This window comes from Tympanuchus pallidicinctus, unplaced genomic scaffold (genome assembly GCF_026119805.1).
Source record: "Tympanuchus pallidicinctus isolate F22 unplaced genomic scaffold, pur_lepc_1.0 scaffold20, whole genome shotgun sequence".
Lineage (NCBI taxonomy): Eukaryota > Metazoa > Chordata > Aves > Galliformes > Phasianidae > Tympanuchus > Tympanuchus pallidicinctus.
The window spans coordinates 8896062-9039175 of NW_026294722.1; the positions used below are offsets into that span (position 1 = coordinate 8896062).

Genomic DNA, 143114 nt, shown 5'->3' on the forward strand with positions numbered 1-143114 from the left:
GAGCCAATATCTCTCATGAGAGGCAAATTAATGAAGACATTGCGCTGTTTCCTCTTTCCAGGAAGGTGTTCTGGCAGACAGTTTGTTGCAGTTTGTTGCTTCCAAGTCAAACACAGGTACATGCATGCCTGAAAGTATGAACTAACCAACTTCACACAGATCAAAGGAGCTGAAAGGCTTCCCCTCAATGGGTCACTTTCATGAACTGATGCCCCTGTTTCTACAGAGAGCTATGGCAGCTTTCATAGTAAATACACACACAGAAAGAGACAGCCTGATTTTTAAAAAGTTACTTTTGTTTTTATTTGAAACAGTGATTATATATACATATATTTCAACAGAAAATAGAATAAAATATGTAAGATATTGGCAATTACTAAAGACATGCTATTAGTTCAGCTAATAACATTTTGAAACGAGTATCAAGCTGTTAGGAACCAACTGCAAAGACAGCATAATCCCACCTCCCCTCCCCTCAAAACAAAACCCCCATATCCAGGAATTCCACTTAGAAATGAGTCATTCAGCCTCAACTCAGACAGAAGGAGAAACCACACAGGGCTCATTGCTGACCATTGCTTGCTTGTGGAAGCACTCCTGTGTTTTGGGTAACGTGTGCATTACTCTTTCAGTATTTGTACTTCTGTTAGAAGAAAGCAACAGAACCCATCTTCAGGGAACCCGCAGAAGGACAAGATTAAAAAAAACAACTACCATCCTCATTCATGGAAACTCACAGATCAATATTAGTCTTTATTGTTGGTGTGAGAAAATTTCATCATGTTTCTTTGTCCTGAGATCTCCAAGCAACTTTGGAGTGCTTTTGTCTCACATGCTTTGTTCTGTTCTCCTCATGCTGCCCACCAACTCATCCACCAACAGCAAGGGAGGGCAGCAACATGGTCCTTCTCAAACCGATGGTTCCAGCAAATGTGCCACTAGGCTTCTGGTAGAGAAGAGACCCAGCACAGCACTGCTACTGTGCCTGGGCTCACAGTGCGTTGCTCAATTGAGGACGGCAGTCTGTGAATGTAAAAGGATGGCAGACTTGCAGCCCCGCCACAGAACCCTTTCTTTCAAAGCCACTCTGAGCCCTGGGGCACCTAACACAGCAGGTTCTCCTCCCATTGACTCATTCGTGATCAAACAAACCAAGATGTGAGCTGGCATCAGGAAGCTCCAGATGCCTTACAGAGACTCTGTGGCTATGTCACCACCTCTCTCTCCAGTCCTGTCTAGCCATATTTCAAGCTAACACAAGATTGTCCCTGGTCCTGAAGAGACAGACCCTGAAGGAATGCAGCGTCCCCAGCTCTTGCCAGACATGAAATCCCGCACAGGCAAAGTCCCATTTGTTGGTCACGCATCAGAAGCCCTTCCAGCTTCCTCAGTTCCTCTCCAATGTCCATGCAAGGGAAAGCACGGCCACGCCACAAAACAGGCGTACAGTGCGCTGCCTTTGGAGCACCTCTCACGAAGCATTCCCGCTGCTCCCTGTGGCCTTTGAGGCTTAGCGCTCAAGCCCTCACCGTTTCTTTTTGCTTTCCTTCTTGGCTTTCTTGCTCAGCTGTGCAGCACTTGCCTTTGGTTTCTTCACGGTCTCCCAAGTCTTAGACTCCAAGCCGTCCGAGTCCTACAGGAATCAATTCACAAACAGTCAGGGAACTTTCTGACAATTGCCTGACAGCTCGCTTTGGGCATTTATGTGAAAGCAGAACTACGTAAGTACTGGGTATCTCTGCTGGAATGCACTTCTAGCAGACTGAGTCCACATTTAATGAGACATGAGCAGCACCATCCCTGCTTCTTCTGCGTGTGTTTCTGGATGAGTGTGAGTTCACGCACAGCTTGTTACCACAGAGGCTGTTATAAGCTTAAATGCCTAAATCAGGCTTTGGAGAAGAAAATACCCCAATTTTAACAGCAGGATGAAAACCAACACTTAACAACAATTATTCAAACAAGAAAAAGTAAAAGATATCACAGAAACACCAGTATATGCAGTAACATTCAAAAGGTATTCAGGTATATGTATTTAGGTATATGCAAAATGTACATCCTTATCATGTGCAAGACAAAAGGTAATCCTTAAAACAGCAGTCAGAATGCCACGCTCAGAGCTTTTACATCAAGACCAAAATCCACGGAGGGCATCAAAGGCAAAGCTCTCTTCACCCGGACTAACAAGGAATCCTAAGGTATAGAGCTTGTTTCCTTCAGGGGAGATGACAGATAATATTTCAGGCATGGGAAATAGAGTCTAGTTATCTGGTAAAGACATGAGGGAACAGCGCCAGTCTCATTTGAGAAAGCACACACACACAGATTGCCTCCTTTCATTAAATGCATTTGAGTATAAATATTGTTTTAGCATCTTGGGTTCTAGCAGCCAGAGCTTGCCAACTGGAAAAGGACACAGAAAATGGCAGAGCAAGATGTGCTAGCATCAAGCTTCCAACACAGAGCACCAGATAATGGAGGGGGAGGCACGCATCTGACAGATCCTTTTAATCAGAGCCCTGTTCAATCATCTCTAAAGTCACTGGGCTATTACGGTTCACATCTGTGTGGCTTTCCAAGGAAAAAGAGTTGGCTGGCTTTCCAAAGGCTGAAATCAGTGCATGGGGAGCTGGGGAGGCTCTGGAGAAACAGAGCAACAAGCAGCTATTACTCAGGTTTGCAGAGTGGTGCTGCTGAAAAATGAACACTGATGCCTTCTACTGTTCAAACCAAGGTAGTCTCCAAAGCCTGAAGCCTCCAGAACAAAGAAGCTACTCTGCATTCTACCTGAACCGAAGCATCATTCCTAAGACATGGAGTGAGAGCATCTCTTGTTTATTATCATGTGCATTAATCACACAGACAGCAAATCGAGGGGACAGTGAATATATGGAGAAAATAAAAAACAGAGCACACAAACAATGTAAACAGTAAAAAGCATCACAGTTCTAACAGTTTAACAAAGCTATCATAATTCTAAATAACAACAACAAGATATTCAGTACTTCTCATAAATTTACTAAGGGAAATAAAGAGCATTCACAACAGAGCAATGCCAGAGAATCAGTACTGGCAATTGATGGCTCTGTCTGACTGCAGGTCAGATTACTGAGGTCCATCTTAAGTAAGGGGAAGATGGCATCATAGCCCCCATTTAACATCAACATTTCATTTAAAAATTCAGCAGTACAACCCAAATGTACAGGTTTGGATGGAAGTGCTGCACATTGCCTTCCTGGCATCAGGGCACAACAGAAACTCCACCTCTCTCTTGTTCCCAAAAATCCCACGGAAGCTACAGTCTACGGGCCTTGCCTGCAAGGCAGTCCCTGCACAGGGGGACGCCCTGCCTGCCACTCACAGGCCACAGAAGCAGCAGCAGCACGACGATAAGATGAGCTTGCACCTCCGGGCTCCTTGCGTGCCACCAGGAACAGCACGCACGCCCAAGGAAGGGCACAACAAACTGCCGCACTCTCAGCAATGCCGCGGCGCGCTACCGTAGGCAACGGCTCCAGCTGCTTCCCTCCCAGCCCATTTCCTCAGCATTTCTATCAACCTCTACCAAACAGAGCGCTACTTACTGTCTCTGGGCACTTGGGAACTGGCAGCATTATGGCCAACACGCACACAAGCTGGAAAAGGGCTCCAAAGAAGAGGCCGTAGCGCAGCACGGTCTCCATCAGCGTGGGCTCAGGGATCTCAGGGGCCGAGAAATGCACTTCAGCGGCCATAGCGCAGACAGCCTGCTGCTCTGCTGCTCTCCAGGAGGCTGCTTTCTGCAAGGGGGAAACGAGAGCCATCATTCCATTCGTGCGCTCCGACGCTGTGACTTCCTGCTAGCAAAAACTCCCAGCCTGACTCAGAGACGCGCTCTGAAGATAGCCTTGGTCTTCCGACCCAACCACAAGGAGGGACGCCAAACTTGCATGTCAGCAAGAGCTGAACAGGCAAGAATCAACTTCTCCCTGAGCTTGATCACACACGCACGACCACTGTCTCAGTAACACTAACAACAATGGGATTAATCCCATCACTTGCACATTTGCATCTACCTGGGCACGTACGTGTTCGCGGCCTTGCTGCTGCTGTGCCGTACGGCACCAAGCACAGCAACAAAGCACGCAGAAAGCCCATCTGCTGAGCACAGGGGGAGGAGCTGGGCTCACGCCTAAGCACTGCTTACTGCAAAGGAAGGCACACCTACCTGGCAACGGCCACGCAGGATGCTCGACACACAGTCACACACTGTTCTCCTGAGGCCCAACGCAATGGCGCAGCCACTCACACTCTGCTCCTCGACGGTCTGCAACACAAAAGTCACAAGCTGGAAATTCAATTCATCCAAGATGCCATCGGGCCTCCGTGCTCACGGCACTCGCACTCATGTCTTCGCAGGATCAATCAGGCGTGTGCTTACCAAGTGAGCGCTGCTCACTGCCACTTGACACCAGCAATCTACCCCTAACTGTCAAGTATGAACAGGAACCTATGCCTAACACTAAAAGACTACAAGTAACCTATGCCTAACTCTAACTCAAGAACAGGAACCTATGCCTAACACTAAAATGCTAAAAGTAACCTAAGCCTAACTCTAACATACGAACAATAACCTAACACTAACACTAAAATCAACAACAACACCTAAACTATAACTCCCGCAGCATTTAAATGGGAAGAGGAGAACTTGGCTCCCCAGGAGGCTCGGAGGAGGAGCTGATGGAAACTCATGCCACCCAGCTAATGCTGGGGGCGGGGGCCGCGCAGCGGGTAGGGAGCCGAGCGCCTGGACCAGCGGCGGTGGAGCTGGGACATCGCCAATGCGGGGCCTGGCACGGTGGTGTGGTGCCAGGCCAGCTGTGCCGCAGGCGGATCCACCTCCATGGGCTCATCTGCAGGTGGATCCACCTCCATGGGCTCATCTGCAGGTGGATCCACCTCCATGGGCTCCACGGAGGTGGTCACCGCGCTGGCCCAGGCGCGATGGAAACGCACTCTCTGCCCCCTCCTCCGCTTGATCTTAAAGGCGGCCCCCCTCCTCCTCTTCGCCTCTGGGAAGCCAAGCTCCCTCTTCCCATTTAAAATAGGGCAAGCATCGCCCCTCGCTCTCTTCGCTCCAGCCATGGCTGTCGGAGCTCTCAGAGCGAGTGCGTTGGCCGGGGCAGCGGTGACCAAGGTGACGGCTGTGATGCGGCGAAGGTTCTAAAATGGCAGCCGCACTGCTGGCAATGGCGTTCCACATAGCATGAGGAGGGGGCCGGAGGACAGGGCACCGGACGGCAGCTAGAAGGCACTCCCTGTGCCCAGCGGGCAGCCCTTCTCTGCGGCAAGCAAGGGGCCACAGAGGAGCCGGCCACGAGAAAAGGGCCCTCGGCCTCCTTCATCCTCTCCCTGCTTCCACACGGCAATCTGTTGCGGCTGGCACACGCAGCACACAGCGCCATGTTCAGGGGCCTCCCGAGCCCAGCGCCAATAGCAGCAGGCTCCAAAGCACACCTGACTACGCCTGCCTCCTGGCACACACGAGCTCCGCTTTCCACCTTAGCATCCAGCGCCTCTTCTTGCGCCTCACGGCTCGGGATTCAACCATTCCCTACAATCAATACCGCCAGCTGCATTTTCACTACCATCACTCTGACTCCATTCCACAGCCGCGCACAATGCTGGCACACACACACGGGGCCACCCTGGCTCACCGATGCTTCGCGGGGACCCACACAACAGCATGAGCAAAGCAGGCAGAAACGGGCCGTGCTCCTGACTGATGGCACTCTGAAAATCTCCCTCTCCCTCCCCCCCACTCTACTAAGGCAGCAGTTCTCCCAAGCAACAAACACAATCACGCACAACTGCAGCCCTGGCTCGTCCCGACAAGGGACGTCCCGACGAAGCACATCTTCACAAACCTTCTGCCAGCTCCGCACCCTCCGGCCAACACAGCGCCCGGGCGCCTTGCTCCACTGCCCGCCCGGGCTTTGCTGGCGACAACTCGGCCCTACGGGGCCTCCTCCTTCACGCACCCCAAACACCAACACAGCTCCGCACTCGCACGGCCTTCCCTGAGAGGAAGCCGCCCCCCGACCCCGCAGCACTCGCCGGCGCCGCACGCATCGCCTCTGCGTGCCGGCAGCACCGCCAGCTCCTCCCCCGAGCGCCCCTCCATGCCCCCGCACCGAGGCCCGACCCCGCTCCCAGCACACAGCCCGCTCCTCCCGGCCCCGCTCACCGGCCCGGCGCCGCCATGCCGCGCTGCCCCGGAAGTGCTCTCCGCCGCCAGGAACCACTTCCTGCCCCGGCCCTACCAACCGCCTGCGGCGTCGCGTTGCTGAGGGCGGCCTGGGGGCGGCCCGGGGCCTGGAGGAGGGGGACGGGGCAGCTGGGGGGGTCCGCTGCCGGATTCCCCTCGGGTGGCGCCGGCGGCATGCAGCTTGTCTTCTTCTCCTTTTCTGCCTTTCCCCTTTTCCCCCTTTTTGCTTTCCTTTGCCTTGCTTTTCTTTTCCTTGCTTCTCTTTTCCTTTCCTTTTCTCTTTCTCTCTTCCCCTTCACATTTCCCTTTCTCTTTCCTTTCATTTCTTACTTTCTTCCCCTCCCCTCCCCTCCCGTCCCCTCACCTCCCCTCCCCTCCCCTCGCTTTCTGTCCACACTCAGTCTGCACATCTCCAATGGACATGCCTGGAGAAGATCACCTACGCAGGCAATAAATGGCTTGTGCTGTGCTTCACTGCTTTGTGCTCTTGAAAGACTCTGATTTGTTTTGCCCTTTCCTAAGCCCCAAGTATCAGGAGGGCCCGGCTGGCTTTGCTGCGGAGCCTTATCACCCCACAGGCTGAAGACTTGGGGGAAAAGCTCAGCAGCTCCGTAGCTGCCAAGGGAAGACTTCATGCCCTGGCCTTCATACAGCCCGGCTCTCCCCGCTCTGCTCTGCGCTCCTGCCATCCTCTGCAGCCCCTGTGCTGCGACAAACGCGAGCGCGGCTCGGGCCCAACGCCCTCCCTGCTGCACGCCCTCTCACGGCCTCATGTGCTGCACCCACACCACTGCCCCAGCCCCGCAGCCCTCCTGCCCGCAGCGCAGCCCCACGCACCGGGCTCGGCCCCAGCCCCGAGGAGCTGATGGAGCTGACTCAGCCCCCGCTGCATCCACACCCAAACCTAACACGCACTAACCGCTAACTAACTTTCCTATTTAGGAAATACTCCGTTTCCCTCCTTTGCAGCCAGCTCCTTGGCTGCACGCAGCCCCACAATCCGCTCTTTCCTCTCCAGCAGTGCAGCAGGCAGGCAGGCAGGCAGGCAGGCAGCAGAAGGCAGTGCCGTGTAGCACGCTGGACCCAGCGCACCGTGCAGGCTCCTTCGTGGAAGGAGGAAGACGCCGACGCGCCAATCCAAAATGGCAGGCAGACCCTCTTGACGTGCAGCCTCTGCTCTCCTCTCCTCCCCTCTCTCGGGCTCCGGCTCAGCAAGGTGCCCTCGCAGCACCCAGACGCTCCACACGCGCCGCTGCCCATGACGCGCTCGAAGCCATTGCAGCTGAAGCAGCTGAAGCAGCACGGCTCGCTGCCCTCCCGGCTCACGCCTGAGCTCTGGGCCCCAGGCGCGCTCACCTGCAGCCCTCCCGCTGCCCTCTCCTCCTGCCCCACTCCCAGCGCTGCTCTTCACACCAGCCCACCCGCACTTGAACTCCTCGCGGCTCAACGGGAGGCTGACGTGCAGGCCATGGCTGCCCGCAGGTGCAGCTGGCCTTCCCAGGGCAAGCAGGAACAGTCCGTGCTACAGAAGGCTGGAAAAGCCACCAGGCAAGATGGAGAGACAAGCTCAAGGCGCTGAGTGCAGGGACACCTTTCTTCCTCGCGCGCCGCTTCCTCTCCTTTTCTTTCTCTCACTCCTCACAGAGCAAGCTGATGCTCACACTCTTCGCCAGCACTTACGCTTTGGCTGAAAGGCCACCGCTTGGGAAGACCAACATGGAAACGCGGGAAAAGCAGCTCCATCTCCGGGGAGGGACGTGAAGCCGGCCGGTTCATCGCCCTGCCACTGCCAGCCCAAGCCAGGCATGTTTGGACCAGCTACTGAAAGAGGCAGCACCAGGTTGAAAAGGTTTCTTTCCCTTTTATTTTAAACTAAGGGATTTGGGTTGCGTGTTGTAGATACGTCAACAGACAATAAAATAGCCTGGATACCGCTCATGACCAGCGACATGCGCTAAGTTCACCTCATCATCAACATTCTGCAACAGCTATCGAGCTGAAGGACCCTCAAGGAATGCAGCGTCCCCAGCTCTTGCCAGACATGAAATCCCGCACAGGCAAAGTCCCATTTGTTGGTCACGCATCAGAAGCCCTTCCAGCTTCCTCAGTTCCTCTCCAATGTCCATGCAAGGGAAAGCACGGCCACGCCACAAAACCAGGCGTACAGTGCGCTGCCTTTGGAGCACCTCTCACGAAGCATTCCCGCTGCTCCCTGTGGCCTTTGAGGCTTAGCGCTCAAGCCCTCACCGTTTCTTTTTGCTTTCCTTCTTGGCTTTCTTGCTCAGCTGTGCAGCACTTGCCTTGGGTTTCTTCACCGTCTCCCAAGTCTTAGACTCCAAGCCGTCCGAGTCCTACAGGAATCAATTCACAAACAGTCAGGGAACTTTCTGACAATTGCCTGACAGCTCGCTTTGGGAGCTCAAGTCACCTGACTGGGCAGCTTTGGCTGCCAGCGCTGCAAATTGCCTTTCTGGCATCAGGGCACAACAGAAACTCCACCTCTCTCTTGTTCCCAAAAATCCCACGGAAGCTACAGTCTACAGGCCTTGCCTGCAAGGCAGTCCCTGCACAGGGGGACGCCCTGCCTGCCACTCACAGGCCACAGAAGCAGCAGCAGCAGCAGCAGCAGCACGACCATAAGATGAGCTTGCACCTCCGGGCTCCTTGCGTGCCACCAGGAACAGCACGCACGCCCAAGGAAGGGCACAACAAACTGCCGCACTCTCAGCAATGCCGCGGCGCGCTACCGTAGGCAACGGCTCCAGCTGCTTCCCTCCCAGCCCATTTCCTCAGCATTTCTATCAACCTCTACCAAACAGAGCGCTACTTACTGTCTCTGGGCACTTGGGAACTGGCAGCATTATGGCCAACACGCACACAAGCTGGAAAAGGGCTCCAAAGAAGAGGCCGTAGCGCAGCACGGTCTCCATCAGCGTGGGCTCAGGGATCTCAGGGGCCGAGAAATGCACTTCAGCGGCCATAGCGCAGACAGCCTGCTGCTCTGCTGCTCTCCAGGAGGCTGCTTTCTGCAAGGGGGAAACGAGAGCCATCATTCCATTCGTGCGCTCCGACGCTGTGACTTCCTGCTAGCAAAAACTCCCAGCCTGACTCAGAGACGTGCTCTGAAGATAGCCTTGGTCTTCCGACCCAAGCACAAGGAGGGACGCCAAACTTGCATGTCAGCAAGAGCTGAACAGGCAAGAATCAACTTCTCCCTGAGCTTGATCACACACGCACGACCACTGTCTCAGTAACACTAACAACAATGGGATTAATCCCATCACTTGCACATTTGCATCTACCTGGGCACGTACGTGTTCGCGGCCTTGCTGCTGCTGTGCCGTACGGCACCAAGCACAGCAACAAAGCACGCAGAAAGCCCATCTGCTGAGCACAGGGGAAGGAGCTGGGCTCACGCCTAAGCACTGCTTACTGCAAAGGAAGGCACACCTACCTGGCAACGGCCACGCAGGATGCTCGACACACAGTCACACACTGTTCTCCTGAGGCCCAACGCAATGGCGCAGCCACTCACACTCTGCTCCTCGACGGTCTGCAACACAAAAGTCACAAGCTGGAAATTCAACCCATCCAAGATGCCATCGGGCCTCCGTGCTCACGGCACTCGCACTCATGTCTTCGCAGGATCAATCAGGCGTGTGCTTACCGAGTGAGCGCTGCTCACTGCCACTTGACACCAGCAATCTACCCCTAACTGTCAAGTATGAACAGGAACCTATGCCTAACACTAAAAGACTACAAGTAACCTATGCCTAACTCTAACTCAAGAACAGGAACCTATGCCTAACACTAAAATGCTAAAAGTAACCTATGCCTAACTCAAGAACAGGAACCTATGCCTAACACTAAAATGCTAAAAGTAACCTAAGCCTAACTCTAACATACGAACAATAACCTAACACTAACACTAAAATCAACAACAACACCTAAACTATAACTCCCGCAGCTTTTAAATGGGAAGAGGAGAACTTGGCTCCCCAGGAGGCTCGGAGGAGGAGCTGATGGAAACTCATGCCACCCAGCTAATGCTGGGGGCGGGGGCCGCGCAGCGGGTAGGGAGCCGAGCGCCTGGACCAGCGACGGTGGAGCTGGGACATCGCCAATGCGGGGCCTGGCACGGTGGTGTGGTGCCAGGCCAGCTGTGCCGCAGGCGGATCCACCTCCATGGGCTCATCTGCAGGTGGATCCACCTCCATGGGCTCATCCGGAGGTGGATCCACCTCCATGGGCTCCACGGAGGTGGTCACCGCGCTGGCCCAGGCGCGATGGAAACGCACTCTCTGCCCCCTCCTCCGCTTGATCTTAAAGGCGGCCCCCCTCCTCCTCTTCGCCTCTGGGAAGCCAAGCTCCCTCTTCCCATTTAAAACAGGGCAAGCATCGCCCCTCGCTCTCTTCGCTCCAGCCATGGCTGTCGGAGCTCTCAGAGCGAGTGCGTTGGCCGGGGCAGCGGTGACCAAGGTGACGGCTGTGATGCGGCGAAGGTTCTAAAATGGCAGCCGCACTGCTGGCAATGGCGTTCCACATAGCATGAGGAGGGGGCCGGAGGACAGGGCACCGGACGGCAGCTAGAAGGCACTCCCTGTGCCCAGCGGGCAGCCCTTCTCTGCGGCAAGCAAGAGGCCACAGAGGAGCCGGCCCCGAGAAAAGGGCCCTCGGCCTCCTTCATCCTCTCCCTCCTGCCATGTAGGAATCCCCTTCTGGGGCTGGGCCACGCAGCACACAACACTCATGGCACGCTCAGGGATCTCCTGAGGTCAGCGCAAACAACAGCGTGCTCCAGACTGGACCTGACGGCGCCCGCCTGCAGGGAGACAGAAGCCCCTGCTTCCATTTCTTCTTAGTCTGGGGTTTTTCCCCTTAAATATGGATTTTTCTGCTAGTATTTCCTCTTTTTCCCCTTAACTCTCGGGTTTTTACCATTAAATACAGCTTTTTCTTCTAGAAATCCCTGTTTATCCCGTTAAATCTCCGGTTTTTCCCCTTAAATATGGCTTTTTCTGCTAGAAATCCTTATTTTCTTCCTTAAATCTGGGTTTTTCTCCCAGACATCACTGTTTTTCCCCTTAAATCTGGGGTTTTCTCCTTAAATACGGCTTTTTCTCTTAGAAATCCCTGTTTTTTCCCTTAAATATGGCTTTTTCTGCCAGAAATCCTTGTGTCCCCATTAAATCTGGGGTTTTCTCCCACAAATCCCTGTTTTGCCCCTTATATATGGGGTTTTCCCCTTGAGATATGGCTTTATCTGCCAGTTTTTCCCCTTAAATCTGGGGTTTGCTTCCAGAAATCCCTGTTTTTCTATTAAATCTGGCTTTTTTTCCCATAAATATGGCTTTTTCTGCCAGAAATACCTGTTTTTCCCCTTCAGTATCAGAGGACCAGCTCAGAGAAGCGTTTGCCTGGGACGGATAGGCCGCGACTGGATCGAATCCTGCCTCTGAATCGGGACGCTGGACACAGCCTCACTGTGCACCCAAAGACTAAGAACAGCGCCACCAAAGCGGGCAGAGACGCACGCGCTCCTGACTGCTTTGACATCTCCCTCTCCCGCCCTCCCTCCCACCAATCTATCAGGGCAGCCCTTCCCAAGCAACAAACACAATCACACAGAACTTCAGCCCGCACTCGTCCCGCTCACTGACATCCAGAGCCAGGGACAAACCTTCAGCCGTGCCCGCTCCTCCCCCACTCAAACAGAGCACCAGGCGCGTGGATCCACTCCTCGTCCAGCTTTGCTCGGCGCAAATTCCAGCGGGGAGTCCTCATTCACACACCTGAAACACCAACGCACAACAACGCATCAGAAAAGGCAATCAGAAAAGGAATCAGCCTCCAGACAGGCTTTTCCGGCCGGCCGACGCCGCAGCCACACGAGCCCGTCGCCATCCTTGCCGCACCATCAGGCCCCGCCATCCACAGCCTCCTGCCGGCGCACTCCGGGCCGAAAGCAAAACTCCACCGAGCGAGGCCAAAAGCCAAACTCGCCATCCGGACGGAGCCCCGCGCTTCCCCGCCGCCATCTCCAAGGACCGCCGCCACGCAAACGACGCTCAGCGAGAGCGAGCGAGACGCCGGCTTCCCCGCCACGCCCAAACGAAGAGCGACGGCACCGGATCGCAGCGCGACGGCTCCCACCGCGCGACGGAGCGCGGCGCTGCCGCCGCCCGGGAGCCGCCCCGTTCGCCCCGGGCTGCGCTCCGGCACCCGCAGCCCTCGCGAGGACGCGCGGCCCGCAAAGCCGCGAGCCGGGACCCGCCTCTGGCTGCCGGCGGCGCCTCGAGCTCCTCCCCTGACAGCCCCTCGATGCCCCCGCGCCGAGGCCCGACCCGGTTCCCGGCACGGAGCCCGCTCCTCCCGGTCCCGCTCACCGCTCTCGCGCCGCGCTGCCCCGGATGTACTCTCCGCCGGCAGGAAGCACTTCCGGTCCGGGCCCTAGCAACCGCCTGCGGCGTCACGTTGCTAAGGGCGGCCTGCGGGCGGCCGAGGCCTGGGGGTGGAGTGGGGCGGCGGCCGGATTCCTCTCGGATGGCGCCGTAGCCGTGCGACTTTTCTCCTCCTCCTTCTCTCCTTCTCCTTCCTTTTCGTTCTTTCTCTTCTCTTTCCATTCCCTTTCTTTTCCTTTCTATTCCTTTCTTCTCTTGGCTTTTTCTTTCCTTTTCTCTTCCTTCTCTTCCCCTTCACAGTTCCCTTTTCCTTCCCTTTCTTCCTTCCTTCCCCTCCCTTGCCCTCTCCTCCCCTTCTTTCCCTTTCTCTCCAAGCTCTTTATCCAGCTCTGAAATGGAGTTGCATCAAGAAGATCATCTACGCAGGCAATAAATAACTTGTGCTGCATTTCATTGCTTTGTGCTCTTACCAGACTCGGATTTGGTTTGCCCTTCACTCAAGAATCACAGAATGGCCAGGGTTGGAAGGGACCTCAAGGATCATGAAGCTCCAACCCTCTGCCACATGCAGGGCCACCAACCTCCCCATTTAATACCAGCCCTGGCTGCCCAGGGCCCCATCCAACCTGGCCTTGAACACCTCCAGGGATGGACGGGGCATCACAGCCTCTCTGGGCAGCTGTTCCAGCACCTCACCACTCTCATAGTAAAGAACTTCCCCCTGACATCCAACCTCAACCTTCCCTCCCTCAACTTCAAACCATTTCCCCTTGTGCTGCTGTTATCAACCCTTTCAAAGAGTTGATTCCCCTCCTGTCTGTAGGCTCCCTTTAGGTACTGAAGGCTGCAATGAGGTCACCCTGCAGCCTTCTTTTCTCCAGGCTGAACAAGCCCAGCTCCCTCAGCCTGTCTTTGTAGGGAGCTGCTCCAGTCCCCTGATCATCTCTGTGGCTCTCCTCTCTGTCTTTCTCGTACTGGGGCTCCAGACCTGGATACAGCACTGCAGATGGGGCCTCACAAGAGCAGAGGGGAGGGGGGCGATCACCTCCCTGCCCCTGCTGGCCACCCCTCTTCTTGTGGCCCTTTCCTGAGCCCCAAGTATCAGGAGTGCCCGGCTGCTTTTGCTGCAGAGCCTTATTATCCAAGCACACAAAGACCTGGGGGAAAACCTCAGCAGCTACGTTTGTGCAGAGGGAAGATTTCATGCCAACGCACAGCCCGGCTTTCCCTGCTCTGCGCTGCCGGCGTCCCCTGCAGCCCCTGTGCTGTGACAACCAGCAGTGAGCTCGGGCCCAACGCCCGCTCACATCCCCATGAGGCAAAATCTGAAAACGTGCCATCCCAGCCCACTTCCAAGCCCCAGGAGCAGCTAAATCATTCATTTCTACGCTGCTGCTTCGTAACACAGAAGGAACAACAACAGGACTACCATCTCTTTAAGTCGTTTTATAAAAGTATTTGACTTACTGAGATACTGTTACAGTTACCTGAGTATTTGAAATTACAATACAAGGAAACTTCGACAATGAATTTCAGTACAGTATTTTACAATCCAGTGCTGCTGATCCCAGTTTATGTCCTAGTTCACTAGAGCATATATACACAAACAATGATTCTTGAAGAAAATTAAAAAGACACCCGCAAGAAAGGGGGCTGGAGATACCAATATAACAAAGAGTTGAAATCACAAATTCAGTGCAGCATGTAGTGGTAACGCAAACAAGAAAAATTAAACAGTTTTTTTTGTTCAGTTTTTTTTTCTTTTTCTGGAACACAAATAAATGCATTAAAATCCAAGCTTCAGTGCTAGATCAGATGAAGACACGGCGCATTTACTGCGCAGTTTCATACACAAACGCTTCCTGAGCTACTGGAGCAATAAGGCTTTGTTACTTTAGATCAGCAGCTCAGCATTCCGTTCATTTTTTCACGTCATTCTCATAAGGCAAAATTCTAAATAGAAGTTATTTTAATGCTTGAAAATTAGGATTAATTGGCAGCTACATATGAGCACGCATTTGTTATGCAGTATCAATTCACACAGCTCAGGCTGCTCAAGCAGTGGTGGGAGGAGCAGTGGGAGACAAATTCATTCACCTCTGCTGGAAGCCCAATGTTATGTGGGATAGCAGATGCTGTGGGTCATCCACGAGATGTTTCCACCACATCCCCATAAAGAACAGAAAAGTGCACCGCTGGTTCATATTGACAACTTTTTATTTCTACAGAACACGCTATAAAAAATTAACAGGCTTGTTAGCTTACAAAGTAAAAGGTTTACGTAAACTTTAGCTCAGACTTGAAGAACATTGCCAATTCATCAACCTAGTACTAGCTTACTTTAATTATTGGCCAAATACAATGTTTCACAGACTTTTTCTCCCAGCTGATTCTTTGTTTGCAGTATTCTAAAATCATTTCTGGTGCTTGGGATATCCAGCCCCCTCTCCCCATCCTAATACAGCAGGAAAGACACAAACATGCCACTTAAATTAAAGAAAGAAAAAATGGAGCAAGTGGAATCCGAGATTGCAAAAATATATACAAGCATTTACCTTTTTCCTGAACTAAACATTTCAACCATAAAAATATTAAACAGCCATACCCTATAGAACTAGGGCTAAGGCTATTTCAATTATAACTATTTTTTATTTTAAAAATATAGGGCTGAAAGCCTTTTGGGTGATATTTATACATTACCAACATTTCTAGCTTCCCTACATGAATCATAAATCATTATGCAGAACACAAACTATGTTTCGTAGCTTAATTTTGCATTATCCTGTTTAATTCAATCTCTCTTGTAAATATGTTAGATAGCTAGATTTCACTGTAAGAATTAATATAAACAGATTATTTATAAGGCTTTTTTCTTCTCCTTGTGAGCTGTATATGGTAAAATAGCCATCAAATGTCTTGAAATTGGCATATTTTCCTCCTAGTAAAACTGTGAAGCAAGGCTAGCTTTCACCGCCAGTGAAAAGGTGAAAGAGGATAATCCCTGGATCATCAGAAACTCTTTCCCATTGCTCTTGCTAGAATACACATGAAAAAAAGGAGGCATTTTCTCTAAGGTCTTATTATTCTTCTTTCCAGTGAGCATATATCACTTCAACTTGAAAAACTCTTTCAGAAGGTCAGTTAAAACTGTAATGCCTTGGTTCTTAAAAGGCCTGAATCAGATTTGCCCTCTGGCAGTTCAGACAGAAGGAAGGAAATGCTCTCTTCAAGACTGGAGGTTCGCTTCTAGTTTCCCGTTGTCCTGGTTCAGCTCCAGCATAAGAAGCCTCCTCAGAACAGCTGCTGCTGTCCCAGTGCTCTGAGCTACGGTTATGCTTTAACCTGTGCTACTTCAAGAGCCACGTTTCTGACCACGGCTAACAGCCACATCGACTCACAGACGTTTCCTTTCCTGCCTTCAGATAAGGAAGGAGCTGACCATACCTGAAAAGTGCATTCAGTCTAAAGGAGCAATAAAATGTCACTGTAAACCAGAAGAGAACTGAATATTAACAGATTTGAAAAGAAAGCAAAAGATGCTATAAATCCAGGAAGGACTTATTACAAAAGTTACTAGCTGTGTGAGCAGCTTAGGGTGACCTAGCATAGAAATCTTCCCCAAGAACTTGTTCTAATCTTTATAGAACTGTTTTCTGATGCTCCAACTCGTCAAAAGTCTGGAATCCGTGTATAAACTTCCAAGTCCTCTGATCTTAGCTAACGTGGCATTATCAGTTCCTCACCAAAAATGGTAAGTATTATCATCTTTAAAATCCAGCTATATTGTACCTCTTCCTGAGAAACCAACAAAGTCTTCAGAGAAAACTGACTGCAACATGGAAGAATAACACTGAGTATAATGTCCATTAACACTTCCCACAAGAAACATCAGTCTGCAAATGGGAATCTACATTGAATCAGTGCAATCCCAGGCGGCCTCGTCTTTTGCAAAACAAGGGAAGAACCACAGCGTTAACACAGTTGTAGAAGTTAGATGTGTTACACAGAAAAAGATCAGAACTCTTCGGAGGGCACAAGCAAACGTTCCAGCAACTTTGGGCAGACGTTTATTTTGCTGAAATTCACAAGACTGTGAGAAAAACAAAACAAAGCTACGCCCTGGATTTGTGCCACAGTTTGACATCCCCTTAACAGCAGTCTGAGTCCCACTGGCACGTGAGCAGACTCCGGGCAAGGAAAAACAGTCCAGCCACACTTGAGTTAAAAAAATAGCTTAAGCGATGAATTTGCTCACAGTAGGCAGAGGACGGTCACAAGTCGGCCCAATAACACTGCTGTAAAGAGGTTATGATGTTGCTGCAGCATTGCAGCTACTAATGAACTTCCCAGTACATCAGTAGCAAAATATGCTACTAAAAAGGAAAGACAAAACTATTTTAAAAAACCTGTCAGTCATTAAGGACACATTCTAAGTAATGAAAGGTAAAACAAAGCAGAGCCCAAAGCTGTATTACATCTCTACTTGGGTCATAACTCCTTTGTAGCCATACCTGATCGCGTTTTGATTTCTGAAAGTGCTCAGTAGAAATCCAGAGTTAATGTGGATAAAACCTCAGGATAACATCCATTGACTTACACACTAGTGTTGTTAAATAAATCCAAGTCAAGTCTACTTTACAATGAAGTGTGCAACAAGCAGAAGAAGTGAAGAAGAACATCGTGTGGAGTTCACATTCTTCAAGGTGCAAATCACAGCTATTCCTGTCCAAATCCTTCTGTTTCTTCAATTGCAAATAACAGCTTCTCCTTCAACTGCTCGTAATTCTTATAGGGTGGAAGGTCTAGGCGATTGAAACTGAAAACAAAGGAAAACTTTAATTATTGTGGAATTATTTAAACCACCAAAAATCCATTAGGAACACAGGCATATCAACTTTCCTGTTTAGAGGGATAACTGGATTTATACCCTCTAACACAGCTGTACCTTCATGTGCATTTATCTGTGAAAGTGGAGTTAAAGCACAAGCACTCTAACAATAATTTTCCAGAAATGGTGATGCACTCAGTAAGAAGCCTCACTTCATCTCTCTTTTGTATTTGAAATTTAAAATTTGAGCTTTTTCACAAAGCACCAGTGTAACTGAGACACTGAGCAGAAGCTGCAATTTCTCCAGCGAAGAGGGAGCACGAGTGTGCCTATTTGTTTTCAATGCCAAGATAGACCAATCCCAAACTCCTGGGAAAAAAGTGCTACTTACTACATTTTTTTCTTTTCAGTAGTGTGCAAATCCATGGCATTCACAATGGAGTCAGCTCCACAACAAAACTGTTGTTCAGAAGTTCAACTATTATTCAACAAAGCTTACTGGCATAACCCAGTGTTTTGCTTTCACACAATCTCAGCCACTTTCACATATTACCCACTTTCTAAAATCTCAAAGTAGATTGTCATCAGTAAAAACAGAACCATAACAGAATTTTATCCTATGTACTTACCAGGTGTGACTTCTAGGTAACCAGTTTTCCTTCCCAACTTTCTCAATACAAAATTTTTGGGGTCCATTGCTCCCTGTAAAAAAAACAAATAATCAAGTCTCAGGTCTAGCTGCCTACCTGTATCAGTAGTAATACATGACAACTGAGTGTGAAAGGCTTGAGGAGAAAGCAAGACTTTAACTACTTGCAGAGACCAAAGACATCTGCTTTCCCTACATCTCTCTGAAGAAACCCACGTAGCCAAACACAGAAATATGAAGTGGTTCTGAAAGAAACTCAATCACTGAATCACATAACTGCTTTGGTACTGGAAGGAATCTCTGGACTTCTCCTAGTCCTTCCACTCTGATCAGGCAGGGATACCCAGAGCAGGCTGTCCTACCAGGACCACGTCCAAACCATCTGTCAGATCCCTGATGGAAGGCGTTAACACTGCCCCGTCCCTTTTTCTGTCACAGCTCTAGCAGTATGCAAGACTTAGGAAGAGGAGTCAATAAAAATTCATAAAAAATATCCTTACATATACAGGTTGGTCCTTATTAAAGAAAGGAATTAATAGAAGTACAAAATGCATTAAAGAGGGCTTGTTACCCATGAGGTCAGCAAATCCTCCCACTGGCAATCTGCACGTTCCAGTAACGAATTGTAGAAGTCTCATTCTCTTTTCGTTATCTATTTCTTTTACAAACTGAAAAATAATAATTAACATTGATGTAAAATTTAGTATTTACATTTTCACTTCATCATCAACCCTAGAATAGCTGGATTAGCAGCAATAATTTATATTTACACACTACAAATCTGTTGAGTAATTCTGACTGTTGCTCACTAAGCTGTTGCTGTGCTCTTCTGAGGAAAAAAGCAGTCTACAAACCTGCCAGAACCACAGTATCTGTCTGCTGGTTCTGGTATAATGCCTGTAGATGGTATGCCTCTGCCAGTCATTTAAATCAATTTCCTGCATTCCACACAGGAGGACCTTGAGGGGAGAAAAAGGATAAAAACATGAAACTACAAGCTACTGCTTTGCTTCTACAGCAAACAGAGTACTGTACTCAAACTCTATTGTACTTCAAAGCACCTACAATCACAGCGTTCTCATTTTTCATTTTAAACTTCAAAACTTCCACAGCAAATAATAACAACCACTCACGAACAGAATTTGGAGAGACCACAAAATAGAAAAGCCATTTGTGAAAATGTTTGTATTTAGACATTCAAGCCAGGAATGTATACTTTGTCACTGCCTAACCATACAATTCCGTGCTAGAAATGATGTTTTGCTTCAGAGTATAATTTTGAGAGACCAAAAGTAGCTAAAACCTGGTCCACTCAGTAATGTGATCATCCACTGATATTGGCTTTTTACCTCCCTTTCTTTCAAATTACTCATTCTTTAAACAAAAGCAAATCTCACTGTCAAGGATTTCAAAAGCAATCAGTCAAGTTTATACTGGCAGAATCTTTGCACTAGAAACGTGTCGGTTGTGAAGAAGAAAGTGAAGAAGAACACACTCACCAAACACTCACCAAACACTCACCAAACACTCACCAAACACTCACCAAACACTCACCAAACACTCACCAAACACTCACCAAACACTCACCAACACGTGAGGCTTCTCTCACACATTCTCAAAACAGAACTGTCAGCCTTCACGAACTCTGTTCTTCAGACACTGACTGAAATTTAAGTACTACGTGTCACAGCCTGGATCTGGCAATAGTCAAACAATCCTTTACCTCCAGTTCCTTAGCATCAAAATACTGCAGATACTGCTGTGGCAGAATTTCATTGAAGCCTTCAAAAAACGCTTGTGTCTGTTCCTCAACACCTCGGGAAAGTCTCCATTCTGCTACCAGCCTGTAGAAGATACAGGAGGATAATTTACAATGGGCTATGCCAACCCAAGTTAATCTCTGTTAGTTGATTCTGAAATGAACTGTAAGTGATGTTAAGAAAAGTTATGTAAAGTCTGGGAAGTTCCGGGGATAGAGCACTGTGCAACTGCACCTGCAGCCTTCACTCTGTGCCAACAGTTTCGAGTTAAAACCCTGTGTTTCCAACCACTGCTACGGAAAGCATTTGAAGCTCAAACAGGAGGCAGCATCTACTCACTGATGATATTAATGAGAGCACAGCAGTCCCTAGGTATTTAGAGAAGGAAAAAAAAGGCAGAGCTAATTCATCTAATATTGTCCCCAGAAATCTCAGTCATTATCCATGACAAGGTAAAATCTAGGTCAGGTGTACTGGTGAAGATAAGTAGGACTGCTAGCTTACCAAGAAACGACTATGTCCATTTGGAAAGTTCCATATTTGTTTCTGTTAATCATGAAACTTTGCTCTGTGGTAGAAACTCCACTCTCCATTAACAAAAAGGTGAAAAGCAGGCAGGAGACCCGAAGAACCTGAACCCAGGGAGAAGCAGATATTATGCTGAATTCAAGCCTAACCTGTCAGGAGAACTGGAATCTAAAGGAGAGATGAAACTCTGGGGAACATAACACAGGACCCAGAGTATGGCAGAAGAATATTACTTAGGCTGCAATCCGAGCTCTCCCTGGGTTCCTCAAAACTAGAAGAGAATGGTCTTCTGCAGATACTGCTTACTCTCCATCCCAATCAGTATTTTGCACAACTGCAAAATTCCAATATGTTCCTTCTGCAAATGTTACAATTTCTGTGAAATGTTCTTGGACGACTCATGAAAGCAATTCCTACTCTCTCATCTCTCAAACCTTTCCCACAAAAAGCCTTCACAGAACACATCATAAGAAAGAGGAAAATTTTACTGATTCAATTTATCTCATGCCTGCCATGTGTGCAGTGGTTTCTTGTTTGTTTCCTCTTTGTTTTGAGCAGATCCTCTGTGTAAGATGATGCTGAAGTTCACACCTTAAAGCAGAGCTTGTACACTGCTGCTCACTGGGGATATTTCGAGACAAGGAGGGGATCTTTTGAGACAAGGCACCTCATAGTTTTTCTCCAGACCATCTGAGCTCATGGTTTTCTTCTGTAATCACTTGTAGGCTCCTTTCCTTGCTTTAAAACCTTCTGGTGCTGCTATATCATAATTCCTCATTTACGACAGTACAACACTTCACATTATTCACAATGCTGCCTTGTTACAAATGCCAGGACATAACAGCACTGTAAGGGCAGTTCACATGGAAACCAGTATCGAAACAATGCATTTTTAAAAACTCAAGTTTACCACAAAAGCATCTAAAAATGTTCTTTGGCTAAAAACAAGCAACAGCATAAATGGCTGGAGAGAATATCAGCAGTCTACAAAGGCAAAATGTGAATAATAATGTGTGCAATGGGGAACCACCATTCACATTTGTTGCCATGATGTTCTGCTAAACTGAATTATTTCTGGGAAAAAAAAACAAACAAGTGGAGCTTCTACTAAACTGAATCTTTTGGGAAAAGTAATATACAGTAATATATTTTTTAAAATATTTCCATCAATATTTTCCTTCCAAACGCAGATTCTGAACGATTGCCATATTTTGCCAACATCAGTAATTATTCATAGACAGAATTTCAATAATGCTTCATATTGCATAGTGACAGCATTTTCTTGATTGAGATAAAAGAAACAGGAGAGATAAGAGTATTTCAAAATCTTCACTTAATCTTACCTAATATATTCTTCTTTGTTTTCTTCTGTCACGAGAATGTTGCTACCATTTGGCTTCAAATCATGGCTTTTGATTTCACCCAGAATTTCTTTATCAACTGAGAAAAACATTTCCAAGCCACATTCTTCAATATCATTCTCTCTGCAAGGAAGAAAACGTGATAATAAATAACCAGGTCCAGACTGTGCATGCAGTAGAATTGATGTGTATGAAGAATATAAGGACTTTTCTTAATTGTTTAGAGCTCAAGAATCAAGTTAAGGAAATGTTACACAATAACTGTGGTTCTGTAAGATTCACCCCACTGATGTGCATAAGCAAACTGTGCACTAGGTACAATAGCATCCTTAAATTCATGTCACTGGGCTGACAAACTACCCACTGCCTCTAAGCAGAATGCCCATGGAATACAAAAACCTTTCAATAATGACACTGTTGTGTTTCACTACCCGCTGCCTTGCCAAGTAATAGCAGATAAGAAGAAAAAGACTCAGAATGCTTAATGAATTATCTTCAACTCCAGTATATTTATGGGACTATCTTGTAAACGTATCAAAACATCCCAAGCTCCTAAGTTAACAAAATAATGCATTCCTGAGAAAGAGGAATTTTCTCATTAGAGACTTCGAAGTAAGAAGAACCTTCATTCAACAAACACTGCTGGGATCTCTGTTCTCTCTATACGGTTCAGTAGCCAGAATAACAGGTGCATCATTGTAACGTCTATGTTGGTAAGTGCTCCTACACAGCAGCGACGCACATAGGCAGGGTGCTGTGCTGGGGCAGGCAGGGACAAGGCTGCTGTACCCACGGCAGCCACACGGTGCTGCGCTTTGCACTTGCTGCTAGAGCAGCACTGGTCGCACAGCCACGTTTTGGCTCCTGCCAAACAGTGCCGGCACAGCATCAACTCTGCAGCCCCTGAGCCAGCAAGGCTGGGTGTGGGCAAGAGGAGGGGGAAGGGCCATCAGCAGGGCACTGATCTACACTGACGGAAGGGATGTTGCACACCAGGTGATGCCACACACAGCACAAACAGCTGGGGAAGGGGCACAGCATGTACTGAGGTCCTGCTTTCCAAGGGGTGGCCAAACACTGCTTACTACTGATGGATCTCCCATCCCTCGGGGTGTCCAAGGACAGGCTGGATGGGGACAAGATGATCCAGTGGTTGGCAACCCTGCTGGCAGCAGTGGAGCTGGAACCAGATGGACTTTGAGGTCCCTTCCAACCCAGGTTATTCTATAACGAGCAGAGGATAATTGTTTTCTTCCCCTGTACGGCCTCTGCTTGATGTTTTTCTTTTTCCTCTTTTTCCTTTAAATTGTCCTTGTCTCAACCTATGAGCGTTTCATTCATTTATTTTCCAACCACATTTTCTTTCCCCCCTCTTCCTTTGAGGAGGGGCAGTGACAGCATGGGGTGGTGGTGTTCTGTTGACAACTGATGTGAAACCACCACTTGATGAACACTTCCAACATAAAATGCAAGTGTCCTGAGCTACAAACATAGAAACAGCAATACTGAAAACACCACCGTGATGTATTTAGTGCTGTGATGCAACGGTGCTTCTCAATTTCATCTCTCCAAAATACAATATGAAATCTCAGGAGAGCTGATGGATGGCAAAATAAAATTACTTCCTTTCAAATGAAAGACACCTGCTTTGACTCGGCTTGAGCAGAGGGGCCTCACTAGACAAACTCTCAAGGACTTTCCAAACAAAGTAATTCTGCAGATTTTCTGAAACAATGGAAATGAGAAAAACGAGCAGAAAGCGATTCCACATTACTGCAAAACTTCCTGGGAACTTGCATCATTTGCTTTTTTGGTGATTAATAACATGGTATCCACACTCTGCCAGCTGTGATTTTTTTTTTTACTGCACACTTGCAGTCATTTCCTTCAGCAGTGCTGGTAAGCAGGTCCAGCTGCTGACCTGTGCATGTAGAGCTCAGTGCACAGTGCTTAGAGGTCTGAAGGTTCTTCTCTGAAATGCTCACAAACTTCCGTGTTTACTCAAAAAGGGGCAAAGCTTTCATGAACTCCAGATTAGAAGACTGCTGTATCAGTACAGACACTGCAATTGATATACAGCTTGTGTTTTTGCTAGAGATAGCTTTCAGAAAACTTCTTGCTACAGCCCTAAGTTTCCTCATCGCTTTTTTTTCTGAGGCAACGAACTAGAAGTTAAAAAAAAAAAAAAAAAAAAATCCAAACAGCCAAACTAGCCAAAATTAAACCCCCTCAAAATACTAAGTGTAAATTAATAAAAGCGTATGTAACCAGGAATTTGAAACTAACATTTAGAGTGAAATGCAAAAGCTGTTTTTGACAAGTTCTGAGTTTCCTAGCTCCCTACTTCCTGTGTAAGCTTCTCCTGGTAGGACTGCTGGTCCTACTTGGAAACATACTCAAACTTCTTGTACTTGGAAAGCTCACACAAACTATCACCTGAATGCTGTCTGGTAATGCTGCACACGTTGAAGTAAAGGTGAGGAGGGGGAAAAAGTGATCTGTAATATCTACAAGTCCTCTTCACTGCCACTGACAAGTAGCTTAGTACTGATATGCAGAAGGCTCTGTGCTCTCTTTTGATCCATTACAGTAACACAAGCATCAGAAGAACTATACAGAGAATAAATACAACACACTTCTGCACCAAAAGACCTTCAAGTTATCTATCAGATGTTATTAAAAAAAACCCAAAACACTGCTTTGAAATGTGCAAACGATAGTGCTGAACAAGTGCCCAGCTCACCTGTACTGCACAGACAAATGCAAAGAGGTGGCTATGTTCACACAAGGTTAATACCACTCCTTCACTCTTAGACTTTCCACAGAACAGGAATGGATTGACATTGTTCTCAAGGTAAATTTTGTTACACGTGGTACTTATTAGAATTTATTCACAAGTTCCATGTGCCTTGATTAAAGAGTAATTAGTGTAAATTTCTTTCCTGTAGCTTGCCTTTCTCTCACTGCTGTATTTGTTTGGTTTCTAAAACCCAGTGAGTCATAGGATAACTGTGGGAATACAAGAAAAACTGTTTAGAGCAGCAGCTGTGGAGCAAGATAAACAGCATGAGGACCAAGGACACCTCTAGAAGAACGAACATCTCACGGCTCTGACTGGAGAAGTGCCTGCATGAATGGTTGAAGAGTGTTTGTAGAATGCTCTGCTGGCATGTAAAGGTGGATGGGGAAGTTGTAGGGGTGGATGGGAAAGCTAGAAAAAGAAAACCTGTGAAGTGATGTGAGAACTTGTAAGAAATGATTTGGATCATTCACATCTGAGTCCGTGCATCAGACGCTGCAGATAACAAATGGTGTCTTCTTCTTATAAAGAAAGAAATACACACCTACTAGAGGTTCTTTAATTACAAGAATCAAGCCTTCCATCTTTTTTTCCCTTTCAGGTCTCAATTTCTCAGCATCTTTACTCGAATACCAACTACTGAAGTTTCCTAATGAAATGTTCACTTACACACCTTCTAACAGCACATTACCCAGCACAGAACAGGCTACTTTTTCAAAACTGATCCAAAACTCCTATTTCAACTTGCAATTATCTCAAAAGCTCTCTCTCCCTTTCTTCCTTGCTTACGATAACACTCCCAAGATTCATCACCAGAGATTCACTACTTTTTGTCTGTCATGTTTCTGCTTTTAAAAAATGCATTCATCTCCTAAGCTTTTTAAAAAACGCTTCATCGTTCTGGAGTGAAATAAGTTTTACCTCTCTAGACACATAAACCAGCCTAACTCTGCAGATTTTAAAAAAATTATTATTTATTATTATAGCAGTAGAAGTTTTGACTTTTTGTCCCTTCTACTCCTCAGCCCCCAGGTCTTGCTTTTAGCTGTCAGGAAAGGAAAATCACCACTGCTATTAGAAGAAACGATGCATAACAACCCTCGAATCTTGCTCTTACAGAATTAGTACCGAATTACAGTGCCTTAAAACTAAATGCTGTTTAAAATTATTACTAAGTGGTATTTTTTGTGACATTTCCAAAATAGTTCTTGTCCATAAACTGCAGATCCTTTCTACTTACTGCTCTCTGGAGAGGAAATCTGCAAAGGAGTGAAGGAGGACTTAAAAAGAATACGAATGTAGAGCATACAAATGATTGACAATGCATACATGGAAGGCTAGATGTAGAAATGGGCTTAAATCATCCACCTTGGAGCAAAAAAGCAACAACAGCTAGAAAATATACAAGAATTAACTTTAAATCCTTGATATTAACTGTTCAGTAAAAAATGCAGCTACGACTGACATAAGAATTATGTGACAGCAAATAATAATCTACATTTACTAACTGCAAGTCACTGTAAGTCCCAATGTGCTTTCTAACCAAATCAGCTATTTTAAAGCACTACTGACAGGATTTTTGCTGATTTCTTTCGCTGATTTCCAGGTTCAATGGAATTTACTTGTGTTATTAGTAACAGCATGCAAGAGTACTGCTTCTGTCTAGCTACATTTATTTAAAAATAGTAATAATGGAACACAAGATGCTGTGCAGAATATCCAGTGAACTAAAAATGCAATGAAGTCTTGCATATCTAATTATTTGTGTATCTCAAATGAGAGTAAAAGTTCCATTGCTGTTCTGTAATTGACAAACCCTGCTGCTCACTGGTGGTTTGGGTTTTTTTCAGTAATAAATTTACATTCCCTTTCTGGCATAAGTGAAAAAATAAACATTTTATTGCCATTTCAAGAACAAAATCAAGTCAAACTCACTTTACCCAGATGAGAGAGTTGTAAAACTCTGGGTCAACAGATTCTAAATCCTTGAGTCCTACTGGCTTGTTTAAGATACGTTTATAGAACGGCAGAGAGAAACCAGTGTCAATGAATTTTCCATGGAACAAAGCCTGAAGAACATGAAAACAGACAAAATAATGCAAAGGATGACTGAATACTCAATATGACAACATTCTGTACTGTGAACCAACGAAATTTGAGAGCTCAATATTAGAGCAACCCAGAATATTACAGCTGCTAATATATTTGATTCATTTATACTCATAGTAGTTATACCCAAACACCTCGTAAAAAATTTAGCTCAAAGATGCATTTTTAATTATTCATTTGATGACAAAATATTTAAAGGAAAAATTGCAGAGATAACTTTTGTTTTTGAACATACCATGGCAATGAACCTTCCAATAAAACGGAAGTATTTCAGATGGTCTGGATTAATGTAGGAGGCTGGGTTTATCTGTAAGCAGTAGTTATCTTTTCCAGCATATTCAAACAGGCAATACATTGGGTTCAAAACTTCATGTGATAACAGAAAGAACCATTCCCTGAAATCACAAACAACAAAAAGGACATTTCAAAAGATTAAAAATGAGCTGAACGAACTGATAAGCTGAAAGTTGACCTAGAAACTTGCCAATACAAGTAGTCAAGCTGACTTCTTTCCCAGAAATTATGGCTAAACTGAACTGAAACTAACAAAAATGATGGTTTAGTAAGCAAAGTTACAATGTTATCCTACCATCAGTGGTGTGAAAAATGACTCCTCATTTTAAACAGCCAATTAAAATGCTATCATGGGCTTAAACTGTAAACTTTTAGGCAATGCTAATTAATTTATGCTCTTCTCATTATATTCACGTAAGAGGTTTGACTTGAAAGTAGATTTCCATGCATTTTCAGTAAACCTCTACTGTGGCTATCAACAATCATGACAAAGCCAATAAACTCTGCATCTGTTGAGACAGATTAAAGCAATTCCTAAAGTGAACTGAAAAGAGTCTTAAACAGCTTTAAGGCATGCAGTGATATTCTAAGGAAAGATAAGGAATGAGCTTTGCTAATATTCTGAAAGCGCTGCAGTCCAAGGACGTACTTCAGAGAAGCCTTCAGAAAAGCTTGCAGGAAAAACCATTATTTGCCATTTTAGTTCAGCTTACCTTGCAACACCTCCATAATCTAAGCCTTCTTCACCAGGGAAAATAACCCACAAACGTCTCCGCAGATCCTGAGGGCTGAAGCTCATTATCTTAGTAAAAGAAAAACAATCCATTTACGTGAAGAAAACAGCTATAAGCATTGGCTGGGCATATTACTATTTACTACACCAAGCAGCATTCAACGAATCACGAACTCATGAAATAGCAGAATCATAGGATTGCTCAGGTTGGAAAAGACCTTAAAGATCATCGAGTCCAACCACAACCCAACCATCCTACCCTAACTCTAACAGCCCTCTGCTAAATCATGGCCCTGAGCACCACATCCAAACAGTTTTAAATGCATCCAGGGATGGTGACTCAACCACCTCCCTGGGGAGCCCATTTCACTGCTTAACAACCCTTCCTGTAACAAAGTTTGTCCTGATATCTAACGTTCATTGAGGGGTTAGAACATATTTCCACAAATTAACAAGAAAGAAAAATAATAATTTGCAAATCAAAGACTCATGCTTAGGCCAACAGCCTGCACATAAGTACCTGACAAAAAAATAGAAAACAGCCAAAAAATAACACGGGGGCCAAAGCACATACATTCAGGATCTTTAAAATACAACAAGTTACAAGCAGTGAAGAAAAAACGCAAAAACAAACAAAGAAACAAACAAACCACCTAGAATGAAAATTGTTTGCAATGACAGGCATAGAATTTGGATAAAAAATTATTTTAAAATCTCTACTAGCCTGTAGTTATCATCACAGCAAATTCTGTATTTCCAACACAAATAACTACTACTGACAAATGATTAACTACAGTTTGGTCTTTGTGGTTATGTCATCAGAACTACTGATCAAGCAGCACGTTCTCTTAAACATTCCAAGGTTTGTTGACATGCCCATGGTCGTACTACCTCTCTCTTGCTTCTTTCTAGTAGTAACATAATTTTATTACTTCAACAATTACTATAAAATGACAAAGTGCAATTTCAGAAATTAGTTTGGAGTCAATTTGCAGTTCCAGGGCTTGTTTTGTCTGCTACCAGCCCCCTTTATTATTTGACCAAGCAGATTCTCATGTTGTTTCTGCATGCTCAAATTTGTTTCTATCAGACTGAAAAGCAGCTGCTCTCAGCTTCTATTTAACAAGCAACAGAAGCAATTATTGCCACAATTAACATTAAAAAAGTAAAAGGAGAATTCCAAAGCACTTACAAATACTGTACAGAAACAAATTTTAAGCATGGTTTAAGTCTCTAAGCATTGTGAAATTTTGCTACTAGTAATTTAAATACAATTCATCATTTTGGTTTTCTTCAACCACCTCATTACTCTTCTGAAGATCTGTAACACTGAGACAAAGTTCAGCTTAATGTATTTTGGTACAAAAGTGTGCTTATGGAACACAGGATAAGTGTGCCAACACAGCAGAGCACGCTAACTTCCAGAGGAGGGGGAGCTGCACTCTTCCCAAAGCAACATTTTAAAGAACTTAGTGGAAAAATAAATAATTTATATGCATATATAAACAGATAGAGAAGCCATAGATATATTTATATTTGTTTCATGGACACAGTGACACTTGGAGACACAATTTCACATTTTTGCATAATCTTTAAATATACAAGCAAGGCTGCATGCTGTTAGTTATTGTTAGTCTCTATTCAAATAACATGATTAAGATGTCAGGGCATTAAGAATGACACACAGACAACAGATTACTTCAATTCAACTTCTCATGCCCACTACTAATATGTTTTAGTACAATACCTGTTGAAATGAGTCTTCAAATAATGTTTTTCTGCTCACTGTGATCTTTATGTGTTGTGGCATTGCCAGTTGCTGAAATGACATTTTGCAGAGGTGAGATACACAATCACTTCATGTTTCTAATACTGTTTTAACTGTAGTTTACTACAGACACTGTTTTAAGAGGTAAAGGTAGATGTCACTAATCCATATAAGCAGCCAGCAATCAAGACACTTTCACTTCAATTTATGCCAAGAACAATTGCTTCCACAACTGAGATCTACAGCAAGGTACACAGGTCTTCTGATCCTGCTTTGAACAGCTTCAAAGTGTACTCTGCCAGAACGTAGGAAAACATTAAGATCAAACACATGCTCTAAATCAGCAGGCCTTCCAGCACAACATTTAGTAAAAAAAAACCAACATTCTGTGGTTGTTCTGTGCAAGGTGAAAAATTAAGCTCCACTCTGCTTTTTCAAACTATAATTCATGGACTTCTGAAAACTGAACCAGTTAAAACAAAGACTTTTTCCAAGGCACCAAGTTACATAATCCTATGGTATTTGCAGAATTTAAAGGACCAAGACTAACAGTGCAATTTGCTCCTATGTGAGGCCATTCCAATCTGTAACATAGGATATTCTTCCAAGCTTAGAATAAATGTTCTGTGCCAGACATCTTGCTCTTTCTTTCAGAAGCATTTATGCAGAAACTACATCGTGTATTAACCACATTTCAGAACACTGTGCTTTCACACATCTACTTACTGACAGCGTAAGGAAAACTGCACTCTTAAATTCAGCAGTTTGCAAAATAAACTGTAAATAAATGTAGGTTTTCTATACCAAGTTTTAAAGCTGCCTTCCCACTTCCATCAGTTTATGCAGGCCTGGTGTTTTTTCTCCCCTTTTTAAATTCACTTAAAGTAGGTTAATTAATTTTATTTGATTAATCTTATTTGTAGAGCATTGAATAAGTGGTTCATTCACAGCAAGCCAGCAGAACACAGAAAAGCAAACAAATGTTCCCAATAAAGAAATCCATACCTGACACCAGAATCGGAAATAATGGACCTTTGCCTTGAAATCCCGAACATAGGCTATGTGGGGCCCATTGTCTCTGGAACCAAAGCAAGAAGAAAGAATTTCAAGAGTGTTTCCGTAATTTAAGACAAAGTCTGCTGATTTATTATCTGTGTAGCTACACGGTTCAGTTGGCTTTCTGGCTGGATATTCTTTTCACTTGAGAATGTAGGTTTTTTGTATTTTTAAACTAAAACAACCTCTCCTTTGTAAACAGTAAAGTGTATATGCAGCATTTTTTCAACAGTATCTACCTGTTAATTGTATTTAGAAATGTAATAAGAAGAATGGAATGTCATTGACCATTCGGTTAATTTAATTTTGTACTTAAGTTCTGGTTTTAATTCCACTTAATCTCCTAAAATGCAAATAAAGAAAGTGTATTTACAAAAAGAAAGACTAGTAAATGGAAGAAAGGGATCTGGTCATTAGAAATACCAATAACCCTCATGTCATATCTACTAGTTAGCAAGGGGAATTCTGAAGTGTTCAAAACACTCCTCTTCAGGAGGAGTTATCAGTGGACTAAAAAAAAAAAAAAAAAGAAAAAGGTTACATGAAAAGCTTCCTGTACACAAAACAAAGAGGAAATAAACTTTCAAAACCGATGGCTGTTGAACTTCACGTTTAAAAGCTAGTAGTCAAAGACACTTACAGAGCAGACTTGCCCGTGCGGGGATCTATGTATGTAGTGGTTCTTCTATTGTGATCCACAAAGTACGGAATGCCATCCACAGTAAATCGCATTTCCCAACCCTCAGGTAAGGGTTTCTCATTTAATTGACTGTGAGTACGAGAAAACACATGGGAACTTCATGCAACTTAACACAATTAAGGCAACCGATCAGTGACTGGAGGCAGTAACAATTTTAGTGTGTCTAGAAGTGCAGGCTGAGAAACTTTCCATTTATTCTGTCTTGTTCTCTCCAATTTTCAAGTCAGCTCTCAGACCACAGTGATTGTTTAAACAAATTTTTAGCTCTTTCAGTTGCATTATCTAGTATAACAGCAAATAGAAACTGTCATTTTTACTCTGAAACTGACACTGCCTTACTAAATAGCTTTAGCTACCTCACGTATAATTGCAGTAGCCAAAAGCTTCGAGTGTTTCAGAATGACAAAAATAAAAGAACATAAAGGAAATACAAACAGCGCTCTTGTGTAGTTTTTTGACAACTTCCAACTCAAGTTTGCTATCAATGTAAGTGTATCTTGAAATACTTGGAAATCTTCAGCAGTATCCACCAAAGTGTTCCCAGAGACCTTCCCCCATGGAAAGACACTGTAGGATCATGTTTCAAGCTATAAATGTAGGTGGTTATTAGAAGTAACAGTGTTTTCCATTCAGTTAGCTGCTGCGGATGTGCCTGGCACAAAGGCCGTGTTCTCTGGCTACAGCTATTAGCACCTCCACTTCTCTTCCTCTTGCGTAAGGGAGAGGTGAAGTTGTTTCACCTGATGGAAATTTTCATCTCACTCAGAAAATCTGGGATGAAACATCCTTCACTCTTCACTTCCTACCTCAGAGAGACAAAGAAACTGGACCCCAAACTAAATAGTAATAACACTGATCAATTACTTGTGGTGGTGTCTCAAGTTTTCTTTGTTTCTCTTTTGTAGTTTTTTTTTTTTTTTTTTTTAATTTAAAAAAATGATAAGGAGGAAGTGCTGCGGTTCCTGGAGTTTGTGTTTTCATCTCTATCTCTTTGCTATTGTCTGTTTGATAAACAATATTTTGACTCAGAATCTTCTACATCACAGGATGCATGAAATCCTTCTCTCTCTCCCGCAGCAATACAAATCTACATACAATATATAAAAATAGTAGGAACTGTTCAGGGGAATTAACTCATTGCTGCTGACCAAGATTTTCCTGCTAACTCTATTATTACTCTGTGATATTTTTGACAATCTCCATTTCAGTGGTATCCTTTAAAAATCACCGTCTGAGAACTGTGTATAGGACATGGGGGAATGGTTTTAAACTGGGACAGGGGAGCTTTAGGTTGGATATTAGGAGGAAGTTTTTCACCCAGAGGGTGGTGAGGCACTGGAACAGGTTGCCCAAGGAGGCTGTGGATGCCCCATCCCTGCAGGCATTCAAGGCCAGGCTGGATGTGGCTCTGGGCAGCCTGGGCTGCTGGTTGGTGACCTGCACACAGCAGGGGGTTGGAACTGGATGATCTTTAAGATCCCTTTCAACTCAGGCCATTCTATGATTCTGTGACAGCCTATGTTTGAGCCACAAGCAGCACCACCGAGCCCTCATCATCGTTACTTTGTTATATTTTCACTTCAGATTTACAAGAAGCTGCAATTGATTTCTTACCCCTGACTCCTAGGATCTTCCCACTGCGTGATACGTGTGTTGTGATTGACAAAATACACTCTGCCATTGCTGTCAGTTCTTTTTTCTAAAAATATACAAAAGGAAAACAAATTTCAAGACCTAGGTTACCATACTATTGAAACATGAAATTAAACAAATAAATCCAACTACCAGAGCCTGCCACAGCCTCACCTGTGTCCAAGTTTCTCCATACCTCCTCAGACACAACAGCTTTTCACTTTCATTGACATTATGCCTTACTACGCTATTCACAAACAGGAGTTTATCTAAATAATTCCAACTGCTAATAATCATATGAAACTGCATCAATCACCCATCCCCAGTGAAAAGCTGCACTTATGGTGTTCATGCAGAATTTCTTAGCATCTCAATTTTTACCATGAAAAGATCAGCTGTCTATAACTGTGCAGCTAATAGCAGTGAGTCTGGACATCACAGTAACAACAGAAACATTTGTGGGAAGGAAACAGTTAACCACAAGAGATTCACCTTCATTACACACTCTGGCCTTCTTCTAGCACTTCTTAAAAAGCTTTTTCAGGTATTTTTCCAAGTTAAAAATGTATAAGAATTAAAACATAGATAAGATGATTTTCTCTATTAAGATCCTTTACCATGTTTTTTTTTAGCTCTAAGAAAAAAACAATTGGAAGCAAGCAAAAAGAGAAGCTGTTTTCTCCACAAGAAATCCCAGCTGCTTTGATTTTTGCTACATTATTCACAAACCATACAGACAATGAAGACAAAAGAGGCTGCAGAGGTACATAAAAGAATCAAGAGAGTACAAAGGTTTGTGAACAGCAGTATCATCTTTCATACTCATCTAACAGACAGGAAATGAAAGTGAACGTGGTTTCCAAGGTTTTTGCTCAGGTAAATATATGTCCATGACTCTAAACCGTTTACAATAAATGCAAGGATTTGGTCTTCTGGATCATCTGGCATTTCTTTACACCATTTTTATTTAGGGAGATACGAGGCATGCAGAATGTAGAAGACAAATGACAAAAAAAGGCCAAAGTTTGACTACAATAGGTAAAAAGCTCCAATTTACAAGGGAAGTCTGGAAGCAGACACTTGTCTACAGGAGCTGCACTGGCAGCAGCATTCATCTCAATATGGAAATGCAGTTTCATGGCTTCCCAAGCAACATCAGTCTGGAAAACACGCTTTGAAATATTGCGTATGTAGTGCAACAAAGCACAACAATGTCACGGCGTGATGTTGCATCTACATGAGAACAGAAATCTAAGTAATGTTTGAAAAACAAAACAACAAAATCCCAACTCTAACTCTGACAGGCAGCCACTTGCTTTAAAATTAAACAACCCTGATAACACTGCCTGTGTATCATGAAACTTGAGTTCTCACATCTGCTTCACAGTCACAGCAGGAATTAAATTTTACATTTTTATACACATGCACAAAAAATAGCATTCACTGTAAACTGTTAAACCTGTGAAGTACAAAACCAAACAAATTTATCCCAGGGAGAGGGACAAGTCCAGGAGTGATTATTAGTTGTCATTACAAAAGCTTTTCAGAGCAATAAATACCCAGGGTGGCGGGAGAGGGGGTAAACCCTGCCTAATGAAAGTGGTGAAAAATAGGATGACAGTGTGAAAGAAGCTATTGTGACACAATAATTTCTGAGAGAAAACAGAATACTCTGTAGTTTCTAAAGCACTTCAGAACTGCACATCCTTGTCAGGACTTGACATTTTAACAGAACGCTTGATTGGATTTAATTTTGAAAGGAAAAATAATCTAGATTTTCATTTAAACAAAAGTAGCCTAGAAAAGCTGATAAAATAACTTGGCAGAAATCTTTAATGCTTTAATGTCTAATTACACTGCCTTACAAAACGCTATTTCAAATCAGCCTTACCCCATCCAGGTGGCAGTGGGCCAAGGGGGTCAAATTCTTTGTTCTGAGTGGAAGAAAAGTCCTGGTTCTGCAAGTCACACAAACAAATGGTGCATTAATAATGGCCAGCTACCATCCATTTGCTTTCCAGATGTTCTAACGCAGCCATCATAAATTATTGAAGTATATATGCATTTTTGTTGATTTTACACATAATTAAAGATGCCAACATTTTTTTTTTCCTAAAAAAAAAAAAAAAAAAAAAAGTGGAAACTGCAAGCAAAGACAGCATGCAGTTATTACAAATCGGTCTTTTCTTTGGCCTCACTTATTCCCTGGTACTAAGCTCTTCTGTTAGCTAATTTTACAGCCCTTGGCATGCCTCATGAACTGCAGAGCCAAGAAAATAATTATCCTTTGTGAAGTGCCCCTGCCTAAGCAGAAGGAAATTAGTACAGTAGTACCCAAAACAATCAGAAAGCAAGCATTCCTGCATACAGTACTCTTTTCCCCACCACTCAGAACCTGCTCTGCTCTTGACAGGCTAGTAGCATTTCAGTTTCTGTAGCCTACTTCAGAGGCACTGCACCTATTGTTATAGGCATTACTCCTGCTATTCAGAGGCAAGCAATACACTTGCAATTCTGGAAGGTTTATCTTCAATTCCTCTGCCTTGATTACATTTATTTCATTTCACCCAGAGTAGAAACATGTCCCGTGAGCCTGCCTTCCTTCCCAGTCTTTGGCTAAGCCATTGCAAGGCACAATATAAATAAAACAGCACTAATTTTATCAACATTAGACATAAATTTTAAAAAGAACATCAGCTATATTCAGCTGTAATATATATTATATATATGCAAAAACCATCACGCTGCCTACAGCCATTGCAAGGACATGGGCCAAGGTTACCAATTATTACTTCATCCCATGCCACAAACTCAAAGCTACGATACATCTCAAGAATAAACTGTAATGAAGCCTGGAATCATTGCCAGAAGAAGTCACCCACAAACAGGCTCAAAACAATCGTATAAACCCAGCTTCAATCTGCAGAAGAGAGAATAATGGGTTCAGAACTCGGAAAAGATGCTTCTCTTAGCTTTTACAGTCAGCACTGCGTTTCTTACCCCATAGATAAACCTCTGATTGAACTGCTGCATCGCTCCTTGAAGCTGACTGCGCTGAAGCTGCCACTGTTCGTAATTTCGGACAGACTCTAACGTTGGCCTCTGCCACGTTGTTGTTCTCGTGAAGTGGTCAACGTAGTAAATCCTCCCCATGTTGTCAACTCGTCGCTCCCAGCTTTAAAAGATTAAAAATAAAATTAGATCTGCGAGTTCTCAAGAGCAGCCAGTTGTAATGGTTCAGCAGCACGTACAGGCAAACAGCCATTACATTTGGAAGCAGACCTGAGGCACAGGCTCATTAATAGATGTGGTTTTCATCTTTTACTCTCCACTAATGCTATGTAAAGAGCTAAAATAACATGTAATCCCCTCTATGTTCTTCCCAACTCAGATTCATTCTAATTCCTGCACTTCCAGTTTAAGCACTGAAAGGTTGAAATCTACCTTTCAAGTGCTACACCAAACACTGTCAATAATGTACTGTTACTACTGCATTTACCCCAGCCAATCTGTAAGACAATAATCTGCAGGCTTCTCATAAAGACAAGAAAAACTCAGATAGCTGAGTGGTACAATACAAGATTTCTTCATGCTCTTTTCAGTAAGTTCAATCTGCTTGGACAGAAATTCTTGTTTGCTGGGGAGAGGGGATTTCCCCCCCCCCACCCTCCCTCAATATTTCAGTCCCCAAACATCAACACTATTTACAAAACTTCACATTTGAAAGGCTTGGGTTGGAAGGGACCTTAAAGACCATCTGGTTCCAATCCAATCCCCAAATTTGAATAACACCACTATGGTTTTGAGTAAGTTTTAATAATACAGTAACAAATCCTCTCAAAATTAAAAAAATGAAAATAATAATAATTGAATACAACAATTAGGTTCCCTTTACTCTCCGCCAGCTTGATTTGTTCTTTAAAATCTAGTTCTCTTCACTGTCCCATGTGCTTTTACTTTGTAATTCTCTAACACATGGATCAGTTAAGCCTGAATGAATTGCAATAGAACAATTGTGTTTTTCTTTCAGTATGGACAAAAAAAAATGAGTAACAAACGAAAGAATATCACCTGCACAAAGTGTAACATCACTGGCTGTTCTAACAGCTGGAAACACCTACAAACTAAAGATTCTTTACAAGAGCATAGTAATTTAACAGCTGGGAATCCTAAGACAAGACCAAAGGACTGTAAGCAATAACCTCAGGATAAATAGGTAACCAAGGGCATTCACGCTCAGGCTAATAGTTGTCTAAATCACAAAATACCCTCCTGTGGTTTTGATTATCTTTCACAGTCAAGAGTGCCCATGTTTTCACCCATTTATCAGCATACATCCACTTGCTTATTCTTTTGACGAGAAATCTCCATTTCATTATCTTTGACATTTAACTCCTTTCCACACTGCAGAGCTCTTTGGAAACAAACTGGATAAATGTTTGCACTCGTTCATGTTGCAATGTACAAATGTGCTTTCCAGCTGCAGTAAACTGAGTCAGTTCTAGATACACCCAGTCCAGGCACATCCAAGGCAATCAGATGCCTTTACATGGCTTACCTTGGAGGAAGAGGCTCTGGCCGATCCCACGTTGTTCTTTTTTCAACATGATCTACATAATATACTCGACCATGCTGGTCCACTCTTTGCTCCCAACTGAAAATAAAACGACACTTAATCACTTCTGTCTCGAGGTGGAATTACTCCAGCCGCTCATCAGCATGAAGGATACAGTAAAAGATGAGAAACGTTTCGTTTTGTAAAGTGCTTCTCTTACTAAAACACTTGAAGCATTTAGAACAACAATTTTTAAATTTTCTGTATAACCACCTTCAGGTTGCGATAAACTAAAGCCAAAATTCATGCATGTGCATGCTGCCTTAGCAAGCAATGTTTTGTATTCAATATCAAACAGATCAGTAATGCATTGAGCAGAATCATCAGTGGAGCATAATCCCCTATTAGATTAATACTCATTTAATTTGAATCTCCAAATTATGCAAACGTTGCACACAGCACATATCAGCAGTTCAGCATAAGGGCACTGAAGTTGCATTTTCTGAATACGCAGCGTTTGGGATGCGGACTTACTCCAGTATTTGTATCAAATGTATCATGGAGGGAAATGCACAGTAATTTACCATTTCTAATGAAATAAAAATGGTAAAGCAACAACTGATGTTTTCAAAATTACTTTCACAGTTATCCTGTAAGCATGGTAATAATCCAAACCCCACCCACCTATTGCTTTAAGTGCAGGCAAATTAAAGCAGGTAATAATTTACCTATTACACCACTCACATTAGGAAGCTTTTGCTTTCCCTCACTCAGAGTACAGAAACAGTTCTATTCTTTAAAGACAAAGTTCAGAATCTAAACAATATCTTTGAGGCAAGGGACCAATCATCTGACAAACTCCACATGGGCATGAAATACCTCACTGTGCCCACATTGCTCTCAAGAGGTGCAATGTATGAACTATGAAATTTAAAGCCACATAGCAGATTATGTCCTGCAACAGTAACTTTCCTTCTACTTATTTACATGTTTCTTACCATTTGACTTCTAATTTGAAGACAGCAAGTTGTCTCACTATTTAAAACCTCTGTTTCACTGACTTAGCAGTTCACAACAAACATCAAAACTACTTAAAATTTGATTCCTTTCTTGATTAAACCATACACACACACACGCCTGAAAGTCTACTAGGTCAAACAGCTTAGAAAACCTTCGCTTTAAAAGCTTTTGGGAATTGTTGTTATGCAGCAAAAGATAGATGTTACATGTATTTTGGTATGCTTAAAAGAAGAAAGCAGAAATGTCAGCTGAAAAATTCATTAAGCTCATACCCAGGTGGAAGAGGACCTTGACTGACTGTAGTTAGTGCCTGAGTTGGAGGATTTACTGGCTGGACTTGTCTTGATACTGGAGGAGTGGTGAGCGCAGCAGTTGCAGGAGCTGTTGTTGCTGCTGTTGCCCCCTCAGGGCTCGGTTCTGAAGATGTATTTGCAGCTGTGCCTGCCAGTGAACCTGCACTGGCCCCATCATTCTCTGTGGACGTGGATGGAGAACCATTGACACTTCCTACGACGCCAGATGTGTCAGAAGAAAAAAAAAAAACTTTACTTGGTATTTCTCTCCTTATTGATAACCTATTTCAGTATCTGTAAGTCACAAAAGTAAACGTGTAGAAGGTGGTAGTTTGAAGTAGGGCACACATACAGCCACATTTCCTACTTCACACAAAAAAATTTAAAAAAGGCAACTTAGCTGCACTCTGTAAAAATGCTTTAGTCCAAGAACTGCTATCAGCTGCACAGCTTTGATATTACAAAGAAAAGAGATTCACCAAAGCAACTTGTTTGCATTCTCTAAACACGAGATGATTCTAAAGAAAAAACCATGTGCTCACATTGATGGATTTCCCAATTATTACTTGCAACAATTCAAGAGGCAGCATGTGCAACATTTTCAAGAAGAGATTTGACACAACGTGGGCAAATTAAGGCTGTGGAAGGGAGAATACATGCATTCTTTAAATGCTTTCAGATGTTTTTCCCCATGCAGGCCATTTGGTAGGCAGTATTAAGAACTGTACACAACTCTTATTACTAAACTACACTGCTTTTATCTTTTCAAATAATTACTGCAGCCTACTTTTCCATCCATCCTCAGCATTTATCAATTGTGACAACGAGATCACCAAAACACACAGTAGTGTATGCATGTGGAGGAGTTAACCTGAAAACACCCAGCATTGGCTTCAAGTTTTGGAGTTTCTAAATTATAAGACAGACTAAAAAACAAATTTGTTTTCATGCAATCAATGTTTGAAGTGCTGCTGTTTCAAATAATTTAACCTGGACTGCAGAAACAAATAACTAATCTTCCAAGCCCCAGCATTATCTACTTGAGACAGTTCTGTAAGTCCTTCAGCAGGTTTGTTCACAGGTCTCATTAAAATTAACCGAGTGCAACAGTAGCACTCACTCATCTTCTTTTGGTACCAGCTCCAACATATTTAGCAGTATCACTACAATCATCACTTATCAGTCATGGAAACAAGAAATTACTCATAAGAGGAACAGTGATATTGAATGCAAACTGTTCAAACAGAAGTTATATACCCAAGAATTTACCACGAAAAAAACTGTAGTTAAAAACATGCATCAGGAAACGTTATGTTCATTTTCAGACTGCACAGAGAATCCACAGCTTTGAGTGGATTCTGGCCCTAGAATACGCACCAGCTGCTGATGGGGGTCTGCGGGGTGTGGGTGGAGGTGGTCTGGAAGGCCTGGGAGGTCGAGAAGGTTTGCAGCTTCCATTGGTGAGTAGTGGAGAATCACTGCCATTAACAGTCTTGTTTTCATTTGAAGCAGCATCTTCAGAGCTTTCAAGGCCATTTGAGTTAGTCCTTTGTAGAAAAAGACAGAAAGGAGAACTATACTAAGAGTCTATGGATGAGAACAAGCTTTATAAAAGAAATGAGAATGTAATAATTATGGCTAGATAAGATTTTTACATTCATGATAATTATAAAAAAAAAAAACAACTACGGGTTTGAATAAACACTCTGAGAATTTACCCGAGGCACACGAGATGAAAACGGAGTGAAGCAGATGTACTAACAGCCGCTGTGGACATCTCCTTTTTCATTACCCAACTCAATACAGCTGCCTTCAGGCCCTCTGCACTTTGCTGCTCAACCTTTTCCTCCCATGAATGCCACTAGTCTCTAATGAGATGGGAAGTTGATTAAGACTGTAGAACAGGCTGTGTGCATTGGCTCCACATGGTAAGCATATGTTCAGAACAAACAGGCGGCTTGAAAATTTTAGACAAATTAACTATGCACACAGATTCTCCCCCTAAGCTCAGTTCTGGATATTGCTAAGAGAACTTAGGACTAAGCATTAAGATTTTGAAGAGGAGCTATGAATTAATAAGCAACATCTCAACTTTTCAAGCACTTAACTTGAAATAGCTGCCTTCATTCACTCTGTGCCAGTCAGTTACACCTAGCAGTGTATTAGTCTGATACATTTGTACCCCATTGAGCGGAGGTAAATGCACCTACACCTTTATGTCTAAAGCATTTAGTTACCTAGTGGATTGGCAGGTCAAATACAGAGGCCATAAGCAATAAAAACACAGGTTTCATTTCAGACCAATGCCTTTAAAATTACATTCTTATAAACACACAGTAGGTAGTAAGTAGGCCTAGTTAAACCACAACGCATAAGAGATCAAGTAGAATCACCCACGTCTGACCTCAATATCCATGTCAAATGTACCTTTGCCCCAGACTAGGTGTGCTACATGTGACAATTTACACCGTGCTACAACCCTGAAGTAAATGACCATGATGTGCAAATCACTGGGGATGTGAAGTCTGCAAGAACTATAGCCTCACTTTCCCTTGGCCCTAGTAAGTACTGCTTCTGTTCGAACTTTACTGTCAGAAGTAAAACCTATTATCTTTTGTGTTCTTAGATCAGGCATTTTAAGACAATGGTGGATACGAAATGTAATTATACACACAGCAGTAAGTGCTGCTAAGTATGTTCCACAGCACTTACATGATCCTCAAAAGGGATCCTGCAGGAGCACCAAAAGCCCTGTGAGATGGTACTAAAACCACACAAGCTCATATTACTGTTACTGGGCATTCCATACCCAAGCACAGAAGCATTTTTCTGAGCAAAAAAAGGAAACACAACTATATAAAACTTCTGTAGGAAGATTCCAGACTACTCCGCTAAGTGAGGTTTAAGTTCTGCTTGCTTACAGATCAACTCAGCTATTCCAGATCTCATCTGAGAGTGCTGCACATTGTACAAATACTTAAAATACTCATAGAACTGGAAACTAATTGAAGTGGCTTGGTCTTCACTGCAGGTTAAATATGGCCACTTTTATTCCACTATGTTGTATGGGACACAATCCCAAATCAATCTTCAAACACTACAACTGTCAGCTTTCGGTATCTTCTCAACAAAGCAAAATAGAGTTCTGATACCTCCGTGCTGTGAAACAGGAATGTAAAAAGCATGCACTGTGGTGTTTATGCACCAGTGGGACTTCCTTAAAGATTATTTTTATTTTTATGCAATCTGATTTATCACCGGGAAATTAAATCTCAAATCTTTTTATTTGGGGATTTTTATTTGTATCCTTGTCTCGAGAACGGAAGCTGCACTCAGCACACAGCAGAAGGAGAAATACTCTGTACTTTGGAGTGAGACAAATGCTTTTCAGACCAGCTCTAAACTGCAGCTCGCTAGCTTTCATTGAGAAAAACAACGCCTACTGCTGCTATGCTCCCTGAAATAGTTCCTCACAGTAGGGGCAGTCAAGTTAAGAGATTCAACCACATGTCCCCAGAACAGAACAGAATTTGCCTGTGACACTGAAAACCTGCACTCAGCTCAAGCATTTTCACAAGAGCTATAAATCCAAGAATAATGTATGTCAAGGGGCTCACAACTGTTGAACTAGGAGTGTAGATTGATGTATGAGAGCCAAAGCAACACCATGCTTATTTCAGTCCTTTTAAGGCAGAAATTTATGAAGCAAGCTGCTGTGGGAGCCAAAATCTTACTGGTCTCATCAACATTAGCACTGTTAACACAAGGTGCTGTCCCCATAACAGAGACAGTAGGATACATGTATACCTCACAACAACACACTTAATTGCTCAGGGAAGATTAATTGAACCTAAATCTTTCCATGCACCCTTTCCAGCTATGGCTCAGTACCTGGGAGTAATTGTAAAAGATGCCAACCGCGTGTGCTGATGGACTCAGCCAAACCAAAGCACCTGTTCTGATGCCAGACTGACAGCCATGCAGCTTTACAACATTTTAAATGAAGCAGATAAAGAAAAATCTGCAAACAGAAGTTACTGGATGCAAAGCCAACTCTCCCACATTATACTGAGCTAGTACTAAGCAGTATTGCTTAATTCTAAAAAAAGGTTCCTATTGCTAGTTATGTTAAATAAACCTGATACAATTAACTTGCTTTTAAAGACAGTTAAATATTTGAATGTACAATAGTATAATTTTTTTAAGGATGTGCTCAGAACTTCACAAATTATTCAGTCATCATGTTTGTAAACCATGCAGTCCCTCATTCAGAAATGCAAACATTAAGTGCAAAAAACAAGGGGAAAAAGTCTTACCGAGCGTCATTTCTTGCTTTGGAGCTGTCACTCTGCGTAGGACCTTAAATACCAGAAATACAAGGACAGCAGCACTGTGAGCAACATTTGGAATCACTTCCAAGCACAAAAAAACACAAGCCTTTAAAGCCCAGACTTCTCTCAAATGCCAAGGCTGTACACTTCTATGCTGCTCATCTACAGGCTTCTTTTAAGACTGCACGTTTCACACCTATGTATGTGTACGCATTTTCTTCAAGCGCTGCCACAAAGTGCAAAACCAGTAACATTTTCATCTTATAGAAGATGTAACACTACCTTCCCCAACTGCATGAATACTGCCAAAGGCACACAGTTCAGTAACTCCCTTCTGTCTCTGTCAGCAGTACCAAGCAGTCATTTTCCCAGTGGAGCTCACTTTTCATACTCTCGACCCTGTTCTGAGGGCAGGCAGAGCAGGTAGGACAACCAGTTCCTCTGAAATCCTCTCTCTGGCTGGCCAGCAAATCCCTGCAGCTGTTTGCTTGAGAACTGGTCTCTCTGACCCAGACCATTCCCTTTCTCTATGCACAAGGTAGCATCAAGGCATTGGAGCAGGTCCAAATTTGGCCGCTCTCCAGAAAGTATTATAGCAATTCAGCTTAGATTTGCAAACGTTTCTCAACTGCTTATTCAGCTACCTTGCAAATATTTGCCTTCTGTACCAGCACTTGCAACATGCAACACTGAAACGCTCACGTGCAGAGCGCAAATACTTCCATTAACAAGGAAATCAATTATCACCTCTGATGGGAACTAACTGCAGCTGTAAGCCAAGAAGTGGGATGTAAACTCTTACCCTGACCTGCTGTTCAAGGAACTTACTCTAATTCCAGCAACACAAACTTAACTTCAAAGGCTAGTCAGGCAACAACGCAGGCCAGTCAGTGCCCTTGCACTCTAGAACACGTTACACTGAATCTTTTTAAGATCTCTCCCTTTTCTCATCTGCTTCAGACACCTCATCCTCTTGGAATCCTCTGCTCAACTACTTTCTAACACTCGCCCTGCACTCTGCAGCACAAAACCGTATTCAGTTCCACTATCTGCATGACTTTTCCTACTTACCAGCATTTTTCTCTCAGTAGGTTAATTTAAGGAAATGGTTTCCAACTGTGCTTTTACTTCTTCCAAGTACTGCACCTGAGGGAAATGTTACTTTCACCTCAGCCTTGCTCTGCAAGCCTCACAGTACTTGGGCTTTCTTTAGAAAAAGCAAAACAAACAACAAAATCACACTCCATAGAGCACGCAATCAATCTTTTTAGCACAGTTACATATTCGGATGCAATCAGAAACTGTCTTCATTTAGTCCTTCAAAAAACAAAAACACCTTTCTGACACAAGCCAACTCATTGTCCTGCTGGTTTCCACCACAGAGAGCCTGTTTGATCCTGGAGAAATCACCTCCCATCCAGTTCTAGTCTGCACACTGCGTCACCCTCAGAAATGCACCTCTGTCTGCCTCAACCAAAGGAACTGCAATGCCTTACTTCTATTTTAACGTAATTACACAATTCACACTTACTGAAGACTCTCAGTTAAAAATTATCCTTGTTATCTGAGACTTAAGATACCAATTAAATGAAAAAAGAGTGGATCTCCCCCTCCAGCAAAAATCTGCAAGCATTTCATTTAGATATCTAACAAAAATTCAATATAAAGCTGTTTCCTAGCCAGAATGCTTACTATTATGAGACTAAATTTATCCATTTTATATTGCTTTTTTGCTTATAGGCTTAGGAAAATTGGGGGAAGCTAAAAGCCTTCGTTAAAGTAAGGCACAATGGTAGCTCGTAATTCCTAGATAAAGCAAGCAAAGTTCAGAAAATTAAGGTGCTGATCTTGTTTGCATTACAGTCATGCTGATAATCTTTGCTGATTATGACTCCACTGCAAATAAAAGCACATAAAAGCTCTGGTCTCTACAAACACCAAGTTAAATAAACCACTCGTTACCATTACTAAAACACTGCATTCAAGCATTCAGTAAAAAAAAAAAAACCAAAACCTTTGTATACCAGATATTATATACATTGTACATTTAAGCTGAAAGTCACTTACTTCTTGTACTTGAGGCATCACCATTGGTCAGGAGCTCAGGATCTACCTGCATCCCATCTAGACAGACAGACAAATCTCCTACCACTTCTGCTGGCTCTCTGTCACCAAGAAGATGCAGTGTTACCACTACCTGATCAACTGAAAAAGAACAAGAAAGTCAGGGTTTACCTTAGTATATAATGAAAGAGATCACAGCAATCAAGAAAAAATACACAACTTCTGCTTGCACTCTGCATAATTTCCTACACCTTGCGTGGTGCAGCTATCATTCCCACGTGTCAGCAAGCTTATTATTTCTACAAAGTAGGGAGAACTAGAGCACAAGCTTTTTGCTGCCTAAAGAAAGGTGTATCTTTATAGGAGAAATGCAGCCTCTGGTTTCTGCCCACACTTCTTAAGCAATTAATAGACCTGTCCTTGATGAGCTATAGACAGAAGATGTAATTCACCTCATTCTTCATGCAGAACAGCTACCAAGTCTATCTTGGAGTAAAACATAGCACATTTATTTAGTGACATGTAGTTTTGCATTTTAAATGTGGATTCTGTGTCACATCCCTAAGTCAGAGGTACTTTGTGGGTACATCCCAGTTCTTGGTTGAAATGCCTGAATCAGTATCCAGCACCATACAGCATGACACCCACTGTTACACAGAGCAGTGGAGTTATAATTTTCAGCTACAATCACAACAGGACAGTGACTGTCAGCAGAAAAACGTATTACATTGCTATCAACATGCTGCAATTTGAGTGCCCACATCTGAAAGTCAGGAAGCAAAAGTCAGAACAAGGATGAGAGCACATCAGTATATAGCAGTATATAGCAAGACAATTTGATAATGGGTGTGATGATCCACTTGGAAGCTCCACAGTGCACGTACTGCCTCAAAGCTAACTGGTTCTAAGACACATTAAATGGTACAACATACACTACTTCGAACATCAACAACATTCACTCACTTTCTCCTCTAGCACCAGGTATGTATCTGTTTTTAGGCTATGTAAAAGGAACCACTCTTTCATTACACTTTCACTCCTGCACATAAAAGCAAAGTGAAAAACATCAGGCTTCCATTGACACCACAACAGGTTGTGTATAAGGAAATAAAGATGGTAACAAAAGATTGCGAAGATGCTCAGAAATGCAATCTGTAGCAAGAAAAGGAACACTTAATGCCCACCACAGCGTTACACACTGCACTCAAACTTGTACTTACGTTTCATACTGTTTGATTTCAAAGTCTCATGAATATCCAGGGCAGCACTTCCCAGGAGGACATCAGACTTCAACGTTTGATGGCTCCAGACTCGAAAGGTTAATTTACTTAGAGGAGTGACAATTCTGAAAAGAAGAAGGTAAGCACTAGCGTAAAGGTTTTGGGTGAACTGAGCAATGTACATCAACTGTCACTTAAAAATTATTTTAAAAAGCAGAGTACAAACTGTGGCACTGTGAAAAGCCTCCTCTGGCTGATAAGGTCATAGAACCACAACGCTGGAATCTGTGCCCAGCATGCAGGCAGCTCCATTTGTCTGCTGGTGGCAGAGACCGTGAGTGTCTGCTCCTAGAGAAGCCACCAGCAGGGCCACATTCTGAAGCTGACAGCACTCTACCTTGTGCTGTGAGGCCCTCCACTCCCAAACTGTCAGCACTTACATACTGAGAGAGCCCCTTACTGAAGAAGGAACATATGCCAATGCAATTATCCTTTTTAGACAGCAGTTAGTTACTGTCTCCCCTCTATCTCCAAAACAGGCTTAATCAAACCATGCTAACTGCTGTATTTCTAAATGTGGCTTGGAATTTTGCAGGAAGGCATTTTGGTGGTATGGCGTACGTGAGCAGGAAAGCCCTGGAGAATATAGGAGCTCTCACAGTGAAAAGAAAAGCCTGAAAGCCTAGACTTTTCTTTTTCCTTTATAGAAGTATTCTGACAACAGCAGAAAGAAGAGCACCACCAAACACCTGATGACATTACAGTTAAAATAAATGGAAGCTGCAGATCTTTTTTTTAATATCACTGCTTCATACCTCCTGTCATCTCACAACACAAACACCAACTCTGTTCCTTCTTGAAACTAATGCTAGCTTTGTACTTTGTACTATAAATGCAACAGCAATTTTGTGCTTGTGCCTGAAGTGGGAAGTGATTATAGCCAACTAGCAGTGCTACAGCATGCTGCAGGACACTGCCACACAAAACTACACTTTTCAGCCACAAAAAACTAACCTTAATTGTGACAATCAAAACATGAATGGAACTGTCAGCTTCACCAGATTACCTTCACTTTCCTACTATTTACACGATTAGAGCTGAGTTCTTACACTACAGACATTGCTACAATTCCTTGTAAGCACTATGTCTTTTCTGTAGGACACAATGCAATGGTTTTATAAGGACATAGGTTGGAATGGAGTATATTAGCCCTCAGAAATTCTCTCTATCCTGTGCAATGCAAAACGCCTCGTCTAAAATAATAACACAACCCACCCTTAAATCCACAGTCAGTTGCACAGCACTAATTTAACTCAAACTAGAAAACAAAACCATCAGACATACACTGTAAGATGCTGTTTCCACTTTGGACTATTTGTGTTGTTGCATTTTTCTGTCTTCTTTGACTGTCCATCTACTGAGACTTCCACATAAGGGCTTGGTCCAAACCACTTATTTTTTTCTTTTAGTTTTGCTGAAATAACTGTTAAGAAAGAGAAAAGTTATAATCGATGACTGAATATTTCAACATCAAATAATATTTTTCAGCTGGTTACTTCAGTATTCAAGTATGAGATCGCTGATGGCTGACAGTAATGCTCAGGAGAGAAAGCACACGTGGAAAACAAATGTGTTTGCATTTCAGGTTATTTTGTCCAGCGTTATATCTCACACAAAAGTCTAAAAACATAGCAGTACTTCTTCCACTGCATCAGACACCATGGCTGATAATTATCAGTTTTAGATCCCCAAAAGCATTTCAGTGCTGAAAGCAGAAAATATCACCTACAGCCTACCTAACCTGCTCCCTGTCCCCAGCCAGGATCATTCCCACAGTTTTTTACACTTGCTTCTGATAAAGCTGGAAACACGATCCATCTTCCTCACTAATGAACCCTGGACAAGTGCCACTGCTGGTGATGAGAAGATGTTTAAGAAAAGGAAAGTTCTGTTGAGTTTTCTGTATCAAAGCCAACTGACACAAAATCTAACAGGAGGGCAGTTTGGAGCTCTAATAACTACCTACTGTTCTACAGCAAAACTTGGACGGGACTTGCAGCTCTAGAGCTTTTCTCATGCTAGTAAATATATTCTTTATATTAATACCTGGACAGCAACATAAACTTGAAATTTTCATTTTTTTAAACATTCAACATCAACTACAGTAGTCCTGTCTTGCCAAACACCAAGTGCATTGTCTTGATTTGCTCTGCATGTGCCCACCCCAATGTTTATTTGGCTCTTAGATAAGGAGAGTTCTTGGATTCTTTGACAGCACTCAGCTTACAAATCAGTACTCACAACCAGCGGCCAATGAACCCTGCTCTGTTGCTACAAGTGTCAGTCTGGTCTCTTGTATTTTCATCACTACTTAAGCTGCACTACATCATTTAAAAAAGATGATCAATTCAAGCCCATATGCCTAATCTACCTATATTCCTTTTATAGTCTATGTTTCTTTAGAGACTTAGAGAAGTAGCTTAGTACAATCTGATCTGAACTGCTCCCAAGGGAAGCTCTCTCTCTTTATGAGCTCTCATTGAAATTAGTTCTGTTAGCTGGCACTGATCTTCAAGAATTACCTTCCCCTGATGCCTCCAGTACCTGGATACTGCAGCAATTCATGCCTCAACATCACTAGCTGCCTCAAAGACATCAAGATCTGATTTGACTCAGCACAAATCAGCAGTCCTGTGCCTACTTTTGAGGTTCTTACTTACCAGACAACCTGAAAGTTCATTTGAAGCTAACTGAGAACAGCAGAATGGAGAGAGAAGGGAGAGACAGATGGGGACTGCTGTTTACTGAACTAGGAGAAAGCAAAATCTGCCTGCACCAAAGGAAAGTTTTGCAGACTGTGGCTAAACAAGAAAGAAATTAAGAAATGAACATCATAATTGTCTTCATCCTAAAGATGAAACAATTCTTTCCTTTTATGTGCCTTTAACGCAGCAAACCTCACACAGGCATCACTCCTGTAATTCTCAGCTAGGTTTCCCTTGGCTATGGGAAGACACACCGCCCTTGAAACCTCTTCAATTCTCATCTCCAATATCAATCTGCAGAAAAGAGATTTTTCTTCAGGTCTCAAACTTCAGTGAGAAAAATCATGTTTGTGTCCTCAAAGTGACAGTGAGGGCAGCACAATTTATTCACTTCTCTTCTTCTGTTTTGCCTGAAGTTTTCCCATCTGTTTATGACAATTCCTTTCATTTGCACAACTTCTTCACATATCCCCACCTTGAGGGTGCAAAGTTTAGCCCTAATGCTTCTAAATACACACATGCATATACCCACAGACCTTCCATTCTCAGGCTTTAGCTTTCACACTTGAGTAAAATTTGTCAGTCAGAGAGCAGAGAAACCTGCTAGGTTTCAGCAGTTGTTCTGTTGTGTGGCACTACAAAAAGCAAAGCACGGCCATGTAAATCCAGTCCTATGCAATCTACAAGTCCTCAATTACACTAACACCCCTCATCACGAATGAAAACATTTAACAGTCAAATGCAGTAAACAGCAGTGCAAATTCACTTAGTTTAAGATGTAAAAACGATTGTGAAATTGTTAAGATTCGGTGCTGTGCCAGCTGTTAGCAACAGAAAGAAGTTTTATTATGTTGTTACATTTCAAACAGAAGTTACCCAGTTCTCTCCTACTGTTCTGTACAACTGACTTAATGCTACTCAAAAATAATCATTCATTTCTTCATTCCTTACATAAAAAAGTATAATTTCAAAACAGATTGTGATAAAATCCTACATATTTCTGCCAAGTCACAACTTTGTTACACCGTCAGTTTTATTTTGCTACTTCTCGTGGACTCTGCATTATTAAAAGCTTGCCAAAACACAACATGCTACTATAATTACTCTTTAATTACTGGGAGACAAACAAACAAATGAAAATTTTTCCTTGTACGTTTTTGATTGGAAAAGATACATAATAACAACTTACCAGTGATCTGAAGCTGTGATTTCATATACAGCCCACCAGGTAATCCTGACTTGGATCCAGTGCCAGCCATAATATGGGCTGGATCTTGAACCTGGATAAAGAGAATGTCAACACATCAATCCTCCAACACTCAGAAATGATTTCTTTTTCTTTTTTTGATGTGCAGACGCATTACAGTGCAAACAACACTGCCACAGTCGTTCTCTTTCTAGTTTCCTTCCCTTTCTAAAGTACCAAACGTGGTTCATTAAGGGCTTAGCCTTTACCCAACGTGATCTGTAAGCACTCATGTCCTGACCAACAAGATCTTCCGATCTTGTCTCCTCACTTGCCCATCAACTGTGAGAACAACATTCTTATGTTACCAGTGTTTGCTCTTCTGTCTGAAATATTGCTTTTATTGATATCCTGAGTCCTGGGGTAAGAAGTTATTGCAGTTTGAAAAACTCAAAAAGCTATCAAACAAATCCACAAGCACAGAAGAAAGAAATTATGAAATTAAAAAGTAAGCTTAGAGAAACCTGTTTCTCTAGTCTTTTGTCTCCATTTGGTCAGACTGAGGATACGGCCTGGGGCTGTAATTCCAGAACACTGAAGAGGAAACATTGCCTCTGGCAGAGGATGAGACACCCTTGCCCAGCCTTCCCTCTCAGGGCAGTCTGCTCTCCTGACCCTCCCAGCACCCTCTGCACATGGCACTAAAGCAAACTGGTATTCCTGCTATTCTTTGAACTCATGCACTCAATTCTCTATTTGGTTTTCAGGGATGGGGAAAAGCAGATGGGGCCAATACACATCACGTAGCTTTGACGTCTACAGACAAATTAAATAGCATGCTGCTATATTCAGATACAGATTACTCCGAAGTATCCCGACATCCTTGCTCAGACTCACTGATGCAGCCCCTCTGTGCCACATCCCCTCCCTGTGCCAACTCCTCACTGCCTGCTGTGGTCAAAACCACTCATGCATGCAATGTGTCCATCTGAGCTCCATCTGCTGCCCACCTTCTGCTCAGCCTCTGGACCTGTGAGCAGCACCGACCCGGGCATCTGCAGCATGCAGTGCTATTGCCAACAAGGAAAGTCAGGTTAGCTGAGCGGCTCCGTCAGAAGGACACAACACTCCACGCGAGGTGTTCCCAACTGCATCACCACAAGCAGCCTAAACCTCCTCTACATTCTGTGCAAAACACAGTTTGAGAAAGGAGGCCACATTTGAGTAACACAAGTTTCTGAAGCTGCGGTGCAAAGCCAAAGCCTGCGTACTGCGATTACTGTGAAACTGTACTTCCACAGAGGAATTTCAAGAGCGACTGTATGGAAAGTTCTTACTTGCTGCAGATGCACAGAGCGGTGTCAGCCACACCACCAAAAAGAGTACTACCAACTTGCTCAAATACACTGCGTTATCAGTGGACTTCAGGACTTTTACACTAAATTCCTGCTGCGAACAAATCTAAATCTCGCAAGGGTGAAAATGTTTTTAAGAGAAGTATTTTAGAAATCTTCTCAATTTACAAGACTTTCAAGGACAATTCTGAAGCCTGTTCCTGTGATGAGCTCTGCCAAGCTACATAAGCTTTGTGCTTTAAGAAAGCAGATAAATGAAGCATCCAGACCAGCACTGCTGTTCTTGGCAGCCCAAAGGAGGCTGAATTTGCAGAATTGAAGTTTTCCTGGAGAAAGAGCACTGCACATAACAAACACAACTACTGAAGGTGAGGATTAATTTACATTTGGAACCACACAGTAAGCACATACAGCAGAAGCACACGTTAAAGCTTATTTTTTCTAAGCCTGCAAAATACGCTCAGTAAAATTAATGTATTAATATTCAACCATTTTCACTGAGAACATAGGGAAAAAGAAAATCTATCAGCTTAATCCCATCAGAAATGACCATCCTGCACACACCTGAATCCATCTGAGCTGCCACATGCACATACTGGCACTTACACAGCCCAGCCTGCAGGTCTTACTGGTCAGCACAAGTCACATTTCAAGAGCCTGCCAGTATTTCTAAGGATAAGAAACCATGTTATACAGAGCTTAGTTCTCTCAACTGCCATTAAGCTCCTAATTACTGTTCAACAACAATCAAGCTGAAGAATCTTATCTTATTGCTTATGTACCAATGAGGCACACAATCTAGAATCCATTAGTCAAGAAACTACTGTATGAGCAGCAATTTTTTCACGATAACTGCACAAACTTCTAGCACGAAAAACCAGCCTAGGGAGACATAAAAATGAAAACTGCAATATTGAACAATTATAAAAATATTTCCATTTTGTTTTATTGCAGTAGGGAACAGTACTGAGGGTTCTGAAAGAAGGGAATGTGTCTGTTAAAGTACCTGGATGTGAGTGAGCAGGCAGGCACAAAGTAATGACTGCCACCAAGCACTGTGACTGCCCTGCACTTTGAACCCTGTGCCAGTAAAAGGGAATATAATGACTGCTTCCAAATGATGTTATAAATCATCAGTTAATGAACAAAATATAATTCAAGGCATTACAACTCAAGTATTTCCACAAGTTGAAAATATTCCAGCTGATCTGAGAATGCCTACTCAAGCCTTTTCTACGCAGTAGGAAATTTTGTCTTCATTAATAACTAGCTTTGTTTTTACCTTTCTTTAATTACATTAAGATCACGTTGCCATTTTTCACCTAGATGCAGCTGCCCATTTCCAAGGAGCCTACCAGAACATGAAATTTGGGAACATGTGTTGACAGGCTCAAAAGCTGCAACACAGAGAAGGCAGGCAGCAGGAAGAGCACAATCACATAAGCTTCACTTCCGTAAGGGCTGAACCCACCTACACAAATCAATTAGTGTATGAAAAGATTAAGTATCACACAACAGGGATGAGTATGTCCTGTCAGTATAAATAATCACTCAAATGCTTGTCCCAGTCACTGATGGCTACACGTACCCTCCCAGATACATTTATTTTTGCCACAGGCCACAGGAAGGCGTAATCATGGGACAGCATATGCTGCACTGAACTATGTATGCACTTGTTGATTTTAAACCATCTGACAAACTTCAATTTTAAGCAGCCCAGAATTTTCTGTTGTACCCAAAGAGATGAAAGACAGCTTTCATCCTGTTTCTTTTGTGCATGCACAATGAATTGGGAATTGTCATTGTTTGAAGAAGGCTTGCAGTGAGCGCAGCATTAGATGCATCGGCCAGCACCACTTCAGAAGTTCACATTTCTTTCCCCTTCAGAAGGACGAGCTGACTGGGATACAGATGGCGACATGAAGAAAAGAACACAACCAGGATCTGACAAAAGAACACAACCAGGATCTGACAAGCAGAGCCTGTACCCAGAGAACACGGAGCTACGGCTTCCTCCCAGCCCTGACCCGGAACCCCTCCAGCCAGGAGCCGATCTGCCCCGTCCCTTCCTGCAGCCATTTCATGCTCTGCACAGCGACCTGCTCCTAATGCACTCCACTGACACACTTCATAACAAAATAAAATCTAATGTTACTGTGATTCCAGCCAGATTTCATTAGGTTTTTATCAGGTTAATAACTACTTGATGCTTCCAGTGCTCAATGTAAAAGTGCGTTGTCTCTATTTTGAAGAGAGCAGGAAGAAAAAAAAAAACACAAAAAACCCTACACAATTGGTTTAGTTCATGGTAAAAAGAAATGACACGGGCAGCTGCTGCCACGTACAAACAGCAAGAACACTTATTGTACATTTCGCAGCAAGACAAACTGTGGTCACGCTCAGCTGCAGAAGGCCATCCCTCACCGCGTGCTCAGACAGGCTGGCACCAGCACGGCTTAGAACAAACTTACTCTGCAGTCACACCTTTGGACCTCACTGCTTCTGGGACTCTGTTCTTTGAATTTCCACCCTAGCCACAGTGCTTTCTCCAAAGCCTCCCTATGGCATGGTGTGCTCTTAGGGCAAAATGCATCATCCTCAAAGGTATTTTAATCCATGACAGCAAAGTTCATCACGAAACTTTCTTGCTTGCGCGTGAATGGTGCAGAAGGAAGAAATCCTAGAGGGACACAGCCCAGACACTACCAACACGTTCAGAAAACAGATGGGAGGTGAGCAGAGCCTTATTTTTCTTTTAACAAATCATGAGAAAGAGTAGAAAGAAAAGCAGCATTGAGTTCATGGTTGGAGCAAAGCAAGGAACAAACGAGTTTCTTACCCTGCAAATCCAGTGGGTATAAATAGCAGAAGAAAAGCTAGCAAAGACTAGAAAGCCCTTCAGAGGGTTACTGTGGGACCTTCATTCATGGATGGGAATCATTAAAGGATAGGCGTGCTTTAAAAGGTAATTTTATTTCACGTTCATTTGAAAGTACAGAAGACAACAGGGTGAGAACAAAATCCTGTGACTATCATACATGCATAGCTTTGAAAATATGTTGGCACTCACTCATTATAATTAAAAAAACTGAAATAACTGCACAGTCTGCTGCTGGAAAACTGATGTTTGTTAACTGTAAGAACACAGCCTGCTCTACATTTCAGAGGTGAACTGAGTCAAAGGGAATTTGCTATTTCCATGAGCCAGTCAAAAAATCTGCAATAAGGAAAACATTTCTTTAAGATACTGATGTTAACAATGGGTGTTGAAAACAGAGGAAAACAGTGTAAGGAAAACAGCCGGTGTACAGAGGAATACAAGATTCTGGAAAAAGTCTCAGTTATGAGACATTTTATTTAGAAAGGCTGTATATAAAGTATGCTGCTTTTATGACAGCTGTTTCTTTTCTTTTCTGTATTTTTTTTAAACAATTGACACATGATTCATGTACCTGTACGTGAATTTCAGAGACAATTCCCAGTGTTGAGTTTGTGTCAACATTGGACATGTTTTCTCTGTAAGGAATTGATACACACTTCTTCTCTTCCCCCCTAAAACACCGAAACCTGTATTTAACTGTAGGCTGTCATACGGCAGAAAGGTTCTTTTCTCTCAAATGTTACTTGTAACTACCCAGTAAGGCTAAGCAAAACCAGCAAGTTTGGCAACTTCTTGCTTTGTAACTTGGTAGGTATTTGAAAATTTCAAGTTTCAAAAAGTGGTTTCACAAAGCTGTTTTTGTTTCACATTTTTCTTGGTTTTTCCTTAAAATAAGTTCAGAGGACATGGTAAGTTATGTCTAAGCAAGACGACATGCAGAAAGAAAATGCTGAGTAATCAGCTAGGAGGAAAAAATGGACAGATTATAACAGTGCTGAGTGCAGGTTGGAAAAGGAAGCAATTTCGAGGTTTGCATCATGGGATGTTTATATAAGGAATGGAAACAAAGAGGGTTTTAACAGCAGCACACAGCTTGGCTCCCTTAGCCATCAGACAAACCAACCTGAGGAGTGTGACAGACCTGGTGCTCACGAGTTCGGATGAGCTCAGCAAAGAGGTTCAGATTAGAGTTGGTCTGGGCTCTCGAGAAATATGGCCTAGCAAAAAGGAACTTCAGGGCCCCGAGCTTCAGAAGAGCTAGTTTGGGCTCTTTAAGGCAATACCAAACGAGATCCCTAGGGAAGCTGTCCCTTAGGGAAAAAGGAACAGAGCAGAGCCGGCACCTCTTAAGGACGCCAGCCTGAGAACACAACAGCTCTCCATCCCCCAGGGTAAGGAATCAGGCAGAGGAGGCAGGAAACCAGCAGTCTGAGCAGGGACACACTGCTCAAAGTGAGGGGTAAGAAGGAAATGTGCAGGCAGAGGAAGCAGGGAGGCGTGCTGGGCAGAGCAGAGGGATGCTGCCTAGATACGCAGGAAAGCCAAGGCAGAAATGGAACCAAACTTGGCAAGATACATGAAAAATAACAAGCAGGTAGCCTGGTCTCAGCTGGGACAGTATGGGGACAGAATGTCCTGGAAGGGAAAGGATGCTGAGGCACTCCACAACTCTTCTGCCTTAGATCTCGCTGACAATCACCTCTCCCCAAACTGCCTTAGGAGAGGTGTTCCCAGCAGCTGCAGGTCATCATCCCATTCTCTTCTGCTCAGCCCTGGTGAGGCCAATATTGAGGTTTGAGTTTCCCAGTACCACAGAGACCTGGACACACACTACAAGCTACAAAAAAGGACAGGAGCATCTCTGCTAATAAAAAGGTCCTCTTGTTGAAGAGAAGGCTCTGGGGGACCTCATTACTGTCATTAAATTATGAGACATCTTGAAGTTGGTGGTAGAACAGTTGCTTCTATTTCCCTCTGAGAGATAGAATCATAGAATCACAAGGTTGGAAACAACCTGCAAGATCATCTAGTCCAACCATCCTCCTATTACCACTGCTATCACAAGCACTAAACCATATCTTGTAGCTCCTCATCAAACACCTCTTGAACACCACCAGGAAACAGAAACCTGGGATCTCACTGTAACAAAAGGACAGGTAATAAGGACTGGTCGAACAGTTTATTTCCCTGAGACTCTGAACTCTTAGACTGCTGAGTTGTGGTCAGCAGTTCTAAGTCCAGCTGGAGGCCTGCCATGAGAGGTGCTCCCCAGGGCTCTGACATGGGACCAGAAGTCCCAACATCTTTATCAATGACCTAGACAGGGGGACCGAGTGCTCCCTCAGCAAGTTTGCTAATGACATCAAACTAAGTGGTGCAATTGACACAATAAAAGGAAGGGATGCAATCCAAAGGGACCTGGACAGGCTTGAGAAGCAGGCCTATGAGAACCTGGTGAGGTACAACAGGTCACAAAGCAGATTGCTCCATCCCTGGAAGTGCCAAAGGCCAGGCTGAAAGGGGCCCCTGGCAGCCTGACTGGGAGGGGGGCAGACAGCCCATGGAAGGTTTTGGAGCTGGATGGGCCTTATAGTCCATTTCACTCCAAACATTCTGTCATACGATTATGGCATGTCAGCAGTACTACACCAGTTCACTGAAAATGCAGTAAAATCACAACTGTTCTGCCACAATGCTCCTGTTAGAATTTAAAATACAGATGCTAAACCAACAGCAGGCATGAAAACATGAGAAATAATAGAAATCTGTTGCAGATACTGAGAGCAAGCCTGCTCCTCTCATTACAAAAGAACATCACAAAACTCATGATGAAATAATATTTAAACCAGATACTTTCACAATGTACTATCAGCAGCTACAGAACACATTCACATCCAATTCAACAACTATAAATTAAGCAAACTTAAAGGTTTTTCAAGAGTTTGAATTTGTACCCCGAAGCAGAACTGCCGAATGTTACACTTAGGTGAGAACACTATTGCTGCACAGGGACTCACCACCCCACTGACTCACTGGCAGAGAGAACAGCTGGCACAAGCAATGACACTACAAGGCAGATTTCCAGGAGCTCTCTCTGAGGCTGCCAGCGACCTGAGGAATAAGCACGGAGTTCCTGCGTTGTTCTGCTGATACCAGTGATGGTTCTCATCTGATTACAGCCAGCACTACTGAGTCAACCAGCACTACAGGCACCACTCTGCTTTGCTGTGTTTAACTTGGTTCAGCTGTTCACAAAGCTTACACACAGACAGTTTTTCTAGCAAGGATGAGTGACATGCACACTCAAAGGCAACATGCCAGCAAAAATCTATTTCTGAGGGAAACACATTGCAGTTAGCTTGGGAAACAACTTAAGTGACACAACCTTGGAAGCAGTGGTAAAGATATATAAACCATGAAACACAGAAGAGCTGCCCAACTTCTTCCCTTTCCCTGCTATGCACCAGTTAACGAGAAATCCTTGATAGTGAAGTAGAAGCTATTCATTATGCTGTGTTAATCACGTACGCAAGTAATCCATATTTTTCCAACCTAATTCATTTATATAATGCAAACCAGAAGCACTTGTTACATCTGCTTACATACAACCATTTCTGCTTTGTTCCAAAGCACAACAGTACAGTCAAAAGTTACTTCCCCTTTAAATCAAGGAGTCCAGTTGTATTTGGTGAAATTTCCTAAACCCATTCCAGGTAACTGCCCTTCTGAATCTTTCTCTCCAGTTTTTTCCTACCAATAAACTTGCCTTGTAGAAAATCCTAACAGAGATATTACAATTGGTATGAACAAAGAAGTAATGCAATATACACGTATAGATTAGGAAAACACCCAGCAGAACAAAGGTCAGCAGAAAGGCTTTTACTGACAAAGGACACTTTCTGTAGCAGTGAAACAGAATGCCTTGGTGTCTTGGTAAGACTGCAGCATGGCTATGTGTCAGCATAAGAGCCTGTGCTTTAAATAGAGGAGATGGCAACAGGGTTACAGCACATCACATCCGCCATTCTCTTTTTCTATTGGGTTAACAGGAAAACACACTGTAGCTATAAGGAGATGGATATTTCATACAAGGAGAAAACAAACGACCAGCATTAACCCTCGCTTCAGTATGGAGGCTTAAGTCAGATTCTGAAGAAAAGAGCCAGCTTAAAACAACCGCTGACTCCCCAGACATGTAAAGGATCCATCTATAAAGTAGTTTGTCACCAAAGGGACTCCAGGGCACGATAAGCAGTTGACAGAAGCAGGCAGGTCCACCTCATGCTGCACGCAGGAGATGCTGTGCAGCCACCTGACGCACAGAACAACACCCCAGTGCTGGTCAGTACTGAGTAACTGAGTCTGTGAGAAAGCAAGCACTACGAGGAGAACTACCTGCAGACTTTCAAAGCCTACAGCACCCGCCCATCTGTAAGGTCTCACAGTGGGCCTCGTTACAGTCATTTCCCACAACCCTACATACAGCAGGGAACGATAATCAGATACCCATATTGATATCCTAGAATATGATCCAAAGATGGCTGTGCTGTATCATGAACAGATTACACATTACAGTACCAAAGACCAAGGAACTACCAACAGCCTTAAACAGCTTTCCTAAAAACACTAAGGCAATCATTTATACAAGGCTGATCTCATTTTTCCAAATACCTACCTCAGTTCTGTGGGAATGGAATGTTGTTTCTGCATTAGATATTGAAAAGGAGGGATTGATCTGAAGAAATAGAGCACAGTGTATTTGTATTTTGCAACCTGTCCTTAGAAATAGCTGATGTGAAAAAAGTAGAAATACCATCTATGTTAGTAGCATACTTTAGAAATGTAGTTGCTGAATTATGTGATTAATGTTTGCTTGCAAAACTGCAGTAGTTTTTAAATGTTCCACATAGTACAGGCATAGTATTATGGACTAGAAAGCATATTGTGGGGCTATTCTGTTTGCATAAGAGAGCCTCAGCAAAGTAAAACAGACTTAAAGATCAAAGCAGGCAGGGCCTCCATGCAAGGTTGGGTTGCCTTGCTCTGTGGGTAGGTTGGGATGCAACAGGCAGGCATCAGGATATCCTCTATCCTCCCTCCAAGCTTATCTCTATGCAAGGACAAGCAGATGTCCAGAAAGTGACCAAGTGTAGAGTGGGCGATGTCAGAAGTTAACTAATAGTGATATGTGCTTAGCTAGCAACAGTTGATGTTTAGCTGAGCTTTGGGAAGGTCACAGAATCATGGAATTGTAGGGGTTGGAAGGGACCTCCAGAGCTCATCGTGTCCAACCCCCTGCCAAAGCAGGTTCCCTACAGCAGGTCGCACAGGTCAGCGAACATCTCCAGAGAAGGAGACTCCATGACCCCCCTGGGCAGCCTGTTCCAGTGCTCCGTCACCGCACCTAAAGAAGTTCTTGCGCACACTGCTGTGGAACTTCCTGTGCTGCAGTTTCTGTCCATTTCTCCTTGTCCTGTCTCCATGTACCACTGAAAAGAGACTGGCCTCACCACTATGGCCCCCACACCTCAGATATTTATAGACCTGTATTAGATTGTGAACCTGAAGTACTCCGCCAATGAGGAACCAGGGGAGGAAGAGATGAGTGTCGAGTAATGGGGCATAAAAGAGGAAATGCTGTTTTCCACGTGTGCTCCTGCTTGCAAGAGGCTCCCCATTGCAACTGGAAATAAAACCTGCTTTATCAGAGATACCACTCTGATAAATTATTTGGAAACTTCCAACAGTTTCCTTTCATAAAGGGAACTGAACATGGAAAACTCCGCTGAATCCAAAGCTTTTAAGTTGGAAGTATTTAACTTGGCTATCAAAACAAAGAGGTAGCCCAAGGAAAGATGAAAGCAATCAGGAAGCACTGTGGGCAGACACCCAGTGACACCTTCTTGGCATAGCTTTTATACCAGGATAACTGGTGCCCTTATGCAAACCCTGCAGATTAGAGAAACTGGTCCATCAGCTTCAACCTGCAGAGAAAAGTGCCTCCAATGACAGAACTGCTTGCAATCCAAACTCAGCTGCCTTCAGACTTCCCAAAACAAAGACTTGCATCAAAATTACAAAGAATTTGTTCATTAGCATTTCCGTGCACCACAGTCCTATTTGCATAACCTACATCTCAGTAGAAAGTTTTCATGACTTTTCCATGGTCCACGGTATAGTACATGGTAGTATTTGACACCAAGTAAGAGAACTGGAACATACAAAACAGAAAGAGAATAAAGCAGTGTAACGCGATAGGTGCTTCCACGTTCATACCTTGGCAGTTCCAACCACCAGCCGTTCTTGGAACTGACTACAGCTGGCAGGCAATGACACATGGCACAGAACAGCCTTTGCTGCAAACTCTCATTGCTCGCCAATCAATTTCCTTCCTAACCGAAAGGATGTCAGCTTGAAACTAACTGCTAATACAAAGTGGAAAGGAAAAACAACAGACAAGTGTGTATGAACATGTACATGTTTGACTTGAGTCAAACTTTTGCTCGAGTCCAAAAACCCTGGCAGAAAAAAGAAAGCCACTGCAGAGAGCTGCAAAGATAATTAAAACCATTTGTGAAAACAAATCTATTTTTATTTCAGCTGTTTTCTTGACATGGGACAATCCACTTGAGGGAGAAACAATCATTCATATATGCAAACCACTAAACTAAAACTGGTTCCTTTGTGCAATCTCAGAAAAAGCAACTCTTACAGCAGCTGGGTCCTAAATATCATAGCTGGACAACAACATATATTCAGCTTGGCAAGCCCAGTAACCCGCAGTAGAGAGTACCAAACTGCTCCCAGCAAGGCTGAGGAAGGGGTGATGAAATGGTACCTTTCTGACTATCAAAAATTGAAAAAAAAAAACCAGACCATTATGCTATGCTGGAGTTACTGTTATTAACTGGACATTAACTCCTGTGTTTTACGGATCGTGGCTTTTAGTAACTCACATCGGCTTTTTAAACTCTTTCAAATAAGATTTTTGTAATAATACAGCACCAACACATTGACTCAAACTGCATTGACTCAAAACTGCATTGACCAACTGCATTGACTCAAAACTAAATCTCTTCTTAACACTTCCATGATGAGGTTTCAGGACAATTTGTCGGTGTTAGCGCACAACCAGAGCAAAATTACAGCTTCTGGATGGAAAGTAAGCAGCCACCCGGCTACTCACACAGCAAGACACCCTGCTGTTCGCTCACGGGGTCTGGCACCCAACCCAGTCCTTTTCAGTCTTAGAGTACTAAGTGCTATTGCGGGCTGGTTACACCTGTGCAAAGTAACATTTCTGTAAGGGTTTTTGATCTTTTAACCATTTCATGATCGGCAAAGCCATTCTGAGTAAGCCTACTCTCTACATCAAGATTTTTAAGTTATTGTTTGTTGACTTCACTTTACGGAGAAACAAAATCTCTAAGCATATGACCACAGCACATTTTTATTTAACTTAGCAAGGATGAGTAATAAAATTTAGCCCCTAATCTGTCTCCACAGCAGCTGGTCTACCATAAGCGTATGCCGTTTTGTTGCATCATAGACTTTTCAGCGTGGTTTAAAGGAAGTTCTGCTTCCAACATCAAAATTAAACTCATGGCTGACGCCCACCAACTGACAGTGCCAGAGCTGCTGTACTGAAGAGCTGAAGGATCCAGAGCTGGAGGTCACCAACTGCACGCAGGAAACCAGGCTGTCAGAACAAGCAGTGTCTTTCCTTTGCAAGAAGGCTCCTCCAAATCACTGAGTTCATCTCAACTTCCCCAGTTTTCTGTAGGCTGTTATTACAAATACGACGAAAAGGCGTCGATCAAGTCCTAACAATCAGAACTCTCACACCTTATAGAAATTACAAAAATTTTCCCTTTTAATTCTTCCACTTCCATGCACTGCGAACCATCTCCTATATGGAGATCTGTGGAAATGCAGCTCTCAAAATAAACCAGGACTATCACTACACAGACATCCTTCCTCCGAGTGGAAGACAGTTACAAAGTGAATCACAATATCATCTACAGATGTGCATCAACAGAACGGACACAGCATTTTCTTATTTCTTAATTTAAAATAGCATTATTTCCAGTTTCTAACCCAGAGATATCTAGAAAGTATAAACACCACTTTCCAGCAGCAACTCTGATAGTTTTCCCTGGGAAAAAGCAGTCAGTGCGCCCAGACAGCTGCAAGCAGTCACTTAACCCCTGCAGCAAACTGACCAGCTGTGCGGCTTTTGGCCCGAATTGAGTTAATTTTCTTTACAGCTAATGCTACAGAGCTATGTTTTGGATTTATCACCTGCAGGTGATAACACACTGATGTTTTAGTTATTGCTGGGCAGTGCTGCACAAAGCCAAGGACATGGCAGCATCTCACACTGCCAGGCACAAGAAGCAGAAAGTACTGGGGCTGGCTTTGGACTGCCACTGTTTCATAACCACTTTGTTCTACAGCATACAGCCTTGCTTACAGTTCTCCTAAGACTGGAACCCGACAAGAAATACAGACAACTGTTTGGTAACTCTACAGTTACATTTCTTGACGCTACTTTAAATAAACTTCATAGCAAATGACAACTTTGAGCATCAAAGAAAGCACTGAAGAAGTTCCAGATAATTACAAAACACAAGTTTCCAAAAGCAGCAATAGCCCGCATTAACTGCCCTATACAATCTCATTCTGCCCTGCAATTAGCTTTAAGCTGCAGTTGGCTCAGAGGCTCAGCACTTCCTCCTACAAAGCAAATCCCAGCCTTGAGTAACTCAGCCAAGCACTAACACTAGTGTCAGCACGAAGTTATTTTGGACCTTACCTTCAAAGTACTGAAAACAGTTTTTCTGAAGAACTTTACTCAGTCTTCTCCTGCCTTTTGCTAGGAAAGAATTCATCCGGAGGCCTCCGTTCATCACTGCTTTATTTGCATGACACAGTGGCAAGAAGACATGGTCACACGAACCTACAGGCCATAAGCTACTTACCCATTTAATTCATTATCACTTGGAGCAATTAAATCTTAATGTGATCACCCAGAGCAAAAATATTAAGGCAAAACTAAGTTATTTTTCCCTCTTTAAGCAATTTTCTTCCTTTAAGTCTATTAACTGATGATTGCATCACATCACCTCTCTTATATGTCTTCTCATGGTTTTAACAATTTTACTGGAAAGAAGTCACTATGAACAGCCAGAAAATACAGAGATCAGCACTTCAATGTTTAAAATAAAGATCTTCAAGGATAAAATGTTATTTCACATAAACCACACAAAAGAGCTCAAAAACACTTTTAAGAATATGCAATAGGAAACAAAATTTTGCCAGTTATGTGCCCAGAAAATTATGGACAGGAAGACAACATATGCAGCACAGTCAGTGCCTTTAAAGCAGCAGTACAAAGCCTTGCACAAACACTTCCCAATGGCAGCAAAGACAAGTTTACTTGGTTTTAGGCCCAGACATTCCTGAACAGTCTGAAAAACCATCGAGCAGCATCCATACCTTATCTCTCAGAACCTGCCTACTTACACTTTTGTTTTCTAATATTATGATTTTTTAAAACGAAAACACTATCTAAAAATTACCTGAAAACAACGTAAATAAAAATATGCTACGGAAAGAGGCTAACTTAGAACATACTTCTCTGAATCACTTTGATTTCCACCCAAATGTTTTTATAGTACCACAGAACGATTTAGGCTGCGGAGGAACTCTGGAGGTCATCCACTCCAACACCCTCCCAAACAGGGCCAGCTTCAAAGCTAGACCAGGCTGCTCAGCAGTATAGAAACGTTACTAAATCAGTCCTCTAACCTAGTAGTGAGATGGAAGCTGTAACTGTGCAATCTCAAGAGAAATGCAAGTTTCCAGATGCCACAACAGCACAGTGAGCTGCTCAGGGGTCTTATATAAATGTGTATCTTATTTAGCGATGGCACATATGGACATCAGGAAGTATTACTTCTCAGAAAGGGTGGTCAGGCACTGGAACGGATGCCCAGGGAGGTGGTGGAGTCATCGAGCCTGGGGGTGTGCAAGGAAAGGCTGGATGTTGTGTTGAGGGACATGGTTTAGTGGGAGCTACTGGGAATAGGTGAACTATTGGATGATCTTTTAGGTCTTTTCCAACCTTGGTGATTCTATGATTCTATGAAATGGGAATGAATGCCTTACATTCCTAATGTTTCAGCCTTTCACGTATCCCTTCATACTGCTACTAAAACATATGAGGAGAAACAGGAGGCTCACATAGAACTAAAACATCAAGTTGCTTAAGGACACGTTCCTCAGAATGTGTTATATTTACTACTTATATTTAAGGTCATTTTTCCAATATAAATTTGTACATTCATTTCATCTGGATCTCAACTAAAAGACTGAGAACAGCTTCCAAGCTAACCCTTTCTGAAGCACAGCTTTCCAAAAATAATTCTGGGTTTAGTAAAGGTCAGAGCTATTCCCTTAGCACCTAATGCTCTGAGTTTCCCTGTATCCTTTATTAATACAAATCCATGCAGTGTTTTCATCCATAGGGGGTTATTTTCAGCCTGTTGCTTTTCTTAAAGACTTCTACTGCATGATCATCAGGAATGCAGCTTGTCTTTCACACTGCTGTTGCCAGTGCAGAAACACACCACCTACCACCTCTGTGCTCACACCCATTGCTTGGTCTCTATAAACCTTCAGCAAATATCAGTGGATGTGAATGGGTGCCATTTTTTTTCTGCATAGAGGAATTCAGAGACACACCTTCGCTTCATCCGCATTTCCACATCAGGCTGCCCCTCTGCTGCCATCTGCCGCACCACAACCAGACAGAACAGAACACTGGAGGGAAGGTTTGACCTCAACTGCCATCATCACGGAGCCCCAGCACAAGAACATGGAGCACGGCCAGAGGAGGGCCTCCACGGTGATCAGAGAGCTGGAGCAGCTCCTTTAAAAGGACAGGTTGAAAGAATGGGGATCTGCAGCCTAGAGAAGAGAAGGCTCGGAGGAGACCTTACAGCAACCTTCCAGTACCTGAAGGGGGCATACAGAAAAGCTGGGGAGGGACTTTTCATAAGGATATTTAGCAACAGGATACAGAAAAACAGTTTAAAACTAGAAGAGGGCAGATTTAGATTAGATATTAGGAAGAAATTCTTTGCTGCGAGGTTGGTGAGACACTGGAACAGGTTGTCCAGAGAGGTTGTGGATGCCCCCTCCCTGGAAGCACCAAAGGCCAGGCTGGATGGGGCTGTGAGCAACCTGGACTGGAGGGAAGTGTCCCTGCCTACAGCAGGGGGTTGGAACGAGGTGACATTATGGGGTCCCTTCCAACCCAAACCATTCTATGCTAATCATATAATAGGATGCATTACTTTTGGAGCAACCCTCATAGAAGCAGAGTGACTCCCCCATTCCCCAAAGGATCCTGGAGACTGAAAAGAAAGCAAACATAACTCGTCTTCAAAAAGAGTGAGGAGGAGGAACCAGAACATCACGGGCTGGTCTGCCTCAACGCAGTCCCTGGGAAGGTCAGGGAAAAAATGCTTACGGGAGCCACTTCCAAACAGATTAAGGACAAGGAAGGAACAGGGAAATCACGTTGGAGCAGCCTAGCAGGCGTCTCTAACAGGATGACTGGCTTTGTGGGTAAGGGCAGCAGTGAATGCAGATTACCTCGACTTTAGAAAAGTTTTTGACAATGCCACCTGTAACATCCGCATACATAGACTGACAGTGAACAGGTTTAGATGACTGTGGGGTGGGCTTAAAACTGGCAGCACTGTGACACCCAAAAGGCTGCAATCCGTGGCATTGAGTCCAGCTAGAGGTCAGTCTTGACCGACACCATTTAACTTAATTCATTTTCTGGACAACAGGACCGAGCACACTCCCAGCAAACATGCTGATGGTAAAAAGTCAGGAAGTGGCTAACACACCAGGTGCACTACTGCCTCTCAGAGGGACCTAGGGAGAACCTCGGCTAGAGAAGTGAGCAGATAGAAGCTTCAAGAAATTCAGCAATAGGAAGCACAAAATTCTACACCTAGAATAAACCCATGCACAAATAAAGGCTGGGAGCCAGCTGGCTGGAATGCAGCACTGCAGAAAACACTGGTGTCACTGAACATGAAATAGCAGGGCTCTCTTGCAGCAAAGAGCACCAGCACGCTGGGCAATATTAAGAGCACTGCTAGCATGATGAGGGAGGTGCTCTTTCCCCTGCAGTCAGCACTGGTGAGAACACATCAGTAGTGAGCCTGCTGCCAAGCTCCCCAAATCGAGAGACAAACAGATGGACTGCAGTGAGCCCAGCTAAGGGCCACATAGATGGAGAAGGGCTGGGAACCTATGAGGTGAGGGGCAGCTGTGAGCAGGCTTTGTTAAACCTAGTAATGGAATGGTGCAGATGCATAAGCATCTGCAGGGGGTGGTGAGGGCAAAGATGAAGCCAGACTCTTGCCAGTGGTGTTCAGTAACAGGACAACAATGGGAACAAATTAAAATACAGGAAATTCCAACTAAACACAGGGGAGAGTAATTTATTTATTAACTGTGATGTGGTTAAGTCTTCATCCTCAGAGAAGCTTCAACCCTGACCAAACACAACAGTCAGCAATCTGTTCCACGTCACTCTAAGCGGATGGGTTTGGACTAAATGATCTCCACGAGTCTCCTGAAGTCTCAATTGTTCTGCGATTCTTCAAATTCCCTAAAATAAACTCAATAATTCCCTCTGCACCTGTCCCGTTCTTCCTGCTTGTTCTCTATAGGTGTCTCTCTGACTCCTCCCCTACAGAGGCATTTATCGAGATGGTTTTTTTTCCCCCTTCTCCCTTCAGTTGAGGTTCACTTTCAGTGACCAGTAATAGATGACAGCTTATGTTTTATCAGTCTGAATAGAAAGGCACAGTGTGCATAACTAAGCAGGCAGAGTCCTGTGATTTGGTAATCTTGAGTGTCACTGGGCCCGGGGGAACAGCACAGAGCTGTCAGGGGAGAGCCTGTGGCACAGGCTGCCAGGCAGCAGCACGGCCTGAGCTGCTGGGGCTCAGGGAGCACTGGGACACCAAGCTCAGCCGTAGGGTTTGGGTCGGGGTGCTGCTGTGTGGGGCTGGGTCGGACTTGGTGACCCTTGTAGGTCCCTTCCAACTCGCGATATTCTATGGCTCTGTGATCTACTTTAGTTTCTCCAGCTTTTCACAAGGCCTGTGTTCAAATGCAGTGCATAGGCCCACCCGAGGTGCTTATTCTCACTTTCAGAAACCACTTTCATTTACCTTTTTGCTGATCAACATGAGAAAGAACAAAACGAAGCAGTTCAAGTTAGCCTTCCACAAAATGCCCAAGAACATACCAAAGAGTTCAGAAGGTTCAATTAACAACAATCATGTACTGTGAGACTGAAAAACATGCAAAAATCAAGGCCAAGTTCCATTGTCCCCATGGAAAGAATGCAGCTGTACACTTCACACGCACACTGTGTTCCTGGGTTATTTAAATTTTCTTTTGCACTGATAAGAAACCTCATAAAACCTTCACTTCTAACTGTCTTGGAACCTGTGGCATTCCTCCACTGCTTACGTTACATCAGAGATGGAGAAGTGATTTGGTATCACGGCTGATTCTCTGTTTACTCGGAGGTATTTTACTTTGTTGGCAGGCACCCAACTGATTGCACCTTTCAGAATTTCCTTCATTTTTAATTCACACTGTGATAACTTTCCTGAGCCAATCTGGACTGTTAATCCATATCTTGCTCTGCATTTCTTTCATGAATCTACAGTGCCTGTGTTCCAAACTCTCCAGCAATTTCAATCAAATTAATTACTCTAATTAGCATAAAAAATTCCCAGGTGCGACTAATTTGGGTTGCAAATTCACTCACAGGGCATTGATCTTCTAACAGTTTCTAAAAGTTCACCTTAGGTATCCATATAAATTAATCCAAATCTTTGAGGGAAAAAATGGTAATGCAGTTTCATTTCTGACAGCAAAAACATCAAAACTATGCTGCCAAAACTCCCACTGTTGCATACTGGTAATACATTGAGGGAGGTATAATCCAGCTGCACACTATGTTGACCAATTCACATCAAAGTGCTCCTCTAGCAGTCTAGCCTCATGGTTACAATGGAACTTTCACTCATTTCACAGTTTCCAGTATGTACACTTACCAACCCCGCCTCGTTACAGAAGTACTGAATCCAAGTCAACACTGCAGTTAGACTACAGCTATTATTCAGTGAAAAGGATGAAATGATTAACCCTCACGAGCAGACTTTAGAACACTGCTGAACGCAGAGCTGGATGCAGACATGCAATGGCAGTTAGTTGGTGTGCTGGAGCATCTCTGCTCTAACAGAGCTCAAAGCATTTTGACAGGTTGTTCTGTGACTTGGCATCAGAAGAAAACTTTTTTTTTTTTGGGTACTACAGCTATTTAGAATGTATTTGTAATATAAATATTAATCCAAATATTATAAAAGATCTCTTTATAATGAACTCTCACAGTAAAACAAAATCCAAGACCACCACCTTTTGTTTCACAACTTACCGTGCACCTTTTAAACCAGCTGCTTTAGAAGCAGTTATGCATTCAGTTATTTACAGCTGAAGGCAGCATCTACAGAGGATTCTGTAACCTCCAGCTGTTCACTTTTCTTGTTTACAGCTCAGTGCTTGTTTCCATGTATTTCCCTGCCCCATTCTCAGCATCATAACATTACCATTGGCAAATGGTAATTATCACTGGTTCACACACTTCCTTATTCAAACAAACCTACATGAAGGTTTTAACTCCTGGAGAGTGATTAAAAAAAAAAAAAAAACAAATATGACCATTGAATTATGCTCTTACCTGGAATCATTACTAAGTATGAAAACTTATAATAGCTTTAAAAAGTAGGGTTTTTTTTTTTTTAAAGGCTGTTGTAAACTCGTGTCTATAAACCCAGAATCCAAACTACATCCTGCTGCTTGAAGGACTCAAACACAGCAGGCTGTCTTCTTAATAGCATAAAGCAGGTTGCAAACATTCCTGTTTAGATTAACATTGGTATGTTCTGCACAAACCTGCACAGCACACTTCACAGCAGCTGGCTTTAGGGTTTCTCTATACAATTCTGTGGATTTTAATGAAGAGCACCACATGTGAAGGTATCTGTCTGGGCATACAGTAGCAAAGAGAGGCCCAGATATGCCTCAGCTTATTTGCTCTCAATAACTTGGTAACAAGGGCCACGGAGGCTTCAGGAGAAACATCAGGGCAAGCAGTATCGCCTGCCATCAACTCCCTTGCTGAACAGATCACCACTGTAGGTATCCGAGCAATGCACTGAATCAAAACCGTCTGCATAGATCTGCATTTGTACCAGGCAAAGATCAAAGAAATGATGAATCACTCTCTACCACCACCGACATAATGGCAAATCTGAAATTTGCTGATTATTTGAAATCTCCCGAATAAGAAAGTTCTGTCACTTCTGCCTTTAAGTGCTCCAGCAAATGAGATGGAGCAGGATGCAGGGCCTCCTGAGAAACTGAGCTGCAACAACCAGAGTGTCCTCCTGCAGCCACTCAGCTGGCTACCACAGTGCATGCGCATTGTAAAGCTGCATCGTTCAACATTCTGAAGCGTTATAATCAACTAAAGAGACTAGAAATCTACTATTTGCAACAACATGAAATAATATTTCTACAGACTAAATCCAGTGCCAGATAGAAACAAAGGCTGTGACTCTCCAGTCTGAAGCACAAAGCACACAAATCAGGAGATGGAAAGGAGATGAAAATTCTTTACAAATTCTGAGAAGATTTAAGCAAACGCTGAGGGAGCGGAAATTCTTTTTTTTTTAAAGACAGATGCAAGTAAAACCTTGAGTTCTGAAAGAATCCTATTCTTGCTACTTAGCTGCAACAGACACCTGCTGCCTGCTTCCTAGGAAGCTTTGCCACTGTCCAGATAAGATGAAAGAACCAACACAACCATCCCAAGGCCACATCTCCAAAATGTAACTGTTTGCTACATCCCAGCTCCTGCCTCCCTGAAAAATAAAACAAACTCTAAGGCGGCAGCTGAGAACTGCACCATCACTTCAGTACTGCCAGCACTCCCGTCTAAATCGTCTTTTTTGTGGGGCTGCTCTGAAGCCATCAAAAAATAAAGCAGATAACTCTTTCAAAATCCTGGGCTACACAGGAGTCTGTAGAAGCTGAGATATTTAAGTAATCAATTCAGTAATAAATAAAAAAGCTGAATGTTTCAGTCATCACAGCCTAGATTTTTCACAAGAAGAACCGACAAATATATATTTAAACAGCAGCCCAAGACCTATGCTAACAAACACTAATGGTATCTTCCAATTTAAAGGGAATCAATCACCACGCTATAGGGATACAACATAAATAACTGTGAAGAAGCTTAGAAGTGCCTCCTAAAACTGCAATTTCTCCATGAATTAGAGGAACCGCAGTGTCAGAGCGATGAGGATGCAGCTCCCACAGTTATCATGTGAGCAGAGAGGGGCTCCTTCCCCTGCACTCCCCTCTTCTGTCCCATTCTTGCGCCAATCCTATTGCTAGGCCAACACTTACCTGCTTCAACTCGGTGAATCCTGTTGAGAAATAAAGAAAGAAAAAAGCCCAGGATCCCTGAAAACAACAAAATACTTTGGTGGCTTGTTTTGTTTCGTTTTCATTTTTATGTGTTGTTTTTAAGATATTCCACAGCAAAATATTCTAAATGTGAAGTACACTTCAGCATGAACACACTTCATATGCTATGCCCTTCACAGCTCACCTTTCCATGCATCAGAGGCAAAACAAAAAGCTTTTTGTCCCAACTGGGTTACAATGCCACATAATCATCTTTTTACCCAACAAAGCATTCTTCCAGATTCAAACTCCAGTCATCTGAGGAGGTGTGACTTCAATTTTAAGACACTCTGTATTTGCTTCATAATGCACAAAGCTGATCTTACTGCTTTTATTTACAAGGCACGAACTAGCAAAAATATAAAACAGAATTTGCTACTTTAAAAATCTGAAGTGAAATTCCAAAAAGGAAATAAATTCCTACTGTGGACAACTGGATCTGTATCCCAATAGATCCCACCCCTATTAGTGCCTGCAGTCTCCCTGCCCTCCCAGCTCCTGCACTGTTTCCTTCTGTGGGTACCTTCCACACTCAGCATTACAGTTATTAGAGACTGCAGCCTCTAATAACACCAGCAAAAGAGTCATGTTTTTATTCAGACGTTCATATCCCAGACAGAAAGGAAGATGAGATTTTCCTCACACATCATCCTTTGCATTAATAACTCCCAAATTGTCACTAATGCCATAGAAACCTTGTAGTTCTGAGGGTCTCCTGGAGGGCGAAGGAAAATGCACCAACACGCTACACACATCCCACAGGACTCTATTTCAAACCTTTACACTTTGGAGAATGCCCAAATAAACCACCAGCAACATCAACAGGTCTCCACAGAGCCAATGCACGCGTCCAATCCAGATGTCAGAACAGGGGTTAAATAAATACTCTGATTCAACGGGTGCACAAAAAGAGGAATAAAGAGAAAACCTCCGTCTTGTGACAGCTTATTCATTGACGTGAGCCAGATCTGGTTCAGGCAAATGTTTAACAAGTGCAGCACTTTTATGGAAATTGCTCACTGTAATATATAGTGCATGCTGCACTTGCAAAAGACAAATATTTGCACTTATTTCACACAGATAAGTACTGTATTATTTCACTGTATTCCATAGGCAACCTTTACATCGTTATACAAACCTCACCTCATTGTGTGAACACTTAAGTAGCATTCAAAACCGATATTTTACTGCCTTTCTGGTAAACTCAATTTAACAAGCAGAAAGTCAAGTATGCCAAGTAATGCCTGCTGATTATAAGACTTCCTCTACAACTTCAGGTGATGGACACTTTAAGTTGGAGTTAGAAACGTCACACATCGCCATTAATCTCTAATTAAGACAGTGTGAAAAACTGAAAACACGCGGCAGCAATTTGGGTCGGACAGCTACAGAAACTTTTGTTCAGTGTTGGACGAGGTAGTCCAGTTTTTTTTTCCTAAACCTTTGGCATTTCCCTCATCACTCCTGCTCCCTTCCGACAGCTGGAACAAGAAGCGTCTTTGAAGACATCATGCCTGACAGCACACATGCTTCACCAACCATGGCACGTTTAGAAAAGAAATGGCCCTGCTGTCCTGAGACAACACACAAGTGAGTGCCACGCTAACTTGTTGTCTTCAATTTTCTTTTTCTTTTCCGCACTCCTTCACACAGCAAAGTTACTTTGCCTTCCTCATCCAGGAGCCGCCACCTTAACAGCCAAGGGAAGAAGTTCAACTTCAGGTAAAATCAGTGAAAATAAGCAAGTCACCACTTTCATGTAAGCTGGTGGTTGGGTTAAAGACCAAACTAAATATGTTATTGCCTTATGAGCATTTTGTAATGTATTAATCATTAATTTTTAATCCAGACTCTGAAACGGTACAGTCACAGTAGCAGAAAATACAGCTACATGCACACCTGAGAGAGCAAGCCACGGCATCACAGAATGGCCTGGGTTGAAAAGGACCACAATAATCATCTGGTCTCAACCCCTCACTGTGTGCAGGGTCACCAACCACCAGGCCAGGCTGCCCAGAGAAAGAGAAGAGTTCTATAGAGGTCCATAGGAAGAGAACTTCATCAGTGACACAACAGTAATTACTTCAGGCCCTGACAAGTAAGAAAACATGAAAACAAAGGCATCCTTACAAAGAACTCACTCCATCTAGCTGTGCTGCAAATAAATCAAGAGAAGAATAATTCATGGCACTGGCAGAGCAAAAATTACAGCATCAGAAAAGTACAAATGACCCACTTGGAGCAATAGATCTCAATCCAACCAAAGGGATTTAAAGGGAGCCTACAAACAGGAGGGGAATCAACTCTTGGAAAGGGTAGATAACAGCAGGACAAGGGGACATGGTTTGAAGTTGAGGGAGGGAAGATTGAGGTTGGATATCGGGGAGAAATTCTTTACAGAGTGGTGAGGTGCTGGAACAGCTGCCCAGAGAGGCTGTGATGCCCCGTCCATCCCTGGAGGTGTTCAAGGCCAGGTTGGATGGGGCCCTGGGCAGCCTGGGCTGGTATGAAATGGGGAGGTTGGTGGCCCTGAGTGTGGCAGCGGGGTTGGAGATTCCTGATCCTTGAGGTCCCCTCCAATGCTGGCCATTGTGTGATTCTGTGATATAAACGGGCATGAGACCTGCAGTGGAGAAATCACCATTTGGAGATCTGACTGCTCTAACTGTCGAGCAAGAGTAACGAGTATTAATATATAATTAAAAGATAGCAAACGTTTGGGGATAGGAGCAGGTACCAGGGATGGATGCTGACCAAAAGCATGTTAAAAATTAACAATCCACTGTTTGTGTTTTCAGCTCTGCTCAGTCTTCCTTCACATCTTCCACTGTAGTGGAAGGAGCAAAGCTGCAGAAGGCAGCAAATGCTTCACGTCATTCTGAGGTAATCCTGCAGAGTGCACGAAGGGCCTCACGGACAGGAGGCCCATCACAACCACATCAAACTTGATTCAGAGAAATCAAACAGCCTGTCTTATTTAAGTGAACGAACGTGCTCCCTGTTACAAACTTGCACTCCTCATGAATATTTCACTGCAAATCGCTTTCCATTTCATGATGTAATGAATAAATCAGAGTGTCAATTATGTCTTTATGCTGTCTTCCTTTATTCAGGGTCTCTTAAACCTGACCTGATTTTTCTTTCTCTTTGTATTAAAGTTCAAAGATTACCAGCTATCTAGCTAATGCTAGGAGAGAAAAAAATACACTCCCTGACAAAAACCTGCATCTATAAATCAAGGTAAGCAGAGACGATAAAGATTTTACAGAGGTCAATATCAAAAACCTCCTCAAGAGTCCCAATAACCCGCCCAGCCTAATGCCCGAGATCTGCCCAGTCCCAGAAAAGATGTCACTTAACATTCTCTTTGCTCAGTAAGAAACAGGGTTTCACACAGCAACACTTCAATGACCCACCTGAAGGAAATAGGCCTCTTCTGCTCAGCCACACCACCACTTAAACTCAGGCTCTGAACTTGAAAATCAGCAATCTACATGCATACATGTAAGCACTGCTGCTCATGACTGAAACAATAGGCATCTTCCAGGAGCAGTTTAGAATAGCTCAGGCAGGTGGGCGGAAGGCAGGCATTATCAGTTCCTAAACGGGAGGACTGTCATAAAATGTTTTTTAAAAGGGAATAGCATACTAACGTTCTGCCAGACCATATTTTTTTTTTAAATGAAAAAAGATTTGAATAACCAATGTAACAACTGCTAGGATCGTGTTTCCTCAGAGGAGGGAAAAAATCCTTGGTGTTTATCAGGAAGTTTGTTCAATGTCCCACTGTAGTAGAAGCAGAAATTCCAGGCATAACTTAAAAGGCGGTCATAAGAAACAGGGCCTTGGTTACTTTAAAATGCTCTCTCCCAGTCTGTCGCATTATTTTCATTTCTATAAAGTGTAATTTGCAATTCTGATGAAGAAAGAGATCAATCCCTCAGCTGCAGCAACTCTGCCCGAAGAAGTAAAAGCTGAAAGCCAATCACTTGCAGAACGCTCAGGTCCTTACTGCTTCATTTCTCATACAAAAGGGATGAAGAAAAACTACCACTCCCTCCTCAAAACAGAGGCACAGAATTAGCTCTGCTACCAGCCATACCACAGCCCAAGAATGCAAACCAGCTGACTGCCTAAAACCATTAAAAATGCTCAATTTGTGAGACAGTAAAAAGTAACCATCTAGCCAAACAATCCTCCCAAGCAAGGCTGTAATCCCAGCTTGTCTGCTTCCTCTTCTGAGGTGAGCGCTCACCTCAAAGCACACAAAGTACAGTTGCTGAAATCAACCCAGGCAAGTGCTCTCCTCCTAGTCATGCATGCACGTTCATGCTCTCCTTAACTGTGAGGGCGCAAAGGAGTTCCTCCAGTTACACACAGAGCAGAACGACAGAAATTATCACACTGAATGAACACAACTGGACAGCCAAACAGAAAGGCTGAAGCAGCATCAGTGGCAGCACACCTTCAGCGCTGCGCTCCGCAAGGTTTCCCTCCTGCTTTAACCCCAGAGACATCTTTTCCCTGAACTTTAAGGAGAAATTGCATTGTTTTTGCTGCAACACAGAAAGCATTTTACCAGCAGTTAGCACGTTTACTGCTTTGTTTCGCTCACATTTACAGAAGATATTTGTTTAGATGCTGCCACTGATAATGATGATGCCATTAAGTTACCAAACTCCTGCACATGCTACAAAACAGATCAAACATTTTTTCAGCCTCACTTAACACCATTTTCAAGCAGTCTTAATGCAAGTTTTTTTAGAAACAATGACAAAGGTCGGCTCTCCAAGAGAAGCACCAGGCTGCTCTAATACCTGCCTTCCTATCTGCTTATCAGCTCTGCAGTTCACTCTCACAAGCTATTTTGAAACATACAACCAAAGAAACAAAACAACTTTGTGCTTCAGGAAATGGCTCATCACAAAAAAAAAAAAAACCAACAAAAACACCTTTAACTCTACAACAGGAATAAAAACAGAGTGAAGAAAATGAGTGTATGTCCGTTAACTAATAAATTCATATGAATAATCTCTCAATCTCTCTTAAGACCCAAAATAACTGTTTAATCTGTAAGAAGCTTTCAAAGTTAGCACTCAGAAGTCTCAGTTATTTTCCACTGCAACATCACCTCTTACACATATGGCAACAGTTCTTTCTTAAATACATTCTTAAATACAAGAAAATTCACTTCAGATTAGAATGCTGCATATTGCTCTGATGATCACTTGGAGGTGAAAACATTCAAAATAGTGATTAAAGCAGTCAGTCAAACCACAACTAAGAACGTATAGTAGACCAAGTTCAGATTCAAGTGGTGCAGCTAAGAGTAATATAACTGCAATTAAATTAGAACTGCTTTGGACTTTCACTGTAAGAAGAAAGAAAAGAATTAAAATTTGTTCTTCAAACAAGATGTTTTAAAGGCAATAAAGCCCTGGGAGCTAATGTCAGATTGCAGCTGATGTTTCATTCCTATTATCCACGACTTGTTTGGGTCAATTCAAGCAAGCAATAGCTGGACCTACTGCCAGCCAGTAGTCTCTCAATACTGTCTTCTCAGGAATACCAGTTCACATTTCTCCTCCTTCTCTGCAAAAAGGATACGGGAGCAGAGATTAAAAAAAAAAAAAAAAGACACAGAAAAAAACGTTTCAAAAAGAGAACTCTGCTTCTGGTTTTTTCTATCCTACCTGAGCTATAAAAGTTAGCTTTTCTGGGGATGTTTTCTGAAGCTTCGAGGGTAAAGAATGCCACGCAAATGACAACAGATGGCCTGACTGCTACACTTGGTTTTCTCTCCCCACATCACACTTCGATACTAAGCTTGTTTATCAATTTAACATCACAAATGACACCTATCACAACAAGTTGAGCTCCTGGATGCCAGAGCTGATCTAATAAAGGCGTTCACACCCGTATTTACTACTGCCACACAAGGTCACAGACCCCTACCAGGAAGCAGGAGACTTAACAGCCAAAACTCACCCTTGTTTCCAAAATAAAGCGGCGGCACCAGCAAGAGGGCACGCACACGTCCAAGCACACTCGTGCTGGGAAACGCCGCTTCACGGCACGGCTGTACCTGCGTGAAACAAAGCGGCGAACCCCGGCCGAGACACGGGACGGGGCCGAACGCGAAGGGAAGGGATCGCCGGCGGAACGGCCGCCGGGAAGCGGCGCCCGGACCGGGTGCGATCCGGGGCCCCAAAAGGCGGAGCGGCCGGTCCCGGTTGCAGGGAGCGTGGGAAGGACGGCGGGGCCGAGCGGGAGGGAAGCGCGCAGCGCCGGAGGACGCGGGCGGGAGCCGGGCGGCCCCGCAGACGGGCCGGAGGTCCCGGGACCGCCTCCGCGGGGCGCGGAGCGACGCCAACAGCCGTGCCCAGCCCCGGCTCGGCCCGGCGGGGCAGGGCTGCTAGGCGGAGCCGAAGCCCCCAGGGCGGCCTGGCCTACGCCCGCGGGGTCCCCGCGCCCCTCGCCTGTGCCGCCTCGCCCGGCCGGAGCCGAGGAGAACGACGGAGCCGCCGCGCCGCCCCGCGGGGTCCGATCCCTGCCCATTCCCGAAGCCTCCGCCCCTCCCGTCGAGCCCGCTCCTCTCACCGGGCGCGGCGGCGTAGCAGCTCCTCCGTCCCTCGGCCAAGATGGCAGCCGGTCCGAGCCCAACCTGAGGCAGCGACTTTCCAAAGTCGGGCGCGATCTGCGCGCGCGCGGAGTCGCCGGAGCCACGGCGGCCGAGCCGCCACTACAAGTCCCGGCGTGCCCCGCGCGGGGAGCTGCGCGTGCGCACTGCTGCCGGGGGGGGGGGGTAGTCGCCTGGCGGGGCGGGTCGTGCCGCGCGCGGCCGCAAGAAGCGCTGCTGTCGGTGAGGCCGTGTTGGCGGCTCGCTGGTTGTGGCTTTGAGACGGGATTAAAGGGGTTTTTTTGTTCGTTTTTAATGCATCCACGACAAACACTTAAGATTTTGATATTAATCTTAATAAAGCCTTTTTTGTTGTTGTTTGAAGTGACTTCTTTTTCATTACCAAGGTGCCTGTAACACAACCAAACGTGTAGAAATAACAGCGCTTGGCCTCATTTGACAGTGGGGTATGAAGGTGCAGTTTCCAGGCTATGAAATCGGAGAAAAGACTCCTTAATTCTCCAAGTGTAGAAAGGCCCTGCTAATATTTTAGTGAAATGACTTCTTTAGAAGAGCGGATTTTAGTTTTCTTAAAACTGTTGGGCTCTGAAGCCGTCCCCAGGTCACACACAAATGCCCACAGGGCAGCTCACGCACCAGAGCCACGTCAGCATTCCTGTAGGTGAGGTCAAGGCCAGCAGGCAGCTGGCCTTCAGCAGGATGGCACCCATATCAGTGCCCACCATCCTGTTAGCATAAGATTCTGCCTTGTGCACCCCACCCAAAAGCAGTCATCTCTTCTCCATCATCACAGTACAGAAAGCTGCCCCAGGACAGTAAGGCTCAGGCTGGCTTTATCTGGAGTTCCACATCTGCTTAGCTGGGTTTCCTTTGTGGTGTGCTTCTTCTATCTCACAGCTGTTTATTACATTGTTTTTGCAGACTGCCTGTGGTATCCCAAAAGTGTAGGTGCCTTGTGACCCTTTACCCTGGCCATGGGAGCTAAGTTTGTAGTGTTAGGTTGGCGTTTTCAGGAAGGAGTGCTGCTCCAAGCACACACAGTGTGACTCCTATCCAATGCAACAGACGTGCATGTATCACCGGGGGAGCGTGGCTATTTGCAATCTCTGTTTTTATCTTTTAGGCTTTCAAGGTAAAGGTTGCTAAAGCAGATTAATGACACTCAATATTGCTTTTCAGAGACACCCTGTAATTTCTCCTGTTAAAATTTTTTTCCTCCATTTGTAACTTGCATTGGGAATAAAAATGTTATTCAGCATCAGCAACCCCAGTCTTTTTTTTTTCCAGCTTTTGATGCTTGAAGTCAAGTTCCACTGGTGTTACCTGTAAAATTCATAAACAGAATGCATTCCAGGTGCACAGATTACTGATTATTTTATGCTTCCAGGACAAGATGAATGTCGTGAAATCTTCCCATTCAAACTCTTTCATAATTTTCCCTGTTAAAAATCATAGCCTTTCTGTGAACTGCTATACCAACACTGAATAATGATTTAACACCAGAATGGCGCAGCAAATGCAGATTAATTCAGTGTTAGAAGTGACCCCAGCACCTCTTCCAGCAAATTGTGTTCCAAGTACTTGCCCCCTGTGTCCTGCTGAATTGGAGTTACTCCCTTCCAGAGGCAAGACTGTCTTGGACCAGTTGCATTTATCTTTGTTGAGTTTCTTGAGATTTTATCCACCTTCATTTAGGACTTCACTAACACTGTACAATTCAACAACAAAAAGCCAGTCCTGGTACTGAAGGGCCCACGGTGACCATGGAAGCAATTCTGATGGTGTGAACACTTACCTGTTCTGGGCTAGACACAGCCCCAAGCAAATATCACACAATGACTGTTCAGTAGTCATCAAATGTCATCAACTTCCATTAGCTGCTAAGCTATTTTAAATCTTTAATAACGGCTTAACACTTCTGCCTGACTTAAGGTTTTGTGAAGCTGATGACTTGTAAGTGTACGAATATTTCATTTTCACAACATTTTTTTTACAACTGGATTTCAAAGTACTTTGTAAACAACTATGAAGCAAGTCATCTTAAAAACAAGTCTTCTTGTGTTAGCTGGATAATTGCTGCAGAGAGTGATTTATAATTTAAGATCAAACTTATTTTGAAATTATCATCCTTAAAAAGATATTATTTTTGCGCTGTTTTATAATCAGTTGTTTTCACTCATGAACATAGAAGTATGGTGATAGAGCATGTATAATTCTAACTACCTTTAAAATCCGTATTGATTACTTTGACTGGGATTTAGAAAAATATCAGTAGGAAAATATCAATTAGTTCCTGCTAACTGGAGAAAGAATGAACAAAACCTTCAAGGTTGGCAAAGCACTGTTATTACTTCCAAGTAATCTAATTAAAAACAAAGACATGTGGCTATTTAATTACTTTATCATTCAATTGCTCTCCAGTGCATAATCAGAGAACCAGGAGGAAGTGATTAGCTGTCTTGGGAAAGGAAATGACACAGTCAAGATATATGAATGTTTTAAAGGAAGGACGAGGTACTGGGAAGATTGTTACTGTCTTCCCACACAGAAGGATGAATGTGAATTTTTCCTGGGACTGAAGAACATTATACTATAAATTTGCTGGGGATTTTTTGGGAAAAGATAGGGCATGGTGGTGCTGGGACGTGTGAAACTTAGAATCATGGAATGAATCATAGAATCATAGTTTCTATGATTCATAGTTTCATAGGTTTGGGTTGGAAGGGACTCTTAAGATCACCTCGTTCCAACCCACTGCTATAGGCAGGGACACCTCCCTATAGGCCAGGCTGCTCACAGCCCATCCAGCCTGACCTTGAACACCTCTGGGGGAGGGCATCCCCAACCTTGCTGGGCAACCTGTTCCCAGATATCAGGAATTTCTTCCTGATATCTAATCTAAATCTGCCCTCTTTCACTTTAGAGCCATTTCCCCTTGTCCTATTAACTACATGCCATTATAAGGAGGTCCTCCCCAGCTTTCCTGCAGGCCCCTTCAGGTACTGGAAGGCTGCTATAAGGTCTCCCGAAGAAGAGCCTTCTCTTCTCCAGGCTAAAGAGGAGAGGTGCTCCAGCGCTCTGATCAGCTCCATGGCGCTCCTCTGGACCTGCTCGCACAGCTCCACGTCCTTCTTGTGTTGGGGGCCCCAGAACTGGACAGTGCTCCAGATGGTGTTTCATGAGAACAGAGCAGAGGGGCAGAATCACCACAGCTTACTGTGTGTTCTTTGTTTGGAAACTTTGCCCTGCTCTTGTCCTCACAGAGGTCTTGCAAGCAGCCTGAAGTTCAGCTGGATCAGTGGTGAAATGGCACTGCAGGTTTACAGGATCCAGAGGCAGCCCTTCAGTCCTTGCTTCGGCCTTGTTTTCCAGACCCTACGTCTAGGAACACATGCTTTTACTCCATTTCAGGAGTAGGATACCTGCTTCTGCCAGGCTCTGTAAGAAGTGTTTTTTAAACTTCGGGCCCAAAGTTTACTCCTGTCCCACCCTGAGACCCACCCTCATTTGTACAGTTGCTTATTATTTACAACAGAAAGACTGAATCATTCCCTGACTGTTTACCTCCTTGCAAATTGTTCTGGTATAAATTAGCTTGTGTTTCAGAGCAGAACAGGTGCTGATAGAAAGCTATGTAATATCAAAGCTAACACAAAGGAAGAAACTACAATTGAAATAACTGGGGTTTGAGCCAAAGCCAAATAAAGCCAATAAACTTTTTTTCCACTGTTCTATTCTCCATTTTTAAAATTTTTTTCACTTTCAGGACTGTGTATCTTCTTTATATAGCCCCTTTTACCAGGACACCCAAATGCTCTCCACTAAAAATTACAAAACATCCCAAGCTATAAATTCCCTTGAGGAAGACATCATGTGATGTGTCTCACTAAGTCTGTTTGTCCCTTGGAGCTGCAGCATTACACTTCTAAGTAAGAAAATGTGAACAAAAGCTCTGGTCTTGGACTACAGGGAAACTAACAGGAAAAGATTTTAGCTATCTCCTGCTAGTAATAGTCTCACTCTTTCACTCTATTTATTTTACCCAGCCTTTTTTATATGCTCAGTAAGCATGAAGTAACTGGGCAGCTGAATTACAGACTTCAGGTGAGGAACAGGAAGGGCAGGAGGCTTGCTGTACCAGTCCCATCGCATGCCATTAACATACCACATGCAGTGTTTGGAATTTCCCAGACTGGTTTAAGGGGGAATTTACTTGGTTAAACTTGCTCTACGAGGCTTAGGGCTTAGTCCTCAGTTCTTGTTGTGCTCATGCTCGCTATGACTTGGAGGCAGGAGATGACGTTGCATTGTCTTACCACCAACCCAGAGTCCCAGGATCCCAGGGACTGAACCAGACTCTTGTTTATCAGGTTCCCCAGAGAAACAAAACCTGACATTTTTTCCCTTGTTGGGGGAATAGTGAAAATAATAGTTAAGAGGTAAAATTAGTTCAAATGTCTCTTCATACTAGTTCACTTTTGCTCCAGTTCATGCTTGCAGTGGCTGTATAGATAGCATGTTCTCAAGTAAATAATTTCTAGGATCCTTGCAACATAGACATAGCCTTCTTTTAACCCTTGGACTACCCTTACTCCTCCAAACGGAACCAGTTTGATCATACCAATCTCTTATGCAAATGTTGGCAGTCCTCCTCTAAAGGGAAGTTGAAATGAAGGCTCCCTCTGCCCTCTGTTGGGCAGTTAATGACAGAAAGTGGTAGCACAAACACATTCAGAACCTGGTAAAGTGTGGTATGTCTCTACCAAGGAGCAGGGAAGAGAAAGCTGCAGTGAATCTGGAATTTGATGAATTTAACACCACTGGGACAACTGGTATAGTCATTTACATTACAGTAATAGAAATGTTGCTGTAGTACAAGTCAAAGTTGAACTATATCCCCAGTTTTGTTATTCTGTATTGCTGCAAAGAGCAATATAATGAAACAGCATTGTGAAGGACTTTGTAAAAACATATGAGGTCATACATGAGCTTCTGCTAGAGACAGGCAGGCAGAGGTCACTTGCAGCCTGAGCACGTTTGTGAGTACTATGGCATGTATCTATGCTGCCTGTAATGACACTGTACTAAAAGCCAACTTTAGGCATGAACAAGAGCTCAAGACCACATGTAATCCACACTAAGCTAAATTAGCAGTGTGAGTCACATATGTAAGAAAGCTGCTGCAAACTCCAGCTGCTGGCTGGGGCCTTTGCAGCCCTTCTGTGGGCTCTGGCTAAGAGCAGAGTCTGCAGAGCCAAGCAGTTTACTTGGAAGATGCCAGTGATGACATCACTATTACAACCTTCATTAGGCACCTTCTGATATTTACCACGATGGATCCAACACCTCCTTCTGCATCACTCAGTATGGGGATTCTTCAGTCTCTCACATCAAGCCTCATGCAGAGTAAAACATCAGTCTCCTAATTCAGGGTGCTCCCGAGTGCTGCCACAACAGAATCGTTGTACTTCATAGAAACGGATTTATTTTTGCAGGGGTTGTGCAAGTTTGTGGGAAAGTATTTCCTGGTAAGAGAAATACATTTCTGCATTTCCTGGGTAGGAGTGAACCGAGTTACAGAATACAACACCAGGTGTTTTCACTGCCTGAGGGTACCACTTTGAGACAGCCAGGGTTTGATTTGTCACAGTACTTGGCACTGTTCCACGTTTTCCAAGGTCAGTGATGTACCCTGGACTTCAGCCCACATTGCCTGGCAGAACGCTGGTCAAGGAATATGAAAGAGCATAGCCTGCTCATCATGTTCTCCAGGGTGGCAGCTGCTTGGGTGCAGTGTACCCTGAAGGACACCCTCAGCCTCTGTGCTGTGCAGCACTGAGGGACCGTGTGACTTGCTGGCAGACACCCGGCACCCTGCAGAGGAGTGATGTGCTGCCTGGCCACTGCTCTGGGTGAGGTGCTGTGGGCTGACCTGCAGGTTCCCCTGAATGGAAACCAAGCTTTCTCTGAGTTAACCATCAGACCATTCTTGTCACTGATCCCCATCTTCTGCCTGCTGTGACAAATGAGGTACAGCCCCACAGAAAAAAGCCCCATTTTCTGTGCACTTCTAATTCACACTCTGAACAGATTCTCCCAGTCCAATACGGGAGAATACTGTTGAGCAAATCATGGGCATTTTTTAAAAATAAGATATCCTATCTGATCACATCTTATAATGTAATACATCTTATAATGTAATGAGATTAAATCTTAAAATTACATCTCATAATATAATGAGATATAAATTGCCCTAAACTAGCAACTAATTCCTTTAGTACAGAGTATCTGTGTGAAGCTGTGTTACACAGAAGTTTGGACAGATGTTTTCTCCTAGTCTTAAAATCCACAATGTTTCCTAACCAAGCCAGTAAGTCCAATCTTTTTTTTTTTTTTTTAAATAGTTCTTCAAAATTGCATATGCTCTTTAAAAAAAGTGTGAGGCTTCTTTTTCTCTTTCTTTTTTTTTTTTTCTTTCTTTTTTTTCCCTGAGTTTCACAGCTCTCAGTGACTTAGAGATAGCTAAATTCACAACCCACAACTTCCTTACCTGAAATATTACAGTAAGTGAAATGGTAACAGGATGTATGGCATTTACAACATCCTGTCACTGTTTTGTGTACTCCACTTGAGTGGTTTTTTGCACTATCTGTTCTCCCTACTTCATCCCGTTCCTTGTGATTTAGTGCCTATCCTGTGCCACCTGGTGGTCCAAAACCACCAGCGAGAGCAACACAAAAAAGAGCAGGGTGTACATGAATAGTCAAGGCTCTGACTACTTCTAAATTGATGTGGCATAATACACTGTTATGAGGTCTTTATCTCCTAAATCAGAGGGTTGGGGCTAACAGGGCTGCTAGCTTATCTTTAAGCGCTCTCTGTGCACTTACAAAAATTCAGAGTACATTCACTGTCACTGCAGCGCCTTCACGCTAGATGGAGCTCACCTGGCCACACGTCATACCATCAGCTCCTGCCGCCCACTTCTGGCTCTCATGTAAGCAGGTGGTGGTCTTGGTCCTTGCAGGGAAGTAAGACTTGAGCTGAATGGGAGCAAACGAAGTAATGTTTACGTTCTGGCCTTGCTGACAAATTTCAGAAGGGTGTTTTCTGCATGGGGGTTGCTGCGGATTACAGCAGGTTACACTATAACTGACAAACTGATGATCAGGTTTGCTGGGGGCTGACCATGCAATGCACCACAGGGCTGTCGGGAAGTTTCTCCATGTCAGCAGGGCGAGGTGTGCAGCAATGTGCAGCTGCTGCAGTGTGCTGACAGTGAAGTGCTTGGATGCGGCATTGGAGGGGGAGATGAGAACAGCCAGAGCATGAGCTGCTGTCCTGCTGATGTGAGCCAGTGTTTGAGTTGTGATGAAAAAAACTGTTAGTGATGTAAATCCATGAAAGCACAACTGAATTTGGAGAAGCTGTCCCAGAGCTGTGGGCACACTTGTCCTTTGGGCACCTGCTGATGTACAGAACTGCTCGACACGGTGCCAGGTGTACTGGTGCAGTCACAGAATCACCAAGCTTGGAAGAAACCTACAAGATCATCCAGTCCAACCATCCACCCATCACCAATAGCTCTCACTAAACCACATCCCTTAACACAACATCCAAATGTTCCTTGAACACCTCCAGGGTTGGTGACTCCATCGCCTCCCTGGGCAGCCCATTCCAGTGCCTGACCACTCTTTCAGAGAAGTAGTATTTCCTAACGTCCAGCCTAAATCTCCCCTGGTGCAGTTTGAAGCCATTCCCTCTAGTCCTATCACTGTTACACAAGAATACCATCAGCAGCACTGCAGATATCAAACACAGATAGCACTGCTTGCACATCCACTGGCTGCAGGACTACAGCCAGTGTGGGCTGTTTGCTGTAGAACTGAAGTACAACCGCTTTTCAGACAGCAAATACTGAATCTCATTTACATGGAGCACTCTGAGTCGGGGTAAACTCTGCACTGATCCACATGGAGAATTCAAACATTGCAAAATAATTCAGTGAGAATTCCTGGTGTGGGAATGGAATGCTGTTTCTGCACTTGATATCAAAAAGAGCAATTGGTTTGAAGAAGTAGAACATGATGCATTGTATTCTGTAACTTATCCTTAGAAATAGCTGATCTAAGAAATAAAAATACTGTATATGTTAGCGGCATGTCTTAGAAACACTATTCCTGAATTATGTGATTAATTCTTTCTTGCAAAACTGCAATAGTTGTTAAATGTTCCAAACAACGCGGGGGTAGTATTAGGGATTAGAAAACATATTGTAGGGTTGTTCTGTTAGGATAAGAAACTCCCAGCAAAAGAAAAACAGATTTAGCAAACATCAAAGAGGACAGGGCCTCTGCACACTGTCTCACCCCGTGAGAAGGTTGAGACGTGACAGGCACCAAGATCCTCCCCTCTGTCTTTCTCCCGAGCTTTCCAACACCGGGTAAACATGAGGAAGCCTTCACTGTGAAATATATCATCGATAAATGACGTACAACATGCCGGTTGCACAGTTTGCTCCAGATCACAACTGAAATTTCCGAAAAACGCTTTAGAACAGTACAGAGAGCAAACCAACGCGTGTTTGACCCTCGGGCAAGGCCGGGGCCGGGAACCCGCATTGGTCGCCGCCGGGGCAGGCATTTGGGGCGGCTGCCACAGGCTTCCAGCAGGATCAGGCCGCAGCCGAGTCCAAGGTCCGGGCAGCTCACGTGCCGCTGAGCTCGCCGCATCGCCTCGTTGCGCTCCGCGAGGGGAGGGCGCGCAGCTCCACAGCCGCGCCTCCAGGCCCGGCCCCGCCGTACGGTTCCACCGTGCTCCGCAGCGCTCCCACGCCGGCGCGGGGCCGGTCCGGGCTCTCCTCGTTCCCGGGCTGCACGCGCAGCCCCGCCTCGCGCACACGGCGGCTCCGCCTCCGCTTAAAGCGCGCCCGCGGCCGCAGCCGCCTCCTGTTCCCGCTCGCTCTGCCGCCGGCATGTCGGACAGGCTGCCCTACAAAGTGGGTGAGTGCGCGCGGCCCGCCCGGCCCGGCCCCGCGGGGCTCCCGCCGCTCCTCGGCGAGCGGTGCGGACGCGGGGCGGTGAAGCCGGGCCGCTGCGTGGGGGTCCGCGGTGAGGCCGGGCCGCTGAGGGAGGCGGCCGCGTAGGGGTGGCCGGGGCTGCGGGCGCGCAGCGGGGATCCGCTGGATGCGTCCTGCCGGGAGGATCGGCTGACGATCGGGACCGGGATGCGAGCGTGGAGTCACCTCTGAGCGGCGGGAGGGGCTGCGCGAGTGCCGCGGGGAGCGCCGGAGCCGGGGCTGCAGCCGGCCGGAGGTGCGATGGGGAAAGATCGGAACGATCGCCTCTAAAGAGCCGTAGGGCTTTGGAGGATTAATAAACATAATAAGAAAATAGTGCACTCGTTTAAAAAATAAAAATAAAAAATTTGACAGGGATGTGAACCTAAAATACTAGGGTTATTTTAAAGCACGCACTGGAAAGTCTGCGCGGCTTTTAAGAAGGGTGAGATTGAAGAGCATCCCCGCCTCCACTTCCCCCTTGTCAGCGGTGCTCCGGTGTCTGTCCGCCTCCTCGGCCTCTTCAGCCCCTGCTTGCTGTGACGCCCAGGCACGCGGGCTTAATGGGCATCGCTTGGAAATAAAGTGCAGTTAGCCTGTCTGCGTGAAACCGGAAGCTCTGACTTGGTGCATTCACCAGCTAGCTGAAAGCAAGCTATCTGACCGTGCTGTTAGTGAAATGATAATGTCCTGAGGCCTCTGAAAGAGCTCACCGGGTGCTGGGGCATTGGCACTGGCTGGTGCTGTGGAGCAGCGTGCCTGGATGCTGGCTGTCCACCTGCTGTAGGTGCAGCGTTCTCTTCCTTGCTCTATATGCTGTTGGAAATCTCCTGTTCAGCTTTTAGTGAACATTCTTAGTGAAAGATCCTTCTTGGAGAAATAAAGCAGATTGTGAGTAATGGTGCTTTAGAAGCTGTCTTTATGGAGACACAGTGGGAGCCTGTGCAGCTGAGTCCTCATTGGTGTCAGGGCTGGGCTCAGTGCCTGGAGACCTTGCAGGGAGTGTGCCATGTGTGTTCCCACTTGTAGAAGCTGTGACTGTACGGGCACTCCCCCCAGGCATGCTACTCTTTCTGTTATGGAAGGAAATCTCTGGAACTGTCAGAGCCTTGGGCAGCGTTTGCAGAAATGAATTGGAACTTGGAACTTAATAAATTGGCTGCAGGGCTCCTGAGCAATAGATTAATGTGCCTGTGCAGGAGCTTTGTTGTTTTGGGGCTGTTTGGTCTGAGCTTGCTTAAAAGCCTGTGCGCCATAGTGCAAAAGCAGGGGGGTGAGAAGGATGGGGCCCATTTTTCCCCTACTCTGCCTCCCAGCTGTTGCTTGGTGTTCAGTTCAGCTGTTGCAGCTGATGCCTATCCACAAGTGTGAGAAGGGCTACCAAGGTCTCAGCTATTTAAACTCTGACACCTGTCCTCCTTCTCTTGCAGCTGACATCAGCCTTGCTGACTGGGGTCGCAAGGCCATTGAGATTGCAGAGAATGAGATGCCAGGGCTGATGAAGATGCGGGAGATGTATGGTGCCTCGAAGCCCCTGAAAGGCGCGCGGATCGCCGGCTGCCTCCATATGACTGTGCAGACAGCAGTTCTCATAGAGACCCTTATAAAGCTGGGAGCTGAGGTAAAGTGACTCTGGGTTTCTCCTTCAGCATGCTCTTAGGTAATGCTCTGCCTGGGGCACTGCTTCAGTTTATATAACTATCACAGGGGATCCTGGCAAATTTGTCTGCATTTTTAGAAGAGTCTGTGTTCCGGATGGATTATTTCTTCTTCCCTTAAGCAAAAACTTAACAGCTGTAACGCACACCCCCTAGGATGTGGTATGTGTCCTTTCTCTGGACAAGCTGCAGCTTCAGAAGTGCCAGCTCTAGACTGGGTTGCTGGCTTCAGCAGCTCTGTCGACTTCATGCAGCTCCCTGAGCAGTGATGCTAGGAACTGCTCCCATGCATTGTGTTGTGCTTGCTTGGGCATGCAGTGTTGTTGCTGTTAATGCTGAGGCTCTAGTGACTGCCTGCAGCATGGATTAGCTAGTATTAAGAACTGCACTGTGGCTTCAAATTCAGCGAAAAGTTATGAGACTTCTGAGAGCTGCTAGCCCTTCAGCTGTGCAGAAAATGTTGCACAAGCAGTGTGGCTCAATGATGGCAGGTGGGGACTCCACTGATTTCAAGCACAGTGTGTGATTCTGGACCAATTACCACAGTCCATGTTAAAGACTCAGACACCTGTAAGCCCTTTACTGCATTGTGCCGTGTGCCTGACTTGCAGAATGGAGTCCAAACATCATGGCTGAGTGATCACTGCACAGGACATCTCAGCACAATCCAAATAGCTTGTGTACTGAGCGGGGAGCTCAGTGGTGGATTATGTTAAGCATGATTTGTGATCTGAAATTCCTTTGTCCTGAAGTTTAGCTGTATGCACCCTGGCTGCCCAGAGATGGTCCTGTATGGGATCTGTTCCTGAGAGTATGTGCCTCATACACAAGGATTACAAGTATTGAGGATTACAAGGGAAGGATTACAAGTATTGACCGCTGTCATGCTTACCCGGAGGCAGTGGAAAAAGGGGAAGCTCTCTCCAACAGATAAAGCATTTCTTTAAAAAGTGAAAGCTGGGGGAATAGATCTAGTCAGGATGCAGGGGCAGCATGTGCTGTTGTGTATGGAGATTGTCCTGGTCAGAGCTGTTGTGCTAGTGCAGTGCTGAAGGAGAACTTTGATGTGGATTTAGCCCTGGCTTTGTTCCTATTATTATGTATGTAACTTTGTCCCTTCTCAGGATTTAAAAGCAAGCAGTTCTTGCTGAGTTTTATGAAGTTCTTTGCTGTTCCTGTTGGTTGCTGTATCCTAGCATAGCTGGCTTAGGCAGCAGTTGTGCGCTATCTTAAATATAGCTAAACTCCTTCAGTCTGAAAACAGCCCAAATTCAGTGTCGTATGGGACGTATCAAGTCATTCAGGGAGATCCCTGCAGTGATTTGGTTCTCTAAGGATAAACTAGGGTTGTGCCTTGAAGATGTGTGCTGCATTCTTGGTGCTTTTTATCTTGGTGCTTGATCGTGAGCTCCTTTCTTGTTCTTATGCCTGCATGTTCAGACTGCTCTGAGTTTGGATTCAACCGTGATTCATCTGTTCTACCACAGTCTGTGTGCTTGGAAGGAAGGAAAGTAACTGCAATGAAACTGTATCCTCTGTATACTCTCCTGTCTCTTTGGGGGTGTAGACTGGGGAGTTGGAACCAGGTGATCTTTGAGATCCCTTCCAACCCAAGCTATATAATAGTGAGGACATAGCTCACTAGAAATCGTGGGATTCCTTCTGCCATGTTTCCATGATAGCAAATAGGTCATACTTTCTCAATTGCACCGTGGTTTCTAACAAAGCACTTCAGCTTGACTATTGGCCTCATTGCCTTCTTGGAGAAGCCCTTCCTAATACCTCCAGGACAAGTCTGAGGTTTTCCCCTACCACCTCCCAAGGTAACAACATTCCCAAGCTCTTCTCTGTAACCTAGCACAACTCCTTCCCCCATCATATCTAGTTTAAAACACTGCTAACCAGCCCAGCCAGCTTGCTCCCTAGAATATTTGGTCAGCTCCTTAAGGTCTGTTGCAAATCAGCATGCAGATACCCACCTGCTGGTCAGCTCTGTAAGGAACAGAGTGAGAGCTCCAGTGCATGGTTCCTGGTCACAGAGCGGACCTGGGAGCCACTACTGTGAAGCTGCAGTGGGTGTGCAGGTCCCTATTAATGCAGCTCAGTGATGTGCTGTTGCTTTTCTAGGAGCCCGAGCCTAGTTATGAAATCTGTGGGAAGTGCTTAGCTCAGCTGGAAAAGCTTCCATGACTGGAGAACAGAGTGGGAGCTGTTTGAACATAATCTCATGAGAATGCCTGTTGATAGCATGCAGCATTTCAGATGTGTTTCTGACATTTTTGAGTGCCACTTGGTACTGCTGCATGGCCATAGCCTTTACTGGACACTCATTATGTGGCTGGTCTGAAAATCTGAACTTCAATGATGCAGACTTTCTGAACCCATCACACTGTGCTTTTCCTGAAGATCTGTAGCTGGACGTACTCTTTGGGTGCCTGGCACAAGCTCTCATAAATAAAGAGGTGGCTGAATACGTGGCACAGCTGAAGCTCTGCTATCCTTTGAGGTGCCATTATTCTCTCTGTACTTTTACAGAGCTATTTAGAAAGGCAGGAATTTGCACTAATACACTTCTCTGCTCTTGTTCCCTTTTTTGTCTAAATAGAGTTCCTGATATCTCAGAACTTTGTTCAGCAAATAAAACTTGAGTTGTTTTCCAGGTACAATGGTCAAGCTGCAACATTTTCTCCACTCAGGACCATGCTGCAGCCGCTATTGCAAAAGCTGGCATCCCTGGTAAGTTTTCTGTGTTCTAATTGGGCTTTGAATTGGGATATAGAGCCTATTCTAGCTAAATCAAACTGTACAAATCAAGCTTTTCTGAATAAACTTCAGGATAGAAGTAGCCTCTGAAAGCCAGTGTTTGTTACAAAACAGGATGTCCAAACTGCATTGCATCGGACAGTTTAGCATGCTTGGTCATGGCTGATCTGGTGTTAGACTACAGAAGAGCTGGGTTGTATGTTACCAACCTTAAGCCTGTTTACTAAGATGATTAAATGGGCAGGTAATTAGAGATTGGTGTGTAGGTGTGTATGGAAGGTGTTTGGTGCTTTCCAGCAAGCTTGCTGCTAATAGTGTTTGGGGAAGGGAGCCCTGCTGTTAGCAGAGGCAAAATCTGTTTTCTGACAGCCTGGTTCTTTCCTTTGGAGGTGTCTTTAGCTACTGATATAATTAGCTGTTGCAACAAGTCTTTCCCCAACTGTAGTCCATTTTAAAGTAACAGAAGAAAAATTCCTTCCCTAGCTCTTGTGGTATTACTGTCTGTGGGCATCACCTCCTGCCTGCCCCTAGCGTGCAATGTGAAAGAACCAGCAGCAACTGCCTGGATCTAGATGTTAGAGTATTGCATCTCTCACTGCTTTTAACACTCAAAACTCAACTGAAGAGCAGTCTGTGGGTGGAGCATCCATCTGACCTTTTGGTTTCCACCCTTGTTGTCTTTGCTTGGTGGAACTTGCACTTTTTGTTAATATTACACTTCATACAGAGAATCTAGAGACGTGGGAGGAATGCTGATCCTTTGTAGACAATGAGGGACACTGATACACATTTCTGCAGAAGGGGCAGCTGCAGGGATGGCTTCAGAGCTGAAGTTTTCTGTATAAACAGCAGAAACGTGGCAATTTATCAGGTGTCCAGTGTTAGGGTATGTAAGTTGTGTGCTCAGTATGTTTGAATAGCTGAGTATCGACAGGGCTTGAGCATAGCATGAAGCAGCTACAAATGCCTGGAAGGACAAAGGCACTGATAGATGTGTTAGTTGCTGAAGCGTGCTGTTGGTAGTAGATGTGCTGATCTTGAGTTATGCCCTTATAAGAGCAGAGGGTGCACAGCAGCATGGATTTTAGCACTGTGCTGGAAACTAGAATACAAAGCTGCTGGAGAGTTTCTCATCTGGTGCTTTGTTCGTGCCAAAGGCTGGTGCATTTTTCCTGCTGTACTGGAAATGCTGTAGTTGTGTTTTCATTTGTTTGTATCAATATGTCCTGCAGCTATTTGTAATTCCTGGTACTGTGGTGAATTAAGGGAGTAAGTGGGGCGTTGTGGATGTGAGTCTGCTTTAGTTTGCTTTGATTTTTCTTTCTTAATGTGGAATAGTGAGGAAGGCAATGAAGTCTTAGTTTTAATCAAATTCATGGCCTGGAACAGAAGGCAAAATGTTTTAACTTCTGCTCATTTTGAGATCTTGATCTTCTTTCCAGTGAAAATGTCTCTTCTGGCTTGCAGGCACAAATAATCATTTACCTGTCAGCTCTGCTGCCGAGTGCTGCCAATGAAATTTTCATTTTGCTGCTTTGCTATTTGCTCAGTAAGAAACTGTTTGTTTGTTCCTATTTAGTATTTGCCTGGAAAGGAGAAACGGACGAGGAATATTTGTGGTGCATTGAGCAGACCCTGTACTTCAAGGACGGGCAGCCCCTCAACATGATTTTGGATGACGGTGGAGATCTTACCAACCTAGTTCATACCAAATATCCACAGCTCTTGAAAGGTAACTTGCAGTTTTTGTCAGGTACAGTTCTACCTGGGAGGCCTGTTTGGCACTTTTTCAGTGGGAATTCCCTGCTTTGGTAAAAGGGGTGCGGGAAGGTTGGAAAGGCATGTGCAAGCAGGCAATGGGATGTGTCTGCAAAAACTGCTGACAGTGCAAGAGCAGCATCTCTTTTCTGCAGGAGCTGTTGTTTCTATCCTTCCTTTGTAGTACTTATACTACACTGACTGTTCTTCTGACCTTCATTCACATTATCTGTTACCTGAATGACAAGTAGGGCTGCTGTCTGGCCAAGGCATTTCTGGAAATGGCTGGGTTTTAGAATTGCTTAATGTCTGCTTGCAATTAATATTTTCTAATGTTGTTGCTTCTTTGTTCCCTGTAATCTCAATGCACCTTTACATCAACTCATGGCGACTTGTAGTTTTTCTTGGAAAGGAATGGTTTTTCACAGTACATGAACTGCAAGGCATTACTCTTCCCATTTATCAGTAAAGATGCTGATAGTCAGGGTTGTGACTCTTGCTTTGATGTTATTACCTTTAGTATAAGCTAGTAAAACAGCATGGTGTGGCTAGCACGTGTTATTTGTACAAAGACTTATCTGAGGGTACTTTGGCATGACTTGCAGTAGCAGGCTGATCTGAGCTGGGCAACTATAGCAGCTTCTTTGCTCTGCTGGATTTCATTATATGTGCTGCTGCAAGCCACAGAGGCCTATTGTTGCTGAAGGACATTTTTGATCTAGGATTTGGAGATAATTGAATAGGCATATGGGGGGGAAACTAAACTGATCACTGTTTGCTGTTCTGCTGTTCATTTTTGGGGCCCTTACAGGGGTTGCTTAGAAACTGCTGGATCAGCTTTCCTGAGCTGTACTGCCTTAACAGGTTAGAATAAGAAGTAGTCAGCACACAGGGCTGTGTGAAGGAAGGAGGCTGGGCTGTACAGCCCATCTGTGTGCTTGTATGAGTAGGGTGGCAAGGAAAAGAAGAAATTGCAACTGTGTGACATGCTTTGCTTTCTCTTTGACCCTCATCCTCATGTCATTAGATCTCCAGCAGTGAACTGCAATGCAGTGGAAATTGGTGTCTTCTTACCAGAGGTCTCTTTCTTCTGGGCTGCCTGTGTGTGAAGTTCATGACCAATGAAGCCACAGTTAATCGTGTCTCCTTGGAATTGTGACAGGCCCCAAAATGCATTTTTTCATACTTGAGTTCTGTTTAACGGGGTTGTTCCCCTGTCAAGCACATGCAGTTAACGCCTCAATTTGTGTCTATTTGTGTTTGTTCTTGAGGGTGCTTGTGCTGAACTTTTCACACCTGCAGCCTTGTTATCTGCTCTTCAAAGTCCTCTCACTTGTCTCGCACTCCTGTTGTGCAAGCAATTAGTATGATATGTTTCAGCAGGACAGGGTCTGTCTCCTGTATTGGCATCCGTCTCTGGTCTGCCATCCCATTTCACAGGAGTGGCCCTTCACCTGGGTTTTTGAAGGACCTAGATGGAATGTCATACCTGTCAACATTTCCCTTGCTAAAATGTGTGCTATCTGCACTGACTGGAGTTGAGAAGCCTTCTTGCAGCATTCCACCACCTGTGGAAGGTGACAGAACTTGCTATGGTTTATCAGCCAGTCTCGTGCTTCTTAGAAGAAGAAAAACTTCCAGAATGGGACTCTGTGAGGAGAGCTTTGATTGCATTGATCTGCACTTAGCTGTTTGTTGCAAAGGCTGATTCAAAGAGAATGTGCAGCATCCTTTTTTTTGTGCCTTGAGGATAACAGTGGCCAATAAATTTTAAAGGCAGGTAGTGATATTTGAAAGTCACTGAAAATGAATGAATGTCACAGTCCAACGATCCCTTTGTGGGTAAAGACAGGACAACAGCAGTGTTAGAGCATGCACAGCATTTAGAAGGGCTGAATTGTGAGTGCAGGAGATGTGGCAGCATACTGTTGTTCTCCCCCAGGAATGTGGGGAAAGCTGAGAAGTGAGCAGAACATTAGTGCGTGGAGCTGAGCTGTGCATGGCTATGAACAGCAGTGTGTGCCATTTGCTATTTGAAGGTTGGGCAAGTTTCCTGACCTGATTTCACAGGGAGCTGTTTTCCATGCTGCATCCCTATCTAATCTATATGGAAGTTGGTTCAGTCCTAGTGTGCAATGAATAATTTTAAGTAGGGCTCTGTAGTTCATTCAAGTCTACTTGAAATAGGAGATGCATTAAACTGCTGCAAGTTTCCCCTCATCCTTAAGCACCACTGCAGTTAGAGGGCAGAATGGCCTTTGTACTACTGCCATGTTTTGCTAGGCAAAATGCCCTTAAAACCAACGTAAATGAAAGAAGGGAAGGGAAAGACTTCAGAACCAAACAAAGTCACCTGAACTCATGCAGAGATAATTTCTGGCATCTCTGCTGAAGCCTGCTGTTCAGAGAGGGCTGGGAAGGCTGTATTGTTGGTGATCCGTTGGGGCAGACTTGCTCATTGATCAGGTAGGTAAAGCAGGTTCAGCAAGAATTCTTCATGTTGCTTCAGCTTTTTTCCACGCTTTAGGCCTTTCTCTGTTCTCAACTCACTTATTGCTCAGGGAATTGCACTGGAAAAACGCTTTGGGAAAGGTGCTGTATTTCACCACGCACCAGATCATGTTCTTTAGCTTGTCCTGCCCCCTACCAGCGAGCTCTCAGCGTGCCAGACCTCAACTTAACCGTCTCAGCAGGTGACCGAGCGAGCAGCGTGGCACTCGAGTGCAGTCCGTGCTGGCAGCTCGCTGCAGGCGGTGCGGCCGCATCGCGGGACGCGTCTCCCCGCCGATTCCCCGCGCGGCAGCCGGAGGTGGCGGCGATGTCCGTGGTGCGCCGCAGGGGGGCGCCATAGCTCCGCAGCGGCCGCGCTGCCCGGGCCGGGCCGTGTGCCCCAGGTGCGCCGCCCTTCCTGAGGCGCGCTTCAATCCCCGGAGCCAAAAGCCCGTATAAGTGATGGTGGGTTGCTGGTGCTGTGCCCTTCCCTCGGCTGCTGGTCAGGGTGCTGTGCCGGGAGCCCGACTGCTGCTCTGTGCTGTGGGACAGGTCCATGTCGTATGGATCTCTGCGCAGAGATGTTGCTCTTGTTGGTGGTTTCAGCTTGGGTGAGCAGATTTGCTCTATTTTCCCCTGGTCCTTCATACAGTGACAGATTAGCTGACTCGGACTTAGTCACTTTAACCTGTGCAGGATATGCAGCTCAACTGCGTAGGTGATTTTCAGGTTTATTGATTGTCACAAATTGCCTCCGCTTTTTGTGTGCAGGTAAGCTTTGAGCAACACCCTGAATGCTTACAGTATAGCAATTAGACAATTTGCATGCAGTGAGATGTTGTTGAGATGGTAGGGGAAAGAAATATCTGGAATTCACACTGTATTTAGTAAGAAGGGTAAGCAGGGACACGTTTACAAATTTGGCTTTTGGGTGTTATTTGAAGTGAGGTTACTTTGTGACAGTTACTGTCATATCAAGGTCTGGTTCCCTTATCCGATGTTTGTATTTTTAAGCAGTCCTTTGTTACCGGCTTCCACCTCTGGGACTGTTTTCAAACAAGGACCTATTTGAAATAAGACTTTGTGAATGTGCTCATAATTTTCATGCAGTTAATGTCTAGATTTGGAGCATGTGGAGCATGTTTAATGGGAGCTGCAGCTGATTATTGACAGCAGGATTGAGAAGAACAATCCAAAACCAAATTTGAATTTTTCTTAGTTGTTTCAAACGCTTTAGACTTGAGTGTGGTCATCTCTCATCTCCTTTCCTGTGTAGAACAGACTTTAGAAAGTGTGAACATCCAACTCTTTTTTGCAGTTGGCTCAGTTGGTGAGAAAATAGATTAGAGCTGTCTTTCCTGACTGTCTGGTCTAGAATTGGCCCCTTCTATATTTCCAAAGATTTCTTTGTCCAGCTGCTTTGACAGCTGCGTGGGGGAAAACTTGCTTGAAGCTTCAGAGTGCCATTTGAGGATCCAAATGAAGGTTCTCACTTCGTCCCTGCTTCCTGCAAAGATTTTTATAACTTAAACCTCTGGAAGACGCTATTGCACGTTGGACGTGTTGGTTTGCAGTGACATTAAATCCAGCCAAACATAAATCATTCTGCTCTGCCCATAGGAATTAGAGGTATTTCAGAAGAGACAACCACTGGAGTTCACAACCTGTACAAGATGAAAGCCAATGGGACTCTGAAGGTGCCAGCTATCAATGTTAACGACTCTGTCACCAAGGTACTGCTGTTAAAGCACTTATGCTATGCTGTGCTAACAGGTTTGGTGCTAGGATGTTGTTATTCCCCTGCAAGTATTCTTTCCCTTGCTGAGCTACTCTAGATGTGGAACTGAATGGTTTTTCAGCATATCCCTGAAGTGAGTCCACGATGTCTCTGGTGTGATGTGTCATAAATATTCCATTTTTAGAATGTTCAAGGCTTAATTGTCTGCAAGGATGTGTGTTATATTATTAAAATGCTAAAGATGTGAAGACATCTCTGGAATTATAGTTGTGTTAGCAGACAGGTAGTTCCTCTGTCAAGAAACAGATCATCACTGTGTGACTTAAAGCCACAGGCAGATAACAGCTGGAAAAGAAAGTGAATGAATTGCATGAGCTTTTGGCAGGGCAAAGTATTTCTGCAAGCAACAGTTGCTAAGGATAGAGCAGAAAGCGTTTATATCCCTTGTTTAGTTGTATTTCTGCTTCCCATGACAAGTCCTGATGAATTGAGGAAAGAATGGTATTGAGAGAGTGTTGATGATTTTGAATGCAGATGAATTATAGAGGGGTTTTCAGGTGTGCATGAAGCTTATGTATCCAGGTGTTTTGAAAACTAGTCAGTAAGTATACTTTTGAGTTCCTGTATTCAGTTCTAAACAGTTTTCATAGTGAAGCCTTGTGATAATAATTCCTGCCTGTAGTGTGGCTGTGAAAAGTAGCACTTTAAGGCACAACTGTTTCAGTACTTCTTGGCTTACTCTGAGACTAACCTCAGTCTCCTATGTTTTTCTGTCAGGAATGGCATTTCTCAATGGTTTGGTCTGCTTTCTTTGCAGCTTGTTGTTTGAAGACTATCTTGTTTCTGTTCACAAAGATGTCTGACATCTTTATTTCATAGCTAATGGGCTGGAAACCAGTTGATTTTTGGATGTCCTCTACATCCTTTTCACCCATGTCTTTGCCTCTTGCATAATAACTACTAATACTGTTCAGTACGTTCAGAAATTCAGTTGTTTCTAAAAAAAGCCTCTGAAATGAGCTTTTGAATTGAGCTGACTTTATTCTAGTGCCAAACAAGTGCTTATTTTCAAGTACTGTTGAGGATTTGTGCAATGAAAGATTTGTATGAACTGAAGTTACAGACCTCCAGGAAGACATGCAACTGAACGACAGATTTTTGCTCTTTTGATATTTTGACTCTATGCCAACTTCCTATGGTATTGGTAGGAGCAAGAGACTGCCTTTATTTTCATTTATTTCATTTGTGAAATCTTTCTCACCAGGGACATGGTGAAGCCTGTATGTGGCATAACTATGTAGATTGAAAAAGGATAAATGGAAAACATCAAGCCAAATTATCATCTTCTCATCCCTCAGTGTAGTTAATGCTTAGCTGACTGTCTGCCTCCTGATTATGTGTGCACACACAAATCCATTTTGCTTCTCTAAGGAGTTTTTGCTTGAGTGAATTTTCTTCTGTTTCTCCTTCAGAGCAAATTTGATAACCTTTATGGCTGCAGAGAGTCCCTCATTGATGGTATCAAGCGTGCTACAGATGTCATGATTGCTGGGAAAGTAGCAGTGGTGGCAGGTTATGGTGATGTGGGCAAAGGCTGTGCTCAGGCCCTGCGGAACTTTGGAGCAAGAGTCATCATCACTGAAATTGATCCCATCAATGCACTGCAGGCAGCTATGGAAGGTGAGAACAGAAGGTATAGAAATGACTGTGTCTGATGGGAGTGTTTCTGTGTTGATGGAGAGCAATAAATGACAGTTGAGAAAGTTTCAGTGGGTTTCAGCCTCTGTGTTGTAGAAGTGACACTCCTCTTGTTTAACTGAGCACACAATGAACTCTTTCCTTACAACTTCTATTGTTGTAGGCCTTGAAGATATGTTTGGAGGCACAGATAAAAAGATTCTAGTGGGAAAGCACTATTTCATAATGCTGTAACTCTGGTTGTGAGGGGTTAATTATCTTCAAGTTGGGCAAGTCTACGAGGTTAAGACTCACTAGAATATTTCCACAGTAAAACAGCAGACCTTGTCTTCATTAGATGCTTTTGTAGATCACTGCCACTCTGGCTTTCCAGTGTGAAGCTGTGCTTGCAGCTCATTCTCAAAGCTGTACTCCAACTCTTCTGTGGCTGCTTCATTTAGCTCTGGTTCTACCAGTTTATCCCATTTCTTTTCATACATGATTAGAATCTGCATGTATTGTGGATACATTTTCTTTGGCAAGCAAACTCTGAATCCAATCTAAGAGCTGTGGCAGACATTACAGCCTTGTTTGCAGGATGTTGGTTGCATGAGATTCTCACACTGGAAGTAGGTGAAGGATACAGATATTTTGTGCTGCCTTGGTATTTAGTGTAAGGAGAGTACATCTGCTAACATGCATTCTCCATAGATTAAGCATTGTCACTGCCTTCTATTACTCATAATTTTTTCTTTATGCTTTACTCAGTTTTGCAGTCCATTTTTGAGCAACATCTGGTGATTGGGGAGGGAGATAATCTTTTTTCTCTCATTTTCAGGTTATGAAGTTACTACAATGGAGGAGGCTTGCAAGGAAGGCAATATCTTTGTTACAACCACTGGCTGCACTGACATTGTTCAGGGCAGGTATGATTTAGTCATTTGCTTCAGTGACAACACACTGCTACAGTTCGATTTTTATATAGTCATAACTTGTCAGCAACATGGTGAGGGATAGCATTAATTTAATGAGAAACTGAAGGTTCAGTTTTTGAACTCTGTTGATTGTTGCCACGTTGCAATTATTCCTGTCCTGCAGTGCCTAATGCTGGAGAAACAAGAAGCATAGATGGACAGAGAGACTTCAAGAAAATGGGAGGGCGGGCCTGAATTCTGTAATTAATTGTTAATTCTGTTATTCTGAATTCTGTTGATAAATGTGAACAGAAGGGGAGGTGGGTAAAGATTGAAAGTGATTCCATCTGTGAATACACACAACAATCTTGAAACTAATCTGTTCTCAATAAACAGCCCTGCAGGTTTTTTACTGTCACTTCTCAGATCTCAGTTTATAGTCCCTCTGCTCTACACAAACTCGTTCCTGTTTTTGCCATTAGGATGACATATGTTGTAGTATGAGGTCAGATTAAGATAAGAGGGAGAGATGAAGCCATTAGTATCCAGGAATGTGAAACTGCTGGGAACATTAAAGTAATGGAGAAAGAGATCATTTCTGTGTAGGAAGGAACAGAATAACTGCCGATATTTCAGTAGTGACCAACTAAAAAAGTTAATTCAACTTTCTATACTGGGACAACAATTTATCTTCAATAGCCTCTTCCATCCTTGGGAAGAGTCCTTTTCTAGGAGCTTGAAACTTTCCCCAGCAGGTTTTACATGTGTAGATGATTACTACACCCATGCATCATGTCTGTGAAAATCAACTGCAGATCTTCATTTCTCCTTGAGCAGAGCTGTGGACCAAAGCACCTCCTGGATTTGGAAAAGGAATGTTTCTTCTGTGTATTGACTTTTGATTTTTTTTAATTTTTTTTTTTTTTTGTCTCTTCCCTCAGGCACTTTGAGCAGATGAAGGATGATGCCATAGTTTGTAATATTGGTCATTTTGATGTGGAAGTTGATGCAAAGTGGCTGAATCAAAATGCAGTAGAGGTGGTGAATGTTAAACCTCAGGTGAGGCAGCCTGTGCAGAAGGCATCCTGATAGAACAGAGTGATTGCAAGTCAGTGTCTGCTGCCAGAATGGAAAGTGTTTCTTTTCAGATGCTTCTACTCTTTACATTCTAGCTTTTATATTGTTGGTTTTTTTTTGGGAGCCAGGTTTGTTCTGGGCTAACCTTAATGCAAATTCTGCTCTGCTGTTGCCCTGTTGGTCTGTAACAAGCTGCATGTAATATTCTTGCACTGATATTAAAACAACTGGTTCCAACAAGTGCCCAGAACTTACAGCACAGTCTCTGAGAAGAGATGCCTAGTATGGATACATCTGTGTACTCTTTCCTTCTGGGCAAACAGGAACCTATTCCTTAGTGATGGTCTCATAGTTGATTGCATCAAATTCGTTCCTTACGGGAGGTCGACCTTGATGTTTGGCAAAGTATGAAAATGTGCTTTTTGACAGCCACCATCTGAAAGTAATGCCATAATTCAGTTTAAAAAACAAGGTGAATGATGAATACAGAACGGACCATTAGAGATCATATAAAACTTCTTAGGAACAGAGCCTGTGGATTCTCTAATGGTTGATCTCAGTTTCCTCCAAGGAAGTTACTTGCTCGTGTAGATGTGCTGCACCAGAACGGTCTTAGGTCTAATGCAGAGTGCTAGTATTAGAATGAATCTCAAGGAAATGTCTTCTGGGGTTCTGCCAAGGCTTGAAAAACTCACACCTTTGTTTTCAAAGCATTTTTTGTTCTGAAATTAAAGCCTTGGGGAAGCCTATGTGGAGCTTTGCCAAATTCAGGCTTTTCTTCCAGACTCGGTGGCTTCATTTTAGAAACCTGTGGAGACCAGAAGTCTGTGTGTGGGCAGAGAAGGAAGGATGTTTTATCCTTGCTCAGCTTGCACACCCACCATGTATTCACTTCAAACTATGGCAGTAGGCACGCGGAAAAGTAGGGATCTACTCTTCAGCTGTATCCTTAAACAGAAACAACACAAAATTAAAGCTTGTTTGAAACACAGCCGTTGAGGGAGAACATCACTAGAACTAACCAGTCTCTTTCTAACTTGGTATAGAACTTCTGATTACCTTTTGAAGAGGTAACTTTTGCTCACAGTGGGATTCTCAGACAGGTTTTTTACTTTTTCCTTTAGCTTTACCTAGGTGTATGTCTTAGTAGATCTGTCTGCCCTTCCAGATTTCGTGACCCTCCTGTGGCTTTTGGCCACCCACATCAGATTCTTGCTAACCCATTGTGAGAGTCTTTTCAGTGTCATGTTTGTTGCTGTGGCACTAATTGTGAAGTATGAAGTTATACTTTTAGATTCTCACTATGTTTGTGCCTGCTCTTGCCCATGACCTTAATGTAAGGCTGACTTCACTCTAGCTTCTGTCCTAGAAGAGCCTGTAGCTAGCTGCTTGCTTTTGGATAGCTCAAGTTTTAAAAGGTTTTAAAATTGGGACTGTTTATAAATGTTGTCAAAGGCTGAAATGGATATTAGTGTAGTGACATACAAACTACCTGCCCTTGACTATTGAGTGTGGCTCTTAAAATCCATGTGAAAAATTGAATATCAGTGTTTGAGAAAGCAGCAGTCCCTTTTCTTGTCAGGAGCCAGGTGCCCTGAACAGTGAGATGCAGTGTAGTGCAAGGCATGAAAACTATTAAAAGGGTCCGGTTCAAAACAAATGTTTTATTTTTAAAAGATTGGAGTTAGGGTTAAAGTAGCCCATATGGTCTAATATTGAAGACTTACCTCCTTCCTGTCCTGAATGTATCTGTTGTGTTCTGTAAACCATTGCTATTGTGAGCAGGAGGTTCAGAGTGACCCAAAATAAAGGACCTGTTAACACAGGATGTCATCCAGGGGGCTGTAGGTGACACAAGAATATGTACAAACTTCAGCTAAATTTTTAAACGTATATTTTAAAACAACAACAACAAAAAAAAACAACCATCCCTGAATGGACCACCTCCATCTCAGCTTGATTTTGAGATAGATGAAGCTGAGAGGATTTATTGGGAAATTTGGCTTTTGTTGTATTCTTCCTTATCTATTTGCTACTTACTGCTGGAGATAGGATATGACTTTGGGTTTAGGAACAAGGAAGTATCCTGCAGCTTCAATCTCTCACAACCAGCCTGGGAGTTCATCTGCACTGGAACTAGAATTGGTGGATCCTGGTGGATGGCAACCAAGGCCATGGGAAGGATATTGGATCCAGATAGTCTTTATGGTCCCTTCCAACCTAAGCCTTTCTATGATTCTACAGTTCTGTGACAAAAGTGCTCCTTTAATGAATCTGAACACAACTGAGAAATCTGCCCTGGCCTAAGTGATGGACTGAGAAATGTCCAAACACATGTGTAGAATCAGAGAATGATAGAATGCCTTAGGTTGCAAAGAACGTTAAAGATCATCAAGCTCACACCCTCCAGCTATGGACTGGCTGCCTGCACCCCCCAGCCTGGGCTGCCCAGGGCCCAGCCGTGATCTCAGACACCTCCAGGAATGGGGCACCCATAGTTTTTGGCAGCAGTGCTGGGTAAAGAATTTCTCCCTCACGTCCTACCTAAATATCCTCTTTTTTAGTTTAAAGCCATTCTCCCTTGTCCTATCTCTATCAGATCATATAAAAAGTCACTCCCCCTCCTGCTTATAAGCTCCCTTCAGGTAATGGAATGCTGCATTGAGGTCTCTCCTGACCCTTCTCCAAGCTAAACAAGCCCAACTACCTCAATCTTTCTTCATAGCAGAGGTGCTTCAGCCCTCTGACCGTATTCATGACCTTCTTCTGGACCCACTCCAACAGCTCTGCATCCTTCTTGTGCTGGGGGTCCCAGGCCTGGATGCAGTAAGAGGGACAAAGCCCAGCTTTTCATCCACCAAAAAAAAATTTCCCCCTCACCCTCCACTAGTAATGCAATTTAGTTTCCTGCATTTGGGGAAATCACAGGGTCAGCACACCTGGAGTGCACGTAAATGAGCCTTGCCCTGGGAAAGCCATCTTCCTGATCATGGTGTCCTCCCTGCTAGATTAATGTCTTGTCCCTCGTCTAAAAAGGGGGCCTCAAGTAGAGGACAGACCTGTGTTAAAGGTGTGATGCCTTACGCTAACCTTTAGAATTTTTTCACTCCAAGTGAGGAGTCACACATTTTTTATAATACCAAGTACCAACTTGAATTTTTACTAATACTTGGCAGCTTTTTCTATATCCTGTAGCAAGGAGGGGAATATAAAGCAAGAGCAAAAATCTGTGATCAAAACCTCCTATGAAGACATCTGTCTCTTGATCCTGAGGATTATTACCAGAGCTGAGTGTCTGGTTGCTAGATGTCAGCTAGAGGTAAAGCATAATTGCAAAACAGTGTCCAGTGTTGTAATTTTCAGTATCATATGGTCCCTATTTGGAAGTGATGAGCTGGCAGAAGAAATCTTTAATACTTGGGAAAGGAAAATGTCTTAATGTGCCATTCTGAATCATCTGGTGCTTTCCAACAAGGAGAAAATAGGCTTATTCCTGGAAAGCTGGCAGGTTGTTTTGAATATCTGCTTGCAGTTCTGGTACTAGGTTAATTTGTAGCATGAACTCAGCTCTTGAAGGGAAGGAAGGGGCAGGCTGGGAATGATGAGCTTTGGCTCTGCAAATAAGTCACTTATGTATATATCATGCATGGTCTGGAGGGAAGTGCAAAGCAGCCAAAAAGGCCAGGGTAAGCTAAGTGCAGATAGGGAGGGAGAAGAGGCATTTGTGTAAACATGGAGATGAACTTAACAGTTGGATAGCTGGAACTCGAATTCTCTAGCAGCTTACTGAGCTTGTAAATCACCTGGTTTGTCTGTCCGTAGTTTAGGCTTGTTTTCAAGTACTGACTTAGCCCATTTCTATTCTGCGTTTCTTTCCATACAAAGACATGAACTTGCATTATTGCACATTACCCTGTGCACTGAATCGATCGTGTCTGCAGATGGCCAAAGGTATGAGGTTCCACGCACCATTCAGAAGCTGTCCAGGGATTTGTTGGGTCAGTGTATAGATACGGTGTCTTAAACTACCACATTCAAACCTTGAAACTTAGTTGTAGCAGTGTTACAGTTGAGGGAAAATTAATTGTAGCAGTAAACAGTGTTTACTATCAGCCATGTTGTTGTAGGGTTTTTTTCTTTAGCATTCTGATTTGTCTGCTTTCCTCTTTGTTTCGTTTCTCCCTCCCATAGTCTTCTGATGGTGCATGTGGTATTTTTTGAGTGAACTGAGAGCTGTCACTAGTGGTCCACACTGGAGAATTAGCATCCATAAGAAATATATTGCAGCTGCTCAGTGAAAGAAAATTCTTGCTAACCTTACCTTGCTGTACTGCTCTTGGGTAGGAAAAACAAAGAGTTTTATTTGGAGCTTCTGTTTGAGATGGTTACTGTCTACATGCGTGCTGGAGACAGTAAACTGTATTATACAAACCCCAGAAATAGAGTATTGGGATTGAATCACAGCTGGGGAAGATAAGTAGAGGCCCAGCTCTTGTCTAAAAGTGAACTATGTGTTCAAGTAAAATGCTCATTGCTAGTTCAAATTATTGCATTTGTACTTCTAAACTGAATAGAGATTTTTTTGTTTTTGAAAGCAGAATTATTAAAAACAAAACTGAGTTCAGCATGGCTTTTAACCTATAGGTTGAAGCTTTAAGAACAAAATTAAGTGGCTTGCATTTTGCTTCATATTCCCTTTTGAGACATAAAGTATAAATACAGCTGCAGGAAAGGAACCCTTTTAAGTCTTGCACAGTGTCTATGCTACGACAGCAAAGTTTGTCTAAAACATTGTTCACCTTTAACAAAGTTTACTGTTACCTTTTCAGCCTTTTAAAAGCTTTAGTCTGCTTCCACATGCTTGACATAATAGCTGAACAGTAAATACCAGGGAACAATGAACATTCTTACAACTTACAGTCCAGATTGTCATTTCATTTTAGGCTTTAGTATTTAACTAAAATATAAAAAAATATATAAAAATTATATATAAAATATATAATTCCTCTCTACAGGGTGAAGGCAAGGGAGAGAAGAGCTAGCAACTGGCAGAAAGCTAGCATAGGCATTGCAGGATTCCAGTCTGGCCCAGAAAGTTGAGGCACACATGAAGTGACATTCTCCTGAACTCTGAGGTTCTTCTGTAACTGAGCACTGTCTCCTTAGCCCTTGTTTGTCTGTCCTTTTGTCCCCAGCACAGCCTGGAAATCAGCTTGAATGGAAGAATGAATCTTTCTCTCTGAAAGCAAAGAGTGTGAACCAGAGTCTAGGACAGCCATTTAATTTACCAGTTCTTTTCAGCTATGCATGTAGCCTGACTTGCTTGATAGGTGGATAGATCTCCTTGAATTTTGACTTTGGGACTTGTCTGACGCTCGCTTAGGTCTGGTGTCACTGTGGGAGGTGAGCTGTCAAACCACAAGTGTTTTCAGGTCTCCTAGAAGGTGGTGGCAAAGATTTGGTAGATGTCTACAGCAGCCTGTCCCTGAAAGACCAACTGTTCATGCCTTGACTGTAAATCAAGGCATTACTGAGGTGGGAGGATTCACTGGGGAGTAATTTCAGAAGGCTGAGCAAAATCTGGCCCTTACCTGTGTATCAGGTGCAAATGTTCTGGGCTGTTGCAAACAGAGGTGCTGCTTCTCCTCTCTCTCCACACCAGCAGTAATAATTAAGCATATATGAATTTCATCTTATTGCAGGCAGCATGTTCCCTGCCACAGTCACCTGAGATGGTATGCATGTCAAAGAGCCAGAAGAACAGGATAACTGATTAAATATGAAGCAGATGATGATAAGATCTATGTAGTGTGAAGTTCAGAGTAGTTACGAGCCTTACCGAACTCTGGCTGGGAACGGTCAGGAGCATCTTGATTGTAAGGAAAGTTTGCATCATAAACCCACTGCTGAATTGCTGATGTGGGAAGGGGGCCCACCGTGTTTTGCATGACTTCTATGGAGATATTCAAGACCTGTCTGGATGCCGGCCTGTGTGACTTATTGTAGGGTACTGCTATAGATGGGGATTGGATTCAGTGTCCTCTTGAGGTCCCTTCCAGCCCCTGTGATTCTGAGACTTAAAATGCTGTTTTTGCCCTCACCTTTCACTGCTCTTTTCCCAGGTGGATCGCTATAAATTGAGGAACGGTCGTCATATTATACTGCTAGCAGAAGGCAGGCTGGTCAATTTGGGCTGTGCCATGGGTCACCCTAGCTTCGTCATGAGCAACTCCTTCACCAACCAGGTGCTGGCACAGATTGAGCTGTGGACAAATAGTGACAAATACTCTGTTGGAGTCCATTTCCTGCCAAAGAAGGTGAGTTAGAATAGCAGAAAAGCACAAACTTGTAGGGCTTTGGTTGCACAATCTGAAGTGAGCTTTTTTCTTTCTTTTTTGTGATTAGGACAGAGTGAAGAAGTAGAACTTGTTTGTGACAGGAATGTCCTGCTGTTTTTTTTTTTTTGTTTGTTTGTTTGTTTGTTTCTTCCCTCTTGACTTGCAGCTCTTTACTAAGGTGCTGGGAAAGCCTTTGCTGTCTCAGAATAGTCAGGAAGCTCCTTCCTGAAGAGTTGGAGTTGGAGTGAAACCAGAAATCTTTACTTTAGTTGAGAGAATCTGGGTCCCATTTGCACCTGAGCAAAGCTTATCATAGTCTGGTCCTAATAGCTTCAGAAAATATTAATGACATAAATTCCCTTGTGTTTCCCTTTAATCTTATCTATGGATTCTTTGTTCTTGGAGAAATCTGGGTCGTGTCATAACTTGCAAATTCCTTTACAAAACTAACCTGGTTTTAATTTTGCAAAACAAGCATGAGAATTTGAGTTGGTCATTGAAAAGGATGCTGGAGTTAAATCCCACTGCTTTGAAATAGAACCAGGTGTGAGACTAAATGTGAAAATACTTTTCATCTGGGAAGTATAAAGTGTATGTTTGGGCTTATTTGTGAAATGTTTGCTGAAGAACTTAAGCTTCCAGAACTGCCATTGATGATCAAGCAGAGCGTATCTGCAGCTGATCAGCCAGCTCTCTGACACACAGTCATCTTCAGAGAAAAATCTCTGTTGACAATTCCCAGGAAAAAGAGCAAGCCCGATGTTGCTGGCTTCATTCTCTTCCAGAACAACATTTTTTTAGTAATCATACTTGAACTGAAAGTGAGGAATAACACCCGGAACTGTTACTTAGAAATGGAGTTGTGTTTGTGCAGTGTATGGCAGTGATGTTTTCAGGTTCACATACTGTGGCAAAATGATCTTCACCCACTGGGCTCCGCAGATAATTTCAGTGAATAAAGCTGTCTTCTTGTCAGAACCAACAGAAGATGGATAGAAGAGCTTTCTTTCCTTACTTTTGGCTAGTACCTCTCCTTGTTCTGCAAAGTAGCTTTGAGATCTAAATGCAAATTTAAGAACTGGTGACGAGCTGTTACAAACATGCCTGCTTTTCTGCAATATGTTTTCCTGGAAATTGAAGCAAGTTATTGCATCCATGTTCTTGCTGTCAAATCTATCCTTCCTTATGTTGAACATCTTGATTCGAAGTGTGCAGTAGGTAAGAATGTCAGTTTGCCTTTCTCTAAATCTTGAAGTCCATGAGCTGAAGCAACTGTGAAACAGCTTCTTTCTGCTGCAGTTTGAAAACCTGATTTGTGAGATAGTGGTGACTCAGTAACAGCTCCTTTTCAAGTAAATCTAATCTGTCTCAGTTGTGCTGGAAGCACACCTGTCAGATCTCAATATATCATTACAGTTCAGCCTGATATGTATTTGATTTTTAATGTTTTTCCTCTGACGTGATCTACTGAGCTTAAATACTTGTTTCCCATTCTAGACATAGTTCTTTCAGCTGAGTTTTCTTTCTTCGTTTTCTTGATTCTTATGTAGTATCCTATAGCTTTCACGGTTTGCTTCCACATTCTTCAACCACTTAATCTGTTGTTTTTAATGGTTTGGATTGTACATCTTTGCCCTCACTGGTTCTCTGTAGATGTTCAGAGTAACACCAAACTGCCAACAGGTTGAGCTGCACTGAATTATTCAGCACAAGTATAACTTTAATATGCTTGTTATGATGGAGCTACTTCAGAGTAGTTTCTTGTTAGAACACTTCTGCTTAGGATGTGCTGACACATGCACATGCAGAGGATGCATGGTTGGTCGTTTTGTTGATATGGTGATCAAAGATATTGCAACAATTACATACATAGAGGAGATATCACCATTTTTTTTCTCTGCTGCTGCAGTTCAGACTTATCTTGCACCTGCGTTTCCTTAGCAGCGATCATTCATATCTTGCAGGAATTGCAAATGATATGATAACTTATCTTTCTGTTATATGCAACTTGTCCCTTCCAGTGCTGTCCTATCTGCTTGAACGTCTTTCACGGCTCTGCCTTGCTGTTTGACATGGCAGCTAGTTTGCCATGTTGCTGTCTGTTTTCTTAAATATCCTCTAACTTTCTGCTCTTTTTTCTAACCCTTGAGTTTGTATGTCTGCCTGACATCCCTGGAATGAAGAAAAGATCAGGAAGTGAGATATAAAGTATTTTATTATTCATGAAGGCCATGACAATAGATAATAGTGTTGTCGATGAATTAGTGGTTCTGGAATGAATATTCCTAACATACATACCTCAGAGAAAGTATACCTGGAAGGGGGAGATGTGTTACTTTATTTGTACATATTAGAACTTCTATAAAGCATTATGATAGTCTAGTATGTCCATGTCCAGGTGTTCTCATAGCAGAAACATGACTGGGGCTTTTCCCTTCTACCAAACTGGACATTCTTATTTTTGAATAGTTTGATATCTGTTCTTTACCTGTGGATGGATGTGAATGCGTAAATGGGATTGAAATGGGCTTGAGGATATATTTGTCTGTCTCTTGCTTCTGAGGAAGTCAAATTAAGTTGGGACTTTTCCATCTGGGGATGATTCTGTGCTCAGGGTAGTGGTTCTGCACTCAGGCAGTTGGTGCATGTTGACAGGAAAAGAGTTGTATCAGTCTGTTAAATTCTCCTTGGAGCTGCTACTGGTTTTCAGGTATCATTTCTTATTATCAGCCATGATTTCTTGAACTGAAGTTTCTACTAATCTTTTTCAATGCTTTGTTTTCTAGCTGGATGAAGCTGTGGCTGCTGCACACCTGGACAAACTGTGTGTGAAGTTGACAAAACTGAGTGAGAAGCAGGCCAAATACCTGGGCTTGTCAAAGGATGGGCCCTTCAAGCCAGACCACTACCGATACTGAGCAGGTGGCAGTACTCAAAGACCAAAGTGCAGGGATGCAACCTTCCAAAGCTCTAGTGTGTGCTGGGTTTCTGAGAACAAGCCCTTTGCCATCATCCTCTCAGTGCTGCAGAACTTGTGCCCTTACCAATGGAGCTTCAGGGCCTTTTTAGTCTTTTTTTTTTTTTTTTTTTTTTTTTTTTTTTAAAGAAAGAGGATCACCCTGGCTCATGGAATTAGGATTGGTACTTAGCTAAATTCACAGCAAAAAGGATCCTGTGCACCTTTAATTGGCCCCTAATGTCCCAGTAAGAGCTGGACAAAGGAGAATACTAGATTAAACATCGGCTCTTGTCAAACATGTGGCCAGCTGTTTGAGCAGGCTAATCAGTGAAGTGCAGAACTGTTTCTGCAGAGAGATGCTTTCTGCCATGCTCTGTTGGAATTAGCTGAATTCTGTTTCAAGGCTGGTGGTGCCAGGCTTCTCTCCATGAAAGTGCACTAACGGAAATAACTCGGGGAACTAAGAAGGAGTATTTCTGCAGGTTGCTTTTTCTGCCTCCTGTAGGATTAATGTGATCTCCTATGCAGAGATGAGAGCTGGCATTCTCTCTGGATTAATCTACTCCAGTGATTTTAATTAGAACCAAGACCCTTCTATGCTGCTTCCATAGCAACAATGGAAGGGGTGTGAGGCAAAGGTGACTTACTTCAGCAGTCTTCTAGTGTTGGTGAATGTCTGAGAAGCCACTGAGGGGATGATTAGGGTTAGGGGTCTTGACTGGGCCTAGGATAACACCAGCAGCACGCTTTTACCCAAGGTTCCTTTTCAGAGTTGTCATGTCTGCTGTATCTTTTCTGTCACTGACTCAGAGTGCTTTTATTAAAGATGTGACTGTGGCCTGACTTGTGTATTAAGATGCTTTAGGCTTTGCCATGGATCTGTTTGGTCCTGTGTATTCACTGACTCAAACCTTTTCGTGTATCCACTTGTGGTTTCTTGGCTGTGGCAGCTAAGTGGTGTACTTGAGATGAGAAATGCTGTTCCTGAAGTTATTTAGTTACAATTGAAGGGCTGTGTTACAAGATGGGGTGAGGGGAGGAGGGAATGAGGGACAAAAAAACCCAAACAAACAAAGGAAACAAACCCTAACGCCTCTGCCTATCCAAATTCATCTCCACGTGTTATGAAATACCTCCATTTCCACTACCTTCTTCAGTCAGTATTATACAGCAGGCTGAATGTAAGAAAATGAAAAATTTGGTAGAATGTATTAAAAGAAATGCCACCAAAAACCAGCAGCTGAAATGCTCTGAGATTTATGTTTGAGCAACAGGTGTCAGTAAGCAATTAAAACAGGTGGTGTGGAGTATGAGCTCTGGATAAGTCAAAAAAAAATGAGTAACCAAATGTTGCTTTGTATGCAGCTTGTTTTATTGCTTGCCGTTCTGCAAATAATCTGTTGTCAGCCTCTGAAGAGCATCAGTTTTGAGTGTGGGTCTCATGAAGGTAGCCACAACGAATGAATCCATATTCAGTACGAGTTAACTTTTAAATATGCATTTATACAGAGTTCCATCCCAGTGTGTGCACCTGCGTCTCAATGTGGATGGGGTCATCCTACATCACACTCAGCTCTGTGTGTCAGAATAAAGACGACATATCAAGTCAGTAAAATAATTGCAGTAGGGAAACAAAAGCTGGATATTTTTGTTGCCTTTCAGATTCCTTGTTAGTCTCTTCAAAGCTGGGCAGTGTCTTCCCTAAGCCCGTCTCTTGGCTGAAAGCCTGCTGTTCTGAAGTCTAGGGTTGTAATTATGTTTTGGATGTGACTGCCTCTCCATATGTCCATGGACTCATCAAATAGTTTAGCCCTTCCTACCTGTCTGGTGGACCATCCCTCACCTCAGAGTAGAGCTAGTGAGGTTGAGTTGCTGACCAGCTTGCATGGGTGAGTTTCAGTCTTCTCTGGGGTTTGAGATTACCCAACCTCCTTAGTCTTGTCAACCAGTATTCAACTACTCTTTAGATTAACTTTTTTCCTGTACATCTAACTAGAATTTCCTGTGTTGTGATTTATGCTCGCTGCTCCTTGTTTTATTCCTCTGCACCTGGGAATGGTCTCACTCCATCTTTGCTATGTGCTCCTGTAGTAGCCAAAGGCAGCAGTGACTCTCCCTCTGCCTTCTCCATGTGCAAACCCAGGTCTTAGTTTCCTTGTGCATTCTAATCTTCAGTCCCCTGAGCATCTCAGTTGCTCTCAGGTGCGCTGATGCTGTCTTTATACTGGGGAGCTAAAGCTGGGTGCAGATGCCCTTGGAGTGCTAAAAAAGGGGAAAAGGTACTTTTCCTTTTCCTTTTACCTGTGGATCTGCTTTTGCTGGTACAGCTCTGGATAAAGCTGCTGCAGTCTCTGCAGGCATAACTCTCCTTACCCCTCTCACCAGTTTATTTCCTTAAGTAACAGATCCAGCAGAACATTCACTCTAGTTGGATCAGTGACCACTGGTGCTGATACACTGTGCTTGCTGCTTTCTAAAGCTCTTGGGTTTAGGAGAGCTGCTTTTCCAGGCTGCCTTACTGAGGTAGTTGGCATGAAGTCTCCGTGGGAGCCGGAGTTTGCTATCAAGAGAGTTCTTCCAGCTATCAAAAGAAGCTGCCAGCTACTGGATATTACTGTTGACTGGTCTTTTTCAAGTGCCCACCATGATGTCCCCTGTGTTGTTCTGTCCTCTTGATCCATACATTTCTGACTCAGTTCTCTAAGAATTGCAGTCTCTCAGAAGACAACAGAGCTAGCTGACACACGGAGTTCGTATGAAGCATATTCTACTCCAGGTGTCCAATGCACAGGGTTTTATGATGGTGTGCCTTCTTGTCCAAGTGTGTATGTGTATATAAATATACATATATTGGATATATATATTTCTAGGAAGATCTGTCAGAGAGTGTTTTGGGTGGAGATTAGCAGCCAGTTCCGTGCTGATGTTGCTTTGTTGTCATTTCACATGTTGGATGTCAGGACTCATTTCTCATTGCTGTTTGCTAGCTATGGATTGCCTACAGAAATTGTTTAGCACATAGAGGAATTTATGTGCACGTGTGTATATGTGTGTGTGTTTTGTTTTCCACAGAAAGACTTGAAATCTTGCATTTCCTGGTTTTGGAGTCCTGAGGAAGTCTGATACACATTACTGGGTTCAGGGGCTGCAGCTGCTGACTTTCAGAAAATGTCTCAAGGGAGAGTTTGTATGCAAAGCTCTAAACCTGGAAAGCCCAGTGCAGACTCCTGACATTCAGCTTCTGTTGAAACTTCAGAGACTGAGCCTGTGAAACTGTGACTCCATGGATGGGTCGGGGAGGTGTCCATGCACTGGTAGCTTGCCCAGATCTACAATATCTGCTCTGCAGAGCTGTGTTCCAGTGCACTGGAACAGACCAGTGGCTTCCTACTGCAGCGCTTTCATTGACAGATCCCAAGCAGTTTTGCTTTACTATTGAAAATAGAGTAGCTGAGCAAGTTGACAATGTGGGAATTTGACTCAAACGTGGTTTGAAATTCATGATCCTTGAGGTCCCTTCCAACCCTGGCCATTCTGTGATTCTCTTAATACAGATGTCAGTCCCATCACAATTCTCTTACAATGGTTTGAGTTGGATGCAATGACAAGCAAGCGCCGATAAGAGCGCAGCAGCTGCAGGTAATGAGGCTCACATTCCATTCCCCAGTACTGAAGCCCCATGCATGGAATTCCACGTCTGGCCTGCTGGGTCATTTGACTGTGATGGACTACGCCCAATCTCATTTTTGTGACTGCACAGCAGATGTCACAGAAGTAGGGTGAAATGAGAGCCACGGCTCTGCCTGGGTCTGGATCCCAAGAGAAGTGGGACACGAATCACTGCGCTGAGTCGCAGTTGGAAATGACCTTCACACGTGCAGGGGGGGAATGTGAGGTGAGGAACAAAGGCGAGCTTTGTGTTCAGCTGCAGGGTGATGCACTCAGCCATACGCCTGTAAGTGCTCTCTGACAGCGGGAATGAGGAGCTCGACTGCGGCATTCGTTGGGCTCAGTGCTCGCCCAGCTGGCTGAGTGCAGTGTGCCTTGGAGAGCTCAGCCTTGTTGGCAGGCTCATCTTAAAAGGCAAAAAGAAAAGAAGTGAGGTTCCTAGCTGTGCATACAGGAGGTCTGGTTTGGGAAAGTGTGTACGGTATGTCAGAGGAATGCGGAGATCATGAGGAAGATCTAAAAATAAATTTAAATATGGGGTATGGTGTGTGCTGTCTTTTATAAAATTAGAATTCACTCAGATTTACAGCTTCCCCACCTACCCTGAATGCTGGAAGCCATGGGCTGAGAAGTGGGGAAATGCCCATGGCCCCTAGTTAATTGCTGTTCCTCAGGTTTAGTTCTTCCTGGGTGCTGCTGAAGTGGTTCAGGAATTAAAAAAGAACCCAAACAAGCAGGAAGAAAGTAGCACTAATATAAACCTAATTACCACTCTGGGAGAAGTTCTCTGTTCTACCCTATATCCAATGTTCCTTTGTTTCTTAACGCCTCCAGCTCCTCCCACCAGCCCACTGCTTGGGGCTTGTGGTCCTGCAGTGACCGAACCTGCTGGTAAAACAGGGCTGATGGTGAAGGATTGTACTCCCAGCTTTTAGACAGGTCTGTGATTTGGCCAGGAAGAGCAATAATTCAGATTTATTTTCTGTTAATCGTTTCCTTTCATTATCTATGCTATCCTTCCAAGAAGGGCGAGTGGTGTAGTATTTATTCCGCCAACACTGAGTTAGAAGTAATGAGAGAGAACTGTCCGTATCTTTTTACTTTATCTCAACCAGATATTTTTTTATTACCATATTTTATTTATCTCGATCAGATGATGTTGGTTTCCATGATTTATTACAGCAGCTGATTTGCAGTATAGCTTGGGTAGATCCTGTTCTTTGTTTTTGATGTGGCTTCATGTCCTGTGAAATGGAGATGGACGGAGGGGAACGGCCTTAGGAAATAAGGATGGTCTCTGACTAAGAAGGAAGGGGCACGTGGAAGTCCCACTGATGGCTGCATGACTCGTGGCTGTGCCCATTCTCATGACAGTGGTTCTTCTTGAAAATGATCTGAAGATTCTCATGGGCCAGATGTGGTTTCTTTTCTGTCTTTGGTACTTTTTTGTTCAGATCAGTCGGATGTCGTACATGTATGCTGTAAAGCCTTGGTAGCTTCTTCCATCATGCAGTTTGCCCCGGACGACTTGGCACAGCTGTAAGAAGAGCCAACTACAATGACCTGCTTTTCCCTTTTTTGAAATCACTAATTCTTCAACAAAAAGTCAAAATAAAGAAGGACAAATATTTCCAGGAGTAAAGAATGCTTCCAGAGTGAAACCAAAATGTACTGTTAGCTTTGCAGCTTTCCTTTGAGCAGGATGGGGACTGCTGCTCCATTGGCTCCCTGTCCTTGTCTTACAGGTGGTTAAACTTGTGAGGGTATTTAGAAAATCTGTACCTAAGTTTTTAAACTTTGCTCTGTTCTGTAGAGGGGGGAGACACTCCTCAGCAAACCTGCTGCTTTTCTGCAGTGCTTCTGTTATGATTTTGTAATTGGAAAATAATTTCTGTAACAGAATATCAGACAGGCTTTAGGTTCATATCCATGTTGTCTCTTCCCTTGAGCAGTTGTCCCACTGCACACACTGGGAGCACCTTTTGAAACACCTAAAGCAGCAGTGAGGCTGACGCCTAGAGCTTTGTTTCAAGTTGGTGCTCACTGTAGGTATGTGCTTCACGTTAGCTTGATTCCCAGTCAGAACAGCCACCTGCTGGTCCGGTTCTTCCTCCTTTCCAAAATTGTTCCCTATATGTGTTTGTTTTTTTAAATAGCAGAATTCAAACTCTTCTTGACCTGTCCTGGCAGTGAAGCCTTTGGCTGAAATAGTGTCTAACCCCCACCATGATACCGTTGTGAAGGTGAACAGTGACAGCTTTGGCCAAATGTACTTAGAAAGAAGCGTTAGTGAAGGAGGGAGATAAACAAGTTGAAGAGATTAAGGGAAAGCAAAGCATCTGCTGTGCTCATTTAGTGCTTCCCATATGGGAAGCATTCATGAAATAGCATTAGACTTTAAAGAATTTGTATTATTTTCAACTGCCAAGCTTGCTATGGAACACAAAGAAGAGGGATGCTGTGTGTTCTCAGGGCTGACTTCTGCCCATTACTGCTGGAAGTGTTGTGTTGCTGCTGTTGCCCTGCTTGAGACAGCTGTGCAGATTGATGGGAAACCCATGTGAGGTCATGAATAATATTTGGTTGAGGAGCCTACAAAAATAGGAAAGGTAAAAGAACAGTTATTGGCTAGACCCGCCAGATGCTAAAGAGAGTGATTCTAAGTATTTATTAAAGCTTGTTGAAGATGATTAAAGCTGTAGAAGTCAATTAAAGCCAATAGAAGATTTCCACTGATTTGAAGGGGCCAGAAGTGTCCTGTGGGGACAAGCACACCTGGTGGGAGATGCCCCTGCCCACAGAAGGGGTTGGAACTGGGAGCTGCTTAAGGACCTTTCCAACCCAAACTGTTGAATGATATTTTTGTCTTTTCCTGACTTTATTTGTATTAACACAGTTCACATGTGGCATTTATTTATATACAGCCATTTTAGGGCTCCTGTGTCTAAGGTCAGGATTTCATCATCTCAAGATTTCCCGGACAGAAATACACATGCACAAGTCATGCAGCAATCACCTTTTTTTTTTCTTTTTCTTTTTCATTTTATTCAGAAATCTTGCAGAAATGACTAAAACCTCCTTTTTCTTTTGGGAGAGGTAGGACTTGGCCATATGTTGGCCATCTGTATATCATCTGAGAAGCACGCGAATAAAATCTTTGTATTACCTCAGAAAGTAATCTGCAGGCTGCACAAATTTAGGAAGGGCACTTTGATTAATTGCTCTTTAAGAAGCTCAGTGTGTCCATCTGGCCTTGTGCTGCAGCTCCAGATGGAGATGGTCTCCTCTAGGCCACATGTCACATCTGCCAGCCTGGAGTGGTACCCCTGTGTGTCTAAAATGGTACCAGGCACCGATGCTGCTGAGCTGCTCCTTTTGTGGAAGTCTGTTACTGAGGGGAAAGAAGGCAAGGGAATACATTTTCACATCTCTCTGAGCTCCTTCAGGTTGTAAGGACTCACAGAGGCTCGTGATGTCCCCGTGTGGACACCCAGATTGTGGTGCTGCCCCAAAATGGAGGGTGAGAGCATGCACAGTGTACCCAGGGAGATGAGCTGCTCTGCCTGGTGTCCAAGCTCCAGGAAGCAGCGGGGAGACTGAAAAGGTGACAGATGGATCAGGGGAGCCACGCTTTGCCACTGCTGCGGCAGGTCCAGCATCTGGGCTGCACCAAGGTAATGGCAGCAGCCTGGGGAGCCTGAGGGCTGGAAGCCAGTTTCTGCAGAGCAGCGAGAGGAGCGCTTGTCTGCCTGCTCAGCTTCCACTGCCGGGCAGGTATGAGGCTCTGGCAGATGGGGGTTGTGAAAAGAGGAAGAGGCATTCATGCAGGTTCTCCCTCCAAGGTGTGACCTTGTAGCAATAAGTGCAGCATCAAAACCAATGCTGCGAAGAAGCGAAGGCGCGTTGTTCTCATAGGTGACTCCCTCCCTCCTCTGGGGAATGAGGGCTCCCATCTGCAGGCCAGACCTCATAAAGGCTCGGGTCAAGGATGTTACCAGGAAGCTTTTGAGCATAAGACAGCCTTCGGACTGTTATCCATTCCTCTTTCAAGTGGGTACCAATGATGTAGCTGCAGGAAGCCTGAGGTCTATCAAAAGAGATTTCAAGGCCCTGGGGAGACAGCTAAAGGACTCTGGAGCACAGACAGTGTTTTCCCCCACTAATAAGGAGAGACAGGGAAAGAAACAGGCGAGCTCAGGTCATCGGTGCCTGGCTTCAAGACAACTCAAGAACTCTGAATTGTATAACCATGGAAAAGGCTTTGGGCTGAAAGGTCTGCAGGGACCCTCCTGTCTCAATGGGGGAAATGCTGCTTGACCCGTAACCTGGCAAGACAGACTAGGATTGACTGGGGAAGGGAATACCAGTAAGAACACTGAGGTTACATTAAGGGATGGCGCAGTGCTGTTAAAGAATGACGAGGCAAATGGGAGAATCTGTGCTGATCCAGAATGGCTGCAGTTTCAGGATCTTCTATACCAACATTTTGTCCTGGTTTTAGCTGGGCTAGGCTTAATTTCCCTTGTAGTTATTGTATGATCTGGATTTAGGAAAAAAACAGTGTTGATAACACAGCGTTGTTTTAGTTTTTGTTGAATGATGCTGTACAGAGCCAAGAAAGTTTTCGTTCCTTGTACTGTCCTGCCAGTGAGGGGGCTGGGGCAGTGCAAGGAGCTGGGAGGGGGCAGAACCAGGACAGCTGACGTGAACTGGCCAAAGGGACATTCCATGCCACAAGGTGTCATTCAGAATGATAAAACTGGGGACATTTACTGGGGATATGGCCACTGCCATGACTGAGTGGGCATTGGTCAGTGGTGGATGAAGGGAAGGCAGCAGATGTCACTATTCTAGATTTTGGTAAGGCCTTTGATACAGTTCTTTATGGCACCCTTCTGGATGGATTGTCCTACTGTGAAACAAACGAGTTCATACCGTGCTGGGTGATGAACTGACTCGATGCAAGAGCTCGAGAGGTAAATGGGGCTACATCTGGCTGTGTACAGTTACCAGAGGTGTTCTCTGGGGCTCAACTCTAGAGCCAGTCCTGTCCAACATTTCTATCAACTAACTGGACACAGGCATGCATCCACAGCACGTCTTACGATGGCACAGATCTGAGAGGTGGTGCTGATCCCTGGAGGGACAAGAGGCCTTGTAGGAGGATCTGGATTGATGTGAGCATTGGGAAACCATCAGTGGCCCAAAGTTCAGAACAGCTGGTGGGATGCCCATCGTGTAAGACGTGGGACCGTCTCATCCATATTGTTAGAAAAGAAAACAGGGGCAGTAGTAAGGGCAATTTGCATCTCATGCAAGGGTCAGTTATATCTTGTAAACTACTAAATGAAATGCAAACAAGTCAAAGATTGTCTCTGTTTGCAAAGAAGTAGCTGTTAAACATGCAGTTTTAGTTTTGGAAATTGTGACAGATCTGCTCCAGCTACTATAGTGGCAATTTGATTTTGCAGTGCTGTAACCATAGCAATTGTGTATCTTTTACCCTCATCTGGAGATCTTTGTGTGGGGGAAGTTGTCCAGGAGGGTGGATGTTCAAAGTGGTAGAAAAAAGCAGAACTTCTTATGTGTTTGTTAGCAGAGTTTTTAAAAAATTTTACACCTGATTCTACAAATCCTAAGTGCCTGAGTTAAATAGGGCTTGATTTCAGGAAGCAAATGGTAGATGTATGTATGTATCTTACTGATTTCTGTATCCTACCCTCCCTGCAATGTGATCTTTAGCCAGAAAAGTAGGATAGTGAACAAATCCAGAATTTGTCTGTTTGATGTTCACAGAGTCAATTCTGGACGTAGAGTGGTCTAATTCAGCTTGAAAGGCTTTGATGAAAAATGTCACTATTTAGTATTGTTTTGCATTGTCTTTAGATGTTATTTAATGCCTGCACTCACACATATTGTACGATTGTAAGGCTGAGGTCTCTCACAAATGGTCACTCTCGCAGTACTCTGAGAAGCATGTTCCATGGGGCTAACATGATGTAATTTTTGCAACATAAAACAGAGCTTCTACAGAGACAGCTTTGGGCATGGCACATGCAAGTACTTCTTGGCTCCTTACTTTGATCACAGCCTCCATAGCGTTCTCTTTCGCCTAATTTATCATGAAGTCAGCCTTATTTCTCTGTCCAAAAGGTATTTGTTAAAGCTCTCATTATGCTCAGTAGGTGCAGTGTCACAGATACTGCTGACTCGTTTACAGACAACTTGGAAAAGGTTTTATTGAGAAGATCCTACAGACTAACGTGAGAAGTTGTTTGTTTTCCTTTTGGGGTCTCCCAACACTTTCACAGCTTCACCAGCTAATTACTGAGGTATTGGAGCTGGTAGTCATTCAGATGTTAATTCTAGCATTTGTTTTAGCCACCCAGATCAACTTGGATTTTCTGGTCTTTGAAGTTGACAGTAAGAAATCAAGTTGGACCTTGAGATGGGAAAACATAACTGTTTTAAATTCCCACAAGAGAGGCAATATTTGGAATAGCTAATAATGATTTATTTGTACTCAGTTGTAATCAAGATAACGTTTCCATTGGTCTCCAGGAGTGAGATTTCTCTGTGTCTCAGAGCATTACTGGGTCTGTTCCTAAACTTATATTTCAGTGAGTTATTTGTGAAGACATTTTGCTATGTGACAAAATTAAACGCTCTGCGTTTGTCATGCGTATGTGTTTCCATCTCTGTGCTGATGACATCTCCCTCAGGGCACTCTCACATATAAAACCAACTCTTTAGCATAAATACTTGTTCAAATTAAATGCAGGAAGCAAATGGTAGATGTATGTATGTATCTTACTGATTTCTGTATCCTACCCTCCCTGCAATGTGATCTTTAGCCAGAAAAGTAGGTTAGTAATGATTTCTGAGTACCTGATTGTATGTATTATTTGGTGTGGTAGATCAATGGCAAAGAAAGCATCATCTCTTCTCAATGAATTCCAACAAACAAAAGGAAGGTTTATTAATAAACCGAATCTGTCAAAACACACTATGCATAAATGCTGTATTATAAAGGAAGTGCTGTATGTTTCACAACAAATCTCATTATTCTTATGTGGAATAGTCTGTGTTCTTCTTTCATGCCCTGGATAAGCCGGGTCAGCTTCTATGTCTCTCACTCCTCACCCTGGGTCTCAGTACTGCCCAATTCCTCAGCAGACAGCCAAGCAGAAGTGAGAGTTATTGCTGAGAGAACAGCACATGCTGTTGGACTTTTGCCCCCCTTTCTTTCCATTTCCTCCACTGCTTCCATTCATCCTGTTAGAGCACAGTTTCTGTGGCCTCTTGTGATTAGACAAGCACTTGTTTCCACGGTAGAAATTGTGTGATTATGGATATCATTTTAATATCAACTGAGGTCACCTTCTTATGAAAACTTTGGAACAGCTTGTCAAGAACGTACGGCTTCCCTAGGAAAAGAAGGTGTCAAATTCTGTTCCCAAACCCACCACCATGTTGTATTTCTTCTCATGCTCTTTGTACCACAGCTCATGGACTCCTGAGCCAGGATATCTGATTAAAAGAAGTAGTAACACACATCTAAAAGAATTCAAACTTGCATCATCCATGACAGCTGGATGAGGAACAGAGTGACATCCTGCCATCATTCAGGCTCTCAGATTAAACTCTCTGTCAACTGTATATCTCTCTAAGAAGGTGAACAGATATTTCTGTCAACACCCAGCCTATATTTAAAGCTCTGGGCTTTGAACTGATGTTTGAAGGCTTGAGCCACTTTAGGGACTATTTATCGTCTATATTGTCTTTGCCCGCCTAGAAGATTTTGTAGCCCTCAGCTGCTCTTAGAAATAAATCACCTGAGAAATTTCCTTCAAATTGGAACTGCAGAGCATTAGAAAATTCAGGGATCCTCAGGTGACTAACCATAATGGTGGAGGAAGGGAAAAGACTAAAATCAAGAGGCCCATGGGAGGAAAAAGAGTGCATACACTCTGGGAAAGAGAGGAATACGGCAGATGCAGAACAGAAAAGGTGGAAAGCAGGAGAGCTGGAGTCTGGCAGATGAATAGTCTTCATGTTGGGCACTGCTAGGTCTGCTCCCTCCTTGCTCTGCTATGACCTTTCTCCTAGTAGCTCAGCAGGGAAGGCTCTCTGCTATGTCATCTGGGATAACTCAGTATTAAGGCACAGAGCTTCCACAAGAAGAGGAAGATGTTTGTTTCGAGCCAAACTTTGCTGCTATGGCCTTCAGCTGGAGTAACCTACAAAGATTTTAGTCCTAATTTTTGTGGAACGTATGAGAGGGGAGTTAACCAGGAAACTTGCATTTTCAGCTTTCCATATTGGATCTGCTGGAAGCCTGTGCTGTGCTGTCCTTGAGAGCAAACCTAAGCTCTGGTCTCACATGAGATTGAGAAGTCCTTTTTCAGTGTGGTTGATTGTAGGCAGGTTTTGCAGTGCTGGTTAGATACATTGAAATGTTTCGTTAATAAAACCCTTCTCAAAGAAAAGAACAAAAAACCCAGTTACCAACCAAAAAAGAAAAACAAGCAAACAGACAAAAAACAAATTACAACCCTAAAAATTCCCAAACACCAAGTACCTAGAATTCTCCTTAAATGCAAGTTAGTTCTGCCAAGAATGCCTGTTCAAAGTCTATCTTCCTGGTTGCCAGCTTCCTAAAAAAACCATTTTGTTTATGACAGCATCAACTCCATGAAGAAAACAATTGTCCATTGAAGAGAAACAAATCCAACCTACCAGCTTCAAAGCTCTCTACTTCGATTGCTACATGCATTAGGCAGTTTGACATATACACTCGAGAAGCTAATGAAAGACAGCAGCCTTAATATGTTCCTGATTTGGTTTAGCACTTTGGGTTTAACAGTAGACACTGGCAGATCGTCTGAAAAATTCGGCATTTGCACAAGGCACAGTAGTTACAGCAGGAATTCAAGTGTGGTTTGCAGGTTTTGAAGTTTGGCACGCAGTCAGCAGCAGGTGTGGGCCTTGGTTTTGGAGGTTTCTTCGGTTCAGCATTTTTCTGGAACAAAAACATGAAAATTCATACAAATGCAGAACAATTATGGGTCAGGATAAGGGACGGATGCAAAGAAAGTGAACTGTGGGAACTTCTGGCTTGAGATGGCAGTGAGACCCAAATTAAGTAGCAGCATGGAGTTGATGTGGTGGGACTGGGCTATGGGAACCCATGGAGCAGAATGGCACACTGCGTATGGATGTGCAGCGTAGGCAACAGACACTTCCTATTATGAGTGCCTAAAAATGTGACTGAATAGACCTTGCAAATACACCGTGCAGAAGAATGCAGCAGCAGCAAAGAAAGCAGCGCAAGAATCTTTAAGGATGACGTTATTACAGGTTCAACAAGGTAATGAATTACTCTTGGATGCCCAGCTTGTTTGTCAAGCTGCTTTTGGAGCTCAGTGATCATCTGTGCATCAGATTTGCATCTGGGAATCCTTAACTGCAGACACAGGTGAGTGAGCTGAAAAAGGTTTTGCCTACCTGAGGAGTGCTGCTTCCCTGTGATTTGGAAAGAGGGGAAAGCTGGGGCTGGTCAGCACGTGCCTGGCACCTGGGCAAGGCTTCTGGAGCCTTCCACAAATGCCCCTGGCAATCTTTTAGAATTGGTAAGTTTACCAGAAGTCTCATTTGTAAGGCAAACATGGATGTGGTCTGTAAGTGCTTTAGACGTCAAGCTCGAGTACTTTGAGTTTGACTGCAAGAACGACCTGCTGAGAGCTGCAGTGGGAACAGCAGCACCTCCTGTGGCCTTTATCAACCTGAGTCATGCTGGGGGCTTAGGAAGTGTTTCAGAGAAGGCTGACCATTCAAAACACTAGAAAGGAAAAGAAGGAAACTCTAAATGTTGCTGGTTGTAGTGAAGACTAGCTTGGCTTCAAAGAAGCTGCCACGTCAAACCAAAAAATGAAGTAAAAATGCTATTTTCTACTCTCTCAGAGAGTCTTGAAAATACCAATCTGAACCAAACAATGGGATAAAATTCCTAGGTAATGTTTTCAACTGAACACCAAATTATTTGGATCCTTCTACTTCAGTGTTTTGGCACATGCAGTTAAAAGTGAGCGGAGTGAGTTTGTGCCTCTAAGCTGCAGGGCTTGGACAGCTGACCCACGTGCTGTGATTGGGAATGGCATCTTTTTTTGGCCAATACCTGAATAGTGTTGCAAATACTTCGAGCATCTCAAGTCTAAGCTAGGTTTTCTGTAAGAGGATTGTAAAATAAAGCAAAACAGAAACTACAAAACCAAAACCCAGTAACCTGTAACTAATGTAGAATCATGCTTTTTTTCCCCATCATTTATGTTTTTCATCTTTTCATTTTACAGTATTAAGCTTCAAACTTTATGTAAGTTAAGTCATGGAATGACTGTAAAAACTCTCTAGATAAGTGCACTGGGGTGAAGTATAGCAATAATAAACCATTCTATTTTGGCAATATTTTCTGAACAGCTGCCTACCTTGGAAGATTTCTTATTCTCTGCCTCTTTTCTGCTGACTTTCTGGGATCTTTTAGTTAAATCTTCAAAAAGAAAAGCAAAACATAACATTAAATCAGTCTTACAGCAAATATTCTTTAACAGATATGCTTGATAATATTTTTATGCAAGATAACCTGCATTGCTGTCATCACTGCAGGCGTCCAAAAAAAAACCCAACCCCCCCCCCCCCCAAAAAAAAAAAAAAAAACAAAAAAACCAAGGGCTCTGTGTTAGTAAATTCTCTTGGAGTATTTATGCATATTAATTGTATTTAAAAAAAAAAAAAAACAACAGGAAAAAAACAGTGAGAATTCCATGTTTTCTTCTGTAAAAGTGGTGTTACCTACACAAATTTGACAGGAATTACTGTTCTGGTTTCATCAGCAAAAAACTCTTTGCTGTTTTGGCATAAAACACCTTGAATTCTTCACTTTCTTGTTCCTTTTTTACTTAGCGTCTCTTTTCATGAAATGCTAAGGCAAAGGTGTTTCATCAACACACCTGTAGCTTTTAAATGTTTGTGTGTGTTGCTGGAGTTGATTCTTGAATTTGGTAAATTTTAGAGAGGAGATTTCAGACTTCGTGTGATGGAAGTTTGTAAAGTTTCTTCTTTTATTTTAAGGTCAAAACACTAACATGAAATTTCTCACATTATCCTTTGAGGAATATCAGCTTTATTATTATATCACCTTTAATAGGAATTACTGTTTGATGTTACCTCCATAATTAAGACTTGCCTTGGGATCTAACGCAGCAGGAGTTTTCTGTTAAGGAGTGAACGCTGCCCTTCTCATCTATCACAATATTTTTGTACATTGTGAGCTTTGGATTAAGTGTAAGATCCCTGATTAATTGACATGAAAAGATTTGCATACGCCTAATTATGAATGGTGGCTGCTTGCTTGTTCCAGAATTTGCTACCCAAACCTTTTTGAACACTTAATAATTACCAGAATTTGCAGAATTACGCAATTAAGAATGCACTGCTTGGCAGTTTCACTTATTATTTTAGCATCATTACAGAGCTATGGTTACACATCCATCATCAAGTGACACTGGGTGGAAAAACCGTATTTCAGGCATAAGGAATTTCAGGCCACTCAAGAAGAGCACGGCTTGCACCCTCTGGTGTGGGTTGGTCAGTTCCAGTTTCATCTGGCACGTTGTGTTGGCTTTGTTATGCTGCCCCCTGAAATTTTGTGCTGATAGCTGAAATACCTCACTGACATCCCATTCTGTGACAATTGGGTTTTCTATGTCTGCAACTGTTCTGGAATGCTTTGCTTATAAAATTGTTTTGATAATGTTCAGTTAAAGATGGAGCAATATAATTAAACTGAGATTTAAACGCTGGTGTAACAAAAATATGCAGTAGTTATTCTAGAGATTCTGGTGAAGATAATGTTATCCAGTGGGCAGACAAGAGGGAAACATAAAAATACATTTTTTAAATAGGTGAACACTGTAGTTGCCTCTTCCTTTTGTATTTAGATGATGCCTCTTTCTCCCAACCGGCCAATGATTTCATATTCCTCATCTTTTATTTACTGTGCTTTCAACTGCTGTCTAACTGACCAGCTGCTTACAAACCTTTGAAGTCATTCTTTCATTTTGGGTGTTAAATGCTCGTTGTTTTTGCATGCATATAGGACAAGGATGAACACTGTTTGCTTACATTTACCATGTTAGTTTACTGTGAATTTCTTTTCTTACTTTGGATAATTGTTTCTTTTCTCTACTGGCTCTAAAATGGGAAAGTGGCAAAACTGGGCTTTTCCACAGCATGATGGGATGATGTGGATCTTGCAGAGAACGAAGGTGTGCAGAAAGGGGAGAGAGCTTTTTGTGAGGCATTTCAGAGCCATCTAAAGCAAAAAGGCCTGATAGCATTAGGAGATTTTTCCTGTCTTGAGTGTCTGTTGGCAAAATAATATGGCATGCTAACCTATCTGCTATGCTCAAGGCATGTCCACGTTTTTCCAAGGAGACACAGAAGTTAACCAAAGGGAATGCATTTTATAATTCTGATTCTAGTTGTAAAGGAAAAAAAAATATTGGAAGTGTGGGGAGTGTAGGATTAGAAGCAACACAGAATGGTGTGGCACGAGTTTAACAAATGTGTCATTAAACCAACTTGATTAACACAGGGATAAGGAGATTTGGATTTCATCGGAGAGACTTGTGTGGGACAGCTGGCTCACCTAAAAGAAACATTGCCCTTGAGTAAAAGGGCAGAGGAAATAAAAGGTGAGAAAATTATTTGATTGGAGAACAAGTCCTAGAAGCCTGCAGAAGGGAGATGAACAGTAGAAGTTTCTCAAGAGAGAACTGAAAGCTGACTTAAATTGCATTGAAAGCGTCAAGGTTGAGATTATGAAAAAATATTTGTGGAGGAAAATGTTAAAGCATTGTCTGACAGAATTCACCACAGGACCAATGGGCACCTGTCAGCAATGGTAGGGGCATAGCCTGTCCTGCCTTGGATACATTGATGACTTCTAGCTCCCTTGCAATCCTCTCCTCTCTGGGTTAAAGATCACTTGGCACAGGTAAACTGATGTTATATTGATATCTCAGCAGAGAAATCAACAGATTTCTACAAGAGTTGATAAAAAAAAAAAATAAATAAATTGCTCATATTCACTTCTATTTGCACTGGAGTTTCAAAGGAAGATTGATGCCCATATCAGTGAAATAACCTTGCTCTTGAATACAGAAGGACATATGGTATGATAGGAACCTCAGTGCAAACTGCAAATCTGAAGGCAGCTTTTCTGTTGTTGTTCTTTTTACACTAAATTGTGGCTTGCCACACTGCCATGCTTGAATCCCATGGCTGCACTGCCACTGCAGTTCTGCGTAACACTAAGGCATCTGTGTGAAATGCAATGTTGTGGTGAGCTATCTAAATAGTCCATATTAATCAACAGCTGCATTTTCTTCAAGTCCTGTTAATTTGGCATCAAAGGGCAAATTTTACTAACCTACGATGGAGATGGGTGGGAGATCTGGGAGGTTCATTTTGTTGTTCTTTGACAGGTTGCATTCTGTCTTCTCCTCGATTACCAGGTGAGAACTGGCAGCTCTGAGCAAACTGTAGCAGAGCAATAGGCTTAGGAAGAGGTTCTTACTTTCCATCCTGGGGAGAAAAAATCCCACTGTTCATGAAAACCAAACCACAGTCAAAGCCTGTGTGCATAAGAGAGGTACCTGTGTGGTAGAAGAGAAGGAGATGAGTCTCAGCAATTCTGTCATGTTGAGCAGTTTTATCAACAGATCTTTGACAATTATTTGTTCCTACTACATCAACCTTGGTACCTGGATACCTCGGATTGCAGTTGTCTTAGCGGGGGGACAAAAAAGATCTCTCAAACATAATCCTCTAGAGAATCTTTTTTTTCTTCTGAGCCTTTTCTCAAAAGTTCCCCCCCTTCTTCCTTCCCACTGAGGAAAAAAAAAAAAAAAAAAAAAAAGAAGGTGTGAAGAGTTCTCCCCACTGACTTTAACAGTATTGTTTATTGAACAACCAAGGGAGAAATTTCTGCATTCACTTTTGGCTGGCCCCGTCACATGGTGGTATTTTTCCCAGAAAGTTCTGTTTACATATTTGTGCCATAAAATCTATAATAATAATAATAATAATAACAGCAATAAAAACAAATTATGTTTCCTATTACTTTTCTTTGTCTACAAACAAGTCATGAAGAAATATTTTATTATATCCTGGATGTGGCTGCTGTGCTTGCATATTGGTTCATAGCCATAACTCAAACAAATTATTTAAGCCTCAGGGCTGAAAGGCACTTGCATGCCAAAGGATTTAGTATATACTCAGTAATTTTTCAGATCAGCAATGCCTATAGGATTTGAGCATACTTAAAGAGAAGCCTGCCCTTTGTTGAATCTGGCCATGGACCTTGGATGAAAGCCACTGGCCCTGGACAACCTCTGAGTGGCTCTGTGCAGCAACACGGAGCACACAAACCCAGTTACCATTTTGCTCTCATTTTCTTCTAGATTTATAATGCTGTTGAAGTTCAAAGTTAATGATTGTTTCCATGTGCAGTAGTTTTATGATGTGTCAGAGTTATGAAACATTCCTTGTGGACGTTCTGCCAATCTTCAGATTTATGTGTAGCTTTTTGTCAGTGAAAAGCTACTAGCAGTATTAAAAAAAAGCAGTGAAGCCAAATAGTTCAATAGATTGTGACAGTTTAATTAGTGGAGACAAAAGATGAAGAGCTTCTGCTTTCGAAGTAGGGCATTTCCACTCTGCTCGTACAGCATCACCTTGAGCATCGCGAGGAGTTTTGGGGACCATAAGAAGTACATAAAGAATTACTGTCCAAAGAAGGGATACAGAGATGAGCAGGAGGGATGTACTGGGAACTGAATGCTGCTGTGTCTGTATCTCCAGTGGTATGCAGCTGGTAGAGCTCAAAGCCGTATGGAAATTGTGACCCAAGCTGTGTTAAAGTAGTGGCTGTAGATAGATGTATCCTTTAAATGATTTGATGAAGATTTTGTGATAGGCAATGGGAGGAGTCTTTAATTTGATTACAGATACGGTCTGGTATTAAATGTGGAGGTTGGTGGCCGTGTGTGTTGCAGGGGGGTTGGAGATTCATGATCTTTGAGGTCCCTTCCAACCCTGGCCATTCTGTGATTCTGCGATATCTGTAGGTTGCTCTGAAATTAATGCCTTCTATTTACTCATGGAAATTTCAACAAATACAAAGAGCACAATAACACTGTTCGGTAGAGCAAACTCTCAGCTACAAAGCAGTATTTTTCAACACAGTCACAACCATTAGCTCTGCATCTCTGTTAGTGATGAGCAGCAGCCTGCGCACTGAGCTCCTCAAAACCCGCACCAACAGAGGCCACCATCACCACTGCTGAAATGACCAGATCACTGCGCTCACCACCACTGCTTGACTTCCACAAACATCCAGAAAATGTTGATGAGTATCACTGGGTGCTGCTTTGTCAGCATGGAGGAATTCAGTGACGCACCTTTGCTCCGCTCACACTGCCATGTCAGACACCATTTTGTCAGGCTGCCTCTCTGCTGCCATCTGTTGCATGGTGACAAAATGGAACAGGATGCTGATGGGAAGGTTCAATCCCTACTGCCATCCCACCAATACCAGCCTCTGACATTGTGGGCCAACATCATAAGTTAGGAGGCATTACTTTCAGAGCAGCCCATGTATTTTGATCATAGAATCTACCAGATAACCCTGCTTGGGTGTTACATCTAACAGCACAGTCTGCTAGATGAATGCAAGCAGAGCTGACAGAAAGACAAAGTGAGTGGAAAGTGGAGTCAGAAGTGAAAGTGAGACAAAGGTACTGGTAGGATACTCTTTTCCATCATGTTGCAAAACTCCTCCATGTATTGCCCTTTTTTTTTTTATTTTTTATTTTTTTTTTTATATTTATTTTTTGGCATTACAAGAGAGTTTTTATTTTCCAATTTTGCTCATTAGTTTCCTAATTCTCCTTCTGGGACTCATTAGAGACTTCTTAAGGTAATCTATTTTCCTTAATTTTAGCAAGCTGCACATCTGCTTTTCTGCGAACACTTTGTTCTAAAGGAATTCATTTTCTTAGCAGATTCCTAACAATTAAAAAATATATTATTGCAGGGTTGCCATTTACTGATTTAATTAGACTAGAATGTACTATGATATGTTTAATGTGATTTTGTTTAGTTTACATGGAGTTAGTCTTGCAAGCAGAGAAGTAATCACTGAACATCAGCCACAGTTCAGCAAATTATGTAAGTAAACAGTTAACATGCGAAGTGCCCTTTACTTTCCAAGGGAATGACAGAAGTACACATAAAACCAAAAACAGAGCAAACAGTTGAAAGCTTAAAACAAATGAATTTATTGAGCACCGTCAGAGATTGCAGTGCCCTTTTCTATGCCATTCCCTCTGTATTTAGATTATACTATTGAATACGTAAGGAATATATTTGATACTCACCCCAACTGTTAAGTCCCATTAGTACTCTTTTCAAATATAAGTCAGCAAATGGCGTAGGATGAGAAAGAGCTTTCGTTTTTTCTAATCCATTTTATTTGGTGAGTTCAAATTAAGTCTTCATGAAAGAATTTGATTTCCTCAGTTGCACTCTGTAAACTCAGCAATTCTGAGAGGAGCTTGTTTCCTGCCACAACTGATTCCATTCTACTCTGAGGTTTATCCTCATCTAACAGCAGAGTGAGCAGCTGGAGACTTTGATTGGCTTAAACACTGGAAGGGACTAGTTTAAATTTTCTTGTGATGTCTGACAGACTCAGACCAACTCATAAATAAACTGGGATCACTCTAAATAGCTTGTTGAAAACTGTTGCTTAGAAAAACGAAATGTTAGAATGGGTGAACAAAGGAATATGAAGTACTGAAAACTACGTCACATCACTCAGAACTCAAAAATCTTCACCTGTGCTCTGCTCTGCTGCTCTTTCCATTTTGAATGGAATGAGGGAATGCAAGGAAAAAAAAACCAAAACAACAACCAACCAACCAAACCAAATCCAAACCACAAGAACTAGCAGATTCCTTGAAAAATTTCAAGATTTTAAGATGGAGCATCTTTGAAGTATTTAGGGAAAAAATTGAGTTCAACAAAATGACTGCATTGCTCCCCCTGAGGTTTTGGTTGGTCATTTATTACTACACTGTCCCGTCTCAGCCATCAGGTTTCAGTAGAAGAGCTGCCGTGAGGATGTGTTGGAGGGCAGGGAACGAATCCACCTGAGACAAATGGGAACGGCCAGTGCTGCAGGCAGGCATCTGCTGCGAATGCTCTGCAGTACTAAGAGCAGATTTACTTGCCTCTGACTACACAGAATGCAACTGTTGTACTCCTTCAAGACTTCAGAGGGCACTGTCAACACCGAAAACTCGTCAGTTAATTAAGTGCAAGCAATACCTGCTATTTATCCTCAAACTACGAAAGAATTTGGAATAAACCGATACAGAGCTTTCTTTAGATCAAACCTGAATCACAGTGTGTTTGAGCTATTTCATTTAGTGTTGTGAGAATGGGCTGTGAAAGTCGTAATCTACCTCTCTTAGTATTTCCAAGGTTTTGGTAAGGACAAAATTTCCGTTCCAATGAGCTTCCCTTTTTCACTGGAAAGCTCCAAGCAGGAAAAAAAAAAAAAGAAATTGTAACACAACTACCTTAATTTTGCAATTGAAATATAGGAAAAGTTTCTCTAGCTTAGGAACAGCTGCTTAATGAAAATGTGGGCACGCAGTGTGTTCATGTGCTTAACATTTATCGAATTCTTGTTACTTTAGAGCAGTTTCTAGCCCTTGCATGTTCGGAGGTGAGACTGTAGAAGAATGAGACTGAAAATTACAGCACACTTCTATTCCTCTCTTGTGTTCTGGTCTTTGAGCTTTTAGGGATCATGTGTCACACTTTCCAATTGCAGCAGCCAAGGCCAAATACTTGAGCAAAACAGCATAAAACCAAGAAAGACTTAATAACATTGCTCCAGGAACAGAGATATAAGGCTGCATGTTTTTCTCAGAGTTCTGATCTATTCTACTTTGCTTTGGGTACAACGTGGTAGTTGTGATGCACTGATCAAACTGGAGGAGGACCGATACGAATCATTTTATATCTTGTGCTCCAGACTGAGGGTAAGGGATTCCCTGGGGTTGACAGGAAAGTTCACTGTCTAAAAGCCTTTTAATCTTCATCACTTTCATTGACTCTGTTTGGTCTTGATTCTATTTAGGTGTCCAGCTGCTGAGAAATGCTTAATTAGATACGGTGTAAGTAAGAGTAAAGTTAGAGAAATGGTAAAGGAAACACACTGTGGCAAACATTCTTAATGTCTTATCTTGGACGAAATGACAACTGTTGGGAAAAGCTGTCAAGAAATTAGAAGTCTGAAACTGCCTTAACAAATGCCATTTAATCTCCCACTCCAACAGAGAAATCTGTATTTCAAGGACTTCAGAGGACTTTGAAATTCCTAAAGATAAAACAAACACACATACAAAACCCATACAAACATATTAAAAAAAAATAAAAATCAAAAAACCCAGCCAGCCGGTGACCAAAACTGACTAAAAGAAACAGAAAGTTTTACGTGCTTGGGAAAGCAATTTTGGGGCATTCCAAAGGAGTGGAATTGCTTCTATTTTCCAGAGAATAAAATCACCTCTAGATTGCTCATTGTTCCAGCCGGGTTTCGGACACACTTTCAACACTTTCACACACAACAAGGCAAAGTATCAACAATAAAATGACAGTGGAGTTGGAGATCATCTCTGGTTTACAATTACTGTGTGATTAATGATAATTCCAGACTTAATAGGCCCTTAGTGTGGGGGTTTGTCATTGCTGACACTGAGAATGATGATGTTAAGACAGAAAAAGCTTGGATGAAGATCTAAATCGAATCTAATTTTAAAGGCTGATAATTGGAAGAAGGCTTTTTTCCTCATTAAACTACAAATTAGTAACTTAGAATTTCCCAGATAAAGTCTCCAAGATCTGTAGTAACCATCTGTGCATACAGGATAGATGTGAAATTTCCAGAGAGCAATATAAGGGAAAGAACAGAGCAACTAACTATAGCAGTTCTGTTGTAAAACTAATAATTAAGGAGAAGCAAGAAAGTTAACAACAGAAGATTACAAAAGCAGAATATTTCATGATCCCATGAAAAATTATATCACAGCACAGAGGTGCCACTAAGAGCAAGTAAGTAGAGATGTTTGACAGAGACCCATTTTCAGAAACAAAAGAGAAAGGATAGCAAAATAAAACTGGACTTCAAGAAAGCAGATTTCTGTGAGTTAAGAAACGAGAGGTAAAATTCCACAAGAAAAAAGTCCATAGTAAAGAACAAAACAAAAAGTGACAACCAAACAAACCCAAAATAAACAAAAATTAACAAAACCGAAGCAAATGAAAACAGCAACACTAATTTTAACAAAACAAACAAATAAACTCAACCAACCAACGGAAGAAAAAGAAACAAAAACAGAGTTCTAGAGGTTAATTTGTGGTTAGAAAGGTAGAAGAAAACTGAATCAAATGACTGAGAAGAAATATATGATGATCTGTTAGGAAAAAAACAAAAAAACCCCAAACCTTAGAAAAATGACACAAGTTTGGGCCCCTTGCTTTCTTTGAAATAATGGATTCCAAAGCTTTTGGGCTTGATTTTTTTTGCAATTTAAATTTATTTTTTTATCCTGGCTGACAGTTGGTGTGATTTTAGCCCTCTACCTCTTGAAACCAGAGAAACTAAAGCAGGAATTTCTTGAAGTGAGTCTAATACACTTACCAGCACAAGATGACCTCTTCATAGGTTCAAAACTAGGTAGATGCCTTTGACTGGGAAACTGTTCTATATGTCCCCCCTTAATTTCTATATAGAAATTAAACCTTTTGATTTTCAGCCTGAATTTAGCGTTCGGTATGTATGTATGGCCCATTACCCTCCAGTGTTTAATTATCTCTTCTTCCTTTCTTTCTCAGCTACTGGAGAAAACTATGCAGTCCTTTGTCTTTATTTTATTACATCGCCTGCATTTTAATCTCTGTGGTGCTATGGAATTCTATTCCTTATGTCAACTTTGATGAGTCGTTTGCCAGTGAGTCATAAAGTAATTTAAGCTGTAAAGGAGTTACAGAGGTCTGTGGCCCTACCTCCTGCTCAAACCAGTGCCAGTGTAGATTAAATTGACTGACAGCTCCTCCACTTGAGACCTGAATATCTCTAAGGATGGAGTTCTCCAAATCTCTCATTGGATTGACTCCATGGGAAAATTCATTTTATTGCCTCCATTTAGCGGGAATGTTCCAAATTGTTCCTGTTGCCCCTTGCTACCTAGTTTATCAGCTCTTCTTCCCAAGCTGATATGACCAGCAAATCTGCTGAGCGTGCACCCTCTCTTGTTAAATAAATCATTAATAGAGATGCTAAGTAGTTCTGGCCTCAGTTTTGACTCTTGAGAGGCTCCAGTAGTAACTGGCCACCAGCTGAACTTCATACCAGTGAGCATGATCCTTCAAGTATATGCTCTAGATGATTTTCCACGACACTTACTGTCTACTCATCCAGTCCTTACTTTACTGGATTGACCTGCTGATAAACTGTGGGAAATTGTGTAGAAGTCCTATTTGAATTCAGTGTATACAGTAGTATGCTGCCCTTTCCGCTTATGCACACATGCAGGCAGTCACACCTCGTGTCACTAAGGAAAAGAGTCAGCTTGGTCAGGCATGATTTGCCTTTATATATCCATCCTTGCTGCTCTTAATTACTTGGATTCAAGGAACGTTTTCTCTACTGCCTTCCCAGGGACTGAGATCAGCCCCATTGACCTGTACTTCCCTGGATCATCTTCTCACCCTTTTTGAGGATGAGTGTGATGCTTTCCTGTTTTCTAGGCATAACGAATCCTCCCCCAATTGCCACAACCTTTTAAAGATGTCAGCAGGCAGCCTGATGCCCTGGGATGTACCCCGCCTCATCTCTCAGACGTCCAGCTGATCCAAGTGCTCTTTGACTGCATCTTTCTCTGCAGTGGGTAGTGATGCACTGATGCATTCCTTCAGGATTTGCCTCTAGGCTCAGGCAGCTGGGAGGCCAAAAGGCAGATCTGACCAGCGAAAGCTGAGGAAGACATTAAGTACCTCAAATTTTTATATATCCCTGCAACACAGAGAACTTGAGCTGCTCTTGATGAGGCCAAGGCCTCGCCTGGAAGTGCTGGGGCTGGCTCTGCAACTTCACAAATCCCAGACCCCAGCAAACAATGAACCTTTGCAGATATCAAGTCAGGCTGGCCAATAGGGTCCCCTATCTCTTGGCAGGTGTCTCCAGTGACTGTTTCTCACTGCTTTCTCTTGATGTGGACTCTGGGCTGGGCCACAGACCAGCTACAGTCTGCTACAACCCTCCTTCAGCATCCTCACTGGTGATGCAGCACTTAAACCAGTGTGCACTTCCCAGAGGTACCAGGCACACACCACAGCTATTTTCTGCCTAATTATCAGTAACCATTACAGCAAAATTACTTTTGTGGACTTGCTGCTCAGTCTGCATGTGGCAAAGAAGGAATTGAGCACAGTGGGTGTCCATGTGCACACATCCATCTCCTTTGGCCCTAAGTGCAACATTGGAGTTAAAGGCTTTTTCCTGTGGGAAACAGTGTATATGGTGTCCATCTGCTACTGCCACAAACGGAAACCCTCAAAATACTCTGAGTTTTCTTATTTTCTTCGGTACAGTGAGATGTAGTGAAACAAGTACTGCTGCATCGCCAGGAGATAAATCTTTAGCTACCACTGGCCCTATTCTTTGCATGGGCATAATCTTTGCAGAATTATTTTCACTAATTTGATGTACTTTTTAAGTTGCAGATGCCACCCTCAGCTGTTCTGCAAGCCATGAAATACTCTCAGGCAGTGTTTAAAATAACACAAAGCATGCAGTTATGGTGCTCACGTCTAAATACATCCTCAGTTTGTTTAAAAAAAAACAATCCATGTGCAGTGTATAAAAATGAACATGTCTGTAGCTGAAAAGCAAACTTGTTTTTCAGATTTAAAGCAAATTTAGTTCCAAGGTTTTGCTTTCTTTGTTTGTTTTCTTTTGAGATTATGTTTAGGCAATATCCTCGGGCTGTTTTTGTAGTTCCCCTTTTAATACTTATTGCTATCAGCTCTGTTTCTTCTCCTGCCTACATATTTTCCCTTAGTCCTTCCAGAAGTACCCCTGGAGGCAGAACTGCCAGTGAAGCTCAGGGGTTACATATCTGCACCTGCAACTTGGGGATTGCCTTGGTCTGCCCAAAGTGCTGCCAGGTGAGCAGGTCCTCCTGCTGCCCTGCTGTGCAGGACACCAATCCACTCCCTGCTGTGGCCAGGCAGCAGCAAGAGCTCAGTGTTCCCTTTTTATAAAATGGGTTTTGGTAAATCCTTATTCACCTGCAGAAAATAGTGCAATTCTTGATTTTTTTTTTTTAACTGAAGGAATGACTCGAACTCATAGGGTAACAGTGTGATGGATCTGAATTTCGGCTTCATTTCTTCTTAAATTGAAGAAAGGCTTTCAAATGCTACTAAGTCAGACTGGCATGTGGAGCTGGAGGGCTTCTCCCACTTCCTTATCGTTCCTTTTGTTCTTCCTTGTGTTGTGTTTCCCCCCCCCCCCCCCCTTTTTCCTTTCTAGGTATGGAGGTCCAGCAGAAGAGGCACCATTTTTCAGTAGTAGATGGTAGCCTTTCTCTACCATCATCACAATTGCTAAAACAAAATGCAAATGTTGCACACAGACAAGTGTACTGGAGAGACATTTGAAGCTGTATGTTAAATTTCAGTGTGATTTTTAACTTAAAAGTTTTTCCGAAGTCATCAAACTCATTCTACCCTTCTTGCTCACCTACTCCTTTTATATCTATTTTCTGTTTTCTGGTTCTGCCTTCTATTTCCCTTCATTTACAGTGATCCACTGTCTCCTGCTGCTTTTGACCCAGGGATTTATTTCCTTTCACACATATAGTTCTTTTTCATTTGTACTCCTTCATTGTTGCCCTAGCTTGTTCTCATCATCCCCAGCTGGATATTCCTGAGGAATGAAACAACGAACTTGAATGAGATGCCACATCATGCAGGCCAAAGCTTGGCTGCAAAAAAAAAAAAAAAAAAAAAAAAAAAAAAATCGGAACGTAAAGGCGTTTGGATATCAAATAATAAAAGGGGAAGAACTGGGGATATTGATCACAGCATGACCAAGGGTGACAATGTGATGCAGCTGTGGAAAAAGCAAATGCAGTCCTAGGATGTATTAAGAGAAGTGTTTGTAACAGAAATATGAAAGCACTTAATAGTGTTTTGAGCAGGACACTGGTTTTCATTTAGAATATTGAGTTCCATGCTGGTCACCCATGTGGAATAAAAATGCATTTGAGTTAGAATGGATACCACCAAAGTGTAATAAAGTGATTTTAAAATGCCATTGTTTAGATACCATGTGATCCAGCAGATGTCTTGTATGATACTGCCCTACACACCCAATTTCTTCGTTTCACCTGACATTTCAAACAGAAACAGGCTGCTTCCAGCTCCTTGCCAGAAAAATCCAACACGGCCTTCCTTAAACGCTTCAAACACAGCTGACCCCCCAAAAGCCCGCGTTGTTTCTAGATCCTGAATGAGATTCGCCATTCTCATGTTTATCACAACTGTATATAAAATGTTCTTACGTTTGGCATCAGCATGGGTGAGGATATGGAGGGCAGCCCCACGGGCCCTGAGGCACGGACTGGTGCTGGAGCAGCGCTCGAGCAGCTGGAGCCTGCATGAAGCCCATGTGGATGGGCTCCGGGTGGCACACAGCACTTCTCAACGCTGTTATTGCCTTCTCAAGCTGAACAGATTCAAGGGTGTTTTGAAGATTTTCAGCTCAGCCTCCTGTGCCATGAGCGCATCGTAGTAAAGGCTGAGAATCGTTCTTAAAGGCAGCTAGAATCCTTATCTCACTGGGGCTCAGAGACCAGCTGTGTTAGGATAAAAAATGCAGTCTCACTTATGTAGAACAAGGACTCTCCCACCGTATTTGCCACAGCTCACTGCTTGTGGCACTGCTTGTTCTCTCGGCTGCTGCTCATTCAGAGCCTGCTAGACCCACGCACCCTGCCTGCCTTTCACTGCTCAATCCTTACTTAAACTGACTGCTAATGATTATAGTAATATGTTGATCTGAATCGGTCCTATTTCAATTTCTAGGAATGGAATCCTTTGAAACCTTTCTTTCTCCTTTTGTTTTCATTCTTTTTTTTCTTCTGAGAGATGGCTGGATGACCAAGAAACTTCCTAATATTCTCCTGGCACAGCAGGAATTGAATTTGTAAGTTACATTTCTCCCAATTGGCTTTTCAGTTTCCTTCTTCATAGCTTTCCTATTCATTATCTAATTTTTCAGTAGAGTAAGAGGCAGTATTCCTTTACTGACCTTGCTGACGGCAAGTGATCTCCATGCAGTGCTCTGTTTTTCTTAAGCCAAGTTCTCTAAGTCCTTTTCCAGAGTTTTTTCTAGGATCTGTGTCAAACCAACACTATGTAATAGCTTTATTATCCATGTGGGCAATTATTAAGCTGTTCTGTGACTTACTGAAATTTTTCCCACCCAGCTCCCCCAGTTTAAGAGATAGCACCAGCTTTAAAGTGGTTACCTCGCCCTTCAGAGAAGCACTGCTTCCACCAGGAAAGGCATGAAACCATGGGAGCATGGGGAGATGAGTGGGTGTGAGAGTGGATCAATCAACTGATGCACAGACTACAGAAGGAATTCCAGATTTCTGCCTTAACCACTATGGGGGAAGGAGTGCTCGATGCTGAGAAACGTTCTGCTCCTAAGCTAGGATGCTAAATACTTTGTGGCAAATTATTTAGTCTGGATGATTTAAAATAACTTCTCCATAGCTATAGAAAGGTTAAGTGTGTTTTAATTTCTGTATTTTTACCCTAATGTCAAATAGTTTTTTATTAAGAACAAAAAAAAATATAGTTTCTCTTTTCCACATTGTTATTTTTGGCTTTAATTGAAGTTGTATTCTCTCATGTAATAGTTGCATTGTAATGGGGGTTCTGGGCTTATCTCCATACGAGCCCCATTTGGAATATAATCTGCCTATCATAGTCTAAAATTTTGCTTCCTGTTTGTAAGCAATTTTAATCTTCCTCTTTATTTTTAATAATACTAATAACATTCTATGCTTCTAAAATTACTTTAAAGCAACTTTCTGGTTCTCGGTTAGTTTGAACATCAGGAGCAAGGACTCCGCTTGAGAACATTTTCTTGCTCGGTGCTGGGACTCGGGTCGTTTTATAACACGTTGTTTGAGTGTTCTGGCCTGTCACTGTGTGTTTAACTGCATCTGTGTGCTCAGTGCACCCAGGAGGTGCATTTCTTCTGAGAAGAGGAAATGGACAAAGTTACATATCTTTGAAGAATGGAGGAAAGCAGAAGCTGTGAAACTGTGGTTGCTCCTATGTTCACATTCTAGAGAAACTGCCATATGAAGTACTCATTCCCTTATTATATTCTAAGAGTTTTACATATTGTTCTGATCAAGGGATGTTTTTGACACGTCCCTCTATTCTTTTCCCATGCTGTTTAAGAGGATGTACAGGTTTGGGCATGGGAGATTTCTTGTATAGTTTTGTGTTTGTATACTGAACAAATCAGTTTATGTTACTGCCAGTGCATCTAAGAAGTGATTTATTTTATTTTTAAGGGTCTGAGCTATGAGATACTTGATCCACTTCTGGCAGTGAATTAGCGTCAGGAATTGCTGGGGCAATTTCAGTTCCACTGATGGTGATGGCAAAGTAGTATCAGAGCAATTATTAAATTATATCTGATAGTAAAAATGAAATAAAATAGCTCTCTGGCTTTCTTGTTGATTAATTTTTGGACATTTGCTGGAAAATCAGAGGGCAAAGAGGTTCCATAGGGAACATAACAGAACTGGAAGAAGTTCTCAGTGTCATGTGATATCAATTTGCAGGTAATGGAAAGCGAAGTGAATACTGGATGTACTGCTAGAAGAGGTTCCTTTGTGTAGTATGTGCATAGAAGCTGGGATATCTGGATATTCCTTACACAACAGGTGAAGTTCATGTTATCCTGGCTGTCGTCTGTGCAAGTAATGACTGCAGGAGCTGTTGAAGTTTGCTGCTATTTAAGGTCAATTGATTTGTTACAGTAATTTACCCTTTTAGAAATGAGTAAGTAGGAAATAAGTCAAATTGCATTGCTTTTGTCTCTGTGTGCAGAAACCTGGCATCAGTGACTTGGACGTAATGCACCATATGGAAGAAAGACACTGGAACAATCCTTGGTGTCCACACCAGATCAATGAAAGTTCTGGACTGCTTCTATGAAATGCTGCAAGGCACAGCTTTTTTATTTTATTTAATAGAAGAAGAGAAATCCATGTGTGACCCAGAAGTGGTAAGTAAGCATGAAGACAAATGGTGGAAATATGTGTTAATTGATAAACTACACATAGGAAAACAATATGGGAAAAACTTATGGCCAAACATCTAAGGAAAAACTAGCATCGTACATTCAGATGGAGAAATTCTTTTCTAGGAAGCAGTGGATCGAGAGTTTTTGGGAGTTATGTTGGAAATCAGCTCCCATTGTAACACTGCTATCAAAAGTGCTGATGTAGCTCTTGAATGAGAAAACAGGGCTGACTTCAATAGGAGAGGATATTTATTTAACGTTGGTATGACTATTACTGGAAGACACTCCATGAAGAACACTCATTGAGTGGAAGAAGTTTGGGTAAAACATAAAAATGATCAAAGGAATGGAAAAGTACATCTGAAAACAGCTTTTGAAGCTCAATCTATTTACTATCAAAGAGAAACTGTAAATGTCTCCATCACTGAACCTACTTGGTGGAACTGGGGGGAGGGAGTGACAGAAGAATTTTCAAGCAAAGCAGCAAAGATATATTGAGATGAAACCAGAAGAAGAAGTCAGAACTAAAAAATAAAGATCTTGACTATTCTGGTTCATTAGTAATTATACTTTAAAATGACCATCCAAAGGTCGAAACTTTTCTTTCCTTTTTTCTTTTCTTTTTCACTACAAAGAATTGAAACAATGGGTTTTCTTTATTTTTAAACTAAGGAAATGCAGACTGTAAGCAAAACTGCTGCTCGTTACATCATTCTCTGTATTACTGCAGTTACAATTAGTTAGACCTTCATTTTAATTTATCATTTTGCAAGTGTCTGAATCTGTGCCAGGATTGTGTTCGGCTCAGGCGTGTGAGCAGTGCACTTCTCACCGAGTAATCTGGAGAGAAAGTTGCTGTGTTTACTATTGTTGCACTGCCAATTTGGTTTTCCAACCATATTGACCTATTACTTATTTGGAAAGGTGTTGTTTCAAAATGTTTTTTAAGTCTTGACATCCCTAAAACCCCCTCAGCTCCAGGAAAATCAATCACATTCATCTTGAGCATCAGGCTTTGAGTCAAACACAGTGAAGCAGCCCATTCCTGAGTGCTATGGAATATACACTGAGAAAAGAAGCTGAAGAAGCTTTGAAATTCAACATGGAAAAGACAAAACGCCGAGAATGAATCCCCAAACAGCATTCGTGTATCCACTAATTACAGTGTCAGTTCCTTTTTTATGCGTTGTGTTCCCTCAAATGCAGTCCGTATTGCTTTCAGATCATTTGCACAGAGCCGCTTCTGCACCACTTAGTGTAAGGAGGATAGGATATAAGCTGCTGCAGGCCTGGCGTGGTTCCAGCTCAGAAAGGTGTCAGTCCACATTCTTTCTAAATTTCCAAAATTGATTGCAGGTGTCAGCTGCATTCAGCCCCAGCAGAGCTGCCACCATCTTTTATCAAATGTCACAGTTGATGATTTCAGTTCTCGATGCTTCCTCTCGGTGCGTCACCATTTTATTTTATTTTTTTAAAGGCAGATCTATTACTGCCAGCTCCAAGCACGTCCTGCTGCCAGCTTGCTGCAAAGAGCCTGAAGGGCTCTGCCCAGAAAGAACATCCCTGCTGTCTTCAGCAGCTTCTGCACCCACAGCCGGCCTGGGGTCTGCCAGCAGTGCTTGATGCTGTGCAGGGAATGCAGCAGTGCTGGGCACATGGCGAAGCCCACTGTAGGACTTTGCTCTGCAGGAATGAGCAGCAAGTTCCTATGGGTGCGCTCAGATATTTGGAAATGGAAGGCTTGTATTGATGCGACCAAAGCACGTTTAATGTTTAGAAGGTTAGAAGGGTTGTGTTAAATACGTTGGAAATTATTATTTAAATGTTATTAATAATGAATGGCTTCCTTGATACTTACAGATTGAGAATGATTTTCTGAGATGTTTTTCACAGAATGAGTCATTAGAGATGCAGAGAGGGGTGAATGAAAGAGATGCCAGAGCTGGGCATTTCTCATTACTGCCTCCTGCTTCCTTAGAACTTAATTCATATTACGTATGCTTAAATCGAACCAGACTTTAACCCACACCCCCAAACAAAGAAAGGTTGAAAAGAAAGTATGATTCGAAAAATAAATTGCAAATACAAGAAGTCAGTGGCTTTTCCCATTGATGTATTTCTTAAACAGCAAACTTAAGTTGTAACAAGGAAAAAAAGCAATGCAATAACATTTCTGTGCTGTATGCATTCAACACGAGGATATATGCTTAATTAACAAGGTGTTAATTATATCAGCTAAGCTTTCAGTAGATCTTCATCTTGCAGGGTACTGAGAACTAATTCATGCATATGGCTTTACATGAGTCTCAGTATACTGAGTTTTGTTACTTATAAAAGGTCAAAGGAAATATTAATGATAAAAAACTACACTGAAGTTGGCATTTTTTTCTGTTTTCAAAGTGTGGAGGTTTGTTTTTTTTCCACATACAAGAACTGTGATTCTTTTCTCTTGTATCTTCCCTAGGTGTGACTATTTCTCCCTTTTTACAGTTGGGGTGCAACACTTGCAAAAGCTTTCTGAGCCTGTTTTGGTATAGAAGAAAAAAACAAACGGCATAAAGCAGATGTATGGGGAAGTACGACTTCAATGTATGGAAACCCAAAGAAGAGACATGATTTAAAAGATAAAAACCAAAAACTAACCAAACACAACAGAACAACCAAA

General features: G+C 43.2%; 4 protein-coding genes across 15 annotated transcripts; 1 reads left to right on the plus strand and 3 right to left on the minus strand.

The window, feature by feature from the left end:
• Positions 1-275: 275 nt before the first annotated feature.
• Positions 276-12045, minus strand: LOC128081164 (protein MANBAL-like). 9 transcript variants are annotated; one of them, XM_052684163.1, is made up of 6 exons: positions 11928-12045; positions 9702-9800; positions 9079-9273; positions 4208-4306; positions 3585-3779; positions 276-1633 (listed from the first exon to the last, which is right to left on the minus strand). In XM_052684163.1, the coding sequence occupies exons 3-6, from the start codon at positions 9226-9228 to the stop codon at positions 1526-1528; spliced, it is 552 nt and encodes a 183-aa protein (XP_052540123.1). In that variant the 5' UTR covers positions 9229-9273; positions 9702-9800; positions 11928-12045; the 3' UTR covers positions 276-1525. The 9 variants fall into 9 exon arrangements, with proteins under 9 accessions (XP_052540123.1, XP_052540124.1, XP_052540125.1 ...); XM_052684164.1 differs by lacking the exon at positions 11928-12045 and adding an exon at positions 10077-10149 and having other exon boundaries at positions 9702-10014; XM_052684165.1 differs by lacking the exon at positions 11928-12045 and having other exon boundaries at positions 9702-10048.
• A 2029-nt stretch (positions 12046-14074) lies between these two features.
• On the minus strand, positions 14075-77907 carry ITCH (itchy E3 ubiquitin protein ligase). Of its 4 annotated transcripts, none has more exons than XM_052684113.1 (24): positions 77778-77906; positions 50304-50394; positions 47694-47832; positions 46350-46474; positions 45133-45270; positions 43051-43093; positions 40112-40281; positions 38714-38948; positions 37425-37520; positions 35867-36041; positions 34758-34824; positions 32849-32933; positions 31175-31303; positions 30484-30556; positions 29458-29529; positions 27691-27779; positions 26919-27078; positions 26510-26643; positions 21757-21897; positions 19849-19969; positions 18980-19084; positions 18697-18793; positions 18106-18178; positions 14075-17464 (listed from the first exon to the last, which is right to left on the minus strand). In XM_052684113.1, exons 2-24 carry the CDS (start codon positions 50371-50373, stop codon positions 17365-17367), a joined length of 2637 nt encoding a protein of 878 aa, XP_052540073.1. In that variant the 5' UTR covers positions 50374-50394; positions 77778-77906; the 3' UTR covers positions 14075-17364. The 4 variants fall into 4 exon arrangements, 3 of the variants coding, with proteins under 3 accessions (XP_052540073.1, XP_052540074.1, XP_052540075.1); XM_052684114.1 differs by lacking the exon at positions 77778-77906 and adding an exon at positions 74594-74612; XR_008207015.1 differs by lacking the exons at positions 14075-17464; positions 18106-18178; positions 18697-18793; positions 18980-19084 and adding an exon at positions 20390-20517 and having other exon boundaries at positions 77778-77907.
• An 8782-nt stretch (positions 77908-86689) lies between these two features.
• Positions 86690-111090, plus strand: AHCY (adenosylhomocysteinase). The gene is made up of 10 exons (XM_052684148.1): positions 86690-86819; positions 88306-88496; positions 91194-91269; positions 92876-93028; positions 97165-97277; positions 98755-98962; positions 99798-99885; positions 100815-100932; positions 107073-107267; positions 110075-111090. Exons 1-10 carry the CDS (start codon positions 86792-86794, stop codon positions 110204-110206), a joined length of 1302 nt encoding a protein of 433 aa, XP_052540108.1. The 5' UTR covers positions 86690-86791; the 3' UTR covers positions 110207-111090.
• Positions 111091-120882: 9792 nt separating this feature from the next.
• On the minus strand, positions 120883-131093 carry ASIP (agouti signaling protein). The gene is made up of 4 exons (XM_052684181.1): positions 130416-131093; positions 127406-127631; positions 124401-124462; positions 120883-122938 (listed from the first exon to the last, which is right to left on the minus strand). The coding sequence occupies exons 2-4, from the start codon at positions 127557-127559 to the stop codon at positions 122762-122764; spliced, it is 393 nt and encodes a 130-aa protein (XP_052540141.1). The 5' UTR covers positions 127560-127631; positions 130416-131093; the 3' UTR covers positions 120883-122761.
• Between the last annotated feature and the right edge of the window lie 12021 nt (positions 131094-143114).

What these genes read in the sequence shown, in the direction of transcription:
- ASIP (XM_052684181.1), bottom strand. Translation starts at nt 127,559, where the DNA reads ATGGAAAGTAAGAACCTCTTCCTAAGCCTATTGCTCTGCTACAGTTTG. An exon ending in CCCACCCATCTCCATCGTAG is followed by an intron (nt 124,463 to 127,405) that starts GTTAGTAAAATT and finishes TTCTTTTTGAAG; the next exon opens with ATTTAACTAAAAGATCCCAG. An exon ending in AGAATAAGAAATCTTCCAAG is followed by an intron (nt 122,939 to 124,400) that starts GTAGGCAGCTGT and finishes TTTTTGTTCCAG; the next exon opens with AAAAATGCTGAACCGAAGAA.
- LOC128081164 (XM_052684163.1), bottom strand. Translation starts at nt 9,228, where the DNA reads ATGGCCGCTGAAGTGCATTTCTCGGCCCCTGAGATCCCTGAGCCCACG. An exon ending in TCCTGCGTGGCCGTTGCCAG is followed by an intron (nt 3,780 to 4,207) that starts GTAGGTGTGCCT and finishes TCCCCCTTGCAG; the next exon opens with AAAGCAGCCTCCTGGAGAGC. An exon ending in TTCCCAAGTGCCCAGAGACA is followed by an intron (nt 1,634 to 3,584) that starts GTAAGTAGCGCT and finishes TGATTCCTGTAG; the next exon opens with GACTCGGACGGCTTGGAGTC.
- ITCH (XM_052684113.1), bottom strand. Translation starts at nt 50,373, where the DNA reads ATGGCTGGCACTGGATCCAAGTCAGGATTACCTGGTGGGCTGTATATG. An exon ending in CAAGGTCCTCTTCCACCTGG is followed by an intron (nt 37,521 to 38,713) that starts GTATGAGCTTAA and finishes TTTTATTTTCAG; the next exon opens with TTGGGAGCAAAGAGTGGACC. An exon ending in AGATACTGTGGTTCTGGCAG is followed by an intron (nt 18,794 to 18,979) that starts GTTTGTAGACTG and finishes ATTATTTTTCAG; the next exon opens with TTTGTAAAAGAAATAGATAA.
- AHCY (XM_052684148.1), top strand. Translation starts at nt 86,792, where the DNA reads ATGTCGGACAGGCTGCCCTACAAAGTGG. An exon ending in CAGGCTGCCCTACAAAGTGG is followed by an intron (nt 86,820 to 88,305) that starts GTGAGTGCGCGC and finishes CTTCTCTTGCAG; the next exon opens with CTGACATCAGCCTTGCTGAC. An exon ending in TTAACGACTCTGTCACCAAG is followed by an intron (nt 97,278 to 98,754) that starts GTACTGCTGTTA and finishes TTTCTCCTTCAG; the next exon opens with AGCAAATTTGATAACCTTTA.